Genomic DNA, 144,179 nt, shown 5'->3' with positions numbered 1-144,179 from the left:
GACCAACTCATGGGATTGAGTTCCCATGGTTTTTCAGAATAAGACGAACAGCAAAGAGGCAAACTAAGAAGTACTTTAATTTGACCACAAAGACCAGAAATGAGCAGCTATGAAACTAGAAAGTCTAGACTTTGGATTTATTCTCGTTCTTACAGCTCATGTCCTGTTGTCTAGCAACTGTGACAATACAAAACCAGGTAAAATGGATCTCAAAATCTTGCTGAGTTTCTGTTAATTATTTGATCCTTTGTAATATATTCATTCCCTGTTATGGGTGTCCTATATCGTCTCACTTATGATAAGACTGGATAATGTAGTTCATGTAACACCAAATTTGTGGTCAGGTGGATTTTTTTGACACTAGTGAAAAAAATTATATTGTGAGATCAAATTAATTATTGGATTTTTTTCAAAATTGACAGGTTTCTATTAAGCAAATTTATGGTTAATAGAAACACAGTTACAGACACTGGAGAAAAATCAGCCAAGTTGAAATCCAGCTTTGAATTTATCCTGGACCAGTTTAATATGTCCTGCAGTGCATTTGCAGACTTGTAATGTTTGACCGTTGCTCTGACCACACGGGATTTCCCAACAGCTGCATTCAGGTACATCTGGTACACTGGAATTTCTAAATGTCAACAAACTCCAAAATGATTTAAAGCATTGGTGTTTTGTAAAATAGACTTTTTTGAGCTTCATGTCATTATGACAACATTATGACATAATGACATAATGTACAAGGCATCTAGGTCTACGTGTGGACCTACATGCCCTGATGTCCTGTCACTTTGCTGCTGTTAAACCTGAATTTCCCCACTGTGGGACCTCAAAGGCTATATATATATATATATATATATATATATATATATATATATATATATATATATATATATATATATATATATATATATATATATATATAAATTCCCTTCTCACCCTCCGCGGGTGGTCTCTTTCATCCTCTGAGCTCGGGTCCTCTACCAGAGGCCTGGGAGCTTGAGGGTTCCTCCAGTATCTTGGCTGTGCCTAGAACTGCACATTTCTGGACTGAGATGTCTGATGTTGTTCCTGGGATCTGTTTGAGCCACTGCTCCAGTTTGGGGGTGACTGCCCCGAGGGCCCCGATGATCACAGGCACCACTGTGGTCTTCACCTTCCAGGCCTTCTCCAGTTCCTCTCTGAGGCCCTGGTATTTCTCCAGTTTCTCGTGCTCCTTTTTCCTGATGTTGTGGTCACTTGGTATTGCTACATCCACCACAACGGCTTTCCTCTGTTCTTTATCCACCACCACAATATCCGGTTGGTTCCCCATTACCATCTTGTCTGTCTGGATCTGGAAGTCCCACAGGATCTTAGCTCGGTCATTCTCCTCCACCTTTGGGGGTGTTCCCCACTTCAATCTCGGGGCTTCCAGTCCATATTCTGCACAGATGTTTCTGTACACTATGCCCACCACTTGGTTATGTCGTTCCATGTACGCTTTCCCTGCCAGCATCTTGCACCCTGCTGTTATGTGCTGGACTGTCTCAGAGGCCTCTTTGCACAACCTACACCTTGGCTCTTGTCTGGTGTGGTAGATCTGAGCCTCTATTGCTCTGGTGTTTAGGGCCTGTTCCTGGGCGGCCAGGATGAGGGCCTCTGTGCTGTCCTTGAGTCCAGCTTTCTCCAGCCATTGGTAGGATTTCCTGATATCAGCCACTTCAGTTATTTGTCGGTGGTACATCCCATGTAGGGGCTTGTCTTCCCATGATGGTTCCTCCAGCACCTCGTCCTCTGTTCCCCATTGTCTGAGACATTCGCTGAGCACATCGTCTGTTGAGGCTTTGTCCTTGATGCATTTATGGATCTTGGATGTTTCATCCTGGACAGTGGCTCTCACGCTCACTAGTCCTCTGCCTCCTTCCTTACGGCTTGTGGACAGTCTCAGGGTGCTGGATTTGGGGTGGAACCCTCCATGCATGGTTAGTAGCTTCCGAGTCTTAACGTCCGTGGCCTTTATCTCTTCCATTGGACAGCTAATTATTCCGGCAGGGTATCTGATTACTGGTAAGGCATAGCTGTTTATTGCACGGATCTTGTTCTTGCCATTGAGCTGGCTTCTCAGGACTTGCCTTATTCGTTGGAGGTATTTGGCTGTGGCTCCTTTCCTTATGACCTCATCGAGGTTGCCATTTGCTTGTGGTATTCCCAGGTACTTGTAGCTGTGCTCTATGTCTGCTATTGTTCCTTCTGGGAGTGAGACCCCTTCTGTGCGGATGACCTTCCCTCTCTTTGTAACCATCCGACCATCCGATATATATAATTTTTTTTTATTGTATTCCTGTTTGTTCTAAAGTAATCATTGACTAATATCTAACTTGTTTTCAAATTTCAGACTCAAAGTCATACAACTTTGCACTGCAAAATCCAAACATACTGAGACCCATGGTTCCTTTACCATGCAGAGAAGAGCAAACATTCCCGTCCTAATTAACAGACTGATTGGCACTGCAATGACATTCTTTGCTCTATATGAACAAAGAAGGCCGAGGCTGAATGCTATACTGCAGGAGCTGGAGACAATAGCTGATGAACTCAAAAAGCTGCATAATGACACTGATATTAAAAGCCTGATTGGAGGAGCAGGTGGAGTGCTTGGTGTAGGACTGGGAGTGGCTGCAGTTGGAGGATTATTGTTTGGAGAAGGTGAAAAAATTGAAAAACTAGTTTTAGGAATTGCAGCTACAATTGCATCAAATGTCCTAACTGTAGCTGGATTGAAAACTGCTTATGATGCAGATTCAGAGATGTTGGTTAAAGAGAGAGAAATGATGGAACCTGTAAACAAACTATGTGAAGAATTCAAGAATCTCCTTGAACAACAAAAAAATGCCCTGATGGAGATAAAGAATGTGCTGGATGAGATAGATACACATCAGCTGTACTGAGGACAACAGCTGGACCTCAGGCAGATAAAACTCTCTCAGAAATAGACAGGTTTGTCGAGCTTCTGCAGCAAATGGATGAACTGACTGAACATGACCGAGCTAAACTCCTCTATACACAGCTAGTCAGACAAACTGAGAAAACTTGTGAGGAGTTCAGCAACATGAGGAATGATCTCAGAGACTTTGAACAATGACTGGACATTCACATCAACACTGGACCAAGAAACACCTGAAGACAGGTGATCCTATGGATTCATTGAAGCAAAATGAAAGGGAGGATGAAATGATCCATGTCAGTCTCCTCCGCACAGGGTGGAGCAACAGGTTGCTATGGGAAGTTACAATTAAGGATAATCTGGTTCAAACTATTCTCTTTGACCTGCGAAGAAACTTTCTGGAATGTTTTCATGGGGACAAATAAGTTGACAGCAAAGAAAGGTCCTTCATCCTTCACTGGCCATAATGAAACATCACACTTAATGTTTAAGAATAATTCTAAAACATTTTGTTTTTAGTAAATAAACTCTTTTTCTGAAACATCCAGGAGATGATAATGAATCAAAGCTGCTTTTCAGGCTGAATATTTTCTTGGAATGTGTGTAAAATTAACGGGGGAAAAAAAAAAAACAACATAGTTTGGTTCAGTCTAATTTCATAATCTGATTAAGCCACATTGGACTGCTCATGTGATTAATGGATTCTGTTTTCATGCTGCTTACTTTTATTGTTCTAGTCCAGCCTGTCATAATTCATTCTTACTTTCACTTTTAACAGTGAAAATGGGTTTTTGCTTTGGATTATGTTTCAATGTTGAATAAAATAATAATAAAAAAGGAACACTTTTTAAAGAATGTTTTTAGTGAAATGGAGCAGTTTGGTGCTTCTAGTTATGATGATTAAACATTGCTGCAATAATACTCATTCTGAGCGTCTCAGTCTGGATCAGTTTTGTCAACGTGCGCATACAGCGTATGTATACATCTTTACTTTGAAATTCATAACCTGACAATTGTAGCAAAGCACAAAGGAGTACAATCGCTCCAGGCTCACCTTGTACTGCCTGCAGTAGGAGGTCAGAGGTCAGGCCATGGCAATATAAATTGGTGTCAATCTGCTTATTATAGTGTAAATAGGAGTACGTTTACCCTGTTGAGGAAAGAAATAACTACATAGGACTCAGTATAGTTGGAAACATGGTTAGAACATTAAGAGCGTATATTTATTAAATTAGTTCCATTATAATCAGATCAATGGAAGATGGAAACTACAAGCTAAATAGAACATTTTAGACACAATGACCATCAGATCACCCCTGTAGCTTGTGGTTAGAGGCAGTAGGTAATCTCGCTGTATTGTGACGGACAGAGTCATGTGTTTCCACTTTGGACATGCCTGTAAACCTCTTCATTATTCACCGGGGCAGAGTTGCAGGAGCTTCCAGCGTTTGCAGCGAATGCCTTCCATGTGTGTCTAATTACATGTGGGGAGGTGTTTAACACGAGGTGAAGTCATTAACACACGGGCACCGCGTCAGATGTGGAGCCAGGCGGCCATGGGTGAAAATGGAGAGAAGAGCACAGACGGTAACGTGAACTACTCCTACGTCTGACTTGTACTTATCAGCACATTTCTTTCATTACAAGATTTAGTTCACACGTTTATATTCTTCAGCGTGAAGAGAAACTTTCTCTAACGCATTCAGGGGCTCAGAATCCAATTTGAAAAGCTTTGCAAATATTTATCTTGTACTCCGATATAATCCATATTAATGACGTAATATAGCATGGTATAACAAGCTGCTAACTGAATAAATTATTTTTTTTTTAAAAGTTTTGGTTTGTGTTAATACCTAAGTTAATGGCTCCACCTGGTGGCACAGAGGTAGAACTGTAGTCATCTAGTGATGGCAAAAGAAAAATATCTATAAATAAGGCAAATAAGGCAATTATAAAACATTAATGTTATATAATAGTAACTGAAATTTTATGTCTAAAGAAGTGGAAAGAGGTACTCAACAAAAATATTTTTCAGGTTATGTAGAGAATATAATACATGTGAGGATGAATTTTATTAGGATTTATCCAGCTTCAAGGTGATTTTCCTTCATATGTTGAACACATGAGGAGAAAAGTTTCTGCAGCTCCACCATCTGATTCATAACTCAGCTGAACATTTGGAAATAGATTTCTCTCTGAAATTGGATTGATGTCATATCTACACTGTTTGTTCATGTTTATATGAAATATAACTCAGAGTTACTTTCGAGAAACCTAATCATGAGACACTAATCAATAATCTGATGTGCAAAATGTAATGTTGACTGTGTGTTCTATGACTTTGTATTTTTGTGTCTTTATGATATAAAGTACTGTGAAATGCCTTGTTGCTGAAAGGTGCTGTATAAATAAAGATTTAATTGCTCTTACCTGAGTTAGCTTTGAGCTAGCTTTTATCTCCCATATTTTTGCTCTTCATTTTCTTTTAAGTTGGAGAAAATTCTAAAGAAGACATCATTTTAAATTCTAAAGTTACTGAAAAGTGTTTATGTTGATCAATCAAGCAGTCACAATGTTTTTTCACTGCAGACATTATATTTAAAGATCATGCTGTGCCCAGAGAACTGTTTACAGAAATGTACTCTGGTTTTTGTATAAAACAGGAAAAGATTCTCCTGTATCTGTAGAAACTCTGGCATATCTCACATTAAAACACTGTTTAACAAACCAAAACCTACCATTTTCAGCTCCATTCAGACTTTAAATATTTTTTGTACTGCCACTGGCTGTCTCATATTTATGCGCCATACCATCCAAATATGTAAACTCTTTGATTCAAGTCCAGGTTCAAGCCCTCACAAAATCCTTAAAGTTTTGAATATTTCCTCTACATTTAATGGGAGCTATCCATTTAGCTCACACACCAAAAAAAAAAAAAAAAAAAAAACAGAAAGAAAGAAACTGGGTGATCCAACTTAAAAAAAAAGAAGTTAATTTGTTATAAGTAATCAAATTAAGTTTATTAAGTGGTCATGTTAGGTTTAGTTTGACAAACTTAATTTTATTACATGTAACAAATAAACTTGATTTGTTTAAGTTGGAGCTCCATTCTCTTTTTTACAGTGTAAAAAGGTGAAATCCCTTCTACTACTCCTTCCTTTTTTACAGTGGGGAAAATAAGTATCAGATACACCACAATTATTTCAAGTTTTCCCTCTTAGAAAAACAGAGGTGTGTAATTTTTATCAGAGGTACTCTTTAACCCTTGACAAATCAACTATTTATCTCCATATAACAATACCCATATGTGTGTTATGTGTGTGTGATAATATCACAGCACCAGGCGCTCAGCAGACAGGATCTTTGTCCTAAATACAGCAGCTGTTCAATATCAAAAAGAACTGAGGCTGCGTTCAAGTTCCTCAGTTTAAACAGAAAATCTTCTCAAATACAAAATTTAGAGCAATTATTAAAATGACTTATAAATCTCTTCATTTGATTGCACATGTTCACAGCACTTCTATGTATACCAGAATGACATTAAATGTGAGTTAATCCTTATTGCTGTTATGAGTCGTTTCATATTCTTCATAAAAAGTATTAATCAACTTATTCCCGTTTTGTCATCTTACAAACACAAAGTTCTACAAACTTTGGAAGGAAAGTAAAGCAGCCCCGGCTCACTCAGCGTGCACAGCATCCATAAATGTCACTCTTTACGTCTTTACAGACTTTGACTAGGCCATTTTTTCATAACAATATGAGCAGAACCGTACATTGTAAGGTGGTTGTGTGGGGGCGCGGGGGAGCTCAACACCCCTATAACATGATACTGCCAACACCATGTCTCGTCTCACGGTGCGTTCAGGGTGATCACAGTTCCTCCAAACATGCAGCTTCGCATGCAATCTTAAAACCATCCTGTCCATAAACTCTTAATAAGATGCATTAACATTTGTTGTTTTAACTCACAGAAATCCTACAAACGTTCTGTCATTTGGCTCTTTGTTTGCAGTTACAACCTCTAATTATGCTGCATAAAAACGGTTTTTGTTCCAGACAAATCCAATCATCACCTGGCCTCCTGTGGTCCGCCGCCTTGTTTGCAGAGTTTATGACCATAATCTATCCTGCAGCTCAGCTATCTGACATGCACTTGTCTCTGAGGCGATAAAGCAAAGGGACCTCAAACATGAGTAATGGCCCCTAATTGAGGGGATCATGGTGGATTTAATGAACCGAGCTACTGATCAGCCTGATGATCTTGGGAATTTGATCCCTGTTTTGTGCCGATTGATCAGAGATAATCTGGGAATCAACTTAACAGGGAGAGGGAATAAACACGTCATTCTGATAAGTCCCTGTTCAAATAGTAACGGGGGGATGTGGGAGAAGGGGCGACCATGTTGACCAGGGCTTGGGTTTTGTGGAAAAGTGAGCATTAACAGGTGGCTTTTGAAAACGCGCCTCATGTGCGTCACTGCTCCGCCGTTCGTTTGCTCTCTTGCGACTGGCCTGATGCTGATAACAGGAAACTGGCCGGAGAAACACATGAAGAGGAGGAACGGCAACAAAACATCACAACGCGACAAGTTTATGCATCACGTTAAAGTAGTAACACCTACTATATGCTGATGTTGCAAATATTTCTAATAATTTGTTCTAACGTGGACTGAAAGTCTGCAGAACATGGACAGTCTTTAAATCTGATAAGAGTTCCACACCGTTTGTAAAACCAGGTATAAACTGATTAATTACTGAATAAGACAGATATTAGCATTTTTGAAGTGTAGGTTCTCAACAAAATGTGCTGATTCCTAAGTATTTTATGGAGGACAACATTGTAAAAATGGGTCATTTTGACTCGAGGACAACAGGAGGGTTAATTGATAAAACATGTCATATCAATAGTCCTTTAGCAACATGAAATGAAATTTTTTGTGAAATTTTCTGATTCATACTCAATTCAATAAAGAGAAACAAAAATAGAAACTGATTGGTAATTAAATCATAAAATGTTACTAAAACAGTAATAAACTTATGAAGTCTATTCTAACAGAGAAACATAATAAATGTTTCCCTGACATCAGCAGCTATGATGTGACATTCATTAGCAAAAAAAAGCTTCAGTGTTATGAAGCTCAGCTTGCTAGCTAATTTTGCCCTTAGCATTAGCTCTGTTGCTAGCTAGCTGAAGCTAGACACAGGCTTTCATTCTTCTTCACAGAATCTTCCTCAGCCACATGTTGACGTATTCATTCATAAAAACATTCATAATATATACAAACATCTAACAGTTAACTGAACAGCTTTAATTAAATCCTAATGTTTACATAGGATTTGCTAGCTAACGTTGCTAGAAATCAAACTTTCTTAAACATTGCATTTCAAAACCAAATTCTTTGAGTTTAATATTCACAATCCTCCAAAATCATTTTGACAGAGTACAAAGTCAATTAACCCTCTATGGCATGGCGTTGCCCTCAGGCAACAAACCACATTTCTGTACCTCACGTTGTTCCTTTATTTTACTTTTTGGGGGGAATGATTTAAAATACCTCCAGACATATTTTTGTCCAAATAAAAGAGGTATTGAGGTTCATGTGACCTTTTATTTAGAAGAGGAACAGTCCTTTTTATGAAGCGGAGGTGCATGCTACACCTTGCCTCCTACTTGTAAGTTATACATCACTTTTCTTCATGTTTAAATTTGGGTCACTCCAACTAAAAATATTTTAATATCTGTAAGTATGTAAAGAAGCATTATAGATCATTTCAAGACAATTTTTTTTATAATTTATATGCTAAAACTGTGTTTTTTTGTTTGTTGCCTCAGGGCAACATTGCGCATTTATGGCCCTTTTGCTCAGACCATTTTATTCTAATGTGATGATATTCAATTGATTACAAAATAATTATCAGAGCCAATTTTTTTACTTTATTATTGACTAACAGCAACAGGAGATAGATGCAAGATCATTTCATGGACAAAATGTGCATGGTTCATAAGCTGGGGTCATTCCCAATGAAAACATGAGGATCCACTGTACAACCATTATTTCATTGTTTGTTTATCCTCAAAACTGACTTCAGTCCCAAAGAGTGATAAGCTGGTCATCAATGAACTAATGTACTTATTCCAAGGCAGGCAAAGACTGAAGCAATACCTGCCAAACCCAAATATACGGGTCTTGAGGGTACTTGATATGACTGGAGTAGATGGTGTTCCTTACAACCTACACAGGGCGAGCCGTACCACCACCAAATCTACCAGATATGGCAGCTGATGGAAATGTTGTCCTTTGCTTGGCTCAAATTCTAACAAAAAATCAGATCTACAAACTCTTATAAAAAGAACCTGCAGCCCTAAGTCCTGTCACTGATGTGAATCTGGTCACTACAACTCATAGATAATCAGATAACCAGATGGTGATTCCCAGGTACGCCAATAATCAAGTGCCAAAAATGTGATGCACAGTTTTTTTCACATCAGCAAGCAATTCCTTCCTGATGTTTAACATATAATGGAGAAAAAGACTGATTTCAACATCCTTAGTGATTCTAACTCTGCCAAACATACACATGTACAAACACACAAATGCTCGTTTTAGTAATTTGTGCAAATGTACAATTTATTAATGAAAGTTAGTTGTTTATTTTATATTTGGTGAGTTGGAACCATGTCTGATTTATTTTTGTCAAAAAAAAGTTTTTTATGAATATAGTTTTTGTTTGATTTGTATTTCATTTCTCATAATCACTGTAGAAAACCTGCCGTTTCAGACCCCTTGTAGCACAATGTTGCCCTGAGGCAACAAACCCAAATCCGGTTCCGGGAGATGTCAGGGTCCGATTTTATGATTGATATGTAATTAGGGACCAACAAGCTCCCAAAGAATGCAGGAAAATATTTTTTCCCCAAAAAAACAAAAAGTCATGCCATAGAGGGTTAAAAAGACTCCAAACTACATAAAAACAAAGGAAATTAGTTATTGAACAATACGTTTAAAGCTAATGCACCCGATTTAAACAATTTTGATTATCTGAAATTATATTGACCAAACCCAGCCCACAAACTGCATACATGCTAAGGAAATATATTTATGACTGAATATTATTGTACAAACTAATAGGCTTGATTATAGTTCTTTATTATTATCATTATTGCATATTTAATGTGTTTTTGCAGAGTGAAAACCAACAATTACGGAAAATAATTCAGATTTATGTTGAATTGCTTCCAGAATTAATTCTTATAGTGTACAAACTGCACATGGCAGACAAATTAGGAACATTTTGTCTTTAGTTGCAATTACTCAAACAAATAAGCATGGAATAAGCTTAAATAATTCTAATGACTTATATTTAATTATCTCCAAAATTAAGTTTCATAGTTTAGGAACTGATTGAAAAAGTCAAACTAGAGATTAACGGGAAATGAGTCATCGGTTTATTAATTTTTTTATCTTAGTCGACTCTCGGCTCGTTTTCACCTTCTCTTTGTCTTTCCTCTTCCGTCATCAATCAGGACCCAATCCCCCCCTCGCTGTTAGCTGAATACAGGGCCAGTCTGTGCCCCCATCCCCTCCCCTCTCCCCCTCACCTCATCACCCGTCCTCCCCGCAGCGCAGGTGCCGGGGCTCAGTCCAATCTGCGCGACAATGCCAGCAGGAGCTCTGCGCCTCTCCCTCTGCCTCCTCCTCGCCGCCCTCCACCTGAGCTGCGTCCCCGGCGGGGCTCTGGATGAGGAGCCCTTCGAGCTGAAGGATTTCCCCCGAGCTCCTGCGTTTTCTCCGCACAAGAAGGCGCCGCAGTTCATGCTGGATCTGTTCAACGCCGTGTCCGTGGCTGACGGGGCGCACAGAAGCCAGAAGGAGATTCTGGAGGGGAACACGGTGCGCAGTTTTCAGGACAAAGGTGAGCGGAAACACATTTATTGCAACTTTATTGTTTTTTTATACAATAAAGTTGCAATAAAGGGGAAAAAAAGATTATCATTTGTTTATTAATAAGGAATATTTTTGCGCTGAAAGGCACAGATGTCAGTGCGTAAATCTTCGGGGAAAGGAACAATTACGCACGGACATACGTCTGTACTTGGTTTTCTTGAGCAAATGTAGCCAATCATGTTCCTTCCGTTTTCTGTGGTTCTGCAGGACACAGCGGGCAGAGGATCCACTTTTTCAACTTGTCCTCTCTGGGCAGAGAGGAGAAAATGATCAAAGCTGAATTCCGCTGGTTCCGAAAGAAACACAAGTTCTACCTCGGGAACTCCTACAGGCCTCATTTCTATAAGGTGACTCTTAAAAGTCACCTTTATTCTTTGACATGGTTAAATTTGCAGAATATACTTCAAACTTTTATTTAATATGCAACACATGTAATTTAAAAAGTCAACTTTTGATACTTCGTAGTGCAGTAAAATGGTAAATATTTCTGGTGATCATGATTTACAGCCACTCAGCAAATATTTGTTTTACCTTACAGGTAATGAAAACATGACATTAGAATATTACATCAAGGCAATTAAAAAAAACTTTAAAAAGTCATGTGGGCTTAAAGAAAATTGTGTTTAATACTTGCTTAAAGTTTACTTTCAAAACAAATTTTTGATCTGACAAAACTCATTGGGACTAATAGTTTATTGAATATAGCTCTATATGGAAAGTTAAGTGAAAGGAAAAAGTGAGACAAGAAAAAGAATAATCAGCAAACACATTTGAATTTATTCAGAATTCCTAATTGCAGTTATCAATCGAATTGATTTTTTTTTACCACACCTCTACTGTCATAGCAACCAGAGGTTCCTCAACACCTGAGCAAATACAGTAATTTATGCCAAAGTAGCCCTGAAAAACGCGTTGATATGAACGTTTCTTCAGCCAACGTTGCTGCATTTTCTCGTTCAGGTGGACGTATACGAGGTTCCAGACAGCAAACTGAAAGCCCAGAGAGGAAACCTCATCACATCCAGGCTGGTGCCTCTCTACACACAGGGATGGGAGGTTTTCAATGTCACTCAGATGGTAAGAGAAAATGTTTACAGTAGAGATTCACCATTCAGATATCAATATCGATGACAAAAATTCTAGATCAGGCATCAGGGACGTTGTGTCCGATCCAACAGACCTGGACCAATCTTGTTTTGGTGAATCTCAGGTGTCTAAATGGATCCAGAAGAGTCAGGAGAACAACGGCATCCTGGTGGTGACGACGTTCCCCTCCGGTGACTTGATGAACTCTGAATCCAAGCAGCTTCAGTTGACAGACACAAGTGCCTACCTGGTCATTTTCTCAGACGACGGGAGGACGGAAGCGAACCGGTCATACCTGGGTAAGTCGATATGGGGCGACAGCCTGAGACCTTTCACCTCTGTTGCCATGTTAACGGTCTCCATCCTCCTACAACGGCAGCCTCCGAGTCTCTGGACCACCTCAGCAGGAGGAGACGCGCGTCCTCAGACTTCCCTCCCCGTGGTCGCCCCCAGTCCTGCCAGCGCGTCCCCCTCTTTGTGGACTTCGACGAGATCGGCTGGTCGGGTTGGATCATCTCTCCGCGCGGCTACAACGCCTACCACTGCAAGGGCTCCTGCCCGTTCCCACTGGGCGTGGGCCTGAGGGCCACCAACCACGCCACAGTGCGCTCCATCATGCACGCGCTCAAGCTGCCCGGAGAGGACTTGGGCGCCCCCTGCTGCGTGCCCGACAGACTGCAGTCCATCAGCTTGCTGTACTTTGACGATGAGGAGAATGTGGTTCTGAAGCAGTACGACGACATGGTGGCGCTGAGCTGTGGCTGCCACTGACCCGGTTTGACTCAGGCATGATTAGAACTGATGATTAGAGCTGGTTAGAACATGTTTCCTTGTATATGTTTAAATATTGATTTATTTTAAGAAATAAAAGATTTCTTAACTATTAACCCAAACTTTCTCTGGTGTTGTGGAAAACGGTTAGTGGACAAACCCCTTTAGGGTCCATGACACTATTGTACTCAGAATGGTTTGATATACCAGTGTTTTTCAAAGTTGGAGTCGCCAGGGGCCCCCAGAGGGGCCTCAGAAAGCTACAGGGACGATGAAGAAAAAAAAAAAGAAATAAAAACAAATCCAGTACATTTGTGTATATTCCGCAAGCTAACTTAGCAAGCGCAAAATGGAAAAGTAAAGAAAAAGAGCAAAGGAAGCGTCCACCAGCTTTGCTGCTGCAATAAAACACTAAGAACTCAGACGCTCCAGGTAAGAAGCAGCACAAACAGCATGATGCTGAATTCACTAATCAATAACCATTATTGAAGTGAGAAAAAAAAAACTTTTAAAAGTTGATGTTTGGTATATTATCTTAGCATTGTCGGTTCATTTGCAAAGAGAATGGGGGATTAAATAATAATATAAATTATTTAATGTACATAAAATAATAGTTCTGTTATCTTAAATTGGAATTACAGTTTGACAGTTTGGGAAGCATTTAATTGTTACATCTGTAGGAGTATGAAGAACATTTCAGCAACAGCTTCACGTTTATCATGTTATGCATTTAAACATTGTTTATAGATCTAATTCCCTGTCAGCATAACTTTAAAGAAGTGGCTGTTTTCTTTTTGTATTGTTTTAGAACTAAAAATGAATAATCATCAATCAAAGCTGACTTATGGTGCACCGTTTTAGTCGTTACAGATCGCATTTGATGTTGCATGGAAAGACATTGATTACTATGTAGTTTTAATTCCCAACGTGTCTGGTTTTGTATTTAGGAGAGTTGCAGTCTTTGCACATTGTGGACAGTAGATGGCATTGTAGAGTCGTACCTTGAACACCTGTACATTACAACACACAAAGCAGAAGCCTGAAGGACAAGCCCATATTTGTCCCCATGTCAAAAATATGGCACTTGTTCAGTGAAAAATTTCTAAATTTCTAAAATTTAACTGATGCTATTGCAAAAAAAGTAATAAAAACGTAAGAAGAAGAAGCAAAATTGTGGATTTTCTCAGAATTGAAACTTGAAAACCAAAAACATTTGCCATTACTTTCAGTTAATTTCTTATGATAAAAAAAAGATAAAGAATAGTATTTGTAGTGAAATAAAGAGTCCAGCTGAACTCTGTTGAAAACAGTTGTTTATTTCATTGGAATGGATCACAGACACAAGACAGCTCTGCTCGACTAGCTGAGAAAAATGCAAATGCAAAAAAAACTTGCACCAATTCTTCTGCACATCTGAAAAACAATCCGTGAATGCAAAGTTCAAACTTTTCCAATAACAACTGGAATTTGTGGCGTTCGAAACACATTCAGCAGATGGCTAATTAAACACACGCAAAATGTCTTACAAAGTGTTATTGTGTGGATGTTAACAGTCAAAATCAGCAGCATGAACATTTTGTATTGTTATTTTAAGTGTTAAATGGATTCAAGTAAGTTTAATGGTAAAGGGTTTTAACTTATCAGGCGAAAATAGAAAGGCAACAGAATTACCACGTAAGAAAACAAAACCCACTACACCTGAAAATAAGTGACGATTTATTACTACTTCTGTAGTGTAGTACAAACTTTCAGCATTTACAAAATATAAACATCTCGCCTTAAAGCATGTCTTCTCTGTTTAAACGGCAATATATTTACATCAATGTGTCGGTTTTTCCTTATCAGATGCTGCTCATTTCAACATGAATTTATATTTTTACATTCGCAAACAGAAACGAGCGATCCAAAAATTGTTATTTCTTCTAAATATGTACTTGACTCAGACTCACTCCTCTATACAAGTGCTGCAGAGGCTGAGGTGCAGTCAGAAAGCCAGGACACATTCTGTCCTGCATTAGCAAAAATTCAGGTCAACCAAAGTCAAAGTACAAAGACACGAGCATAAAAAGTTCATACCATTAGCATTTATTCCTCCATGAATGCTCCAAGAACATTCATGGGTGAATAACTGGCATTGTAACACTGCATTGGTGGTGTGCTTTGCATTTGAAGGCTCATTTTTGTGGTGTTTTTAGGCAAATTACAACTGAAATATTTTTTAAAAATTGGGGAGAAAACATCTGGAAACTGTAGGAAACCTAAAGTAAAAGAAGTTAAGATCAGTTGAAAAAGGTTAAACCATGACAGAACATCACAAGAATAACTCCTAGAATGCAACAAACACCACAATGAAGTGAAACAATGGGCACATCAGCAGGGACAGTCCAGCTCTTCTGTCCCCAAGAACTCCCCTAACATCAGTTCCTGTTGACCATAGGCTGACTCTAGGTATGGATGTCCCTCTTTAATATGCATTTTCCTTCCCCTTTCCTGGTGCCTCTGCTCTAACCCATTTGGTTCCACAAGAGTTGCTTGGACATTGGCTTTCGGAGCCATGGGGGACAGAGGAACTGGCACGAAGCTGTGGTAAACGACCAGTGGTGAAGTCAGGACCTCTACATGGGGCGCTTGAGGAACACCACCATCTGGCGGCTGGACTGGCAGCTGTACATAGCTTCCTGTACCAGGATCAAAGAAGGTTTTCGTCTTGACTTGTACTGGCAGGTCAACAAAGAAGTACTGCCCTGAGTTTGGATCCTGAAGGAGCTTTCGTTGGGTCATAGGGATGGACTGTGTGAGAATGGCGTGTTCCATGCTAGACTGACGAGAAAACTGGCTGGTTTGGCTTGACTGGCGGGACAGAGGCGGAATCTCAGTGCTGTATGCATCAATACTTTGACTTCTCCTCAGGGGGACACCTCTGCTCTGCTTGTCGGCAGCTCTGCCTCTCTGTTGAAGCTCATGCATGATGGATTTCTCAATGCGCTGAGTCCTGGGTTCAAGCTTTTCGCTGGCTGGGATATCAGCACTAAGCCTACGCTCTACTTTACCTCCCAGGTACCTATCAATGCTCTGTGATCGATTGAAAGGCCTGTCTGACACGGGCCTGTCACCGATGTGAGCTTTGTACACCGGCACATTACTGATGACGCTGTCACTGCTGTAATCTCTGTGTTCTGGCTTCTCTCGAGGATGTCTGATGGTGCTCCGACCTTGTCTTTCCGATGCTAGATTGGGTCGTTCATCAGTTCTTTGGCTGTTGCCTTCCACTGAATCCCGACTCTGCCTCCGAGTCCTGTTGTTTGTTTCTACTTTGTTTTGATTGTGGTTCTCATTGTGGGATTCACGCTGGGGATTGCTGTCATTTCTGTGGTTATTTGAATTATGATGACTGCCATCTTTGTGCTTTTTCTCACTACTCCTGCCAGTTTTAGCATTGCCACTGCTTTTGTGCTCCGATTTATCACTCCTCACCTTTTCAGCTTTGTGTTTGCCGCTGCTTTGAGATGACTTTTGTGATGATTTCTGGGACTCTTCCTTCTTCATCCTTCTGTTTGTTAGTTTAATAGCTTTTTGAACCGCTTTTTCAGATTTTGGCAAGACTGCTGGAGGTTTGGGCAGCCCAGTCTGACTGTCATTACCACTGGAAATAAATCCTGATTGCTCACTGATATTCTTTGTCATTTCACTCTCTTCAAGAACTTTAGCATTTGTCACTGCATCATCAGTTGGGTCAGCAGTACTAGTTGGTAAACTCTCAATATCTTCAGATGATGGGGTCACCCTGGAAAACCTTTCTTCTTCCTGTGGGACAAGTAGAGAATTCCCAACTTGGGATGTCCTGGGGCTTTCGTTTCGGATATCTGAGGACACTGTCAAGAACTGTGGTGATTTGCTTGCTGAAATCTCTATAGGTTTAAAGTCTTCAGGTGGAGTTATGATGATATTGTTGGTAGAAATGTCATTTACCAGTGAGAGCTCAGGGTTTTCCCTTGACTGGTTTAACTCTTTGTCTATTTTGTCTGATACACTGTTAATACCTCTTGGAGACCAGGGTAGTACAGGTTTCTTTGTCTTGCTATTAAAACTGTTGTCTTTGACTTTGAACAAGGCCGGGATTCCCAAAGTTGGAGAAAAAGTACTGGAAGATGATGTAGTTGAATTGCTTTCTTCATTGCCAAGTCTTTCATCTGTGATAATGTTTGTATCCATGCTATCCATATGCTGTAGCTCTGGTTGGTTTTGTGTGGACTTTAACCGTTTATTCATGCCTTCCAGCTCACTTTCGTGATCGCTTAAGCAACAGTAACCCACCCCACCTCCATTTGAATTGCTTCGTTGTCCCAGTTCAATCACCTCCTCCACCTCAGCTGGTGAGTTCTCCAAAGAGTGGAAGACATTTGACTCAGTCTCTGTGGTTCTGTGCAGAGTACTTTCCACAGAGAAGTAGGAGGATTTGGAGGACAAGCTCGCTTGATCAGGTGGGCTCTGTGCAACAATGACACCTTTTATCAGCAGCAACGGCGATACAATGTTTCTGGGGATTTCACCAAGTTCTTCTGCATCTATTGTTACATCCTCACTAATTATTTTGAAATGTTCATCTGGCTTGAAGTTCTTGATCAGATCGTCATCTTGTTTTATTAAATGGTCTGGTTTCAAGGGGGCTTTTCGTTTCACCTTGCAGGATTCCTGAGCGTTAGCATGACTTCCAGCTGTGACTTCTCTTTTTGGACTAGTGTTAATCACTGAATTGTTAACTAACCCATATGTAAATGCCACTGCTGCAGTGTTTTTTACCTCATCCTCCATCTCTTTTAAAGAGGTTTCTCTCTGATTAGGTAGAGCTTCCTCAGTATCTGCACTTACATATATTTTAGGGCCTGTCTTGATGTCACATGATTGCTCTTCACTCCTTTCAAAATTTTCATTTTTATCATAGCCACCCAGCAGATCTTTGTCACTAGTTGTCCTCCCATCTCCTCTACTTACTCCTTTTTTGCTCCTTGGTGGAACAGGAGGAACATTTAAATCTTTGTCTTTCCTTTCATTTATCAAGTATTCCTTGCCGTCTTTACACACCTGCGCTGCTGTTTCTGGTAAACTGACATTGCAATTATGAGCATGATTATCAACTAACCTTTCCCCAACATCTTTATCTTTAACTTTTAGGCGTAAATGTTGCTCATTTCCTGCTTTGTTCACATCCGGTAGAGCTTCCCTACTTCCCAATCCGAGGGTCTCAGCAGGTCTAGGATGGCTTGTTACTCTTAAGTCCCCTAATCTCTGTTTTCTGTTTTTCTCCTGAAGTGGAGAAGTGCTGTTATTCTTTTCTTCTCTTGGTCTAGTCATATAGTCTTTACAAGCTTTACCATCCTGTAACCATGTTTCACAACCTTCATCTAGAATGTTGTTTTCAGATGCTACAACTGCCTCCTCCTCTGTAAATTTATTCCTTCTCTCCCGCTCTGAGATAATCTCCTCAAGTGCCATTTTAGCTTTGTCATAATTATTATTTAGAAGTGCTTTGTTCACAACAACGTTACTGTCTACCTTTGTGAAGACCTCCTGCTTGCTCTGCTCCTTCTCTGCAAATATTTTTCTCTTAGCCGACGTGTTTCCTCTCATCGATAGCATACCTCTCTTAATGTTACGAAGCTCCCTGGAGATCAAGTTGTTTTTAACCTTTGCCTCCTCCTCAATGTTACAAACCTCCTGTTTGTTCTTCACATTCTCAAGCATGCGATCACCAAGTCGTGCTCTTTCCAGCTCCTTCAAAGCCTGTAAATCGTTAAAAATATGCTCGCTATCTCTTATGTCTCCTACTGACTTTACTTCGACATCCGCCTCCATTTTCGCATTCACGTTCAAGTTGCTCTCCTTTGCTTGCTCATCATCTGTCAATGTGCATCTCTGATGTTTGATAAAATTGTTCTGTCTGGATGAGAAGACATGCTTAGGTTTGCCTTGTTTATGGACATGTTCATGTTCTTTATTTGGTAAATCTGGTTTTGAATCTACCAAATCACTATTAGAGGCTTTGTCAGCATAACGTCTTCGCTGCTTGTCAGGAGACAAGCAGAGCTGCAGATCTGATTTAGTAAAAGTTCTTTTTGGTACTGGTGGAGGCTCTTTGCTTATATTGCTACTTTTGCTAACCAGTGTTGTATCAGATGGTTCATTTAGCAATAACCCATAGTTGTTTTCTGTTACCAAACTATCCCTCCTGCTTTCAAAGGGCTCTTTAGAAACTCTCTGATCCCTTTCCTTCTGCCTCATTACATCTGCGTCTGGTATCTGCTTGCTGTTGCTGTCTGAATGACTTGCTGATCGAGCTTTATTTTTGGCTGCATTAATTGCTTCCTTTGCGGCTCTGATTACATTTGTTGTACTAATGGTTTGGCCACCTGTGTCGTCTTCCTGTGAAGCCAGCTGAACTGCAAAGTCCTTTGTATCTTTCACTGGCCATTCAGTTTTCTCTGGGACATTTGGCTGTGTTTTCTCCCCTGATGATAGCCCCCCTCTCTCCAGTATGTGGGGTGAAATTGTGGGTGAATAATCTTTGATGACATTTAAAGTACTTGGTGAAAGCCCTGTGTTTGTTGGCAGTGCATTTGGAGAAAGCTCTCTGTTTTTTGCATTAATCATTAAATCAGCGTTAATCGAAGCGTTGTTGCTTGGGGGTACTTGCAGATATTTCAGATCACTGTCAACAGGATTGGCTTTCTTGTACAAATTCAGGGATGGATAGTTTTGCTTTTTTGCCATTGGACTCTTGTTCTTCTTTGAGGACAGAAATGATGAAATGGAGTTCTCCTCTCCAAGATTGCTATTGTCAGCATCACATTTAGTCTGCAGTAAATTTGCCAACAAATAGTCATCTGATAAAGGCTTGTCATTGCAATGCCCTGTAAATTCAACATTTGATGGGGATACAATATGTTCCAAAACAGGGCCGCTAACTGTCTGCCCATCTTTGGCCGGTGTACTTAAGCCAGAGCCACTGCCCTCAGAAGGAGGATGATTCGCATTATCTGAGGGAGGAGATTGGACGCCACCTTCAGAAAGCTCCAGAGTTTTGAATTTATGTGGGCTGTATCGACTCTTCACCCTCTTCCTGTTGTCCTTCAAGTTGAAGAGGATGCTCGATGCGAGCGATTTGTAGGTTTCTCGCTTGACCGGAGGTTCAGGAGTCACTTTGGCCTCGGAGTGAGGCCTGCTCAGAAGGTCGAGGACAGAGGGTGAGAGAACTGCCTGGAGGATTTCTGAAGTTTCTGTTGGCTGTCTGGAGGGAATGACGGGAGTCATCAGCTGACAGATGCTAAATGGTGTAGAGGCTGAAGAGCTTGCTTCCTGAATTGCCTTCACTTCCACAGATTCAATGTCCTTTTTGACCACCAAAATGTTTTCATCCATCGGTTTTGAATTACTTTCTTGAGGTGGTTTTCGAAGTTGATTTGCTGGGATCACACTTTTTGCCCTGGGGCCATTGCGTCTCCATGGGGCAGCAGTCTTATCCCCTCCATCTGAGGAGCACCTCTTCTCAGCCAGAGGGGCCGCAGGCTTTGGCATGACTTTTGGTGGAGGAGGGGCTGGGCTGGGTTCAGGAACTTTGGTGGTGGATAGCTCAACTCTTACTTTCTGGCATGACTGTACCTCCTCCGTGTGCAACATCTCTGATGTATGTGCCTCAGTCAGCTCCTTATAAAAGGGCAAGTCGTACCACTTAGGAACATTGTCAGCACAGAGAATATCGGTGACTGTGCCGTCTTGGCCAAAGGGGTACCGGTTCAAATCTGTCCATGTTTGGAAAGGACTAAACTCGCTGTGGAGGAAAAAGTTTTTTATGTTCAGTTTTCTAAGCTTTGCTGTGGATTTAGCATTTTTAATCTTTGTCAGATTCCCAGATGGAAGATTGACATCCTTGCATTTTTTATTAGAAGAGCCACAACCAGACTTATTGTTCTCATAATGTCTATTGGTGATACTAGTGTGATAGTCAGAGGAGAATTCTGAAAGCTCTCTTTCTATGCTGCGAAGTGCCGATTTATCCCACGATTCACCATTAGAGTCCGTCATTCCTCCATTCCTTTCCTCTGTGATGCTTAGCACCTTGAGGAAGGATGACATGTGGGATATGTCATCCTGCTGTTGCTGTTTGCAGGGCTGAGCATCGTCTTTATCCTGTTTGTGTTGTCCTGCTTTTTTAGATTCCTTATGTGGGTTCTTTTTAAAGGGCTCCCCTGCTAAAGGCTTGAGGCAGCTGTACGGCGAGTATCCATACAAAAATTCATCGTTGTACACTGCATCGTCCCCGACGCAGAGACTACGGAAGGCCCTGTCAGTCAGGGTGCTGACCTCTCGATCCGTCTCGTCCATAAACAAGTCCGTGAAGCCGTTGGGGAAGCGATGGTGTAGCATGCTTCCCATCCGGTGGTTTATGTGTCGCTTTTCCACGCAACTCATGGTGTCAGCAAGTTTCTTGCTATTTTTTCATCACCAGTCTTGTGTCCTGTGTTGCTGCTGCAGCTCAGTGGGTCTTTCCCCTCAACTCACACCAACATCAGTGAACTCTTGGGATCTGTCCTTCACCTACAAAGATGTCACAATAAGCAATGTCAGTAAGGCAATGCATATTGCAGTGTAAGCAGTTAGAACCTCGAAAAACTCATGTAATGAACCAATCGAGCATTACATTATGACTAGTATTGACTAATCTCTGGCTATGCTCCATCAAACTGCAATGCATTGTGCACCAAAACTTTTTTTTTACAAATATATCCACATTAATGCACCATTGTTTGCTTCCCACATGCATCCATGAGCCTGTAGTCGAACACTGGTCATAAAGCTATGCCTGATCTCAATATTTTGAATGAATCTAAAGGGATTTAAGCTGCCGTTGCACTAATAACCTTTATGTACACAGCATGTGGTGGCCTGGACCAAGCTGGAGCTATGCAGGCAGCAGACAAACACTTCAGAGCATGCACTTGACTATTTTAAGCAATGTGTGCTTCAAGCTGTTAGCACCAACTGCGCTGCTGTTTCACTCAAAGAAATATAGTTTTGCTCCATTTACAGGTAAAATGTAAAAAATAAATAAATGAACTTGGTCCATATCATTTTTAAAAAATACAACTGCTTCCCATTTGTACGATTCTTTTTTATCAGGAAGGTTTAAGTCTGAGAAGCTAACATCTGGATTATTGCAAACAAATGCAAAACTATTAAAATGTCCAGCAGTTAAGCTGTAGCATGTGGCACAGGAAATGAGACACAATCAATTACAAATCTCAGTCTACCTCAGCAACAGCTGCTCTACTGTATCTCGCTCTAGCTACCCTGAGTTCTCAGAATAGTTCAGTAACCCATTTATACCTCCTGACCTGAGAGTCTGCCACTCACATAAAACCTGAGGCTTCAACCACTCATGCAAACATCTCTTTAAAAAAATGACTTTGACCAAATGAATAGTGAATCTTGCTGTTTGAAATATAATGAAACAGAAGAAAACAAAAGCATTATGTCTAGAAATGTTCACATTCACTTTGATGGATGGCCTGATGAAAGGTGGGTGATGAAGACAAATTACTGTTGAATATATACTTTCCTTTGTAAATAACTAAGGACATGCTCAGATTTTTTCAAAGTGAATTTCTGTCGAGTTGTTCCCTAACCTAAAGTATGAAGACGTGTTTTTAGGGGGCAGTGAGTTTGTAGAAAAGTAGATAAATCATTGAGTCATCGGGAAACTAACTTTTTTTTTTTTTTTTTCATAAATGTAGCCTTCGGAAAATCTTAACCGAAAATTCCTATAGCTCTGCCATTCAACTCTTATTTGTCGTACTTTTTGCAGCTGAACAAATGATGGAAGGCTGCTAATAAAGACAGACTAGTTGATTTTATCAACTGAAATGGAAAAACTTTAGAGGTTTATACCCTTAATGGACATTGCTATATTAACAATATTGCACCAATATTGTTTGGAAGCTATCAACACTAAATCACAGTTGGATACATCCAGCAATCCAAACTAACAGAACTGTAGTTGCATGGAACCTATTCGGTTGAAAAAAAAAACACCAAAAAAAAAAAAAAAAAAAACCTGGAATAACCTTAACAGTCTCCTGTGAAGGTTTACATTTCATACCCATTATAACTGTCCTGCAAGCGATGGATTTAAACATTTTCAGTTAAGTCGTTTGAAATAACTAAAGTTAGCTTATCCGGGGAATGACTTTGACTAGTGTTTAGCCTTCAAACACTCTGCAGTTGTTTAGCTGAGAAAAAAAGCAGCAAACTTAGCAAAAGTCTTTTGTTAATTTGTAGTTACAGTAGACCCCTGCCTATTTGCATATTAGTATTCATGGATTCACCTATTTGCTGATTTTTCAGCAAATAGGTGAAAAAATCACCTATAATAAATAGGTGTAATAGTAATTTACTAATTTATTCATGAGAAATGCACCTAATATTTTGTCTAAGAACATATCTAAAAGTTTTGAGAGGAAATGCAGCTTGGGAAGCTAAAATACCGTGGCGTAATGCTATTTGACATACCATTGGCTGGCGTTTTGGGAGTTATTTATTTTCCTTAGTACTACTACTCTGGAGTGAAAATAAAGAAGACTGTAAATGTTAGCTTCTGCAATACTGCTAAGACAGATTCTATGTGTAGCATTGCATTGTATTCAATAATATAGCATTGGGCCCAATAGAGAAACATTTTCAATTTGAGCTGCATCAATTGCTAAAATTAGCTTCCATAACTACCAGTAAACTTTCCATTGCTCTGAAGTTGTTTACCTGAGAAAACTGACACAGACTTAATGGTTTCTTTTTAAATATTAGTGATTTATTGTTTGATAATATACAGTGTACCCCATGGAGATAAACGTATAATGTTAGTTTTTATTGCTGAAATGAGATCAAACAGTGTCAATTAAGCTAGCAGTTAGCTCGTCATGGCTCTGAAGTGTTTTGCCCTGAATAGCAAACAATTTAACAGTCTCTTGTTAGATTGTAGTAACTTAATTTAAATAAAATGGAATTGCATCCCATAAACATTTTTAACTTAGTTTTAATCACTAAAATTTGTTTTAATCGCTCAAACATATTGTCCATTTAGCCAGCAGTTAGCTTTCCACCACTCTGGGGATTTCTACACATTTCTACAAACTCGGTTAAGAGAACTATTACAGTACTAATGTCTTTTTTCATAATATCCAGACAGTTCAATTTGCCAGGTAAAAGTCTCAAGACCTTATTGACTTTACTGTATCTAGGGCCAGACTTTCTGAATACTTTGGCTTTCTAGGACCTCTTGGTTGCCAGCAATCTTCCACCTCTCATAACTAGATATCAGTTAGCAGCCACGGTACTTTCCCAGCATCTGCTTGTGTATTTATACTCACAAATTGAGATAGCCAAACTAACTGTACTGTACAAAGACTCAAACTATAAAAGTAGATATTGTTTTTCATTGTAGATATTACATTATGGGTGAAATGAATAAGACAACATGTCCGTTTAGTGGTTTAAAAGTAAGAAAACACATGAGTGATTAGCCAAAACACTATGAAACGTTCAGTGTCGGCCATTTATCACATTTTAAATCATTTAATTTTAGTCCTTCCTTACCTTGGTGATGGGTGTGTCATGCTCGCAGCAAGAGGTCTACCCACACTAATGTACGGTTAAGAACAAATCCCCAGAGTTAAGTCCAGCAATCCAGAGCAGCACCTGTAGCCAATTTTCCAGTTAGTAATTCCTCATCACTAACTTTATTTTTTTTTCTAAAGTTACGTGTTTAAAGATCTAGGACAAAGAAAACTCACCTCAGTGAGTCAAGCCCCTGGATCCATGTTCAAATGCGCTGGTGTGGCCGGCCTGCTCAGCGCGAGCTCACAAGGTACCAAAATAGACGCACAAGTCAGCGTGGCCAAACTGAGCAGCAACACAGGACCCAGCTTGATGCCTCTCATTGGAATAACCAGTAGGTGTCGAGTGGCAGGGTAAGACGGGCCAGCCGCCATGAAATGGACACTGTCATTGGTTATTTTTGTAACCGAGCATTCAGATCTGATTGGTTCTTGTATTGATCTTCTCGTTACTGTCTGGTACCTTTGAAAACAAGACTTGTCATAGAAGAAGAGGGAATGACTAGTTTGGACAATATATAGTGGCTGGTGGGTGAACTTAGCTGGTTACACTGGCTTATATTTAGCTGCCAACTTCTATTGCCTGAGTCACTCAAAGAAACAAGTGTTTGATATTGCATATTGCCTCACAAAAGTCCAGATTAGGCTTGTTGAGTGCAAATGTCTGCTGACTGGCATGACCAAGGCAGGGCTGGACTCATTCTTGTTGCTCAAGCTCTGTTTACAAGGCCGTGATGTGGAAATGTGTGACCGGATAGTCTAGTTTTAGGACTGATGCAGCTGTTGTTGCTGTGTGATTATGCTGAAACTTAGGAGGGGTGTTGTGTTGACTTATTGTGCCTCGTGGAAGGATAATATATGTGATTTATGTAACGGATCATCTCTGCGCATTCCGAAAGCAGAGATGTTTTTATTTCTCCAAGCTCTACTGTGTGGCTCCATGCAAATGTTGAAGCTATTAGCAGCTATCTGTTTATTAAAGCCAATTAAGTTATTTTTCCCACTTTTCCCACATTATTAATGTGCAAACACTACGAATGTTGCTTCAACCTCAGTAAAATGATACGCAAAATGGTCTTCAGGTTTTTCCCATAAGCCATTAAATAAACTAACATTTCTATGCATCTGTCCTTGTAATGACGACTGCACATTTTCTTATCACATGTACAGCAGTTTCACAAACTTATGCTTCCTGTAAAAACTTCCATGAAAAACCACTGTGTAGCCATAAAAACTATCAAAACATCGAATAGTAAATAATGCAGTTTTACGGTAAGTGGTGGAGGAGGTTTGGACTGAAGCACAATCATGTATTAGAGTGACCCAGTCAAAGTCCAGACTGAAATCCAACTGATAGTCTGACACTTCATCCAAGCTTGGGCAAAAAAAAATTCCATCTCCAGATGTAAACTGGAGACGGCTGATAGATATAAAAAAAAAAAAAGGTGAATACAAATCCATGAGATGGTCATTTGCACAAAATCTAGAAAACCAGGCTAGATTCTTTTCTCTTCACAATTATATGCTAATGTTTATTGCTATGTCAGATAAAATCCCAATAAAACACATCGAAGGTTGCGGTTCCAACAAGACAAAGTGTGAAAAGAATTAAAAGGTGTAAATACTTTTGCAGGGCGCTGTGTGTGTTTTTGATGTGCCATCAACTGGACAGCGGACTTCCCCTTTTTGTCATGGACTAAATAGACAATGATGTTCTGTGAAGTCAAAGTGTGAAGAAGTAGGTCAGTGTAGAAGTGAAACCGTGTGAACCTTGTGAATGAGGACCTTAGAGATGTAGCACAGATGCTATCTTCTTTGTTGAAGACTCGCGTTGCTGGTGTTCAGCATTTGTAAAGGAAGTTAGTTTGTACTGCTGTGTCTGGAGTTTGCAATAATTGAAACTAACCAAAGCTGATGAGGCAGCTAGCAAAGATCAAGGTTCGTTTATCAGATTAAAATACGCTTTCGAAAATGAGATTTAAAGCTGCAGAATGCAACTTTTATAGATGTGTAAAAAAACATTAATAGAATTCTTTTTTACATCTCTATTAAAACTGTCTCCATATTGTCACAGTTTGCTATGAGGCAGATAATCTGTGAAAAAGTTGTTCTCTAACCTTGGGCTGCATCTGGAAAAATGCACCGCTCCAGAGCAAAACCTGCCAATCAGAGCCATGAGGAGGGTTTTAGCGCTGCCAATCCACCACATGTATGCACTGCTAAATGCTCTGATAGTGGAGAAACAACTTGCTGTTGCAGGAAGTTGTGGGGGAGGGAGGATGAGCAGCGCCACATGAGATTGTGACTGACAGCTCTAAGACCCGCCTCCAGGCTCTGATTGGTTGTTTCTCATTACCAAAAGGAGCACTGGCTGAAGGTAAAGTAGCTGAAATTTGTTCACATATCTATCTTATAACATTCTGTTAAACAGTTTCAACAAATATGTAAAAAAAAAAAAAAGAAAAAAAAAAGGCTATTTTTCACAAGTTACCTACTGCAGTTTTTCTTATTGGTATGATGTAATGTAATCTTAATTTTCAGCAGCTCAGAAAAACTTGAAAGATGAAAGGGTATTCTTTCCACTGATCTTATGGTTGAATAACCTAAATAACAGATTAAAAACAATAAATATATTTGTTGAGTTCATATGTTGATTTATTAAATAATTTAGCAGCAAAGGGGGTTTGTTGATTTTTTTTTATCATGGTTTTCTATTAAAATGCATGTAATTGTGATTAATTAATTATAAACCCTGCATCTTAATTTATTAAAATTCTGAAATTGAGCCCTAGTTTTGTAACCCAATTTTGATATCAGACAAAGATAAAGAGTAAATACAATTCGCAGTTTACAAATGATGATTTAATTTATTAACAGAAAAAAATCCCAAATGAAACTAAACTGGCTCTACATGGGAAAAAGTAAACACTAAATAATGATTTAGCTGATTAAGATTATTTGGAAAGTTGTGTTTGATTTCCATACCAATAGTTTACTGCAGTACCTGTGCAGTCATGACATTGTTTTTGTAGTGGTTGTTTTTTTGTTTTTTTTTTGACGATCTGAAACATTTGAGTGAAAAAAGGTCAAAAACAGAAGACGCTTGAAATGAGTAAATACTTTTTCGAAGTACTGTGGTTAAAACCCACATCTGTCCACATGCTGCATAAGTGAAGATATAGAGAAAATATTGTACGCTGAGCGCAGAGTTTAGGACATAATCATTTAATCAGCAAAGCTTTGAAACCACAAAACACAGGAAGCTGCAAGTCTTTTGTAAGAAAGTGTCAGAGCTGTTTGAGAAGTCACTAAGCGCAGCAGAAACACCCGGAGATGAGGACAGATCAGTTCCCTGGGTGCATGCCAGCCGTAATCAAAGCTTTCCTGATTACTGGTGAGTATAACGGACGCTTCGTTTTCCTCTGGTGAAAAAGCTGCAACACTTTTAGAACACAAAACAAAACAAAACTACAAATTGGCGAGTCACCCTGACAAGTCAAGAGTCTTGTCAAGAGTCTAGAAGTAACTTGGAGACGCGGCTAAATTAGAACGTTGAATTGCAAATGATGTCTTTTTGCAACAGATTGGATTTAAATTATTTTAGAAACTTGTAACGACCAGCTAAGATACACACTAAAAACCCTCCAACTGAAAAGGAGGAACTCTTCTTTGACACTGACGTAAACTCTATTAAGGTCTGTACTCCGAGATAGAAAGGCTAGCAGAAAGAAAATATCACCAAAATAAAATGTGTTAGGTGGTCTCTGGTTAGCATTAGCATATTGTTGGTTGCCAGAAGGACTGAGCACTTTAATAATGATTTTATTTGATATATTCCACACAATACTAGGATAAACGTGGTAATATTCATAAGGTAAAATGTAGGTTGGTGTGTCAGTCACACACTAAGGTTCATTGTATTTTTGTGGTAAATCATCAATACCAGAAGTCTTTTTACTTCCATGTTACAATTCTAGAATTTTTTATTCATAGGTATTTTTTACAAAGTGCCTCAAGTGTTTCTGTGTGTTTAAAAACAGACATGTCAAAAAGCATTTATACCCTCCTCAGTAGTTACTGACCTTCAACAGGTTTTTAACAGATTGGTGATAAACTCGAAGGCTTTGCTGTTGGAAGGCCTCTTTGTCAACACACTAGTACTTAACTCCCATCAGGTTTTCAAACAGACTCAAGTCATGGCTCCGCCTGGGCCGCTGCAAAAGTGGCCTAGCCAAGAAGAAAAATATTGGTTAGATTTAAAGATTATTGTAAACTATTACTATGATGGCTAAGCAGTGATAAGTCGCTTTTCATCTTTATCACACTTAAAAATAATTTAACTTGCTTCGTCACGAGTTAGCAACTGGTGCTATGGAGGGTAAAGTTCCTGACATGGTTCTAAAAGAACAGCTAAGCTGATGTATGTTTGTTAGCTATGAATATTAGGAAAACAGCAGCCATCTTAGCTCACATTATTTAAATGTATTAAGCAAAAACTATTTAGTTTTGATGGACAAAAATAATTTTGTAGTTTGGTTAACGTGTTGTAATGAATTACAACTTAGACGAGGTTTAGATCTGTTTTTAACCAAAGTCAGTTAGCGGCTTCAGCTTCAAACATGTGATGCAGCCAGATCAAAAGATTATCTTAACCAAGTGTGAAAAACAACACTTAAGATAACGAGAGATTTTGATGGATAAATTATCTGTAAAATACAGAACAATGTGGGTTGTTTGAGTATTTTGGTTTGTTTGCAGGTGTCCATTTTTGGTTATTTCCTGGTTTTTGCCTTACTTCCTGCATATTTAGTTATTCCTTCTCTTCTTTTATTGTATTTTTTCTTGGTTACTGTTCATTTCCTGCCCAGCTGATTTAAAGTTTTACATTCCCCTCAGCCTGCCTGCCTGGTCTCACCTCACAGCTGCACCCTGTTTCTAATTTGCCACCAGTTGTTTGTCAAGTGATCAAGCTCCTCACTTTCGGTCACACTGTGCTAGACTCCTCTGTTCATTTCCACTGTTCTCTCTTCATTTCCTGGTTTATCTTGTCCTGCCTGATCTTTTGCCTGATCCCAGTGAGCTTAGTTACAAGTTCATAATTATTACTAAAAGACCTCTACTTCACCAATAGATGCCTGTTCCGCCTTCATTTGTGTCCGACAACAAAATGACGACAGTTTTGAATGTTGGGTAATGAACACCACATTATGTTAACTGTGCTTGCCACCACTATTTTGTGTTCAGCTTTTCTTTCATTTTGTACATCATACTTTCCATCTCAGTGAAAAATATTTACCCCATTAAAGATTTCCTGTTTTTTGGGGGAGGGATTTGACACTTAAATGTTTCAGATCATCACACTAATTGTAAAATAAGACAGAAATAACTTGAGTAAATCCTAAAAGCAGTTCTCAATTGATTACATTTATTAAGAAAACTATCTAAACCAATATTTTAGCAAATGCAATAAAAGATGAGTGAAAACTAGGACAGGGATTTTAACGCTTTAATTTTGATTAATTTATTTAATACATTTTAACATGTCAAAAAAAAAAAATCACATAGGAAATAGTTTTTACTTTTAATTTTTACATAAGGGTTCCAGTCGGAACCTTTGTATTAACCCGTTTCTGGAACACACATAAATCCAATGCACAAACGCACCCTGCACACAGCTTGATTAACTTTTTTTATCGAATCCCATGGCTCGTGAAAATAAGTAACATATTTAGAAAGTAAACTGTGAACAATAGTTCACAGCATGTATTAGAACAGCCCAAAGCGATAGAGTACCAGTTATATGCTGTTTACTTGACATCTGAAAGACACAACTAGCTCAGCAGACACTGTAACTAGTATTAAATAGTTTTTCTATTCTATTGATGATAAATCAGATCTTGGTGCGTCTTGTAACACAGTGAATTAGCGATGTAGTGCAAGGGGTCAGTACAAAAGCATTGGGAGTAAATGTGTTTGACTGCTTGGCGTCCCTGTTCGACACGACCCATTATGTAAGAGGTCACACCCTGGCCACTGGAAACTTTATCTGACACTCTGAAGGCACTCAGCATGTCGAGCTGATGTGACTGAACTGATTTTTATTTTTTTTATAAATAGGAACAAGTTGCTTCCGCTCACTTTCATGTGGTTTAGATTTGATGCGTCTTCCATACGGTAACGACTCATACAGCAAAAATTAAGAGTAAGAAGCATGGCGAGGTTCGGGCTGTGACAGATCTCCTTACTGAGCATTTCTGCACTGTTTTAGCAGCACAGTTCCCACAGCACCACTCCACCTAATTTGGCTCCAGAGCCAACAGCTGGGGGACCGAGTGCTTGGCTGATGGGTGCCATAAATTTTAGTTTTCCTCCTCTGCCCTCGGTGTCCTCAGCTAGATTAACTAGCAATGACAGCTGACCAGAACTCACTCAAGATTTATAAAATAAAAACACATACAAAAAACAATTCAAGCAGAATTTTATTCAGCAAAGTCAGCAATTTTTGGTTGTTTGGGGCGTCATGCAAAGTTTGTGTTGTAGTTCTTCTTTTTGTTACTCGATTATAATTTGACATTCAGTAAGACTGAAGCAGCAAAGTTGTAGAAGTGAGTAATACTGCCAAATATTGGGAGGTAGCAGTCACTTAAGCCCAATGTTTTTGACAAATTTTTAAGGAAAATTTGCAATAAGCTTACAATTATGCATTAGCAGAAAAAATGTGGGAATCTGTTGATTTTGCATAAATTCCAATGACCATGAAATCATAAAAAACTGAAAAGACTGACTATTAAATCTAGAAACATTTCAGGCAGTAGGCTCTTTGTGTTACCAGTGGTGCCCCGAATAGGGGTACATGGGGAGCCATGGCCCCACTTAAGAAATATTGGTCACCCCATTGAATTTCAAAAATAATGAAATATCATTTCAAATGTGTTTAAACAGATCCATAATAAGCATATCTATGTCTTTCTTAGTTATGTGGAAGTTGTTGATTAAGGTCTGAATTTCGTTCTTAGGTGTAGTCTACACATGTGTCTGTAGGTACTGTATTTGAGGTAGAAGCCAGAAGTCAGAGGTTTACCTCTCTAACCACAGACTACATGGCAGCATGGAAGCAGCGCCCCGGTTCTGTCTCAGCAGAACAAAGAGACAGTAGATGTTGTGATTGTTAAAAAAAACAGGAAATAGTGATGCTCTAAAGGAAAGACAGGCTGATCAGTGTTCAGAATACGCCTGACTAAAATAATAATAAAAAAAAATCTACGGCTGCAAATCTTTGACCCAGAAATGTTATTTTCAAAGTGCTGCTTGTGCATCAGTGCACCTCCCAATCATCACCCAGTGCTGGCAGGTGTGCAAAACAAGTGTTGCGGTAGAGGTTGGCATTATCTGAAAGCAGCAACAGAAACAGCTGTGGGTTTACAGTCTTCCTGTTTATGCAGAACACCATCTGTGTGCTGAAAATAATGAAGTAAAATATCTGTTTTTCAGATTGTCTGCTGGTGAACGTAAAGGGAGATGGAGGAGATTCGGAAGAGAAGCTAGGTGGGTCAACAAAGAATGAGCTAACTCCTAGGCTAGCGCTGAACAACATGTAGTATTAAAATATGCTTTTATTTTAAAACAATTTTTAGTAGGAAAAATTGTTTCATACGAGGGAAAAAAACTGATGGTAATGTAGATATTTAGTGTGGAAATTAGCAAAGTCACTTTACAATCTGTCCCAGAAGCACAGGTCTGAGACATTAGCGCATATGCAAATAAGCTAACGGTACGATCTATACTGTTAGCTTATTGGTGCATGCACTAAAATAAATACTTCCCGTGAGGATTCTTTTATTTCTTTTTTCTTTTCTATTGCATTGTAATAGTGTAAATAGTATATGGTGTAAAGTTAATACAAATAAAAAGCAGTTCAATCACATTTCACCCGACTGCTATTTCCTAAAAAAAGTTACACAAGTACGATAAAATGTGAGGAAAGATGGAGAAATAAATGTGTTTCCCATAAACATATTGGATATAGTCTTTAACATATTTAGTTGATCTGCTATAATAAAAATAAAGGTCTTCTCTTGTCCATGATTGGTCCACCAGAGGGCGCATTGACAGTGTAAAAACATTGCAGTCCAGTGAGTCCAGTACACATTTTCTTTTATACAAACTAAATTGTGACAGTCATTATTCATTGAGGGAATTATAATATTGTCTAGGTAAAAAATGTCTTAATAGTGAGTAATATTTTTTATTAATATATCCGCTAACTCCATGGATTGTGCTTCTGGGACAGATTGTAGAGTGACGAACGAATTTATGCAGAATTTGGAAAAAACACCAACCACTAGGTGGTGATAAAGTGCTTCCAATATGATTATTAGCATGTATGGAATATCCATTAATAGTGAATTGGAGCAACAGTTATCATCAGCAAGCTAACTGCTGATCAGAATAAGGCATATTTCAGAGTAAGATCTAACAATTCAAATAAAGGTTTGAGCAAAGTTCATATTATGTATAGAGTTCAAAAGTGTTGCCGGGGTGAACAGTTCACCTTGTAAATTGTTTTCTCAACTAAATCCGTGTGTTGCTGTGGTAACAGTGTGCCGTTGCTGCTAAAAATACCCCACCATCGACCAGATAACTTCTGTCTCTAACCAACAGTTCCTCCTGTGTATGTTCTGGTTCACAGAGATATCTTCTTATCTCCACAGAAAATGACACGTTGCCTTTGTTTTTATAATTTCTCACTTTTACTTTCTATAGAGGTTGTTTTTGAATTAGAAAGTGGAGCTGAGAGCATAGACTTGAACATTAACGCATATGTCCAGCTACTCAAATAAAACCTTAACTACAACCCCAAAATGTGTAGTGACAGCATAAACAAAGTTGATGTGCATAGAGTGGCTTGCAAAGACAATCACACCCCTTTTTCAGGTTTGGCTTGTTACAAACACAGTTTCTATTCTACCACCATGAACTATGTAGTCAAATTCTACTGCTGATGTAACTGGAGCTTTGTGTGTTGGTCAAAACAAATAGTCAAAATGTAAAAAAGCACCCACTCTTAAGCACGGTGAAGGATTTGTGATGAAGAGGGCCTGTAGGATATTGAACCTTGTAAAACTAAGTGACATCATGAACTCCTTGAAAATACAACCAGAGTTTTATGAAACAGACTAGTGATCATCTGTAGCAAAACAACATAAAAATAGTTCAGCAGACAGAAAACCAACCATCTCCAGATTCTCAGACCTAAACCTTACAAAGAAACCTGTTGGCTGAGCTGAAGAGAACAGAGAATGGGAGAGGCAGCATGACTATGGAAGATCCAGAGAGATACTGTGTGATCCAATCACAAAGTATTGTCTTTACAACTGGGAGCAGCTGGTTATCATCCCAAAAGCTCACATAATACCTGAACTACAACCCCAAATGCCAGAGGAGTAGAAAGGGAGGCTTCATGGAACAACATCTTCTGTCGACCACAATGGGGAAAAGAATTATATCCCCTACTCCAACTTTTCTCTGAACAGGTTTCTGACCAAACAGCGACAAAGCAGCAACATGCCCTGGATAGAACCATCCAGGAGTATCATCTCTGCTGCCTGAAAATTTAGCTGTTAGCATCTCATGACAGTCATTAGACTGCTATACTTCACTCTATAGCACAGGTGTCAAACTCCAGTCCTGGAGGGCCACTGCCCAGCACCTTTTAGATGCGTCTCTGCTGCACCACACCTGAATAGAATAATTAGGTCATTAGCAAGGCTCTGGAGAACTGATCTACACAAGAAGGAGGTAATTAAGCCATTTCATTCCAGTGTTTTGTACCTGTGGCACATCTAAAAACTACAGGACAGCGGCCCTTGAGGTCTGGAGTTTGACACCCCTGCTCTACAGTCAGAGGCTTCCTCAGATGCATCACTATAACTGAAGAAACTTAGGTGTTATAGGTTACTGCAACATCTACTTCCCCTCTGGGGGAAATAAAGCATTTCTGAACTGAATTGAAAACTGCTACCTAAGATATTTCCCCCACTGAAATGGATGGACTCAAACTAAAAGTATCATTTTTCCAAGTTCTTGAAAAAGAGATTCTACTTCTTTTTCAGCTTCTTCATCAGAGCAGTCAAAATGTCAACAAACGTTTTGTTCAGTCAAAACATTTGTTCACCATCCTTAGAGGGGTTGGAGCAAGAACACTGCAAAAACAACATTTTACCAAGTACTGTATATTTGGTTAAGTTTCTGGTATAAATATGTTAGTACACCTGAAATGAGAAAAAAAATCACTTACAAGTAACTTTTCAGCAAGATATGAGTTTGTTTTAAGCCAATAATTCCTTAATATTGATGGAAAAAGTAGTTATTGGCAGATAATTTCACTTAATATGGAAAAAAATGTCTTATTAGTTAAATAATCTATTGATTTAAAACTATTTCTTGGTAAGGTTTTGTGTTTTTGCAGTGAAACATCCAAACCATGCAGGATAGATCGACTAATCTTGACATGACCATCATCTTCATCACTCCACCCGTCCCAGTTTTAATGCTTCCACTTGGTTATCCAGCTTTGGCTCTGACCTGCTGTGACCTCCTGGCCCTGAAAGATTCCCAGATATACAGGATTCAGATTGCAAACACTTGTGACGCAACTTGCATTGCAGACGGGGAGCGTGACACCGTGAATCAGACCGATGAGTAAACATGTTGCGAAATCAAACGCGTCTCCTTCATTCACGCTTCAACGAGCGCTTGCTTGGCGTTCAACAAGCTGGCTTTCTGCTTGGTCATGGCGGAGAGGCGCCTTGTGGTCACTGACACTTGTTTTGTTTCCAGACTTGAAGTATGTTTTGATCGGAGGTGGGATCGGCCTCTTCCTGTCCGCCCTGTTTATTCTGTCCAAGATCTGCATGATCAGGAAACAAGCGGAGATAAACTTCCCAGGTCAACAGATAAACCTGCCAGGTGAACACATTCATCCTCCCAAGTATTAGATGCATTGTAAACTTTGTTTCTTTGTTTTTTTTTCATGATGTAAAACCGTTTTCCTCTTTAGAATCGAGCGTGAGGAGACCTTCAGAGGTAAGTTGTTATGTCACAAACTTCAATGTATTTTATTGCAATTTTATGTGACAGACCAACACGAAACAGGACAAAGTGTGACCATTTACTCTGATGCCACTAAATAAAACCTAATGCAGAATGAGAATTCCTTTAGTAACAAAAAGCAACATGAAGACCAAGGAACCCAGCAAGCGGGTCAGGGAGGAAGTTAGAAGCAGGGTCTTTAATAAAAATGGAAAGTACAGGCGTGCAATCTTTTCATATTTTTATATCAATCCGATACCAATGTGATATGGGCCAAATCGCAGATATAGATACTGATACTGATACCAATACTTTTTATTAAAGTTTTAGATATATCATCAAGCTTCTGACCTTCAGATCTTTTTTAAATTCTCTTTATTTTATTAAAACCTAAGACAGGATTTAGATAAAGCTCTTAAGTGTTTGCTAAATATTTTAACGCCACATTAACTGGGCCTGTTGCAATAAATCAATTAATTGCATGATAAATAAAAACAAGTTAAATAATTTCCAGTTGCATGATTTGCCATTTTTCTCTTTTCTGTCTTTCTACCAAAACCTGGATGACAAAAGTTCTCAGTCTGGTGTTTTGGTCTCAACTAGCCTCTTTTTATTTGAAGGACAATTTTGCACATCATAATTCATTTTATTTGTCGTCTCTATTGTTTTATTAATTTATTTTGGAAATGTAAAATGTCTTCCAGTTCCAGTGTAAATATTCATTAGAATTTAAAGTTTACTGATCTTTGAGAATATGTTCATGGATTACTATACCATTACCATTATATTACCTGGAAATGGTCTCAAAACAACAATATTATCATTTATCACAATAATGCCTTGGATAATTTATCGTCCAGCAAAGTTTGTTATTGTGACCAGCCTACTATTAATATGATTTGTGTGTGTTTTTCCTAAATAAGTGTGAAAAATTAGCATTTGAGAGCAAATTTAAATAAAATCTTTTACAAGATAGAGCTGAGAAACTACAAAACAAAATTTTAAGATGGAATCTGAAACTAAACATTGATTTTACCAAGTTGGTATCGATCCAATACAGAATTGGCTTTGATGTTATTGATATTTTAAATCTATCCGCCCACTTCTAATGTAAAGAGCAATAACAACAGAACCAGCCAAGATATTTTATGGCAGATCTGGAGGAGCTGCAGAAAACTGTAGCTTGTAAAGAAAGAATGTCTAACATGGTGGTGGGGGCATCATGATGTGGGGTAAGCTTTTCTGTAGGTACAGGAAACCTGTTGGGAGGTCAGATGAAGCTAAATGTTTAGAGGATGCAAAAAAATCCAAGACTAGTTTGGAGGAACAGCCAGCCAACACACAGCCAGAGCTACAAAATGTGCTAAATTGGTCCAGTTAAAGTCCAGACCTAAATCTAGCAGAGACTGTGGGATAGTCTCTGCTATGTTCAAACTCGACTGAGTTTGAACATATTTGCAGATAGGCATCAGCCATGGTTAGAGTCTAGATGTGCAAAGCTGGTAGAAACAGACCACAATGAACTTGCAGCTACAAACGCAGGGAAATGTGGTTCTGCAAAGTGTGGAGGGCTGGAAGCAAATGCTCAGCATGCTTTTCAGGTTTTTATCCAGAAAATAATCTAGACATTTCTGAATCCTTTCCCTTCCACATCCTAATTATTCACCGCTTTGTGTCACTCTGTCAAATAAAATCCCAACAAAACACACCGAAATTTGGAGTTGTAGCTTGACAAAATGTGACAAAGTTTACCAGGTGTGAATATTTTTGTGACACTGTCAATTAGCATATTCTGAAGCAATAGGCAACCTCCAATCATCGTTTTCTGTTTTCTTATTACCCTTCTCCACAGCCACATTCTATCATTTTGAATCAGCCCAGCCATTCAGCTTGCAGCGGTATCCAGTGACAAGCGGTGCTAAAGGTCAGGCAGAGTGCAGAGCGGCGTCTGGGTGAGGAGTCACACACGTGGCTCCATGTTGCTTCTTGTATTGCAGCGCTGAACGTTTCCACCTTTTCTCCTGAAAGGCATCACTGTGGAGCTGCTGATGCATGTCTTATTGGTTATTTCTTGTCTCACAAACTTTGTAAATAAAATATTTTTTGACATGTATCATGTGTGTTTTGAAGTATTTTACTAAGAAAAAGCACTCTGCTCAGGCGGTATTTTTAAACATGTCCACCAGATGGCAGCACCCACCTTCAAAATGCTCTCGCATTTGGCTCACCAGAGAACTCTCAAAATCAAAACGCTGAAATATAAAGCGTTTGTCACTCATTTTCCACTATATGTGTTAACTTACTGCATATACAGTTTCATAAATTAACTCATTCTGACTCCCGGAAAGGTAAGTGGGAGTAGAAAGTGGATGAACAGACTCATTTATGCATTTTGCATCCTTAAAGAATGTGTTCAGTCAAGCCTGCGTGTCATTCTGCTCAGATTGGGCCTGCTGTGTTTTGGTGCCATTTTACCTCCACTGCATATGGTGGATATTAACATTATGAGACCTTTACCCGCTTTCTGACAGCATCTCTTCCACAATGGAAACACATGCAGGAGAACCAGAGAAAATCTTCTCTAATAACCCAAACGGCGTATATGCAAACAGGGAGTAATAACTAGCAGATGGAGACGGGTTTAAAAGGATGACTTCAGCCGTTTTCTACATGCTGACTGAAGTTCAGCTTTTTCCTCCTCATGAAAACTGAAGAAAACTTCACCCTCTTTAGCAACATGTACTATTAAGTGAAGTCAGAGTTAGAAAGGAGCTATATTTTCAACAAACTCCAAGCCTCTTATTCTGTTTGCTGAAGCCATCTGGGGAACTGTTATCAACACCTGCTTTAGGTCGGGTAAGAGTCTACAGCACCTCCAAATTAGCGCCAAAGTTTGTGGAATTGGACCCAAACGGAGATGGGGAATAAGGATTCTCCTTGAACAGAGACACAGACACAAGAGGAGCTGGAAAACATTCGACAGGAAACAGCAAAGCAATGGGAACGACAATCAGCAGGGAATACAACAGAAGGATCTGATCAAGAGGTAACTGGTACCTGGGTGAAGAAGCAGGACACAAACAAACTAAATCAAAATACTTTCACGAATATAAGAATCTAAGACTATAAGAAAGAACCTCAACACTAAAGCATGAGTATGGTACACTGGGCATGACAACAACCCAAAGTGTCATGACAATTACCCTTTCTACCTTCTAAGCCAGCTCTTGCTCTGATGCAAGACTGCTGATTTGATTGACATCCCCCAATGAATCTTATCTACACATGATAGATAATCCAACTAGCTATCTAGCTATCTACCAAAATAGCTAGCTAGTTAGATACCTAGCTGGTTAGCTATCTAAATAGCTAGTCAGATAACAAGCCATTTAGCCATCTATTACTATCTATTTCAGTGGTGCCCAAAGTCGGTACTCAAGGGCCTGCATGTTTTATTTCTCTTCCTGGTGGTAGTAATAACCTTTTCAGCATGTCAATGTTCTTCTTAGGCCTCTAATGAGTCATCATTTGATCCAGGTGAGTTAAACCAGGGAGAGAACTAAAAGATGCAGGATGCCGGCCCTCCAGGACCAACTTTGGGGACCATTGATCTATTCCGATGGTTATCTAGCTAGCTAAAGAGCTAGCACTATCTATCTCGCTAGTAGGATGGATGGACACTTTGAACCACTTGACAGGCCACCATCTCTAAAGCACCATTTATTTTTTACATAGAACCAATTAGAGATTTTGTCTACAAAAAGAAAAAAAATGACTGACGGTAAGTCACTAAGCCTTAGTGTTTTACTCAGTTACCCTTGACAACAGATAAAGAGGCAACTTCTCTCCGTTCTAGCCATCGGCCTAAGAGAGTAGGAGAATGCATCAGAAACCATCTTGGCGTTGTGGTTCAAGCCCTAAAGTAGGCAAATCATTTCCAACATTTTGCACTAACGCTCAAAACGATGGCGTCTTTGGAAAAGTGGTTTGTCAGGGAAACATTTCTGTTTGTTCAACTGTTGCCAGACTAGGAACAATTTAGAGGCGTCTACAGACTGTCTCCTTTATCTTTATGTCCAAAGCCACCCTGATCTCCACCGTTCTGCTTTCTGATGGTCGATAAAAGCCCACAAAGAGTCCCAAAAACTGACAGGGCTGTAAACAATGATTCACTGTGGGATCTTGTAACTGGAGACTTGATGGGAGAAAGATGGAGACACATAAAGGCCATTCAGAGATCTGGCATAGAGAGTGAAAAAGTAGATGAAGAGAAAAAAAGGGGAAAAAAGTAATCTTTTCACAATGTTTCAAACTAAATATTTAGTTACCAAGTTAAATGTTTATCTTTGAAATATTTAGTACTGAGCTAAATATTCAGTTTACAGACTAAACATCTAGCTTCAAAATAAATATTTAGATAGCAAGCTAAGTATTTAGTTAATATGCTAATTTTCATGATGCTAACTGGACGTGTACTCCCAAAATAAAAGCTAGGTCTTACGAATGTTCATATTAACGCCAACTGACATTACTGATGTACTTCGGTTGTTGCTCATGTCGCCTCTCAATCGTTTCTTTTTGTTCTTGACATGTAAAGCATTTCAGCGTTAAAGGATCAGTCATCGGAAACACAGATGTTTATCAGTGGATCTATAGCAAAAGGTGACTACCACCAACAGGACTTTAGCTTATATGTAAGCTTTTATTTTGATTGTTCACTTTCAGTTAAATATTTAGCTTTAGGTGAAATGTTTCCTTTGAAGCCAAATATTTAAGTCATCAAATAATATTTAGCTAAGAGCTTGCTAACTAAATATTTAGCTCAGATCCAAGTATTTAGCTAGCTAACATTCAGTTTGAAATGACTAACATGGTAATAATATGACTATGGAAAATTAACTCCCTTTTTTATGACAGGGTAAATAACCCCAATTATTGGTGCTAATTTTTGGCTAAATTCACAAACGAAAGTTACAACCCTAACCCTAATGACTTAGCTATTCGAGCAAATGCATCTATGAGCATCGGTGTTGCCACATATTCGTAGTTGGATGTGGATCTGGACTTCGACTGGGCAACTAACATAAATTTGGTTTGATTCAAATTATTCTTTTTTTTAGGGTTGTTCTGACATTGGGTTTGAGTTTAATAAAACTAATTGGGTCAAATCTGAGATATTTTTGCACATAAAACCAGCCCTCCTTCTCCTGCCTGTGTGTTCCAAAATAACAGTTCTGACTGAGGTCTGTGCCCGCTGTCCTGCACAGCTGGAAGTGTAATATGCTCACAGACGATCTCAAAAACACACGCACACACTCACACACACACCCACACACCACCTCCCTGCTCTCCTTTCCTGCTCAGGAAGCTACATTTCCCACTTCTCTGAGTAGAACTAGAGCTTGCGCGCATGTGTGTGTGTATGTGTGTAGGTGTGTATGTGTGTGTGTCCTCACACACGGCAGCACGTCTGTTTTTGTCTGCTCTGCGTGCGCGATGCAGCCGAATGTGCTTTTACTGTCTGGGAGGAGAGTGGGAGGGAAGGAAGGAGGTTCAGAGTGGAAACAGAGCGTCCAGTGTTTCATATTTCACCTCCCAGTTGAAGGGAGAAAAAAAAAAGAGAAAAAGAAAAAGAAGAGAAGGAGGAGGAAACCTGGGGACAATTTTCTTGAGGCGCATTTAACTTGGAGTTTATGGAGGCTGCAGTTGTGGAAAATGAAGATCTCCTCTCTGGTCTTTGCTCTGCTAACCCGAGCATTGTTTGGAGGTAGGAATATGTTGGTCTTTTTCCCCTCAACTTCTGCTGGAGTTAACATGGTGAAAGTTTATAGACTAACTTTGAAGAAAACAGAGAATCAGAGATGATGTAGAGTTGGATTTTGGCCATTAATTAGGGGATGACTACTGGACCCGTATTCAGAAAATGAGAAGGGATTCTAGAGTAAAGATTCATCTTGTGGGATTGTTCAAAAAGGTTTCCCTTTCTCATTAATTTAAAATAGCTTCAGGCTTCCATTGCAACAGCAAAGACAGTTCTCTGTGATTGCATCTCGTTATTCTGATGGGCACCGATTGTTTCCTGACTTGTTTTTAAAGCATTAGGTTTAAGATTAAGGTTAAGATTACTCCTAACCCTAATGAGACTAGGATTAACCCTACTCCCTTTGTTGTTAGGGTGCTTTTGTGGCACTAATGGCCTTTATTTGCAGTATTTAGACAGGAAAAAGGCCGAAACAGAAGAAGGAAGACATGCAGCAAAGGTTCCCAAGTTGGGATTTGAACCCCAAACAGCTCTGTTGAGGGCCGAGAATCTGTGTGTATGGGGCACCTGCTCTACCCCTGCACTACGTGGTTTGTGGAACTGCTTACATCAGCACAAGTATGCATGTCATAAATATTCCCATTCAACACGCAATAGCAAGGGTTGTTCCTCATTTTCTGAACCCGTGTTTGTTGTCATGAGTAACAAAAATAACCCCATCGTCAGAGGGAAAAGGGAAGGTGACGTTCCATCTGGTCCTGGAACAAGATCTGCGGATGTGTGCATTTTGGGGTTTTATTTAATCTGATAAACCAAGACAAAACAGCGCAAAACTGGGAAGTGGACAGTAAATCACTGATGGTACCTGAAAATATTTGGAAATTATGAAACTGCAAATCTTTCCGTTTACGTCTCTACCAACTAGATACATCTAGAGAGTTAAATTCCTGCCTGTTTTCCTTTGGAAAATAGCTCAACCCTCAGTTGGATTGGATGGAGATGTTCCGTGAGCGTTCACTTTCATGCTTGGCCACAGTCTGCACAAATCTGTGGCCAAACTGAGGATACGTTCACACAGAAAATCTTGATTCTCATTTCCAATTTTTTTTGGGCTGAAATTGTATCATTTTGCGTAGTTGTTCATGCTGCTAATTGAAAACGACTGCAATCAGACATCTGTGTGAACAATTTACAGCCCCAAATTGGCCTGCAATCAGAAGAAAAACATAGACGTCATAGCAGTGCACTGTTTATGGAAGTAATAATGGATGCAGCCATTTATAGGTTGATTTAAAGTTTATTCAGAAATGGGAGCCAACAGGATTGTCACACAATAATAAGATTAAGGAAGCTAATAAAAAGAAAGCACAACTAATAGCAACATCGTTTCATGGAGCACTGACTGCAACTTCTGTAACAAAGTCTGATTGGATGTGTAGTCAGAGTAAAGAGTGGTGAGATTGTGATGTGATTCACTTCGATCACAGACTTCTTTTATATGATCATATTATATGATTTGTATGATTATTACCTTCATTCATTGTTTATGTCTGGATTTGGCTCAGAATTATAATGTCATGTCATGCCAAGGATGTAGAAGTTGGATAAAATGCGACATGACCGTTCAGACTGCAGATGCTTTGAAAACAATCACATACGTATCCAATTTAGCAACATATATTGAAGAGGCGTATATCGGCATTTGTTATAGGAGGAAAGATCGGAATTGGACCGTTCAGACTTCAGTTTATGATTATAACTTTGGACATGGACAAAAAATGGGCAAAAACGTTTGACCTAAATCAAAAAAATTTTGATTTGGGTCATATTTGCTTTCCGCGTGAACGCAGCTTAAAACTGCATTTCACCCAGGACACCATCCCTATGGACAAACATAGTGATGGAAGAATGATGCGAGAATTTTTTTTTGTTTCAGCAGGGCCAAAGAAACTGGACAGAGATCACAGAGCTAAATGCAAGAAATAAGACCAGTTAAAGGCTTGAAAAGTCTTGAGATTAGAGCAGAAGTTGACACTAAATGTACTCAGATGTAACTCAAATGCAACTATGCAACTTCGTCCTCAGATTTCTGCTTGGCCATCAACGCCACAATCACTCCGTCGCCCTTCACGGTTGCCCAGGAGGGTCAGAACATCACACTCACCTGCGTCGTCTCCCAGAGACGGCGAAACACAGCCCTACCAGTCGTCAAATGGACCTTCTTGCCGGCAGGCGCGGATCGACCTGAGGACGAACTCCTGATCGCCCGGGTCAACATGAGGAAAGCTCGCTTCTATGGGAACTACACCAAGAGTTTCCCCTGGCCAAAGTTCAAGCTGACAGTGGTGAAGCAGGGGAAGATCTTCGAGCTGCTCGTCCAGAAGGTGTCCGAGGAAGACAGAGGACTCTACATGTGCCGGGTGCAGGAGTTCAAGAAGCATCAGGACCGCTGGAAGGCCTCGACCAACTACACCGCCGCCACTGAGCTCAGAGGTAAGGGGCCTTGACTTTTCTTTTCCTCATTTTGGGAATTAATTGGAATCATATGGTTTTGTATTAAATGTCTCACAGCCCTGAAGAGTGGCAGAAAGAACTCACAAATTTAATAGCCATTTGTTTCACAAACCAACTTTTGCGTCTTCAGAAGCTGCAGTTTCTGACCACAAGTAGGTGATGTAATTTGTGTGGCAGTGATTCCAGGGAGCAAAAAGCACGATTCTGCTTTTCATTTGAGAGGGGGAAATGTCATCAGTTAGGAGCAGGCCCGGAGATAAAAGGAATCCTGCATGTCACCAAGCTGCAGCTCAGGCTGAGTAACTGATCCTGGAAAATGAGCAGTGTCTGAGGTTTTTCAATGCCAAGAACTGGCAGGAGAGACTTTAACACGGTGGCATGAAGACTTTAACACGCTGCATCATCTTCTGGCTCAAAGATGATCCAGAAAAATTAAAAAGTTCTTCTTCTGCACTTTTAACAATGCTTTTGAGTCAGTCTTTACCCCCGGTGGAATGTTCACATGACAACTCCACTGAGTTTCAAAAGCAAGAAATTGGTTCACTTGTTTGAAGTTGTCCTGGGTTTTTAGATCCATTGGTCCAAATGTTAGAGAAAGTTGACAACTTTCTCTAACATTTGGACCAATGTCCCTTTGCAAGTTACACCTCAACCTTGTGCTTTGTGTTTCCATCGAATGCTATTCGTTCACTCTGAAGTTTTATCATGTGTCACTTGTGATGTAGAGCCTCCTATTGAGGCCGTTTACTTTGACCTTTTCCAATCCTTTTCCTGAAAACTCCAAATGAGGTAATTAACAAATTGAGGCATTTTCCGTATTATCAACATTTGCCTTATAAGGGTTTTAAAATATGCTTTAGCTCTGTCAGTTTGCACAGGTCCAGCTGTAATTAATTCTTCATTCTGTTCCTATAAAACTCTGCTTACAGCTGTTTTTGAAAGAAACGTCTCTGGACCCTTGGATAGCTATAGACCTATGTACAAGTTTTCATTCCTTTCTATGTCTTTAAAAATGATTGACCTCATTTTAAGATTCCAGTTCGGTTTTAGAGCAAACCACAGCACAGTTATAGCATTACCGAGAGTAATAAATCATTTGCTCTGATTCTGGTAAATCCTCAGGTTTAGGGTTGGGTTGGCCTTTCTGGTATGATCTTAAGGTTTTACTTCCAGTTGTACAACAGATCTTACAGTGTGGTTGTTAGCAATCTCTTGTCCTAAACCAAGACGGACCTTGGAGTACCTCAGTGGTTCGATCTTGGACCTTTTCTTTAGGCATATTTATCCTTGGAAGGCATCATCCGGCTACATATCGTCTATTTTCATTCTTGATGATACACAGCTGTACATCTCTTTTCATTCCAGGACACTTTTAAAAGATTTCATGTGCTGTATTCTTGCTGCTAAATGACTGTTAATGGTGTGACTGGATCAGCAATTTTTCTTTATTTTTAAGTGCAGGAACAAACATGTAGGTTTGCTTAACTTCCTTAAAACAAAAAACTCAAAGCCAACCAAATATTTATGCCATTAAATTCCAGTAGTCTTTATAATTCAGATATTTTTACTGAACTTTTAATTCTGACAAAAACAAGTAATTTAAAAATATCTCCCCATGTACTGTTGCTCTTGTCCCACCACTCCCTTTTGGTTGGTTGGATCCAACTAATCTATAGCTGCTTTGGAAATTATAATATTGTGGCTTGATTCTCATTACTTTATTTTTCTTAGTATGGCCCCAGTACTCTAAATAGGCCTAATAACAAAGACAAAAATTTTTTACCAGTTATAAGAAAACCTATATCAATATTTTTAGTCAGCTCAGTTGCTGACTAAAATAGTTAATTTGGTACCATCTTAACTAATAAAATGCTGGTGAAGACAAAAAGCAGGCTTTTATGACAGACGCAGCTCTATCTGAGGATAGGTGAAACAAAACAGAACAACGCTCCAAAGGTGTATAATACTAGTAATTTGGTCTTCTGCATTCTGTTCCAATGTGTAATGTTTGGCCTGAAGCAATAAAATGTGCTATAACTTATTTTCTTTTTGTCCCGCCTCTGCATTAACTAGATTGTTCTCATGGCACACCTCAAACATGTGACTAATGGTCCTCAGATTATCCTCTATCCCTCTTTTTACTCTAATTGTATAGTTGTGTTTTATTTTCTAAAGCCACATTCCAAGCTACTGACATGTACCTATGATTTTAGGTTGTTTAAACAAAATCTTTGGTGGTTTCAGAAAAGCTGAAAACTCCAGCTGCTGTTTAACAGAAGAAAACTCTACTCATTTTTAAAATGTAGTTCTTCAACAGTCTGGTATTTATATTTGAGGGCCACTGAGTATTTTATGCTTTGAACACCACTACTTGACTCTAAATGTACACTTTTCCTATGGAGTTTCTCTGATGTTGGAACCATAGTCCTTGATGATAAAACAAATGTAACACATAAAACAAACCGCGAGGATTAGTCTCCCTATAACCAAGTGAAGTTATTGGATATACTTTTACTTGAGTATATGTGCACTTCCATTAACCATACAATTGCGCGATTTGAATCTACCAAAATAAAATAGTTTAATGGAAACACGGAAATTCAGAAAAATCTCAAATTTTTTGATAAAATGTTTTTGCACTAGGATGATGTAGTTTTGCAGCTGTATGAAAATATGTGTTTCGCAAAACTACGACATACAAACGTTTATTGCTGAGCTGGACTTTTTCAAAGCAAACCTCTATTTCAATAAGCTTTCTACTGAGGTTAAGGGATTGAGTCACTATGATGGGTTATGCCTCACAACCTAAAAATGTAAACATCCCAAATCTTTACGTCTAACCAGTGTTTTACCCTCACCCGCTGCTAGATCCTCCACATGTTTTATGGATGCAGACAGAACTTCTTAGCTGTTATATTCAGCTGAGGCGGCTGTGGATCACAGCAGATGCACATAAGAGCTGTTGCCATTGGCCTTAATAAAATGGAGTTTCTCTCTCAAAGTTGAGCAGAAAAAGAAAACTCAAAATGCAGAAACAGAACAGAGATGGTTGTAAGGAGAAAGGTAAAGCTTGAACAGCCCACAGGCGAGCCGCCTTACGTGTGGGTCCTGACACACTGTGGTTAAGGAAGTGGGAAGTTATTTCAGTCCAAGGAAGCACTGCTCTATTATGGTTGGAGTAATAATAAAAATGCTTACGCCACTATATTTCCATGACCCTAACAATTTAGACACCAGAGCCATTAGCACAATGTGTGTCAATAGGAAGCAAACCGAAGAGGCTGTGTTCTCTGTAGGCCAGTCCAAGCCGAGTACCATACGTAGATTTCATGTGAAAACACAACCACAGCCTTTAGAAAGCTGCTGAGAGCTGCACATTCTTTGGGAGTCTTACAGATAAAACGGGAAGAAGAGTTGGTGGGCTTCATTTCCACTCTCCACTTTCCGAGCCCCTTTTTGTTCAAGTTGAGAGATTTTTCAGCAAGGCTAGTAGAAACAGTGTGAGATCTCTTTGGTTGAGTTTACAGTTTTAGCAAATTGTATTCTTTCCAGAGGTTTGTCCAATCTAACAGGGTATTTTCACACCTGATAGTTTGGTCGACTCGGTTTGATTGGGGACCAAAATTGTAACAATTGCAATTTTGAAGTGCAAAGTCATCTGCATATTATCTAATATTTAAAAGCTCTTCTTCATCGTAAAACAATGACTTACAGTGACTTTGGCAAACCAACGTTTGAAAAATCTGTTTTTCCTCTGTGGTACAACAGGGGTGAAAATTTCATCCCATTATTTATGCAAAGCACTGAACTCAGCTAGACATTCAGCAGTTTAACAGCTCCCCTGGGGCTTTTAACCCCCAGCAACATAGCTCATGTTTTAGATGACTCTCGCAAGAATACTGGAGATTAGATGTGCATACATGTGTGTGACATCAAACTAATTGGATTCTTATGGTGTGAGAACATTAGGTGACCAGGTGTTTTTACAATCAGGCACATTCACTGAACCCCCAGCGACATAGCTCACTACGATAATAAACAGCTCATCAAGAGGTCAGGAGGTTTGCTGGAAAGTTCAAGCCTTCGATAATAGCCTCCACCTGGGATAAGTAACAGATATTAGAGATTCCTTTACACGTTTCTCTGCTCTTTTGAACAGTTACGGTTTTAGGTTTAGATAAAGTATCAGAATCATGAATGTCTTATTAATTTTGAACTTTTAAAAATGTATTTTAGTGTTTGAGAGTGGAACAACCAGATAGCACAGCACATAACTTTTAATGCACTGTGGATTTTGTCTTAGCCACACAGGAATAAATCTATAAACTTATAATTATAGTCATACGCTCCAACTAATGTTTTGGTGAGTGTTGACAGCACTCCTGTTAATCATCTACAAGTTTCTGCCACAATTTCAACTGGTCTGCTTAGTACATTTAATAAAAGTCATATAAATGGTTGGTTTTGGTCCCACTTTTAAGTATAGTCCACATTTTCAAGCCTTCCAGGTAGCTTAAGGTAACCCCTACAAAATCAGTTTTTATATGTTTGTTATAGTTCAATCAACATTTTTTTAATTTTGAAGTATCCCATTAGAAAAGGTTGATGGAAATGGCAAAATTCTAAATAATAAATTAAAGTGTTTACACTTCCCTGACATGGTTTTTGTCTTTTGTGGGAAGAGTCAATGTGTAAAAGGGAGATGGAAATGCATTTGCCAAATAAGTTCGAATGCTGTGAACTGTCCCATCCTCTGGTGGGTCTGTGCCTTACCAGAAGCACAAAACTAGAAACAGGCCAGACCTCTACTTTCTGTTTTCTCATTTTCTGGCAACATTTTAGAAATTTGCTCAAAATTTGCATGAAAAGTGGATGGGAACAAAGTTACTGTCCAGTTTGTGGGATTGTTTTGCTGCCAATGGTAGTGGTGTGATGCACAGAGAGTGGAATAGTGAAAATGGAGGACTATCTCCAAACTCTTTCAGTTGGACAATGAGCCCCAAAACATGAGCCCCCAAAACACAGAGTAATAAATCAAACAGGCTAACACTAGGCTTCAAGAAAGACCTCAGCCTCAGTGGAAAACTGTTATGAAATACAAATGTTATTTATGTCAAGTTGTATATGCTCTAAAATCCTAATATAGCAGTAAAAATTTCAAAACTCTGAGAAAAACACCACAAGTGAAACTACCTTAAGTACTCATCAGGCCTCTAAAATAAGTTTCAGGGGTCCAAATTTACCTTGCATCTTAAAAAGCAAATTAGAAGGGAAAGCAATAAATATGTTAGATATGCATCAAAACTGACAACAGGAAGTAAGTGGGTGGAGTAGTAAAGGCTTTGTCTTCTCATTCATTTACAGTCATCAATAGTACAGCAGATTGGAGCAGTGATGATTCCATCACAGAGGTTCATTATGCAGTCCTGTTCATGTCTGGGTGCCGATGTTTACTGGCTTTGTTGGCGCACAGAAAGGAGCCACAAGTCTAAAACACAGAGTGCAGCTGAACACAACTCTGGCTTTTGTATTCAAACAGAACGTGAAAGAATCCCTCCACTGTGGCCTTTTGGCTTTGTCAGCCATTTGTTGAAAATGAGATATTTTTCAAGATGAGAGGAAAACAGTTTCATGGCACACAAGCACTGCAGATTTAGGAGATCGGCCATTACTCTGACACGCACTGCAGCTGCGCTGACTGAGTCACGGAGAACCACTGGCAAAAATGTAACCCTGATTTAGTTTGTAGATAACTTACTATGAAGGAATTATGGATATTTCTACCAGCTTAGCTGCTATTTAGGAGAAAATAATCAGTGAGAGAAACATAATGGCGTGCTAACTACTAAAGGTGTAATAGTATGAATATGTATGAGAAATTTTCAGAATAGCCCATTTGGTTTTACAGGCATGTGTACCGAACAGTGACGTTATCTTCATGTTTGTGTAGAACTAAGAGCTATTAAACACCAAAACAAACTGAGTTTACTCCCAACTATCACTAAACTCAGCTACTTAAAGTTATGTTTTTCTTTTCAGCTACTGTGACAATGGAGAAAGAAAGAACCTTCTCTGTCACCATTTTTTAACACTTAACTGAATTACTCACCTGAAACAGCTTGAAACTGAATGTAAACGCCAGTGGTGTTAGAGGAAGGTTAGCTGAGGTCCAAATCCTGCTACAGCATTTAGCTAGCTTAAAATGCTACACAGCTGGGGACATGTGGGCAGGATTCCCTCTCAAGAGGGAAGTCCCCAACAGCTGGACTTTCACAGTGAGTCCAGGGAACACTCAAACATTGGGTGTACTAAAATGACTTCAAAGCGATAACATTTCATATTGTCAAATATTCTATATCACAAAAGGGTGACGGAGGTTCGGGAGGTAGGAGCTCCTCCTGTTCGTCCTCAAATCCCCGCTCCATCCATCTCAGTCATTGTGTTGTTGGGTAACCCGCCTTGCCTGCAGCTGGTGGTCAGAGCGTCAGTCAGTCTGGCCCAGGACAGCTGTGGCTACAACGTACCTCACCCCCATCGGCATGTGAATGACTGTATTACGACACGCTTTAGAGTCTTTGTTTTCAATTCTTTAAGGATAATCACTGATGGGCACTTTGTATTTATAGCATTTTATCCAGTCCACACTAAATCTCTATTCAGTCCTTTACAAGACACTCTTTGACGCTCTAAAACTTAGCATCTTCAAACTATTTCTAGAAATTTGAAAAATACTTTGCTTACCATTGAAAATGGTAAAGAATCAAAACATGTTGTAAACATACCGACCCATTACAACGTTAAAACCGTGGTGCGTACCAAACTGGGATATTTAGTTCGGTAAATTTTCCAGTTTCCCAGTTTACCGAAATAAATTCTATTGAATTTATTCTATTATTCTATTGAATTTATAGAATAAATTCAATAAATTTATTGAATTTATTCTAATAAATTAGAATATACGTCCCAATGAGTTTCATGTCAGATGAGAAGTACTTTAAGTCGCAGATAGTACCTTAAGCAGGTATTAACATTTCATTAAGCCCACATTTCTGTTTGTAGAAACAGATTTTCTATGGGTATAAAATTTAAACATGTTTTTATTAACTAATGAGAAACTCATCATATTTAAAGGTTTTCAAATATCCATCTGTGTTTAACTAGTCTACATAATGTGTTTCAATTACTGATAAAATTCATAAAATGGACTTCAGATATTCTCAAAAAAGAGGGTCTATGAAGTAGGAAGTGGTTTTCCTTAATACAATGAAATAAATACATTTTTAATGAAGTTATCTTTAAAATTATTTTTTTATCCGAAACATGTAAATGTACCAAAAAAAAAAAAAAGAAATCCGTAGATGTTGGGAGGATAGTGTGAGCCGTCATTAATGTCACTTGTGAAAACGACATTAATATTTCTCCAGACGGACTTTTCCTGCTCATGTCCACCTCATGATGTCGTACCGTCTTGGTAACATGTCGGCCACGAGGTTTGGTTTGTCAGTCTGCCAGCTGGCCTGTGAGAAAGTCTCCAGTAGGCGAGATGGCGAGCCAGCCCGTCGTCAGCTGCTGGTGGTTGTGGGTATTTTGAGATGTGCTAGTGGGTGTCACTTCACAAGCTTCCTGCCACTAGCTCGACAACAGTACCGCCATGTTAAGACTCCTGTGGTTGGATGGGGTGGAGGAATGAGCGAGTGTGTGTGTGCGTGTGTTTGCAGGGGCAGCGAGGGGGGGAGGGAGGGAACTTCACTTCGAGCATGGGAAACATATTAGGAAGAAGAGGATCACCAGTGGCTTTTTATTTGAAATGTTCGGGGTGTAAATAAGACCTGGAGTGACTGGAAGTTAGCAGATTCAACAATAATAGCCAGCCAATCAGATAGAGAAAGACGTTCTTGTGGAACAAACATTCAACCATCAGATTGTATGTTGTTGATACCTTTTGGAGTTTTATTACTTATGAGTTGAATTTGAAGATGAGATATTCAAAGTCTGAATTTACCATAAGGATAATGTTGTAATTGAGTTTCAAATTTTGATTTGTTTCTTGTGAGGTCTCATGGCTGTAGTAATTTAATGTCACTTGTGAAAACGACATTAATATTTCTCCAGACGGACTTTTCCTGCTCATGTCCACCTCATGAACTGACACCAGTCCAAAACTGGTGTCAGTTTTGGACACCAAATGTGTCCAAAACTGAACATACTCAGAGTCCACTGATTTCAACATTTTTCTCAAAAATCCTGAAGTAAATTTATATTGAATTTGTTTTACCTAAAATCAATAAAATAAAATATTTTAATGAAATGAATATACCTACTGTTGAAGAATTGGGATCTCTCATTATACAGTACCCCTGAATATACCGTTCTAGTATATTCACATCGGTATCTGAATATATCGATCTGAAAATATACCAATTCACACAAATGTGTTATTAAAAGTTTTCTAATTTTTCTGGATGGATTGTTTACTACTTTTGTCTGGGGCTTAGCAACAACAACTGGATATGGGTCACTCTTTCTGAAAAAATGCTTCCTGTATTTAGCAAAGTTGAACGAATGGGTGTGTCCAGGACTGTGAGTAAAAATAGCTGAAAATGAGTGGTTAATGATAGAAACATGTGTGTCGACCTTAAAATGTTTCTTTAAGATTTTCATTGGTCGGCAGGCTGGAAAAATTTGCATGGTTCTTGGACTTGGTCAGGGGCCAAACAAAACATTTCTAACGGCTATAGAAAATATGTGACATAAAGATCACCCAGTTCTTTAAAGGGGTAACATTTTACTCAAATAAATGATTTCAAAAGTTCATAAATGGCAGCTAGCTTGAAAAATGGCATCCTAAAATTCAAGCGGCCAAAGGGAAATATGAAAAACATGCAACATCAGGTATAAGCATTCAGTTTTTTATGCTCATATCCAGACATGATGGGGGGAGATCTGAAAAGTGAAATAAAACATGAATGTGAAACATTTAGATGCTTTTACACAAGGGAGGAGGTCAGCTTTGGCTCCATGTCTTCCTACAGTTAGCTCTATTTAAAGCACAAGCCTATGTGTAATCAAGGTCAAAAAAAAAAAAGAAAGAAAAAAGCCACAGGGATGACTACAGACCTCACGTGTTTCTATTCTCTCCCTCTTTCTGTGCAGTGCATGTTCTACCGACCACCGAGACCAAAGAAAGTCTGTGGAGTTTGTTTGAAGGTGAGTTGTAGTATTTTTAGCAGATGTGTCCACGTCTGTGGAGAACGTGAGCAGGCAAAAATATCCCAGTCTGAAGGAGCAGCTCAGAATAACTCTGCATCATTTTGTTTTTTACTTTGTTTTGCCTGTAGTTAACGAACATGATGTTTTTTGAACCAATGTGTGTGTGTGTACGCGTGTGTGTGCGTGTGTGTTTCAGATGTGTACCTGTGTGCAGTGCTGATCTGCTCTGTGGGTCTGCTGTGCATGTGCATGTTCACTGTGACCATAATCTGCCAATTCATACAGAGGAAGCAGAGACTAAAAGGTCAGCAACACTTCTTTTTGTTACATATTTTGTGGGTTATTTAATGTGATACCAACATAAGATATTGTGAAATCGAAGGAAAAGGATAAATGGTTTTCAAATGTTTTCAGCCCCTTTTACTTCAGTACTCTAAGATAAAATGCAGTGCAAAAAATTACCTTCAGAATTCACCTAATTAGTAAAGTTCCACCAGCCTGCTTCATAATCTCTAAAGTGAATATTTGCAGATGTTCTCCGTCCCATGTAACCGAGCTTGAAGCATTCCTCAAAAGAGAAATTTCTACCTCGAAACATATCTTTACACATTTCTTTGTTAAAAAGCTAAATAAATAAATAAAAAACATGTATGCTTTTCCTTCCACATCTTAATTTATGCAGTCAATAAGATAAATTCTTAATGTAATACATTGTTGGTTGTACTTTTAAGAAGGAAATAACATTTATTCAGTTCTCTTCCCGTTCTCCCACTAATGTTAAAACTAAAATCTGTTGTATTTTTGCAGATCAGTACCACTTGGTTAAAAGCCCTCAGAACAGGTAGGATTCCTCGTTTTTTTTGTTTTTTGTTTTATTTTTACACTTCACTTTCTTTCAGAACTCCTCTGTTGTTAAAAATGAAAACCAACTGAAAAAAACACAAACTAAACTACGCTATTTACTTGGTTTCACTCCAGCTCAGGAGAGACGGTCACCAGCGTAGTCAGTGTTTCCCCTGCTCTTCCTAAGAAGGAGAGAAGATACAGAAAGAAAAGGAGCAGGGACTACCAGGAGGAGAAACCACCAGAGATACCAGCGAAAGGTAAACACAAACATGTGCTGCTTTAACAAGAACAGAAACAAGTCTGGAAGAATATATCGCCCTCAACACGGAAGTACATCAGAATTTAGCTCGGAAAAATTTAGGGGAAGCTAAGTGCGTTGAATGATTTTAAAGTTAGCAAAAATGCTAAGCGCTAAATGAAAAATTAGCTAGATGTCGAACTTCATCGAACAGAGAGTTTACAAAAACAGTCAAGGGTAGCAAAATTTAACCCTGAAAAAAATTTGAGGAAGCCAAGTGCGTAAAACAAAACATTAGCTTTGCTGTTAGCACAACAGTGAATTGCTGTGTCCACCATTGATCAACAGCAGAACATTCAGCTTTCCACAGAACTCATCTGTATTTTGTCCTTGCAGCCCCCATCGAAGACAAAACTCGCAAACCCAAACTATTAAAACCTCAACCAAGGAAAGTAGTTCTGGTGAGTTTGTGCTTTCAGTTCCTAATCTTGTTTTCAAGTATTTTTTTTAATCCACCGTGTTTGGAGGAGAGCTTTATATGGTCAATCTAGGTGTAAAACATTCAGTCACACACAGTCCACATGCTATGAAAAGAGACCAACATGGAGTTTAAGGTGTGGAAGATGAATGTGAGAATTTCCCATAAAATGTGTGATGATGTGGTTTTTTGATTATATACGTTTTAAAGTGCTTTTAAACCCAGAACTCCTGGTTGGTGGCAGCTGCAGAGAGCATGTTCACATTTACCCAACCTAAAAAAGTTATGCACTTAGTAAATCTACACCATCTTTAGCCCTTTAATTAGCCTAATTAAGTTTTTTATAATGGATTTTTTCTTCTTCTCATGCTTCCTCGTCCCACCACTGACTCCCCTCTCCTCCGTCATTATGTTTTCCTCCACCCTTGCCTCACCGCCATCTCGTCCCCAGCCCAGGATAGTGGAGGAGAATCTGACATATGCGGAGCTGGATCTGGTGAAGCCGATCCCAGAGGCGAAAGCATCTCGGAGCGGGACTGTGTACGCTCAGATACTGTTTGAGGAGCAGCAGCTTTGAGACGGAACACAAACCACTAAAAAAAACTGTGCCCTGTATAAAAACTGTTGACTATTTATGCTCTGTTTTTGTGCTGTTTTGTAAAGAATGGTTTGCGGTGGAGATAAATGGGTATTGTTTTTTTTTTGATACGACAAACTTCTACATGTGGTTTTGTAGATATTTTGTATATCTTCTTCATATGATAGCAACATACAATGTGACATTTTTTTGCCTTCTTTCGTTTGTTTTATATTGGAGTATTTGTATTTAATGTGGTGAAGTCCTGTGTACCCCAAACTAACATGGTAGACGACTTAAGCTTAAGGAACTTTAAATTTACTGGAATCTACGAAAGGAAACACTTTGGAGATACTTCTGAAAAGCTACAATAAAATTAACTGGCAATCTGAAATCCCCAAAATCCAGATTATACAGCCTAGAATCAACAGGCCCAGGCCGTCTTCCCTCGCATCAACCACCTTGTCTCCACTGCCTGGACTAAGATGAACCAGTCTCCTTAACCTATGGGAGCCTCACCTATGGATGTGGTCTGAGATTCATCAAAACCAATGAACTGAAATTACTCTGACCCATTCCATGAGAAGACAAGGCATTTGATAAGAATGCTCATTGGATTATCAAAACCCCTCCACTGTGTCAAGCTGATGATTATTTGGATGTTTCAGATGAGAGTCATTTCCTCTGAGTTTTAGACCATTGGAAAGGGATTGTTCCGTCCACTCTTCAAGTAGAGGAGTTCCTAGTATTTTGCCGTCTTGTTCTGAAGGATTGAGCAAGCTATGGAGTCTTGTACGTGGTTACGTTAATTTCTTGTGCTGAAGAAAAAAATAAGTTCACGATTTAGTGGCCCATCAATGTTCCGACTCTTACCAACAGTCATGAGACACGGAGCAAAGAAATGATCGACTGGGTCAGGTTTTATCACACAATAATCACATGATCAACAACTGGATGTTGCCACTGGCACAAACCAAGAAGAAGATGGCAGGAAGTAGTGGGAGGATGATGACGCAGCATGTTTTTTGATGACCCATCACGTGAACAACTTGAACATGTTGTTCATGTGACTTTTAATTGCATAACAGAAACAACACAATTGCAGAATTTTTTTTTTATTTCATTACCGGAATATTGACGTTTTGCGCATGTTTGTAATGGAAATGCATCTAGTGAATGATGTAAACATTTATGAATGAGTGACAAAATTACTGACATATGTCATCATGATTGTGAACTAATCCATTCTCAAACATCATTTCCTTCTAATGTGTCCACAGCAATATTCCCCTTCGAAGCATCTGGGTTCAGTCTGTTTCTGTTTGTCCCCCAGCAATTTATTATGACCACAGAGTTGATACAAACCAGTAATTAGCCCCCCGTTTTCCCTCATGGGCAAGTATGCAAGACCATGCAGGCACTTTCATCTGGCGCCAATGTCAACTCAACAGGCTGTTCACGGCACACACACATTTATACACTCATGAGAGACAGGACTGGGGTTACGCTAAAATGGATACAAGAAAAAGCACACCTGATTGTTGAGGTAATGCACATGAATTTTGAATTCTCTGTTTGGCATAAATTTCTGCTTAATTTGAATCTCAGTGAGGGGGTTTTGCTGATCAAGAGCAAGAAGCCACAACATGTCCTACAAATCTGTGCAACTCTTGTTTTTCCACTTTCCATCGCTGTGTGTGTGTGAAAACAATTGGATCCTCTCTATTTTCCACTCAGTGATCTTTTGGACTCAAGAATGAGAAAAACAAAAGGGGAAGCATTTTTAAATGGTGAACTTGAAACCCAGACGCAGAGGCACCCGATCCTTCCCTCCCCTCAAGACTTTCACTATCTTCCCTGGGCTTATCCATACAGCTGGAGCTCTGCTGCCTGCATACTGAGGCTCTTAAAAGAGTTTATCTCAAAAGGGAAGTTTCGGCTCATTTCCTGTCATCAAATGTGAACTGAACCAGCATCTGACTGTTTACCAGTTTAACTTCATCTAAAGCCACTGAATAGACGGTACTGGCTAACTAAAGACTGATGTCAAAAACATCAGTTAATAAAATTAAGAAAGAGTTGGATGACCGTGCATAACAAATGGGACACTCTGTTCTCTGGGTGTTTGTAGGAAAAAGCTTGTTGTCGAGTGTTTTTCCCAATGTTTGTATTCTCTCTGTATAAAATAAGTGACATTTTGGTGGATAGTAGAAGTGTCTTAAAAATGCCTTTAGACTGTGAAAAGTAAAGTTCCTTCCAAACCACATTGTCCATAATGGGCGTCTGCTAACCAGAACCATGTGTGTGAACTGTGCCTCTGTGCCACCTCTCGCTTTTCGCTCTCTCTGCCCTCTGCTGACCTTGGCACTGGTCCACATTCCTGCATTTAGGCTTGTGCCTTTTTGTTTGTTTTTTTTTTTTCTTGGACCAACGTGTAAAAAGAAGTGAAATAAATTGACTATAAAGGTGAATTCAAGTAAAACTTTGTAGAAGTGTTTTGGGTAATTTTTTCATAGTTTCATGTATGTTGATGTTGGTTGGTGAAGGTAAAATGTCTCCCAACTTTGGAGAGAAACATCCTATTTCCAGAAAAAAAGTAGTCAGTATCACTTAATACAAAATTAAATAGATCATCTTCAAATATTGCTGAAACATAAAAGTGATACAATTCTTAATAAGTAATTATAATAAATTATATAAAGCAACTACACGTGATCAAAAGTAAGCACACCGTTTTATTTTGTTTGATTAGTGACGCCACCGAATCTTCAGTCTGTTCACTTCAAAGAGTCGTTTAAATTACTTTTTTTTAAATGTACATTTTAAGAAGTCATTTTATTCCTGATAGTTTTATGTTTTTTGTGGATGAAGTTCACCCACAAAAAAGAATAATTCATATTTAAAAAATAATAAAATCCTACAGTATTCTTGCAGAAAAAGAATAAGAATTTTGATAAAATAGAAAACTTAGCAATAAAAATGTAAAATACTCATGTAGCTATTTGAGTATTTTAGTACTAGTTGTAATACAGACAAAGAAATAATAGGAAAGTGTAAACAAACCACCATTAAAGGGAAAAAGTGGATTTGAGTTGCTTTACCAGAAACAAAATTCTACTTCTGCAACATTCAATATAACAATTAAGGCAACACACCAGTGGAAAACACTCTAAAGGGCAACAAGAAACCTAGAACGGAGCGCACCGTGACCGTCCTCATCCTCTCTCCCGCCACATGAAGTCTTCGTCAATGCAGCACCAAGGTCACGCACAGTGCTGCCATGACACATGACCAAAACAAACACTGGAAGGCAGTACCACCGCTTCTCCATGTCACCTTTTTTCGGTGTTCTGACATTAGCTACGTCAGAACACCGTCAATATGCTCCCCGTAAATAAAGCTTGGTTGTTTTTGATTTTTTCTGACGGCAATAGTAGCTCGTACAATGAGGTGAAGAAGCTCAGTGTTTTCACAGATTATCTGTCTCGTATTATACTGTCAGTTTTCGTATGTAAAAAGTATTTAAAACTGTTAAAGAACAGCTACATTCTTCAGCTTTAAATAAAAATAGTAGATCATGAGAGAAAAATTAAGAAAATAAATATTCAGGAAGGGAAACGATAATAAACTAAAAAAATAGATCTTAAGGAAATAAATATGGCAAAAACTAGAGTGAGATTAAGCAAGAAAAGCACTACTTTAAGATATTTTTACCCGAGTAAAAGTAACAAATATCCATTCAAGAAATTACTCAGTAAAATAGAACTTGGTAAAATTGCTACTCAATTACTGACTGACCAGAGCAATATCTAACCATATTAATCTGACAGATGATTAACATGTCAGAACCTGGAGGTGGAGGTCAATCTTGTCTGAGGATAAAAACATGCAGCCCCTGACACATGATGTCAGAGGAAAGACAACCTATTGTTAAATCCAAAGAGGTTTTGTGTGTGTGTGTGTGTGTGTGTGTGTGTGTGTGTGTGCGTGTGCGTGTGTGTGTGTAGGTGTGTGTGTGTGCGTGCGCGTGTCTCGTGTACGTCTTCCTTCCGGTCCATAAAAACTCAGCATGTAGTAAACACTTCGTCTATGTCCAACAGTTCCTGTGTGGTCACGATAATCCATAGCTACACTGGCTTCGGAGCTAAAACAATAATCAAATGAAAGGCCTTGGGAGGGGAAGATCACAGGACAGAGGAGTAAAATCACCGACTCACCGTCCAGCAGTCGGCCGGTCTTGGCTGAGTCTCTTCCTCCTGATTCCTGTCTGAGTACGAGGGCCCACCAATCCCCCCAAACCCAATCTGCTTCCAACTACAAGACAAAGCAGCCAGCTGACCGTGCCGGCTTAACGAGTTCACAAACATTTTTCATTGTCCTCCAAGTCCGGCCAGTTTAAAAATACACACCAAGTCAGTTGGCCTGTAAATTTGCAGAGCTGTGCTTGTTTTGCCAAGAGCCCAGTTAAAAAGAAGGAAAAAAGGAGAAATACTGTAAATATTTTCATCTCTGTGACAGCAAAGAACATACAGTCCTGTGAAAACGCACTCCTTTTTACTCTATAAGAGTAAAAACATTCTTGTGAATTTCTTTTATTACCACTACTTAAATGTGTCAGATCATCAAAAAAATCTAATCATCAGACAAAGTTGAGCTGTATTTCCATCAACCATAAAATTGCACAAACTGGAGTTATGAAAATAAATCTGCTTTATTGAAACACGGCAAAAAAAAAAAAAAAAGTTTTTCCATCAGAAGTTTTTGATGAGGTGGTTTTCTGGCTGTATCAGAACTAGTGTATTTCACAAAACAGCAAATGAAACACTTTCTGCATCACAGGAGTCATGTGATCAACAACCAGATATTACTACAGGCGGAGAAGACGAAGAAGACGACAGGAAGTGGTAGGAGGATGATGGCCAGGCATGATTTTTAATGACATATTGCAAAAACGGGCTTATTCATGTGTGATTTTTATTACATTTCTTATTCAACGGAAATAAGAAATGCAATTTCACAATTGTGAAATTGTGTTTCTTCAAAATTAATGGAATATTGACCAAGTTTAACCACATTTATAATGGAAATGCAGCTACTGAGGAGTTTTGTTCTTGTTTTTGTTGTCGTTTATGGATGACAAAGCAAAGAAGCTCAAGAACTGAACTCTTCTCCCTGACCATCCTGCATGTAAGGAACTGAAATTTAAATTACAGATTTTTTGTCCCATTAAGCAAATAGAAATAATAAATGGTTTTCCTTAACTCCATTTATAATTCTGACTCTTTGATTTTCGCATTGCGTCAACCTGTCGGCACTTAAAACTCCAACCCAACAATTTGAGTTGTAGAGTCATTTAGAAAAGCTTTCTCAGAGCCCCGGCAAACATTACGTCCAGTCTACGGTAGGCTTGCCTGAGTGAAACGTGAAGAAAAAATATACAAAACCAAAAGGAGCTCTTTGATTTTGTCGCGCTAAAACAAAGGCAACACAGCAGCCACACAGTTTAGAGAAAAGGAAATCCCTTAAATAAACACAGGACTGGCTCTGCCCCCGCGGTGCCAGCTTTCCCAAACATGTCCTACAGTCTGTCACTTATCTCTGCTTCTCTAGTTTTCAATTAGAAGGTTTGAAGAATAATAACGAAGGAAAAGTACAGTGTCTGTCCAAAGTGTACACACCGCTGTTAAAATGGTGGCTTTTTGTGGTGTAAGAAAGGGCTACAATAAATAATTCCTTGCCTTTAATGAGACATTTATTCTGCATAATTAAACAGAAAAGGAAACGTTTGGGGTTATAAAACTTAAAAAGCTACAATCTGAAGTGTCCACACCTTTGAACGAAATCAGTTGAAGTACTTTCTGGTTCAGTTTCAGCATTTCCTCAGCAGAGGTCTGTCTGCATCACACATATCGACTCCATAACTGCTTGAAAAGGACCAGTCCAACATCATCATCAGCCAATAATCTTATTTTGAATGTGAGCAAAGCAAAGGAGATGACTGTAAATTTAAAAAAAAAAAAAAAAAAAGGAGAGTCAAACCCTACTTTCATCACAGGAGAAGAAGCGGAGGTAGGGGTGCACCGACTGCAGTTTTCCAGTTGATCACCGATTATCAATCTTTAAAAAGCCTGACCTGCCAATCCCATTTTGTCTGATACCAATTTTTTTTGCCTGAAATGTTGCTAAATATAGCAAGAAAGTCACTGAGTTGGCAACATTGGGGTGACTATTGTTAATTCTATAACATGACCTGGTGGGCCGGTATTTCAGTCAAACCTCTCACAGGAGAGCAGAAGAGGACAGCGGCAGATTTTTAGACCGTTGCCGAGGTAAAGGTCGTACTTTACCTCGGCTTACTTCACATACAACTACTGGCCGATTGGTGCATCCCTAGTTGGAGATGTATAAATACCTTGTGGTTCAACTGGGCAACAGACTGGACTGGAGACTCTGAGAAGCCGTCGACAAGAAAAGAAAGAGCAGCATGTACTTCTTGAGGAAGCCAAGATATTTTAGTGTTTCCAGCAAGATGCTGCATACATTTGAGAATTCTTGGTTCACACTGCAAAATTTTAAAATTGACTGATTTTCCAAACCAAAGACACCACACATTTTTAGGAGTTTTGTTCATAACATAAGAATAAAATGTTACCCCCTTATGGTTGTACAACAAATCCTAAGGGATGGGGAATTAAAATTTATCAAAATCTTGAGTTTTTGAGCATGTTTAGGGGGCGTGGCAAAGCCCTGTGAACTGCATGCAACTTTCACATACAGCAGCCGAGTTGCACAAACTTGGCATGAGTCATCCAGGTTGGATGAGCGACGATCCCATGTGGTTGTATTCTGAAGTCATCTACAGAGCCAAAGTAAACAGAAGTTAGTATTCTGTTTATCCTCACTAATAATATGGCTTTTTATAGTTTATTTTTTTTCCACTGTGCAACTGCCAGCTGTGCTTTTTCTATTAGAAACACTATCACAGTTCCAATTTATGGCTTGGACGGCCATCTTTTTTCATTTTACTATTTTGTTTGACTTTGTGCAACATAATCAACTTTTATTCCAGGACTGTTTTAACCATTTCTCCTTTTTTGTAACATTTTAAATGATAATGCTGTTTAAGTTGCCTGTTTATCCACTTTATGTTTTCCTCATAAAAAATAAATAAGATAAACGTTTTACATGTATTGCTATTATAACAACTATGTATGTTTTTCTGCAGCTTCTTTGATGGAGTTTATTGTCAAGCTGACACCGCCCCCTGCTGGCACAAAGGTGCTACTTTTTAAAGCAACAGAAATCATCTCACACCTCAGTGTCCTATGCTTTTTAGAGGCGTGGTCTCTGCTGCACTTCAAAAGCTTTTAAGAAATTTTCCATCTTGCTCATCATTTGTGTTCACTAGATAAATATGGTGTACATCTGTGTTATGTCATATTACCCAAAGCCGTTTTTTCATTTTTCCAAAATGAAATATTCCATCACAAAATTCATTACAATTCTAAACATTTTGATCAAAAATTATTTTTGTTTTGATTGAAGTTAGCTTTTGTTTGAATAATATTGAACATTTTTTGTGAAAAGTCACTGGAATGTGAAATTCAGTTTTTATACAATATTTTTAAGTGGAATCATCAATAAAACTTGTTAATCCTTTCTGCTGTCTTCAGGTTGTAGATAGTGCGAAAGTTTGTTTTTAAAATAGAGTTATTCTGTTGTCATGGAAACAGATTCTGTAATTTAATTAAAAATATAAAAATTTTAGTTCCCCAAAGGAACAACCAGTTCTACTGCACAAGTTGGACAGTCAGGGCTCTAAAGTCCGCCACATCAAACAAAAGTTGCTAGGGAACGGATAAAAACAAACGGTCTGTGTGGCCAAGTGAGAAATGCGTTGACACTCCAGCAGCTTGGATTCAGACTCTTTCTTGTGGCTGTTTTTAACAAGAACAATTCTTTCATGGTCTGTGATGCCGTCAGTCCAAAGATCCAGCCTCATTAATCCTGGTAAGTGACCAGATTTGTTGTTTTATACTGAAGCTTCTTGCTGGGTGTTTTTTTTAACTGCGTTGTCATGGAACTAAACTAAATTAATCTGAGGACCAAGATGAAGCCTAAAGATCATATTTAACCGTCTGTTGTTTCTGACTGCTAACCGTGTTCTGCAGCAGTATGGCCAAGAAGAAAGGCGGTAAAAAGCCCAAGCCGCTTACTCTGAAAGCGGTTCAGAAATGCGTGGACTTGACCCTGGACGGCAGACGGAGGCTGGACCTCAGCTACAAAGGCCTCACCACGGTGCCTGCTTGTGCCCAAAGGGTGATGGACATTGGTGAACTGAATCTGAGCAGGAACCTGCTGAAGAAGCTCCCACCTTTCATAGAACACTTCGACAACGCCACGGTGTTGGATCTGCACAGCAACTATGTGAGTATGACTGGAAGAGAGAGGGGGATTGGGCAGGCGATGAATCCTTCTCACTAGTTGGGAGTCTTTTCAAGATGATTAGAACATTTACATAAATGTGATGGAGATGAGACATTAGGGCACAAAGTTTTTGCTAAAATCCTGCAGAACAGAATGAGCCTTGCACCCTCCCCCCCAATTTTTCAAAGTTTGCATTTGTGTAAAATCGCTGTTGGTCTCCCAGAGGTTTCTAAAAGGCCTTTCAAGTCCATGCATGTGATTTCTGTGGTTTTCTGGATTTAAACTTAAACTGTTAGTGTTGAATTACAACATATGTATTTAAAGTAGACTTCACTTTAAGAAAAAAATGTTTTCTGAAATATTTAACCATATTATTCAAGATAGAAAATAAAATATTGTGTTACAAGTGTTCGTACCAATTACCATTCTGCAGTTAGTACTAGGATCAGAGGCAGAGGAGCTCTTTTATTTTTATGCCAGATTATCTGGCATATTAATTCTGTCACAATAACATTTTAAAATGTTAAAAGCTTAATAAAAGTTGCATATTGAGAAATTTCTTCTTTTATTCTAGAAAATTTATGAGCTTAATCTCAAAATTTCTGGAGTTTTTTGGCAGAAATGTACTCCTTCCACGCCGTCGTAGTTACTCAATTTCCAGATTATGACTCATCTGGTTAGGAAGCGGCAGCTCCACTGTGTGACCATGACTGTGTTGCTTCTCTGATTGCAGCTAGATGAAATCCCTCAAACCATCAAAAGCCTTACGGGTCTGACGGTCTTGAACCTGTGCAACAACCGTCTGACGAGCCTCCCCATTGAGATCGGCAAGCTGAGCAATCTCCACATCCTGAATCTGGGACTCAATCTGCTGAAAGCCCTGCCCAACTCCATCGGCCACCTGAAGGAGCTGCGCTACCTTGGCCTGTCCTACAACCACTTCGTCGTTGTGCCCACCTGCATCGGCAAGCTGAAGAAGCTGGAGAAGGTCAACCTGGAAGGGAACCCCATCAAGTACCCGGAGGTGCCTGGAGTCAAGAAGTGGTCGAAATCGGACCGTTTCCACGTGGTCAAGGAGAGCCTTCTGTGTCGGAATTGCCTGGAGACTTTTCAAATCGAAAGGGAGAAGTTGAACTGCACGGACGGCTACGACATCTAGCCGCCCGACGGGGTGGGGGAAAGGAGTTGGTTGACTTTTAAAATGCAATCACGCAACTCACAATGAAGTGAGTGAGAGCATTATTTATCCTCGATCCATTTTTACAGTGGATGCATGTAATGCTGGTTGGGTGAGAGTTGCTTTGGGTTTTTTGTTAAAGCACATCTAATATGAATTAATATACACCAATTTAATAAACTATTTGGTTTTTATGCCAACACGAATAAAAATGATTTTCAGAAATAATCAAATATTGGAAGAATATTTAATTGAAAATTTAAGGATTTAAAAAAAATAGTAATATTATACACTAACATTTAAGCTGGTATAAAATGTAAGGATGAACCGACGTGAAACTTTGGGCCAATATCTGAAATTAGATATTTACTGACATATATATTTTAATACCTTTTCGAGACCTTGGGGGGGTGGGGGAACGACCAGCATTTTTTCTCTGCTTCAAGTAAACTTCCCACAATACCTTGCTGCATCAGCAAAGGAAGACCAATCTGTTCTTACATTTCTTTAGATTTTTTTGAAATCTTTTTAGCCAACTTTAGGATGCATTTTCTGCATTCTACATCTGTGGTAGTAATCTGCAGAGAAAATTACATATCTACTTAGGGCCACATTACTTTGGACAGATCTTTTTGTTCTGTAAGACTTTCCAAACACCAGTGGATCACCGTGTTCATGGAGGCTCAACTGTGTATGTCATAACGCTCAAAGCCTCACATCTGAGATTAAAGAACATTTTCTAAGGCTCAAAAGACTTAAAGAAATAAGCGCTTTAAATGTTACGCTGCATGTTTAATGAAGCTAGATATATAAGCTTAACTTTTTTAAATAAAAGTATTTATTTTTTTTTAAATAGGTTTTCTGTAATATTTTAAATCAAATATTTGATATTTAAAACGCAGCACAGCATGTTTCGATAGTTGTAATCCGCTAGAGGGCAGCAAAGGCGGACTGCAGAGACTTTTGGTTACTACCACCTTATTAGATTATTTGCAATAAAAACCCAATAACAGTGAAGGCGTCTATTTTTCTGCTTTGTTTTGGGTTCTTAGAACAACTGATGTAGGAATGTTGTTTTGACTCTACAATTTGAAAGGAAACGTAAGTTTTATTTTTTCTCTTTTTGTTCATTTCTCACTTTGGATCGATGTGAACAGTATGATGGCCTTTTTATGCCATTAGAGATACGGGGGGAAGAAAAGGGGTAGTAAATTTCTGCCAAAAGAACTCCAAAATTTTTAGATTAATCTCAGAAATTTTCAAGGAAAAAGGAAATGTTCTGCGCTCAAAAAGTCAATTTCCTTGTTTGTTTTTTTTCTTAAATTTGAAACCATTTGTAGCCAACTTCATCATGTCAGATGGGTTCTGTTAATGTATTTTCTTTATTCTACGCAGCAAAATCTGTTAAATTAAACCATAAAAAATGTAATTTTCAATATGATTTGACATCATAGGGCTAGAAAAAAAATATCAGATTTTTTCATTAATAAATGAATTTGTCACTTGAAAACAACATTTGTAATTTACTCAGGTTATCTTTGTATGATATTATTTTCTGAAATATTTATGAGTAACAAAAAATGAAAAACCGCCTGTTGGTAGAAAATACATTTTCACAAAACTGAAGGTAAAGAAAGTAAATCTGGAAATCTGAAATATTTGAAGAGGGTCATTTTTATAAAAGATGTGAAAGTACATTTCAAGGTTTCATATATTTTTCACAATAAAAAACAAACAAAAAAACAGATGTCATGTAAAATGAGACAGTTGCAAAGACTCAACATTCATTTGAAATGACAGAGAGGAGTAACCTCAGACGGACGGCTGCAATCCTGTCTGCTCCTCTGAGTCATTAGTGGATGAAGCCATGGCCCTTTTGCTAATTGTCAGTGACAGAAAACAGGGGGAAGGTAATGGAGGGCAGAACCAGGGTCAGAGAACCAGACAGGCAGCACACAAGGGAGCCGACCACTGGGGAAATACCTGAAAGTCTTCAAACAATCCTACTTCTCTCCTTTCTGCACTTAATTTCTTCTATTTAAGGGCGAGATGAAATCAAGCTGATCAGCATTAAAACCTTATTAAGCTATATCCTAACTGAAGTTATTCAGTGGTAAAATTCTCAGCTACCAGTGATGCACACTGTTAGCTAAAAAGTTAGCTGTACTGTCCCTAAAGGACAAATCATAAACATACTAAAGCTAAAAACTTAGCATTACGCACACGCAGAAGCTAATGCGCTAAATTCAAACATCTTAATACCCACCAGAAGATAAAATGAGGGGCAACAATGTATATCTGAGGAGAGGAAAGGAACTGCTGCGTAAACAGTCTTCACCCACTTCAAAATAAGAGCATGAATGTAAACATCCAACTACTTCAAAAAATTCTTAAGGGGTGATAACCAAAACTTCAACATACATGTTGAAATTCATTCATGTTAAAGTTTACAAAACCACCATGTAATTGATCACCTTTGAATTTATTTGGAAAAATCAACTTAGGTGAAGCTAAGTGCGCTAAATATTTTCAAAGTCAGCAAAATGCTAACCAAAATATTAACCATTAAATGATTGGTAAGAGTGTGCTCACCACTAGCTGTTATTTCATTACATGTGCGCAAAACTGTCAATATTCAGCTAATATTTAAAAAAAAAAATAAAAAAATAAAATAAAAAAATTTGCAATTGCGGCGTTTCCTTAAAAATATATTATGACGCAAAAAGTCTTTCCACCACAGTTTTGCGAAATAAAAGCCATAACATTTTAATAAAAACATTTTCCTTTTAATTGGCAGGTTGTCATTAAAGAAATTTATTTTCAAAATGTCAAATTGCAAATTTATATGATCAGCGCAGCCTAATTAATCCAAATACTTTGAGACTTTGTGACATCTATAAACTGGCTCTTGGTAATATTTGATTTTCTAATTGACAACAGAATGAAGTAAAAATGTGTTTTGGATTAAAGAATGCCTCACTTTGAATTGCCTTGTTGCTGAAAATGTGCTATATAAATAAAATGACCTTACCTCAAATCAACATGCTGTAAAGATATTTACATCCAAACCATTGAAAAATGTGCTTCTAGATAAAACAAGTTTATTTAAGATCCCAGCAGCCTGTCTGAAATCACTGGTGGCTTAGTTTTAATGCATTTGGTCAGAAATGATCAATAAGTAATGCTAAGTCAACAGTCACACCTTCAGCAGCCACCCAGCAGTGTGTGTTTTGGAACAGCCCTCCAGCACCACTATGAAATATTAATCATGGTCAGTATCAATATTTTAAAAGGTTTTCCAAACATTGTGGATTCCAAGGCTCTTATTAGCATTCTGAGCGACATCCGTCTTGCCATTATGTGACCTCAGATGTCAGGTGACAGAGGAACACAATTACAGACATACGAGACGGGCAGAGTTACGCTAGCTAGCCTCATTCCACAAGTACACATCTTGGGTACTCTTTAAGACAAGAATGTTGCAAACTATTGAGCCAAAAACAAGCAATTGTTGACTTGAGGACCAGCAGTTTGATCTCCTGGTCACTACTGAAGATGTTATGACTGCCTTATCTAACCCATTTATACTGTACTCATTAGCTGCGTCTCCAACGACCATGTAATTGCGCAATTTTAAAATTGACATTTTGAAAATACATTTACTCAATGGAAACATGACAATTTCACAAAAAAATAGTTTTTTGATAAAATGTTTTGGCACGAGGATGAGGTGGTTTTGCAGCCGTACTGAAATTGGTTTATTTTGCAAAACTGCAATGGAAACACTCTTTTCGCATCACACTAGTCACATGATCAACAACCGGATGTGACCACTGGCACAAGCCACAAAGATGATGATAACAGGAAGTAGTTGGAGGATCATGGCGTGTCAAGTTATTTAATGAGTTATAGTGTTGCATGCATCAAAATTAGTTGCATGTGATCTGAATTGTGTGCCTTATACAACAGAAACACTGTAATTGTGAAATTGTGTTTTTTTCAACATTAGCGGAATACTGAAGTATATAAAAGGATCCAAACTCCAAAAAGGAAAGGCCTGGAACTAATGAGAATACACTAAAATGCAAAGGTAAACATAAAGGAATGAAAACATCCGTGTAACAATAAAAGGTACAAAGAAATTAACTGAATATGGTAAGATCTAAAGTAATCAAAATGGAAACAAATGAAAAAAAAATGGAAAGTGAGTGAATCTCAGTTTCTGTAATCATAAAGATGATGTTCTGTACAATTGCAAATGCAATGTTATTTGTGAAGTAGAGAAAGTACAAGTTTAAGTTCAGAAACTACTGAACTTAAAGACTTAAAGATGGCCGCCAGTCTCCTGGATGAAAGTAGTTGAGGCCTGAAATTTACTTTGGTGAAATGTGTGATTATTGGAACCAAGTAACAGATAAGAAGATTTAATGAAGCCAAACAGTAGCTCACAGAAGAAGCCTATTTGTCTATTTGGCGTATGTAAACATCTGGTTTCAATGCACTCAAATTTTCTTTACCTTTGTTGATCATATACAGCAACTCTCAATGGCACAACAGTTCATCAACTAGAACAAAACTCGATGTACACAAGACGGATGGAAGAAACCCAACAGTAAAACAGAAAACCTCCACCCTGCGTCCAACCCTTCCCATCACTCCAAGCTGCAGAGAAAAGACCCGACTTTGAGACAAGCTCGTCTATAAAAAGCCATGTGGTTATGGCTAAAGAAAAACAGAATTTCTGGTTGTGGGCTGGCTTTTGCTATTTGGGTTTTACAATGTTCTCTTCCCTCTGCTTGCTTTCATTGTCCACCGTTCCAGGGTCTGATAACACCTGATCAATCTGGAGAGAGACAGACCCTGAACCACACCCAGCCTGTAACCCAGTCTCGGTTTTAAACCAAACGCCACCTTTAATGGCTTTTTAACTAAAATTGTTCGTTTGGAGTCGTTTCGTTGTAGCTTCTAGTTTCTATTGTTGCAGTTTGTGAGATCCCGTCTGTTAGTTTGACTCCATTTAGCTTTGGACCGTGTCTGCTTCATTTTACCAGCTTGTTATCTTTGCTGTGTGTGTAGATGGTTGGATGTAATGTGTGGGCACACGCTCCCCCTCTGGGTCTTTCTCCCTCTTTACTCTGTAATAAGAGCAGCTGTGGCTTACGCGAGGCCAGCTCTGATTCGATTGCAGTGAAACTAAGGCCATTATCCTTTGTACGCCGGAGGAGGGCCAAGCAGCTGCGACAGGAGCAGTGCCAAACGGCATGTTTCAGGGTTTCCTTCAAGAAGATGGCAGAGAGTGGAAAAATTTCACAGATTACCCTCCAAACAAGCAAAGAAAGGAACATTTTACATGATACCATGGGCAAATCCTCCAAATCAAATTGCCCTGAGAGCAAACAGAAATAAGCTTCAATGGTGATTCTTGAGCAAATATAAATTAACTCTTTGTGGCTGATGTCAAATACTAAACATGTGTTTGACATATATATATATTTTTTTATTTTTATTTTTTATTTTTTTGCTTATCCGTAAGAAATTTTTTTTTTAATTGAAGGAACCCCATTACAGATGCACATTTTGCTCAATTTTATGTTCAAATAAAGCAAAACTGACTTTAGATAAATTTTTCAGATTATACACTGATCATAATCTGAATTACATTCATTAGAAGCCATCTCTGTAGATAACTGGTCTATGATAATGGCTGCTATTCAGACAGCAATCTGTAAACCATGGAGTGCCGCAAGGCAATTGTCTTGGTCCAATTATATATGTAATATTAACACTCCTGTACTTCTCTCTGATGGTAGGTCATTTGTGAGTTTATTTCATGATAAAAATGGTCATAGGGTGATGACTGGTCAGCTGCACAATCAGACAAAGATGCAAACCAAACTTTTTATTGCAAATCTTTTAATGAAGATGGAAGACAGCGATGGGAAGCAGCTGTCAATCATGACGACTGGCATCTATTGATGTATTTGCAGATTTGCAGCGGCCGCATTTTTATAAAGGTAAGAGAAATGTTCATATACTTCATACGCAAACAAGTTTAGTACCTTCCATTATGGAGAAGGTCATTGTAACAATTCTGTATTAAAGAGCTTTTTGTTGGTTAGCATTGAGAAAAGGCCCTGCCATCATCTAGCCTACTATCTACGGAAAAACTTGTAAGCATCTAGACTTTTTTACGCTTTTAAGTCTGCTCTGGTCTAAGGGGAAACACCATTTATGATTTAGTGGTGTAAATGTATTGTGAATTCAGGCAGATTTGATCAAATCAACAAACTTCAGGGGTAGAAGTTATGGGTGAGTTTCTAAGCTAGCTAGTTCCAACATTTGTAAATACTGCAGTCTATGAGCCCAACCTCCATATGCTACTTCCAAAGACAAATTAGCTAGACTTGGGCAAGTAGAAGACGTGGCGATACTGGCAAAGACAACATGGATAATCAATCACAGTCACACCATTCAATTCTCCTGTTCCTCATTTCCGATGTCTGTCATAGTGCCTCGACAACAGCTTTTGTATTTGTCTGCTTTTTGAAACTGCTTCACTTTTCTACCATTCCATATAAATATGCTTTCCATGTTCCATTTTCAGTAGGCCTCTTATTCCAGCTTAGCACCAAGAATGTGACAGTCGTACTCCATGTCATGATTACCACTCTATTGGCGGCTCTTGAAACTCTTGACTCCTGCTGCAGCTCTCGCCTCATAAATCTTCCCCAAACTCATAAATATGCTTTGGCTCACAGACCTCTCAAGGCTGTGATTATCAAGTTACTTGGAAAAAACTTACTGCATTTTCCCCTTCCACTCAACTTTCCAACTGTAAGACTGAATGCAGCATTCAGCGAACAACCAACTTCTTTAACCATAACATGTCCAAATGTTTGACTGATGCAACAATCAACTCATGAGGAGTCTTCCTCATGACTGTCAGACATATTATACCAATTCTGTATTAAAGATCTTTTTGTATTGTTGTGTGTAAATATTAAAACATATAGTCTCCAGAACACGCAATTTGTGTTTATTTGCTCTACATGGTATGCATTTAACCGAAAAACTACTTTTCAACTAAAAGTTAGCGCATTAAAGTTGGTGAAATTATTGATTTCTCTACGCTCCTCTTATTTCTAAGCTCAGCCCTTCCTCTCAGTTTCTTCAGTTAATTACCGGCTGCTGCAGCTCAAGGTGACAGGAAGCTGCTGGAGGGGACCATTTTTTTCCCTCTGCCCTCCCGGTTGTTCAGAGACGTCCCACAGGAACGCCGGGAGGCTCTAATTACGACATATTGTCTAAGCCGGCGTTTGCTCTTGTCCTGAAGTGAAGGTTCTCCGGCTAAAACAAAACCGAGGTACGGTTAAAGATGAGGATGGATTTGGGTTCAGAGGTAGATGGAGAGGAAGGGAGGAGACACCTGGCAAATGAATAGAAAATAAATCTAGACCTTTGCATGTGTGCACATTTTGTCGGTGGTGGACCCTTCCCCACTTCCCACAGGCAGGGATGTAAAGCTATGAATAATGTAACAGGGAGGGGCGGAGGACCACTGGGTGTGGGCAGAAAAAAAAAAAGCTGTAGTTCCTCCTCCTTCCTTCCCTCACCGCCCCCGTTTTCTTTCCATTCTCCTCCCCTCGCCATGGTTCACCCAACCCCCTAGCAGCCGGCCGCACTGCAGAAGGTCAGAAGAGGAGAAGAAGAAGAGGAGAGAGGCAAAGCAGGGGTGGGGTGTGTGTGTGTGTGTGTGTGTGTGTGGATGTACGAGAATATGCCGAGGGGAGAGCGATGACAACCATGCTGAGCCCAAAGATCAGACAGACCAGGAGAGGTAGGTCGCTTTTCCCTTCCCTTCCCTGACAGCTGCAGCATCACCGTCTGCTCTGCGCTCAGTTGGTTCAAACGAGTCAGACGCACAGATTTTCATGCAACTTTTACGTGTTTTGTGAAAACAGTTTAAATTAAGATGAAACTGCAGCTGCAGAAACACTTTCAGTTGTCACATTTTCTCCTGCCCATGCAAATGCAAATCAGGAAACCTCCTGATTTGCATTTGCGTTTTACTCCAGCTGGATGCTGCTGCTAGTATGTGTACGCGTGTGCGTGTGTGTGTTTTACAGGGAGAGAGCAGCATCTCTGGCTCCATCAGCACCACGAGTTTGCTGTCACACACCAAAACACGCGTGTGTGTGTGTCCCTGGCGATGGATTTATTAATAAAGCGTGTGGATGCAAGTCTTCCTTCCTCTCTTGGCACTAATCTCCATGACAACAATTATACAGCTGGATCAGATTAAGTTGAAATGAATAGGTCCTCATCACGAATGGGAGCGTGATGATCAAACCGTCCGCTGTAGTGTGTAAAATTGGTGACAAAGTGGATTAAATCATATTTGCATAAATGCGCAAAGTGATTTTAGACATCATGGCTCAATTACATAAAACTAAAATAAGTTGCTTAACAATCATGTCGGTTTACCATGTGTTTAAATAACAATCGGCAAGTATTCACTCTTTTTATTTGAAGTTCAGTAACTTAATTATCTCCTTGCTTTATTTCTAACGTAGCGAAAGCAAACGGATTAAAACGTTGGTGCAATTCTGCCAGAGAAGCATCTACCGCGTCGCTCCGGTAAACTGCAGTCCGTGCGCTGACAGTGCCACATTTGCTGAGGCGGATGAAAAAGCGAGTGTGTGACAGACGTAGCAGGGAGTAACGCCTGCTAAGGCAGGGGTCAGAGCAGTTCAGAGCGCTAACCACAGAGCACGTGCTGGTAAGTAATTGAATCGCTTACGATGTCACGTCAAAAACGTCAAGGAAAAGATGTAAGAGTAACCGTGTAATTATCTGATATCGACGTTAAAGGGAAGATGGTGGAATATTTATTACCTAGGAGGTGGAATGGGCTCTTTTCACCTCTTTAAACTCTAAATATTGGTTTTAAAACATTTTTATTTTGATTGTGGAGCTGCGTATTAAAGACACAACAACATATCCAGCTAATGACACGATACACAATACTGGACTCCCAAGAGTACCAGAGATTTTAGGTATAAAATCAGTATCAGTATCACAAATCATAACCGGAGCTTCAAAGAGTCTGTAGTACTTGGAGCAGAATATTTTAGTCTAGGTTTGACTGGCATTATTTTTGGTTGTCTAAATGTAAAGTGGTTCTAATGATGGAAGAAAATATCAAAATTGCATCTTTTCCCCCCACAAATAAATCTGGAATTTTGCAAACAGTGTAGAGATTTTGTAGAAAGTCATTAAAAACATTAATCTGCTTCTGCCAGCCAGTGGAGGCTGATCAATAGTGGAGTAGCGTTTCCTCTCTGGTTGATCAAACACAAGCAACATTATTTTTTTTAAATAACGTGCAAATATATTCACAATCCATACTCCTTTTACAATGTTATCTTTTTAAGATACCCATCAAGAGAAAAAAACTGCTCAGTTGGGTGAAAATATATTTAAAGCTAAAGTTTTAAATAAGTGAAAACAAATTTTAGCTTAAAAAAAAACTACCAACGTTAATTTTTAGGTTAGCAGTACAAAATCTAGAAATATGGCTCAACATGTCTTGCGCAGACAGTGCTGGCTTGTTTTATGTTTACTATGTTAAAGAACGATGGTACTACCATTAAAAATAACTTCTATTCTATTTGTGGTAGATTAGACTACAATAATTTAACCATATTATGTTTTATTATGGACTATTGGGTCAAACATCGATATAATTAGCCATCTAGCTTCCCAGACAGCTTTCTGGTTTGCTAACTAGCTAATTAACTTTTAGCTGGCTTGGTAGATACTGTTTGTATAAATTGGTGCAATCATCTTATTCTGTCTTTAGTGTTTATTTATAGCTAAAAAAAAAAAAAAAGGTTTAAATGAAAAAAACATTTTCGTGTAACAGAAAATAACTAGTTACGGCTTGTGTCAAAATCACTTTTGAATCACTTCAGAATCACTTTTTTTAGAAACATTGTTAAGATCTCAGAATAGTTTGAGACAAATGGTCCATAGAGGTTTATTTTAATCAACAACAGCCCTATCCTACATTGGAGAGAAAAAACATCCCACTGCTGTGGCTTCAGTAATCTCTTCAAATGTCAACATTTTGAAGCTGTAATGGGCTTCGTGGTGCAGTGGCTGGCACCAGGAATGAAGCAGCAGCTGTAATTGCCCACATATCAGCTGCTTCTCCCTCACGCTGCGTGTTTGATCTACGTTTCCATGGTTTTATGATCAAAGTGTTACAGTGCAGCACCACGCTGACTTTGTTTTTTCCGAGGCATGTGACTGAAAACTGACTGATCTGGGTACTGTAAGCAAGAGTGGGGATTTAAAAATAAGTAAATAAATAAATATCACTCAGATAATATGGATGTGGGGGATGATTTAATGCACACACTCACTGCTGCAGATCTGTTCCACTTCATTGCAGGTTTCAAATAACAGGCATGTATGTCAACTGCCACACCTCCAGAAAGTCAAGGGTTGATGCCACACGCAAACAGAAACACACACACACGCACACGCACACGGGCAACACATGCATTAATCAGTATGAGATAGCTGGATGTTCCAGTCTGATGCACCTGTAACTCTCTCCGCCGGTTTCCCCAAGCCATAAATCACCGAACAACAACTAGATTAGCCAAATTAAATTCCTCCACCATGCCAATGTGAACAGCTGTGTGTATGTGCATCCATATATGCAATGCAGCTTTCTGTGTCATGTTCTGTAGCCTTTGTAGAGAACCCACTTTAAGTTACTAATGGAGATTCAGCTCTCTGGTGTGCATAGAAGCCATTTACTGCTGGTGATAAATATACAACTCCATGATGTATGAGGTGGGACTGTAGAGACCTAAAGCATGCAGGAATGTTGCATCAGATATCATAACATTTGGGTTTTGCTGTAAGCATGTGGACGACCATTTGTGCACATGGCAACAGATTCTCATGTGCCACAAATGAGTCCAGTTGCTCTGTGGCTGCCAGTTCAGAAACTGATCGAATAATTGAGAATTAAAAGAATTATTGTAGAACAGAACCAATATAGAATCTCAAACTAGCCATAATAAATTTAACATGGAGAAATGCTCTAATCACCCATGTCTTAGTGAATCTGGTAGTGCATTAAAGAGGTTTGAAAATGATTGCTAGGTGATGCATCTTGCAGTCTGTTTAATAGTGGTATATTTTTTACATGCATCAAACACAGCCAATGGTTTTTGGCTTTATGATTAGTCAACCACTGAAGACCATTTGTACCCATCTATAGTCAGTTTTAAGATTGAGAAGATTGGCAAAAGTCACAACTTCAGGGCAAAAGTACAAAAGAAATCCTTGTTTGGATACTCTATATAAATGCACTGATGTTAAAACCTTGTGAGGTCACTTCCATCGGCAAAAGGTCCATTGACTCTCTACCCACACCAAATTACCTAACAGTTTTGTCGGTGACCATCTTCAGCGACCATTGGCAAGAAGTCAGCAGCCCATCACAAGTCAACAAAGAGACACGACAACTATAGAAAAATAGACTCTCTCCGAAGAGAAATTTAGAGAAACCAATCAACCCAACAGTCGTGTTTTTGGATTGTGGGAGGAAGACAATATTAAAACATGTTGGTAGAATTAAATTGTCAGATGTGTTTTCACAAACACTGAGCAAATTTTGAAGGCTGGATGACTGGGTCAAAGTATCTGCGAAACTGCAACTAATCTGCAGTGGTCAGAATCTTTTAAAAGTTGTCCATGAACCAACGACTGGGTCACGGGTGGCCAGGATTGTTGTGTGTGTCATGATGTGTTGTAGAGAGAAACCTCAAGCAAAAGGAATAAATGATAGGTGGCAGGCAGGTAAGTACAGATGAACTGCAAAGATGCATTGAGAGGTGAAGAGGAACAAGAGAGAAAACACAAGGAGAGGCTGGAATGAAGTTAGGAGCATGAAGAACTAGAAACTCAATGAACTGAGGGCAATAAAATCCATATTCCAACTAATCATGGAAGCATGAGGGTTGTGAAAGCTGGCTTTTGTAGTCCAATCCAACAGACTATCTACTGTAGTTCAAACTTCGGAAAAAGTCTTTGCTGGTTCTGATGAATAGATGACAGAACACAATATCAGTTTGTTCTATACGGAGCTGCATAGCAGGATGCCAGTTAGGGTACAAGTGACCTTCCCTGATGGCTATGGTCTCCTGATTAGAAAAGGATTTTACCACACAGTCAATGAATCAGAAATGGTTTGAACTGTACAACAATGAAGTGTTGATCAAAATCAAACATTTGTGGGAGGTACTGGACAAGCAGGTCCAGGCCATTGATGCCCATGTCACAACTTAAACTGACCCAAAATCAGCTTAAGATTTGAGAAATGCATTTGTGGGAAAACAAACTATTAAAAATTCCATGTCGGGATGCTGTGGTAGTGCAGAGGTCAAGCATAACCCAGGTAAGGATGGGCTGGATAAATGATAATGCCATTTTGAAACCATGTTTCAAGTTATATGATGTAATGGCATAATAATGCAAGAACACATTCTCAAAGATCAATAATCTTTCAATTGTAATGAACACTTAACACTGGAACTGGAAGACATTTTAAATATCAAAAAATGTATAAAATATAAACAATATAACGAATAATGAAGTCTCTAAACAAAAACTGTCCAAAAAAAAAAAAAAGTGAGTGATGTGTGTGTGGGGGGGAGTTAATCGAGACCAAAGCACCTGACTGGAGACTTAAGTTTCTGGTAGAAAGAGAGAAAAAAGAAAAATAAATAGTGCAACTGAAAATTATTACACTCGTTTTAACCGTTTTAATTTATCAAGCAATTAATTATTTTATTGCTCATTGTGACAGGCCTAGGCCTTTGTCATTCAGTTAGCTAGTTAGCTTTAGTCTATTTGACCAATAATGCAGTCTGCCAGTGTAGTTATGAAACAGTCAGCCAACTGTTGAGTACCGACTGCCTAAATTTCTTCTGACAAATTCCTTCATTTTACATAATCAGAATATTACTAGTAAGTTTCTTCTTCACCAGGACATCCACCGCCTTAGTGCAGCAGGCTCGTTGCAGTCCTTGTGACTGTGCCTATTCGCAACCTTATCAGCTCAGTGTGGCATACAAAACAGTTTGATGTGAATATACTGTTGGCCTCTGAGCAGATTACTGTGCAGAGCAAAACTGGGGACATTAATCTGGCTCTTTCATTGGACTTAAAGGATCTGCTGCTGCAACATCTTGATGCTAAACATCAGATCACACCCTCAGGGTTTTAGTGGAGGTTTTGCCTCTGTTGGTTTTGACACACTATTTTGGAAGAGTTCATTTGTTATTCCTGGATGTTGCACTCCCTACCTACAATTACAAACCCTGAAAAATCATTGCACATATGCATAAATCATTCCTGGGAGGGCAAATCTAGGCCTAGAGTAAGTACATCTGCAAACAGTCCAGGATGACTGGACTGTTTGCAGTCCAGGATGAAGCAGAGCCTTTGACTCGACCCATCCTTAATTTGCTGTTGAGGACATGTTTCACAGAATTGCTGTGATTGTGCCCAAAAGCTGTTCCTACAATAAAAGTGCCTCCCTTTCAGAGTTTTAGTTCATTGTTGCAGAAGTAACCACAGAACAGTTCCACCCAAAACCCAAGGAAGGTCTGAATCACTCTGAATAGAAGGTCCAAATTTGTGGAGTGGGCAGTCAGGCTTGGCACACACAAACATGCAGAATTAAAAATCAGTTGTGACTCAGGGGTGAATCATCCAGTATGTTCCACTCGGGCTATGATCCGCGCGGCTCACGTGTTGAACAAAGGAGGTATTTTGTGTGGATCCTGAGGAGAGATGAAACAATGAAGGGGGTGTGATGAAGGGGAGATAAATGGATGGGCCGACTGGGGTGGGGAAGGTAACAATCATAGTAAGGGAACATGGCTGAAAGTTTAGTAGTGCTTGTTTTACTATGTTTCAGCATGTGTGGACCATGTGTACAAACATGGTAATGAAATGGTCTTGATAAGAAAACTGCCCTAAAAATCCATTTGCTAATTTTAAGGTTCTGGCAGTAGGACAGCAATGTAAGCCAAGAACTATAGATATTTGTTTGGGCATTAAAAAAAGCCTTTGAGCAACAGATATATCTAGATAGCAAAAAAGTGTATGAAAAAAGCTTTTGCAGCAAAGGGGCATCAGAAAACAGAGATGGTGTCAGACTTTAGGTCTGTAAAGTTCAGCATGTGTACAAACATGGTACAAACATGGTAATGAAATGGTCTTGATAAGACCATTTCTTATCAAGACCAAGCACTTTACAGACTTTAGGTCTGTAAAGTGCTCTATAAATAAAGGTTAACTGATTGACAAACTTTATCAAATGTAATCAAGAGTCAATGCAAACCAGTATGTACAGTGCAGACATTTAGATTGCTGCATAGTTTCCTATTGAAGGATGCACTTAATTTATTGAACAGAGTTGTTTTGTGGATCATCTGCTATTATTGGTTCATTGCATGTCTCACCTGTCCAAGTTAGCTGTAGCTTCCTAATATTTGACCATACTTAAGACTTCCCACTGTTTTTAGAGACTTGAGCCCTAGTTCCGCTTATCCTCTCAAAAATTTGAGACATGACTTGAACTTGGTAAAAGTCACTTGTAGACTCTGGAAAAACAAAAATTAGCAGTGCATTGATAGTTTCCTGACCGATTGCGATCACAACCTTTGAAAAGTCTGACTTGCTGATTCTGATAGAATTTTTTGTCTGAAATGTTGCTAAAAATAGTAAGAAAAATTGCCAAGTTGGTAACAGTAGGGTGACTGTAAATGTGCAGACATGACTTGGTGGGTCGGTCTATCAGTCAACCCTCTCTTAAAGCAGAGCAGAAGATGACAGTGGTTGATTTTAGACCTTTGCAGAGGCAGATAAGATTTGTGGGTAAGATCAGCTTCACACGCAAGTATCTGCCAATCACAGAGTTCCTAAAACTAAGGAAATCAATGCTGACTATGTGTTCACCCCTATTGGAAATCAGTTTCCACATTCATCCCTATATATATATATATATATATATATATATATATATATATATATATATATATATATATATATATATATATATATATATATATATTTTTTTTTTTTTTTTTTTTTTTAAACTCTAAGTCGTGGTAAAGTTAACATACTCTGTGCTGTGCTGTAGAATATTGAATTGCACAACCTTTATCCCAATACACATGCTCTATTCAGAGTGTAGTGATTCAAAAGCATCACACATACTTCCAAGATGCAAAGACTATATTCCCCCAAATTCTCACCATTCAGGCCCATGTAACAGATGCAAACCAAAACAGGAAACAGTATGACATCATCATAAGCTCAGGCTTTCCAGCAACAAACAGTTCAAGCTCAATAGACACTAAAATGCAGCTTTTCTGTTAGATACACTCCCAGTATGTTTGGTGTCAATCAAAAGACGAGTGTCTAGAAAAGGACCTGGTAAGCACAGTTAGGTAAGGTGGAGAATCTGATACTCTGGGCCTGTTTGTCTTGCCAGAAAAGTTAAAAACCATCAACACTGAGTATTTCAGCAAGAAAATGGTCCAAAACACAGGAATAGTTCACCAGAAGAAAAACAAAATGTGCCTTCTCACTCCTCTGATCTAAACCCTACAGAAGACTTTTGGAGTATACTAATTAGCAGCATGCTTTAGAGAGGACCTAGAACTCTGGACGATTAGCAAATGAGACATTTTGGAAACAATAGCAACAGGGTGCCTAAAAGTTTTTTGAAGTGAAATTCTACTCATCTGATAAAAGATTCATTTAATTTAAAGTTTTCTTTTAACTTCATCAGAGCTGCCAATAGGTATGGACACCACATAATGTTCATTCAGTTCAGCTCCAGTGTCTTGATAACAATCAAGTTGCTCAGGTATGCTTTGGTGTATTTTTTTATGTCTTTGCTGATTATTTGTTTTATTGGTTTTTATTGGAGGGAAATAATCCTCCATCTAACTTGGAATGCAATTATCAAGAGCCAAGGCAACGGGGAATCATTTCATAAATGATAAAAGTCCCTATTACACAGGGACTTGTGTTGTCTACTGTACTATGAGCCACCATGGAAAGACAAAACTAATTTAAATGTAAATTAGCAACAGCAAAGAATGAAACCTGCTTTATTATGCTTATACGTGACACCGCTCTCATAAAAATGCAACATTTATTTATTTACACATTTAAAACAGTTGGCCAATGAGAGTTTGCCCATAATACAAGAACTAATATGTTTCCTTAAGAACGGTGCTGCTAGAGAAGTTGATGGGCTCTTAAGGGGGCTTTGAATAGACCCGAGTGGCTGAGCATAAGAAGGGAAAGTAATTAAATTTCAAGTAGGAGAAACGGAGCGTGACAATGCAGAGAGGGAAGATTAAAGATGTCGGTAAGGCTGAAATTATAGGAGAAACACCTCAGTAAAGGGACAGCGTTCATTATAACTTTTCACACCACAAGCTTACACAATTTTAAGGAGACTGTGAAGTTTTATTTGTTTGTTTAAGCAAAGAGGATGCAAGACTTGTGTTTCTCTTTGTTCCCCAATTTTAAGCGTTAAACAAAATTCTTATTGGCTTATTAAATGACATGATATATTCCTGACTCAATTATTCAGGCATCCTATGAACCAAGATTGTTCATTTACTGAGTGTTGTACTCACACCCAGTGAAGGTGTCCAGATACATTTCAAGCATGACAAAAAATGTTTTTACCTCCACAGGACTTTGTGATAGATCAACACAAATGACTGTGTAATGAATAATTGTAAAATGGTAGCAAATTCCACTTTCTTCAAATAATCTGAAACATGTGACTTGCATTTGGTGTGTGTGTGTGTGTGTGTGTGTGTGTGTGTGTGCGTGTGCGTGCGTAATTAATCTATGTCACACTTATTGACTTAAGTTACTGAAAATCAAATATTTTTAAAATATCCTAATTAAGGGTGGGACTCTTGAATTAGTCTTTATGAATTACATTGCGTTTAATGAGTTAAAAATTGTAAGGCAATTAATCACTTTTTTCTTTAAACATACAAATGTTCTGGGTGGAACCCTTCCATTTGCATGTTTCTGGCACATCCACAAATATTACACACAAGCAACATCAAACAACAGTCCCACCGCTAATTCTAATTCATTGAGACGACTTTCTAACCCACTCAAAGTTGTGTTGCTAAGAGCTGCATCCCTGACCTGTGTTCCTTTGTTTTACCTTTACTTTTGTGCCAATCCTTTTAATAGAAAAAATATATAAAAAATTACATTAATGTTGGAACAACATGTGAAGAAAAGAATACTTCTGTAAGGCTCTGAAAACATATTTAGGTCATCTCGGTTCCTAAGAAATAGCACAATGCTATGCCATTGGGCAAAGCTAGCTATAATAATGCCTTACAGTTAGCATATCAGATGTAAAATGAAAGACTATACATTACAGAGATTACACGCCCATTATAAAGAGAAGGTATCCAGTAGCTTCCTCCAGCACATTAATCATCACTACCTCACTAGAGGTTGCCATAGTAACAATTGATTAACAGTGGGCAAAGATTACTACTAGACTGCATTTAGCTTAATTTAAATAGAAAATTGACACTACTTTCACCAGTGCTAAGACCGTTCTATTATTTTGTCTATTGTATTTCTGAGTCCAGCTTAACCTGTTTAATTATTTTGTATATAATTCAAGTGTTGCAAATACGCCAGAGTATCACACCAACAAGTCCTTTGAGTCAGCACTCTGATTAGCTCTAAACAGACAAGTCACGCCTGTTAAGGTTTAAACATATGTTGGACGTAGGAAGGAGAGTCATTAAAAAAGATAAATATTGATTTTTCTTCTTCCTATTCTTCCATCCGTTGCTTTAGCGACATCTGAAAATTGATCATGTCTAAGAGTGTGTGTGTGTGTGTGTGTGTGTGTGTGCGCGTGCGTGTGTGTGTGTGGTATTAGAGTGGACCACCAGGGAGGCTTTCTGCACAATTGAGCTGTAGAAGTTCTAATAAATCATTCAATAACTTTGATCCGTTACTAATGCTAAAAACAATAATTTGATGCAAAATTTTGAGTTACTGAAGATATTTTCCTAATCCAAACACTTCTATAGGAATCAACAAGGTTGTGGGTATAACTAACGCCCAACAGGACAATACAACAATTCAAATTGTCACTCTGGTTGGAAAACAGCATGACGCTTCCACCAACATGTTTGACAGGTGGATTTTCCAGAAGGCATTTAGATGGTCTACAGGTTTTATTTATGATCAAAAAAGGTGTTTTGGAGCCGGAGCTACTTTTTTCCCCAGTATCCTTTATGTCCGTGTTGACGTTCACCGTCACTGGCAATGCTAGGATTTTGTTTTTAAGCTTCAGATTGCATCCTTTTCTACAAATGATAAAGTGTTCATTATTGCATTTTAAGCAATACAATGTTTATCTGCTTACTTATTAATGAATTTAACTGTTTATTTGCATATTTCAATTCCATTCCAATATTACATACAAAAGACTTGACTAAATGAAAAATCTGAAGAATGTGCTAATTTTTTTTTATCCGATTACTCGATTATTTTTGTAATCAATTATTCTGATGATTAATCTATAGCTTCATGCCTAATCCATAGTTTAATCAGGTAAAAACTGACATTTTTAAAGCATATTCATCTACAATTTAACAGATCAATCTGAGCAGCGTCACAGCTCAATAGCTGCTCTGCCTTTTAAACTCGTCCTTGCCTGAGCTCAGGTTTCACACATTTGCTCAAAATCAGTCAGCCAGTCCCATGTGGTCCTATTATCTGCTGCTCTGCCGGGGTGTAGAGCAAAACAATCTCTTCCAAGGACCTCTGAAATTGAAGTGGGGCATTCCCGTCACCTGAGGCTGTGTGGAACGGCTGTGTGTACATTTCTTCTCTTCTCTGTTGTGTCTGCTCTGTTGTTACAGTATTTATGTCTGCAGTCCCAATCCTCGTTCAGACAAGAGAACTAGCACCCTGAGGCAGATGGTTGTAAGTGGCCATGTCTGAGAAACTGCAGAGCAAGTGTGTGTATAAAGTTTACAGAACAGAGAGAGAAAATCTAATTTGCCATGTTTGGAAGCAGAAAATATGCGAGGCAACAAACTGAAGGAATAACAAATCTGCCCTATGTCTTTATATAAAAATATCTTGTATGTGTTGCTTTTACTTTTTTGCAGCCAGGTCGAAGAGCATGGTGATGGGAGAGGTGTCGCGAGGCTCGTGCAGGCCAGGCTCCCCCAGCCTCCAGGAGGGGGCGCTGAAGGCCGGATGGCTGAAGAAGCAACGCAGCATCATGAAGAACTGGCAGCTACGCTGGTTTGTGCTGCGCTCAGATCAGCTCTACTTCTACAAAGATGAAGAAGAAACCAAACCACAGGTAATGTTTCAGACATGTCAGGGGCTTAGGACAATAAACTCACAACCAGTATACACTTAGTATATTACACAAACATGCTCATGGATTAACTTGGAAAAACAAAAGGTCATTTGAAAGTATCCAAATGCTGGTTAAAGATGAAGTACTTTGTTTCACAAAAGCATTCCACGTTACACTTTTGGAGGGTTCTCTGTATACATGACGATTACCAAACATTTCAAAGGTTACAGTTTCAAGAACAGTCAAAATTCTGTCATACCGTTCCAACACTTCAAAGTATTTTGAATGAGATGCCAGAGAAAGTACCAAAGTAACAGGAGTAAAAATTACCACCACCACTAATATCCAAGTCAGCTAACTGAAACGAGGTTAGTATCAATTGCTGAGATTTTTGTATTACTCCAGCGGTTTTTATTCATCAGTAGCTGGACAGTAGGAAGGGCAGAGAGAGAAGGGAAGACATACAGCAAATGGTCCGGGTCCACCCATCATTCTGAATTCTGTCAGTGTAACACACACACACCTCAACAGATGTGTGCTGAGGTGTGTGTACATCCCAATCACCTTCGGGAAGTAGTGAAACGTTAGATTTGTATCATGGGTGTGTAGACAGCAAAACTGCAGCAGTTTCAAGTTGCCATCAGGTCACCACAGACAAGAATCTCCAAGGAATTTATCCCAAACATTGAAATAAGGACATTCTGTGAGCAAAAGGCTTTACTACTACAGTGAAAATCCTTCCAGGGGAAATTTCTTTACTATTGAGCCCAGATCCTGACTCATATTTTCCCAATGAGAGAGTGAGAGAATGGAACATACGTGATGTGACGATCATGTAACCCAGAAGAACGCACGCATTCCTTTAAATGTTTGTTATAATCACCTAAAATGATCTTGCCAAACTCTGAACATGTATCGATCCTCATCTTCACTCCGCATGACTACTGTTCATTTAAAGCAGTCCTACCCTTTAGTACCCATTATCATCCTCCTACCCACACAGTAACTGAAGGCTTTGACAGTCCGTTCTTCAATCAGACCTTGCCAATACTCATTCACCCTGAATTGATTTGAAACTCCCAATGGATTTAGCTGCACCCTTACACACACACAATCACCTCCCCCTAAAAACCTGAATATGTGACTGTCAGTCTACCCTTTTTACACCCCCCTCCTCTTCTAATCGATTGGGAATCCAAAGGCCTAGGGTGGAGTTGGTTGTGTCTTTGTGGGGGTGAGAAGACTAATCTTGGAAACCGAACAAGACTACCCCCCCAAAGAGATAAAAGGATGTGATAATTGGCAGCAGGAAAGCCAATACTGAGGGGGGGATCTAGACAGGTTTTCTCCTCCCTTTCATCATGTAGAGATAAATCCACTACAGGGCAAATGGACTCTGGTTATCAGACAATGGATGATGGGAACTGCCATTAGTGAACACAAAACACAGCCCACCCTCAGATACAAGATTACTTTAAAGTGATGAGGCCAGAGAAGCTTTTATGGTCTCTCTTTATTGCTAAATGTTTTTAACAATATGTTCAGATGTCAAGATCATCATGATCGTCTTGTAGTTGTCTTATCTTATTTAGCACTGTCGCATTGCAGCAAGAAGGTCCTGGGCTTGAATCCCAGCCAGGGGTCTTTCTGCATGGAGTTTTCATGTTCTCCATGTTCATGAGTGGGTTCTATCTGGGTACTCTGGCTTTCTCCCATAGTCCAAAAACATGACTTTCAGGTTGACTGATCTCTCCAATTTCTCCTTAGGTGTGACTGTGTGCATTATTGTCTCTGTGTTGCCCTGTGACGGACTGGCAACCTGTCCAGGGTGACCTCACCTCTCACCCGTTGACTACTGGGGATAGGCACCAGCACTCCTCACAACCCCTCTAGGGATAACATGTTGGATAATGGATGGATGGATGGATACTTGCACAGAAATGACTGTTGAGAGGCTAAAACATGTGTCAATGCATAGCTGAACTGTTTGAGGAAGTATTTCTTCCCCCCGTACTGGTATGCTTCTAGGATAAACAGATTTATGAACTCACCGTGCTTAACTGGGCTGCAGCTTCTCATGAGCTTGCACACTTGCACACAATTTCAAAAGCATTGGCTAAAATGAGACTCCCATCAGTCAGCACAATCAACTGTCTGATTTGTGTTCTCAAGTTACGAGTTGCCTTTATTCCTCTACCCATTCATCTTCAGCCAGCTACTACCCGTGTTATTCTGAGCACACAGCTCCCCTGGGATATTCATCCTGCCATGCCCCTGAGCCCCATCAATCCAGAGCCCCTCTTCCGCCCCTTCCATTTGTTTCCATAGCAACTAATGCTGGCGACAGCCCGGCCCTTCTGGCTGAAGCGGTTTTGGCAGACTCTGCACACCGTTTGATGGAGGGTGCCAGTGAAGAGATTAACGGGGGGTGACCTGCAGAGGCTGGCATCTTTTTGCAGCTTTCTTGGCCCCTGCCTCTTGGAGGCTAAATGGATATTGATCTGGATAATGTATTCTGATAATCTGTGTTGGTTCTGGTTCAATCACAGAAGTGGCTAAGCTTAAGAGGTGTAACATAAGAAGAGGAGAAGAAAGAGCAGAGGAGGAAACATTTTTTTAAAGAACGTAGATGTACACGTGTTGGAGAAATCCAAAATGAACGTAGGTTAAAACACAAGGAATAGAAATAAAAGAGTTGCATAAAGTAAAGATGTACTTCACTTTGGCACAGTTATTTAACTGAATTTCCCTGTGTGTTTCAGGGCTTTATACCCCTACAGGGATGTCAGGTCAATGAGCTCACTGCCAACCCAGACGAACCAGGCAGGCACCTCTTTGAGATCGTACCAGGTGAGAACCGATACCTTCCTTTTTACTCATCTTTGTCTTCTTTGATTTAATGCACCAGTCTCACAAAACACCATTTGACTCCACTTTTTCCATGCTCACTTCTAATATCCAAATATTCATCCAGCAGAGGGTGCCGTTTCTCTAGCCACTTTTCTCTCTTCTCACACTCTTGTATCATTTACCGTAGGGACTGACACAATGACAGTCAATTTCAAGGTGCCAGAAGATTGTCTAGCACGAAAAAAAGCACCTCACCCTCCACCTCTTTTAGCTGCATTGAGACTTTAGATTTCAGAGGCGTAGGAGAGCGGTCATGCTTCACACACCAACTGACAGAGAACCCTTGACCATTGCTTGTACGCGTCTTCAGACCAGCAAAAAGCTTTACTATCCAGGATTATTGTGGTTTCTAGTATAAATTGGGCAGGAGTTTTGACCACTCTTCAGAAATTAGAGACCTTTGGATTTTTCTCTGGACTCCAAAATCAGTTTTGACGTGAATCCGAGATCATTATTCTGTTGGAACACCCAACTGTGTCCAAAGTTAAAGAATTTGGGGGAAGTCATTTCTCACAGTTTGACTTTTAATAGTACATCAGCCTCACTGGCAATGAAAGACTCGCAGCATAATCCCAATGACCGAAAGATAGATGTCACTGTTTGTGGACATTGCTTGTACATCATTACTGTTTAAACTTTACCTTTAATAACATAAAGTTACCTAATTTTTAAAATGCAATCAGTAATTCTTTTATAACAAATTTATAACAGTAATGATTTCTTGGTTAATGTCAAGTTGTCATAACAAAGACATTTTGAATAATGTCAACTTTGTATTAAAAGTGTCATAATTTACCGAATGACGCTTTATGACAACAGTCATAAATATGACATGTATGTTATGTTCATGTTACCGAGTTTGTTTTGGCTCTAGTGGCCTTTATTTTGATAGGGAATTGACAGGAACGAGGGTAATGAGAGAAAGGGGAAGACATGCAGCAAACGTCTACAGGCCGGGACTCAAATCTGTAGCAGCCGTGAGGACTCCATATTCCTCACGGCTGCATAAGTGAAAGATAAAGCTCATCGCAGGCAATAACTATATATTCCTCATGCTTTCCTTCAGCATTTGTTTGTTGGTCTCTTCTTGTGTTTGGAATAGTTGACAGGTTTGCGAGCGTCTGTGTGTTTTCTTCCTAACCAGTCAATATTGCAGGGGGGTGTGATTCCCCCCACGAGCTTCAAACTGACGGGTCTGCACAGCTGGACCCGGAGAAGAGAAGGGAGTTTGAGCAAAAATTCAGACAGCTGAGGAGAGAAGTGGTCGAGTGGAAAGAGAAAGGGGGAGGAAGCATGACATGATGGAAAAAAAACATATTTTATTTTTTAAAGATATGTGGACTATCACTGATGGAAGTTATTGCAAGTGTTTAAGATTTTTATCGATCCACAGGGAAGAAACTTAGGTTACCGTACTTCCTCTTTATCCAATCTAACCCACTGAGAATGATAGACAGTGAGGCTTTACTCACTTACTGATGTGTGAAAGAAAGAGGCTTGAAGCTTTAGATTTCACATGGTGTTCAGCAGTTATGGTGAAATAAAGGAAATTTGCATGTTTTCTTTAAAAATCTGGTAAAAAGTGATGATTAGGGTGATTGACACCAACAGTTGCATATCATAAGTTTAACTGCAGTTGTGCATCATCCACAGATCCACAGTTGGCTTCAGCCGAGTTGTAAAATGTAAATACTGAGAAATGGCAAAAACATTTAATACTGATTCTGAGATTTACATTTAACCTTGGAAGCTACCAAATTAGGTTAATATGGTTTAACTTATTGCCTGAAAAGAATCTGGCAATCTAGTGTTTGTCATCAACACTCTCTTATGATTTTAAACTGTGTATTTTAATGTATTCAATGATCAATAAAACTATTCAAAACAATAAAAGCCACATTTTAAAAATCCAGCATGTGCGATAAACACATTGATGGCACAAACGGATATAACAAAGCATATGGGCTGTACTTCATTTTGTTATCTTGTTTTCCACTGAGGCTTTGCTCTCACTTGCAACCTGATTGAACTGTAGACATGTTGTTACAAGACAAAACAGTTGCCTTTTAAATCAACCCTCCCATGCCTGTCTTACTCTGACATTTTAAAATTCCTCTCTGATTCTGGAATTGGTGAGCCTTGAATCAGTAACTGTATCACCAGTTACTGAAAATGTGCTATATAAATAAAATTACCTTACCAAGGAGTGTTTTTGTTACTGTCAAATGGTAATGCTTAGTGCAGCACATTCTGATTGGAAAAAGTATTGATTTGGGGGTAAACTGGTAAAGCCTGATCAACATTCAAATTGGAATCAAACAGTTTCTTGAAGCCTCCCTAATAAAAAAAATCCAGCAACTTGCACCTTTTATCACTTGCAGTTTATCCAATTGGCATCTTAAATTTAGTCTTATGGCTATTTCACTAGCCATAAGACTTGGAATAGACATAAGAAGCAATAGCTTTTTTCCATCATTTTTGTGTAAAAGAAATCAGCAAGAATTGGAAAATGGGTCCATTTAAAGTAGTGCTAGAATTAGCACAATTAGCTACTGCAATAGTGCTAATGCAATAATGCAATTTACTATTAGATATTTATTGGTATACTGCACCAGTAATGCCATCCATTCTGGTGGTATACAGTGTTTGTTTTATTTGCCGAGTAGAAAAGGTTTTCCACAAAGTTCTTCAATTGACATGTTGTATGATTAACCTGGTAAAAAGCAGCTCCATGTTCTATGCTTACTGTGACATTTTAAAATTCCTCTCTGATTCTGGCAATAAAACGTGCTACAGTTCAGAGGGTTTGGACTCTTGGTTTTGGAGAACCGATTGCTTGCTGTAGGTGTGGACTGTGCTGAAGTTTTAAATTTTACCCAATCACTAATGCTTGGCTCAAAACCAGAAAAGTAATGCAGGCAATGCTCCAATTTGATGCTTTGAAGCTTACTGGAAATTTCCTGCACTGTAAACAACCATCCTCCACTGTGAAGAGAGAAGTGCCAAGTCGAACGAGATGGATGTTAATTCAATATTTGGAGGCGTGGCCAACCGGATGGCTTCTTTAACCTCCTCCACCAACATTGCCAAACTACAGGCAGACTATATTTCTAAAACAGCGCAGAAAATCTACGTCTTCATTGACAACGTTGCTGATTGGCCCGGTTGAAATTCTACTGGAGAAATCCAGGTCAATGGAAGAAAGCCCAGAAGGAGCACCAAAGGGAGATGAGAATAAAATGGAACTGAATAGGAAAGCAATGACCAAGCTAAGGTATGATAAATGCTTTCATTGTGTCCAAGGATTAGATCTAGTTGGACTTGAGAAACACTTTCAGAGTTGCCTGTGTTCATGGAGCTTGACTGGCTTTATAGGTTTTCCCTGTGTGTGTGTGTTGGTATGAGTTTGTCTGACAAAGCTTAGAGGACAGCCCATCTCCCAGTTACTCCTCACAGACACTCTAAAGAGACAGAGAGAGAAACTTGTTCCACCCCTCCTCGGGGATTTGCCTCTCCCCAGGGGGGCTGAGAGTACAGACCTGTTGCCAGCACTGCTGAGTGAGAGAGCAACGGAAGAAAAGAGAGTGTGAAAAGACTGAGGTGTAGGAAGCAGGGCTCGTCTGACGGTTTCAGTTTCTACCAGAGTTGAGTATGCCTCAGCGGGAGGTTCTGGCCACCGGCACACCTATCTGCGTGCCGATCGGCTTCCAGAAGGAGCCCGTGTTGTTGGAGGAGCTGCCTCTTCATGCCGGAGCCCTAGGCCCAAGCCTCTCCCCGCTGCAGCCTCAGACATGGGGCTGGTCTGCTGCAAGCCGGACAGACTGAAGAAACAACATCTCCAAGGTAACAGGAAACAGATGCTGGAGAGTTTTTACAAGTGTGGCAGACAGTGGAGTGGAGACCCGAGTGCCTTTGAGACTGCTAGAGGCTAAGATTTACAGCAAAATCGGAACAAACTTTTTTTGTGTTTTGAGTTAGGCAGTCATTTGGGGCTCATTTTACTTCTGGGATTTAGACATTGGAGGAAGACTTAAGCATAATGAACATAAGTGAAATGTGCCGCTTACCATGGCAAATAGCCTCGTCTCAAACACCTTTTATCACGTTTGTGGGAAGAAAAAATTTGTGGGAGATAAAAGTTTGAGCTTTTTTCTTTAAAAAAAAAACAAAATTAAATGTACTTTAGCATACATAGCTTACATATTTCACTCAGGTCCCTCAGGACCTAGTCCAAGTCAGTCAGTTCCTCCAAAAGACAGAACCCCCAACCATAGCTTGTTTTGGTGACTTAACTCATAAATGTTTCTTCTTAAAGGCAAGGAATGGTCCAACAAATATACCACAGAAAGGAGGTATATGTATATCCTCTTATGCAAGAAGATGTTATGACATTAAGGGTGCATTCACATCAGCTTAATCTGCTTTAATTGAACTCTAGTTTGTTTGCTTAGAATGTCCGGTTCACTTCGGGAGGTGTGAAAGCACAAACTCTGAAGAGAACCAAAAGGAGTGAACTCTGTTCCGCCTACAAACCTACATCTTGATTCGGTTGACGTAAACTTTGGTGCAACCTGAATGCATGTGGATGCCAAGCAGAGCGAATACCGCTTTAAAAGTAAGAAGCAGAATAAGAAAGCAGAAAGCAGGCTGTCGTGTAGGACAGTGATTCTCAACCTTTTTTGGGCCAGCGCCCCCTATCCATTACCCAGGTCCCTTACCCCCCATATCAAAGAAGATGTAAGCTACTTGCACCAAATATTATTTCATGATTAATATTACCGTCATTATTGTTGCCATCTTGATTTATTGTTTCTGCATTTATCATCAAAAATGTATCATCATTTTCAAAGGTGTTTACATGGGTGCTCTAAATAGTCATGCCAAAAAATGACTATTTTATCATAATAATGACTTGCATTCATGGAAGGATTTATTTATTTATTTACTTTTTTTTTAAATTGGTTCATTTTTGTGATCGTGATTTTAGTCATTACATGTTTATCAGAGCGATATTCCATTGTCCTTCCATGGAAGCGGGCATCACCCAGATGATCATTAAAACACTTTTCAATACAAGTTGCTGCTTTGACACGACTACAACACTGCCAAAACACATGTATATAAAACCCCCAATAGGACGTCAAATATTTGAAAACCAGACATCAGACAAGTGAATGACAGGAAGGCCGTTAGCCAGTGTAACACTGAACTGATGCGGTGAAGCTACCAGTAGCAGGAACACGGAACTGTAATAAGAAGCTAACAGGAACACTGAAGAGAAGAGCTACCATAGTTGCAGCCGAGCATGATTTAATGTCTCCGTTTTTAGCAAGTAGCTCATAGTCTAAACACGTATTGTTGTGCTATAAGGGGTAAAAGTTTACCTTTGAGCAAACGCCCCCAAAGAAATCGCAGCGCCCCCTACCATCCACTGAACGCCCCTGGGGGGCAGAACCGCCGGTAAATACAACCAAGACAAATACATGAGAGGAAAGACGTGCGGTCTTTTGCCAAAGACAAAAGAGAAAGCCTACAACCTCTAAAATCCGACACTACTCCATTTTTGTTCATATTTTTGAAGGAGGAAGTTGCGCTCAGTGTCTTCTTCAGAGGTTTTTGTCTCCTTTCCATCAACAGTTGTTGGTGCAGCGCCACAAGTGAAAGTACCACCAGCTGCTCTGCCCAGGTCTGGTGGACCAAACTATGGATAGAGCTACGTCTACAGCTGTGTTTCACTATTCACCAAAACACACATACACCCTCCTGCTGCTCAAATGTTCAAATTCACTGAGCAGGTTAAAAGTTCTGGTGGGCATCTCTGACTCTTATCTTCCTGATAAGATTTTCCATCACAACAAGAAGTCATTCTCTCTAATCTGTGGCATTCCACAAGGTACAGTTCTGGGTCTTTTCATCCTTCCATTTGCAGACATAATTTAATCTTTTCTGATATTTCCAACTACATCTACAATTCAGTGTGAAATCCACAGTCAACACAACCATCCACCAGGACATGTTAGAAATCTTCATGCTCTCCTCTCCCAACATGCTGTTACAGCTATGCAGTGCCACAGGCTGATCTCCAGGCCATGTCGCATCGACGCAGTAATTGCAGCAAAAGTACCCTCAGCCAAGTACAGAGTGCATGAATACTCGTACACATCCATTTTATTTGTTTTTCTAAGGCACTGAATTTGGGGTCTCCTTAATCTGTAAGCCATAATCATGAAAATTACAAAACTAAATGCTTTAAATATTTCACTTTGTGGAATGAATGTTTACAAAATATAAGCTAAACTTTCTGAAATGAGTGACAAATACACAAGAGACGTTTTTGGGGAAGTACTTGTATTCCTTGACTTGATTTCTTATTCATTGTTAGAAGAAATTACTACATTCCCAATTCACTGTTTAGTCCCATGGCACTTTAGGCACTGTTCATACTGGACATCTTTACTTTCGTTTTGTTGTTCACTACTCTGCTGTTGCTGACCAATACAAGCACAAAGCCCATCTCACGTTTGGCAAAACTAAAACACATCTCGATGGTCTCCAAAGCTTTGGGGAAAATATGTGAAATGCCATGGATGACGTTTGATAACTGAGTTTGCTCAGGCAGACTGAATCCCTCATTTAATTTCTGTGTTGATAATTTGTAAACCCCGTGTTCCTGAATGAAGCTAGATTATATTCCTGTTCTACTGGCCGGTACGGTCATACGGTGCAGCCCTGCTCATCATGAGAGTGTGACTTTAAAAAGCTGGGTGACAATGGCCCTCAGCTTCCATTGAGCTGCTGTTTAAATTTGGTTAAATGACTGAGACAACAATGGCTGTGGCTGTGGCAACACCAGCGCCCGACACTAATGGCTCCAACAAGAAAACAGAGACATTCTCTGAATTACTCAAGTGTTTGCTAAAGAGATAAAAAAAAGTGATTTTTTTAATTTCTTGCTTCATTTTGGGTATTTTTTCCTTTTCATAGAATTTCTTATTTAGCAGTATTACCTTATAGCACTCTTAATTGTTTCTTTTTTTCCTTCAAATTTAGTGTCTTTATATGTCGAGTATCATTGTGTTTATGTGCTGACGTTTCAGCTAAAACAAGCTGCTCAGGATTTGATCAAGCGCTTTGAGCAGAACTGATGGAGCCATCTAGTGGCGAGACAAATGTAATGCATCTTTCTTCACCTTTAGAAAACAGATGGTTTGGGAGTATTTTGCATAAACCCAAAAGTAATAAAAATAGTGTAAAAATTGTTTTATTGCATAACAGTATTATAGTGAACAATAACATAACCAGAGGTGGATAGACTGTGGCTGAATTAGAACAATTCCTCAAAGATTAGTGGTTTAGAGGGCAATTACTTTTTCCACACAGAACCATGTAATTTTTTATTTTTCTGCCTTAATAATCATCTTCATTAAAATACTGCATTTTGTTTACTTGTAACATCTGACTAAAATTGGTTTGACGATTTGAAACACTGCAGTGTGACAAACATACAAAATGAAAAAAGGTCATCAGGAAAGAGGGTAAACACTTTCACACCACGGTACTGTGCGTTCAGGCAGTAAGGAGTTCAACTTGGCTATACTCTGATGCTGGCAGCTAGCCCACATCTTTACATTTCTCATGTGAACTCACTACCAATAAACCAAAGACATTGTCTATAACAATAAGGCCTTTGTCTCCATGTCTTATTCTGCATATCATAGCTTGTTTGATGTATTAACTTCCCTTCAAATTAATTCAAGACGCTTTAGTTTAAACTTCCCACGCGGTTTCATTCCATTAACTATGTCATAAGTGTGTCACATGTTCAGTCACCTGTACTCCTCTCTCAACTCCTCATCTTTGTCCCTCGCCAGGTGGAACGGGAGAGAAGGACCGTGCTCCGATTAGCCATGAATCCTTCCTGCTCATGGCAAGCTCGCAGACCGACATGGATGACTGGGTCAAGGCCATACGGCGGGTCATCTGGGCACCATTTGGTGGAGGTAAACTCAAACCTCAACCTAAAACACATGGAAAAGACATGGTTTATGTAGGGAAGATGAAGACTAACATTCTTCAGTCTTCAGAATCACAGCAATGTTAATAAAAACAATGCTTATAAAGTCTGAAGACAGACCTCCAAAAGCGGGGAAAATGTTCATTTCCTGTCGGCCACACAGGCTCCAGAAATCTACAAAATGCATTTGAAATGAGATTTTAACGTTTAAAATGGAAATGCCAACATCATACCTCACCTTTAGCTTATCTGTGTCAAGTTAGATGATATAGCTGCTAAGTATCCTAGCTGTTCCTAGCCAGCAACGTCTTCACAAACATGATCAGGTCCATCTATTCCAGGATCTTTCCAATATAGACTAAATTAGATCACAGGGAGCTTCTATTTTGTTTCCGCCATCAGTTGAGGGGAACTTGTTGGTGTGTATGGCTGGTTTTGGTTTGAATGATGGTTGGTTTGATGCAGGAACCAACTAGTCTGATGTTAATCATTAGCTTCACATCCCAGATTAGTTAACTTGACAGGATAGAAACAGATATGTCTGACTGTATAGAGGACCAAGACGCAGCTTAACACCAGTATCTTACGTTACCACAGGAAGGAACTCTATTAATAGGAGCATGAATTTGGAGTAAGTTACCAATAATATCATGGATGACATCACTGGCAGACTTGTTATATTTGTCATTCTGTCTCAAGCAGATGCTTCTTTAACTTGTACATTATTAAACTTAAATTTTTTATTTATTTATTTTTGTACGTCAACTACATTGCTTAGAGTATAAAACTGAAAAGAAATATTATAACAATGTGTAAAACTACGGTAGAAATGTACCCAAAAAAGTAACCATATTCGCTAGCTTTGTAACATTAGCTTAGCGACGTCTTACTTGAGCCAGTTAGCTCAAATCTTACAAGAAAAAGAAACATAACCCTAAACTATGAGGGGCCGTTTAGGACAAAATTTACGTTTTGTCTCTCACACACTACCAAAAAGTCTCGCATACTCCAAAAAAGTTGCCTCGCATACTCAAAAAAATTACGTTTTGTCTCTCACACACTACCAAAAAGTCTCGGATACTCCAAAAAAGTAGCCTCGCATACTCAAAAAAATTACGTTTCGTCTCTCACACACTACCAGAAACTCTCGCATACTCCAAAAAAGTTGCCTTGCATACTCAAAAAAATTACGTTTTGTCTCTCACACACTACCAAAAAGTCTCGGATACTCCAAAAAAGTTGCCTCGCATACTCAAAAAAATTACGTTTTGTCTCTCACACACTACCAGAAACTCTCGCACACTCCAAAAAGTAGCCTCGCATACTCCAAAAAATTACGTTTCGTCTCTCACACACTACCAGAAACTCTCGCACACTCCAAAAAATTACGTTTCGTCTCTCACACACTACCAGAAACTCTCGCACACTCCAAAAAAATAGCCACGCACACTAAAAAAAATACTAAAATGTCACACACACACAAACGTTAACTTTCTCGCACACATACACTGCTACCAGCTCGCACATTCACAAACGTTAACTTTCTCGCACACATACACTGCTACCAGCTCGCACATTCACAAACGTTAACTGTCTCGCACACATACACTAACAGCTCGCACATTCACAAACGTTAACTGTCTCGCACACATACACTAACAGCTCGCACATTCACAAACGTTAACTTTCTCGCACACATACACTGCTACCAGCTCGCACATTCACAAACGTTAACTGTCTCGCACACATACACTAACAGCTCGCACATTCACAAACGTTAACTGTCTCGCACACATACACTAACAGCTCGCACATTCACAAACGTTAACTGTCTCGCACACATACACTAACAGCTCGCACATTCACAAACGTTAACTTTCTCGCACACATACACTAACAGCTCGCACATTCACAAACGTTAACTGTCTCGCACACATACACTAACAGCTCGCACATTCACAAACGTTAACTGTCTCGCACACATACACTAACAGCTCGCACATTCACAAACGTTAACTTTCTCGCACACATACACTAACAGCTCGCACATTCACAAACGTTAACTTTCTCGCACACATACACTGCTACCAGCTCGCACATTCACAAACGTTAACTGTCTCGCACACATACACTAACAGCTCGCACATTCACAAACGTTAACTGTCTCGCTCACATACACTGCTACCAGCTCGCACACACACACACACAGACGTTTATCTCTCACATACACAAGACTAAAGTTGAACACACAGTACTAAGACTCGTTTTTTGAATGTGTGAGAGCGAGACTTTTTTTGAATGTGTGAGAGCGAAACTCTTTTTGAATGTGTGAGAGCGAGACTTTTTTTGAATGTGTGAGAGTTGTCACGGAAGAGGCGGGGCATAATTTTTGGATCAAACTGCGCATGCGTAGATCCTAAACCTTAAGTTTCGATTGTTGACTCACTGTATGTTCTATTACTTAGTATATTTGTGCTATATATATTTTAAATATATATAGAACGTTTAACTTTCTTGTAGATTAAATGTGCTATAGAAATAAATGAATTTGATTGATTGATTAAAAATAGCAAAATTGCTGTAGTACAATCTGTCCACTGGGTGCCAGCATTACAGGAATTATTAAGAGGTCTTGTGAGAAAATCTGTTCCCCCTGTGACGGGAGCGCGCATTGCAGCCAGAGACGTGGATCCGGTGAATCTGACCATTTTCACGGCGCTTCTGATCGATTTCTCGGTAAAAACTACTCATATGATCATGTCAATGTGTAACTTTCAGTTTAATCGGCAGCTATCAAAATAAAAATACATACATAAATAAACGAGGTCCGGTGTGGAGGTCTTTTTTCGCTGTTTTGTGTTATTTTGAAAGCGAAGAAAATCGATCTTTTTTCAGCTTTTGTCTCGTAAGCCTGACAAATAAAAGTCAGTCAACAAACACAGGTTCCCAACACATAGTGTGCATTTATAATTTTTCATTTCTGATGAAGGAGGAAGGAGATTAATATACCTGCAAGATCTTTTACTTTGTTTTCAAAATATTTGCACTATGTTTGACATTTGTCCTTAACATAGTTTAATATAAGGTAGCTATTGAAAGATAGTTTCAATATATTTATATATATTTAAAAACACAAATATACTAAGTAATACAACATACAGTGAGTCAAAAATGGAAAATTATAGTTTAGGATCTACGCATGCGCAGTTTGATCCAAAAATTATGCCCCGCCTCTTCCGTGACAACTCTCACACATTCAAAAAAAGTCTCGCTCTCACACATTCAAAAAAAGTCTCGCTCTCACACATTCAAAAAGAGTTTCGCTCTCACACATTCAAAAAACGAGTCTTAGTACTGTGTGTTCAACTTTAGTCTTGTGTATGTGAGAGATAAACGTCTGTGTGTGTGTGTGTGTGCGAGCTGGTAGCAGTGTATGTGTGCGAGACAGTTAACGTTTGTGAATGTGCGAGCTGTTAGTGTATGTGTGCGAGACAGTTAACGTTTGTGAATGTGCGAGCTTGGTAGCAGTGTATGTGTGCGAGAAAGTTAACGTTTGTGTGTGTGTGACATTTTAGTATTTTTTTTAGTGTGCGTGGCTATTTTTTTGGAGTGTGCGAGAGTTTCTGGTAGTGTGTGAGAGACGAAACGTAATTTTTTGGAGTGTGCGAGAGTTTCTGGTAGTGTGTGAGAGACGAAACGTAATTTTTTGGAGTATGCGAGGCTACTTTTTTGGAGTGTGCGAGAGTTTCTGGTAGTGTGTGAGAGACAAAACGTAATTTTTTTGAGTATGCGAGGCTACTTTTTTTGAGTGTGCGAGAGTTTCTGGTAGTGTGTGAGAGACAAAACGTAATTTTTTGGAGTATGCGAGGCTACTTTTTTTGAGTGTGCGAGAGTTTCTGGTAGTGTGTGAGAGACAAAACGTAATTTTTTGGAGTATGCGAGGCTACTTTTTTGGAGTGTGCGAGAGTTTCTGGTAGTGTGTGAGAGACAAAACGTAATTTTTTTGAGTATGCGAGGCTACTTTTTTTGAGTGTGCGAGAGTTTCTGGTAGTGTGTGAGAGACAAAACGTAATTTTTGGAGTGTGCGAGAGTTTCTGGTAGTGTGTGAGAGACGAAACGTAATTTTTTTGAGTATGCGAGGCTACTTTTTTGGAGTATGCGAGACTTTTTGGTAGTGTGTGAGAGACAAAACGTAATTTTTTTGAGTATGCGAGGCAACTTTTTTGGAGTATGCGAGACTTTTTGGTAGTGTGTGAGAGACAAAACGTAAATTTTGTCCTAAACGGCCCCTCATACTAAACTGTGACAGTGTGAAGTAATTAGCAACAATTACATCAATGGAGCTAATAAACTTGGTTCTGTGTGTGGCTCGGTCATGATTCCAGCCTCCCTCTCAGTTTCACAGGTCCCGGAGAGGCAGGCGTGCAGGCGTGTGTGTGTGTGTGTGTGTGTGTCGTCTCGGTTCACAGTCCAGAATAGACCCGTCGCCAGCTCTAGGGGCTGAGGTTAACAGCGCACTGACCTCATCATGTTCTTCTGCTGTGCTGCAGTCGTCTAGTTTGCCTCAGCTTACTTGATTCGGTTGTGGAGTTTGGAAATGAAGGATTAATGCCCTGGTTCCCAGAGTGAAATGCCAGACACGGGATGGATTAACGTAGTGAAATGCAGCTTTGGGATGTATGAAAGACGCTCTCTGCTGCCGTGCAGCTCCTGCATGGTGAAGTACCACGATTACTGCGAGCTGTCAGCCAGCTGTGACTGCTGCAGCCTATCAAACAGTAATTAGCTGCTAATTCAATACACCTAGGCTGTCAGAATAGCTGATTTAAGCTAAGTATATTTATGTTTTTATTAAGTATTACGTCAACTAAATTATAAAGTTAGTAACGACTAAAGTTGGGGATAAATTGTATTGCTCTAACAACATTTATTCTAATAACATTTTGTCTTAGTGTATCTTTTTAAAATCATTTCATATTGTTATGGCATTATGGTCATGCATTTTAAGTTTGTGCAGCTTAATTTTTTAAAAATGCAATACATAAATAATTTCACCATTATATCTAGAAATAAGTAACATAAATAGGATAGATAGATAGATAGATAGATAGATAGATAGATAGATAGATAGATAGATAGATAGATAGATAGATAGATAGATAGATAGATAGGATGCATTACACTCACAAATATCATATGCATTTAGACTTTCAAATATGTTTGAGATAAATTGACAATGTTACCACTATTTATTGTTTAAATAAAGTGGCAACATTTTTTTACAAATCAGATATAGCAAAAAATAAATAAATAAAAAAAAAAAATATATATATATATATATATATATATATATATATATATATATATATGAAAATAATGGCACAAAAACATCCATTGAGGATGGGAAGGTGAAATAGCTAGACAGAATTCTGTCTGGACATGCTATTGGTGCATGTGGTGTATGTGTTACTGACTGGCTGTACTCCAAAGAGCAGAAATAAGGGAATACATGGATAAGACGGTTTCAAAGGCTTATAATCAGATATAAGCATTTGGTGGGGTATCAAGAGTTCACAGATTTCAGCTATTTGCAGGTTAGGGTTGTGGCCAGAGTGAATCCCCTTGTTCCATATTCAAGAAAAGACCTTTTGAATCGCTGTCTACTGTAATCAGTCCTACCAGTTTTTCTTCATTCTCCAATAAGGGGAAATTCACGCAGATTCCCACATTTTTAAGTTTACTGAAAATTTTCTGCAAAAATTGTCAAACATTGGGTTTAAGTCGCTGCTCACTCCAATCTGCAGGTGGTAGTATGTCTTACTTATACCTCACTAATGCCTCATCCGTACTTGATGTCAAATTATTGTCCAGAATCTCAAATATTTCTAAAGAACCACCACAAAATCAGTCACTTTGACTGCTAAAAAAATCACCAAAACAATAGCAAAATACTTGAGGACTGTGTACTGATCACTGTACATGCCTTATGACTACAGTTCCAGTTACCTAATGACACAGTAATCCTAGTGATCCTGTTCCAAACCACATCAACTAATGTTTGAAAGGTTGTTAGGTTTACAAAACCTCCCTCTACACAGCAAAGCCTCAAACAATTTCTTGCAATCAGACTTTCTGTTTCAAATGTTTATCTTCAGGAATTTTTGGCCAACGTCTGGAGGACACAGTGCAGTTTGAGAGGAAGTTTGGCCCCCGGCTGGCACCGCTGTTGGTGGAGCAGTGTGTGGACTTCATCAGAGAGAGGGGCCTGGATGAAGAGGGTCTCTTTCGGATGCCCGGACAGGCCAATCTGGTCAAAGATCTTCAAGAGGCCTTTGACTGCGGAGACAAGCCTTTGTTTGACAGGTAAGGGGTAGATGTTGAGAGGTTGACGAAATGCAACATCTAGTGTCCGTGACTTTTATAGTTCTGTTACTTCTTTCTTTTTACATGTACTGACTCACAGTAACACAGACGTCCACACGGTGGCATCCTTGCTGAAGTTGTACCTGAGAGAACTGCCTGAACCAGTCATTCCTTTCTCCAAATATGAGGACTTTCTAACCTGTGCACAGCTTTTGGCCAAAGACGAGGAGGAGGTTTGCACTGTTTAGTTGTAAGTAGTTTTGGTACCATCACTTTCACAATAACTAATATATTTTGTTTTAAATCAGGGGATCCAGGAGCTTGGGAAACAAGTTAACACTCTACCTCTGCCTAATTATAATCTCCTCAAGTACATATGCAAGTCAGTCCTCTTCCTTTCAACACAACCTCAGTAAACAATTTGCGTTTCTTTTAGTCTAACTTTGGGAATCTTTTGTTTTTCAGGTTTCTTGATGAGGTTCAGTCCCACTGCAACGAGAACAAGATGAGTGTTCAGAACCTGGCCACAGTATTTGGACCAAATATCCTTCGAACCAAGATGGAGGACCCAGTTACTCTCATGGAGGGTATGAATACCAAATACACGACAGCTCACAAGTGTTTTCATACCCCTTAAGCCTCTTTACATTCTGTGATGCTTGAATACCAACACAATATAGTGCATACTTGTAAAGTGAACGGTTTCACTGCTGGTATTCTTTGGTCTTTATCAAGCTTTTATTTCATTAATGGTTTCTAGGTCTTCACAGATCAGCTAAATTTGCACTGAAATTCAATTACACTGAAGGCGACTCAGCTGGAAACCTTCTGAATGCAATTCAACTGAGTTCTATTTAAGGCTTTTAGAGTTAAGGGGGTTGAACAGAAATGTGTGCCATGCTTTTCAGATTTTTAATTGTGAAAAACATGAAAACTCCATGCTACTTTGTGTTAGTCTTTCGCATAATCACAATAACATTTAGCATTCACATTGTCTAGGAACTTCTCTGGTCCAGCACCTAATGACAGTCCTCATTAGGGAACACCAGCGATTATACTCAGGGAGGGACCACGAAGGACCTGCTTTGCCCCTAATGGAGTTACCTGCCCAGGGGCATCAGCTCCAACACCGCAGCCTGGGAGCGTGGATCTCTGAGGAGGACCTGCAGGGTGGTCCGGCTTCCAACACTGAACAAGAACTCCACAGCAGTGCCTCATCTCTGGACGCCAAACTGTCTGCGGCCATCGCCCCTAATCCAAACCCTGGACCAAAAATGGCGCCTTCAATGGGGAAAGGAGAGCCCGTAGTCAGTCCAAGTAAACAAGCCAAGACCATGCCTTCCTGGAAATACTCTTTCAAAAGTTCTTCAACTCCCCGTTCACAGCCACAGGCTAAGCAAGCTGCCACAGGTGCCACAGTGGCAGATACAAGTGCTCCTTCTGGTGGCGGAGGTAACTGGCTCATGAATGGTCTGTCCTCCTTGAGGGGACACCGCCGCACTTCTTCAGGAGAGCGATCCGCCAGAGATCGAGACTCCACTGGGTCGTCCCAGAGACTGTCCACTTATGACAACGTCACGTCTTCCTCCAGTACAGGGAGCGTTCCCAGTGTCTCCAGCACACCGTGGTCGAGCTCCTCTTGCGATATCTCTGTTCCAGACTCCGGCGGAGAACCTCTGACACATCAGAACTTTGGAGGTAGAGCGGACAGCGAAGAGATTACAGAGTGGACAGAGAGCCAGAGGGAGACTGAGAGAGAAAAGGAAGCGGGGAGGGCGACGGAGCCGGGCGTGGACCTGGATGGATGTGAGGCCATGGATCTTGGCAGCAGCAGTGTGGCATTCGGCGAAAGTGAAAACATGCCCGCGGTAGCAGGGGTACCATCCATTATTATGACAGAAGATGGAGATGGGACTACCCTGACCCTCAACGCTCTGGTGGAGGAACTGAAGGAGGAGTTGAGGAAACAGAGGACAACATATGAGACCAGGATTCAGAAGTAAGTAGAGACAGCAGAATCTCTTAAACAATGGAAGGCAAAAATACAATTTTCTTACTGGTTTTATCAGCATGTATAACTGTGATGACAGACATGCGGCCATATGCAGCTGGATATTATTTATGAATCCAGCTGTTCTGTTTCTAGCTTCAGAGGTTTATTAGAGAACATTAGAAAACAACCAGCATTATGAAAATTAAGGAACACAGCACACAGGTGAGGGGCAATGCTGTGGAGAGGTTTAAAACAAGGTTAGGTTGACCACTGTTCAAGCCATAATTTGTAAATGGAAAGAGTTTGGCATAACTGCAAACCGTCCACCTAAGCACCTAGGTAACAGGAACAGGAATCACGCAAGCAGCCATTTTAACCGGTGTAGGTAGAAAACTCTTTGTAAAATTAAACAGTCAAAAATCAACTGTAATAACTCAGTCTGTCATAAGGAAAATAAATGTTAGTCATTCAGTCAGATATGTCAGTCTCAAATGAGATATTTCATTAGCAAGCTATAGAGTCAGCTTACAAATACAGATCCAGAATACAGATACATCATCTCGTATAATCACCTCTGACCTTTGTCTGTCCTGTGCTGCACCCCTTCAGATTGGAAGAGTCCAGCACAGCGCTGTGTGCCCAGGTGGAGCGTTTAGAACAAGAGATGGAGCAAGAGAAGAAGAAGCAGCGCATGCTGGAGATCAAGCTGCGGAACTCTGAGCGGGCGCGGGAAGACGCCGAGAACCGTAACCGTCTCCTGGAGAAGGAGATGGAGGATTTCTTCTCCACACTGGGCAATCTGGCCCTGGGCTCAAGGACAAGCGACATTTGACTCAACATGGATTTCCTGTTTTAGCATTAGCAGAAACAACGCCGTAACTGTCAACTGACGTCTGTGAACTCGAAGCAGCAGGACGCTTCTTTAAGGAAATAACTTATAGTAGAAGAATGAAAGGAAGCATACTGTTGCACATTTCCAACAAGCTTGAAATTGTTGAAAAGAAATGCTGAAGGAAGTAAATGTCATTGTTCTTTGAGAAGGTCCTTAGGAGGGTTGACTCTTTGGCATGCTTGAAACTGAACATGAAGATGGAGCTCCTGCAGTTAGCATTCCCTGTTCACTGAGGTTTCATGTTTCTAATGAAGGGAGTGTCATAAACATCTCAGGTGCCTGTTTCATGACTGAAAAATGGTAACATAACTTCCCCAAAGCTTTGTACTGGAGAGCGCTTCTTCAACCACTACTTTCTATCGGTCTTGTACTAACACTGTAGAATTGTAGGAACCATTTATTATTTATTTATATTTACAGAAGCAATAGTTTGAGATTCAATCAAATCTGCTTTTTACCTTTTGCTTAATTCTGTGATTCTCAAACTTTTTATAACTGTTACCATCTCAGTAAATACCACATTTTGGGGAAAAACACCATCTTTCCCAGATATATATTATTTATTTTATCATTTTTTGGCAGTTATTTTAAAACTGTCACAACAAAATATGGAGTTTTTCAGTTTCTCAAAAGGTCTCTTAAGTCAGAATTCCCAGTGAGAAAAATATTTTTTCTCACCAGCCCCAATTTAGAAATCCAACATGGCTGCCTTCCATGTGAAATTGTTAGATCAAAGAAAAAAGAGTGTTATTGGGAATGTATGATAATTTGTGCCATTAAATCTGTCACACAATAATGTACAACATTTTTTAAGGGAACCGGATGATACAGCATTTGAATGCACAAAACAGATAAATATACATCGTTATTGGCTGGTAAAGCTAAAAGATGTTAGCCTCGAATACAGAATTTACCAAATATTGCTGGTTTTTAATTTGGAACTGGTTTGGCTGAGTTTTATCTAAATCCCAGATTCCAGTTCCAACTACAGGGGCAAAAAATGCATCAAATGTCAGCAGAACTCATTATTGCTTCTGACAGGAATTACTACAAATGTTCTCCACTGTACTTCTATTTCTATAAAAAAGGATCTGAATCACAGACTATATATCCCTATCTACCTTGCAAATATTTATTGCTAAATCTTGATCAAATTCTTGTGAAGGGAGTTCTAAGGGATTGTACCTTAGTACCTTAGTTTGAGAACCATGGCCTTAGGTTAAGTAATACTTTGACCAATATTTGTACCCATATGTACATAAAGTGCTGCTAGCTTGCTACTTGTTATCATAACACCAGACCAAGAAGGAGATGCCCACCCATGCTCACTAAAAAAGATGAACATAGGTGACTCAACATCTTTTTCAATGAGCTTTATGCAAACTAGCATATAGTGCTGCTAGCTTGCCACCAGATTAAGATAGAGCTAGTCACATATGGTCATTGAAAAAGCCCTCAAATACTCAGTAATATATGGTGAAATCTGTACTTCTGTTCAGACTATTTATTTGATTAGAAATAAGAGTTTGGGCTACGCCTGGATTACCCAAACTAACTGGGTTTGGCTATTGGCCACAATGAAAGGTCAGTTGATCATTGCTTTGTTGTTTGTTTTGGAAAAATGAGCGAATCAGTGGTTAGTGTATCTTCATACTTGGTCGAAAAAAATTATCTGAATACAAGATAACCAATTTACCTTTAAATAAACTTGGCTAACTGGACTATGTACAATAACAACTTTAGCAGAGGTCTTTCCATTTTCCATATTTGTACTACAAACATTGTGGAGGAGGTTGAAGATTAAGTTTGTATATCATATTAACAAAAGCAGGTATCAATAAACCTGACTTTCAATTTCCTAAGTAACGCATTTCCTAAGCGCATCTGGAACAGACTTCTGCCACAGCTGCCTCAGTCCCGTAGTTGTCCTCAGGCCCTTCCAGTGACACAGGCAAACCCTGGTTCTTCTGTTGGACCCTCACATTATTAATGTCTGTCATGTATCAAGGATTATGTTTACAATTCCTCAAGAATATTATTTAATCTATCATACAGAGCCGCAACTAATCACTTAGCTCCCTTAAAGATTTGTTCTGTTTTTACTTTTCTGTTCCACTTAAATGTTTCTAATTATATTTCACATCTGACAAAGAAAAATTGATTCCATGTATTAAGGGAAAAATAATGTCCAAAACAACTTTCAGTGAATTATAAGCCTGGTGGACCAACAGGCTTTACTTGCATCCAAACCAGCCTAATATTGTTTGTTTATTTTAAGTAGGGATTTTTATACACCATTAACAGTGACAGTAAAGACGGATAAAGCAAGGTTTATAGTAGATGCGTTGAATCGGGTGCAAGGGGGTTGTGCATCAATTGCACCATCACCACTCCTGCTCGTTGGCAGGTGCCTGGTCATGCACCTCCAAATTCTTGTAACTTTTAAAACATTTTAACACAAAAACAGGGTGGGCTGCTGGTAGATATCCCTAGCTCCACTACCAACGGGCTGAGATCTACTAGCCTATTTCGTGTTGGTCGACAGATTGTGTAAGATTCTTGATTTGACAGGACAGGCAACTGAAACTGAATTTAACCTTCCAAATAATGTAGTTTATTATAATTCATAACTTAATGGGAAGACATTTTTTCTCTTAAAGCTTGTTTGGGTTGGATAACTTCTCCCCCTTAATACAAGAGATCATCAGTGGAAAACCTGCATCCATAACTAAGGTTCTCTTTGATTTTACACATTTAGGTGTGAAAAATCAAAACAGAAGACGAAATCTGTAAGGGGAGGAGGGAATACTTTTCTATTTCCCTGTTGGACACAGTAAATACCAAAGCTGGACTGCCTCATCAGCAATTCACTCACATGAGATCAGAATGGACTGACTGGAAGCCATGTTGATTTTGGCACATGAAGCTGAACACTGCCCTCAGAGAAACAATGGAGTTTCCTGGCTGTGCCTTCAGGGAAGTGTTTTTGAACATGGAAAAAAAAACAAAAAAAAAACAAAAAAGAAAAAAGAAATGTTGCTTGCTTGTCCTAAGATGTGGTGCTAATATTCACCTATATATCCCAGCCAGCATGCCTAGGTGGGCCCCATGTGGGGGGAAAGGAGGGCTGATATATGGGTCCCATATGGGTTTGTCCGCCCATGTGGGCCGATGTAGGGCCCACATGGGCCCTACATGGGCCCTATATGTCCATTTAGGGCCCATGTAGGGCCCATGGGCTGTGGCCCTACATGGACAAACCCATGTGGGGCCATCGTGGAACCGCGGACAAACCCATATGGGACCCATATATCAGCCCTCCTTTCCCCCCACATGGGGCCCACCTAGGTATGCGGCTGCTCTTTTTCTTTTCCTCTGTTTTGCTTTGTTGCAGTATGGAACCAATGCCTGAGGCTACTGAATCATTTAATGGTGCCAATTGATGTTTGTAAATTATCAAGTGATTTGGAAGTTTTGCATCAAGAATGTATCAATATAGTGAATGAGTTATGGATCAAAAATTAATGGTAATAATTTGGGTTATTTAGTCTGTCATAAAAAAATGAGACTCATTTTTTAGTCACATTTGTATGAAGTTATTCACTCAGTCATAAGTGTCACAATTTCAAACTAAATATTTAATTAGCTAAATATGTGGTTTACAAACCTAATATTTGGTTAGCATTAGCAAACAAAATATTTAGCCCAAAATTAAATACTTAGTTGGTATTAGCAAACAAAATATCTAGATTTAAACTAAATACTTAATTTGCTAATGCTAATTAAATATTTAGCTCCAAACTAAATAGTTTTAAGCTAACTAGTTAGTTTGTAGACTAAATATTTAGCTTGCTATTTAAATTGAGGCTAAATATTTAGATTGCTAACTGATGTTTTTATCTAAAAATTTACTTTGGAGTTAAATAACTAAATATTTAGTTTGCGAGTGCTAAAAATGTAGTTTGCTAATGATAACTAAATATTGTGTTATATATATTCAGCTTGAAGCTACATATTTAGTTTGCAAACTAAAAAATGGAGCTTGCAAATTAAATATTTATTCCTTGAAACTGACTGATAATTGTAAAGTGATTGGAAGTTTTGAATCAAGAATGTGTCAAAATAGTGAATGAGTTATGGATCGAAACCAGCCCTGTGACAGAAATCTAAGACTGTCTTGTAGTCAACCAATGCATCTGGCTGCAGCCACACCTTTACAAAGTGGGACTAACACAGATGGTATGGATGATCATAAGAGCTTTTTGCAGTTTTATTTGACCCTTTATAAACTGACTGTTACAGTTCACTGAAAAATTGGATTTCGATTGGACACTGTGACTTTTGTGACACAAGGATCAAAAAAGCATCGTTATTTTCCAAGATTGTACAGTTTTTGAGCTCCTCACTTCCTTCACAAAGTTTAGACTGTGATGGGAAAAACGCAATGGCAGGTACTTGTATGTAAGTAAGATTCTTCTCAACATCGATGGTGCTTATTTATTATAGATTCACATTGTTGTAATGAATGGCCATATCTGAGAAATAAAGACAACTGTCATACAAGACAAAAGGTGAACCTGAACATGTGAGATGGAAAACAAGTTAATCTGCTCATAGTCAAGGTGATTGGAATAATAGTTTCATAATTGGAAACAATAGTTTCCAATTGTTTTTTCCAAAACAATTGGAAAGTGCTTGTTTTATGCATAGTGTTTACAATGTCAAGCTGCTATCATAGTTTTCTATCTTCCCATCTATGCTGGCCAAAACAATCTGAATAGTGGTGTACTGAGATCAAAGGTGTGGAGTTCAAAGTGCGTTGCTGTATCTGGATAGGCTACATTACATTTTTGATTTATTTTCTCATATTTCAAAATACATTACATTATTGATTTATTTTCAAAAAATCAGAGGGACCTGACTGAGAATCAGATCCATTCTCAATTTTAAGTATCCAACATGACAGGTGGTAGACCTCAAAACTTGTGGTAGCCTTGTTCATCTGATGATCAAATCTGTGTACACAACCATGTCAAATACTAACATGGTGATGCTGGAAAGAACGGCCATATAGACATTAGAGAGTTGGTGGCATCACTTGTATAACCAAAACAGTTTAAGTGTCCGTAACCACAGGAAGAGAGAAAGAATTATTTTTTTAGCAGCTAGAATTTACTAGAGTTATGAGGACTTGACGTTTCCCTTACCTTGTTATGGAGGTAAACATGGGTTTTAGTCAGTCTTGGTAGTCGTTGTTCCACTCAACCCTCACCGAGTCGTAGCGCGGCAGATGGCGTGGTCGGTCGGACTACAGGGAAGCGACGGGGGTCGCTCCAATCAGCCCGTCATTTTCCGAAAGCGCACGCGACGTTAGTGCGAGCCCGCGCGTAGAGTAAAAAGCTCACGCGGGGTCCACTGGACTGCGCGAGGTTTGAAAGTGGTTTGGTTGACTGCAACATGGTTAAGTTTAAGCAAGTTGCTATTTTGTTCCTAATGAAGATCCACACTCCTCTGGATTAAATGAATGCCATTTTCTCTTGACTTTAATTTCAACGGTAAGCGAGAAAAATATATGTAATATTTACCCTTTCGGGACACAGGAAGTTAGTGATGATTAACTCAAGATTTGTAGATTTAAATAAAGTAAAGAGTAAACGAATCAAAAGCATTTACATACATTTTATGGAAGTTGTTAGAGATGCTAATGGCACCGCCAATTGTGAAAATATCATTGAAAAGGACCAAAAATGCTAACTAAAAAAGAAAAAATCTTAAACTTTTGTTTTTACAGTAAAAAGACATGCAGTCACAAATCAAAGTGTATTTCTTTATTTGCAGTAGATGTTCTTTCCATTTATAAGAGGTGGCATCACGAGATCCCAGTGCATGTTTTCTTTTAGTGCACTTTTTTCCATTGGTTGCGGTTGGGACGCACAGATCCAGGAATTCTTAAAACTAGTAGCATGGCTGGATTCACTGGCAAACATTACAAACCAGCACCATAGTATAACATAACGATTTCTTGTAGGTATTTACTCACTTTTTTGTGCATCTTATACTAATACAGCCCACATCAAAAAGATCTATCAACCAGGGTTATTCGATGAAACATCAGTCTCTCCATCAAACCCTGACAGAGTTTTTGGGTGGGTGTGACAGATTACGTAACATTATAACTATAAAACAAGTCACAAATAAAAATCAATCTTATTTGTTAAAAAAAAAACAGAAAGAAAGAAAATATGAATCGACAGTACCAAACATTTTCTTTACCTTCAGGAGAATGCTAACAAATGCTAAACCTATACATACAACTAGCACAGTTTGCTGAAGGTATTGCACATTTAGTAAAAAAAAAAAAAAAAAAAAAAAAAAAAAGAAAGAAAAAATAAAGAAAACAATACAATAATTCTTTTACTTCTGGGTGAAGTATACATAATGTACAAAACTAGAAGTCTGCTTGAAACCGACAAATAGTACACTTTCAAATAAATAAATAATGGAATCTGTTATTCACACACCTTTGAAAGCTCATTCTGCAGGTGACAAAATATTACCAAGAACTGACAGAAATTCAGCGTGAGGTAGTTCATCAAAGTCGACTTAAATCAGAGTAGATTTGCATAGAGAGATGAAGTAATACTACTAGAAAAACAACAATGTAAAAAAAAAGATACCATGGATATGTATATGACTCAAATTGATGCCCCTCAATGTTGGGCAAAAAAATATTAAGAGCACTTCTGACAATAAATCTTTTCCTGATCTGCTTTTTTTCCCTCTTTGCCAATATCAGTACTGGATAAATGCCACTGTTTGCCTCCCTATTAAAATGACTATTTTTTCTTTTACTGGAAACTTATACTTTGTCACTGTAAAATACAGCAACTGTTGCACTGAGTTTTATATTTGATGGATTTGGCTGCAAGGGCATCAAAGTTACTTCATAATCATTCTGATATTCTTTTAAAACGGGTTGCACCAAATAAACTCGCTACAAAAAGCAATCACTTGTTAATACTTTAACTGTTCCTTCGTACACTAGCGCTTGCTTGCTAATAAGTCACGTTCAAATATGAGTGACAATGCTAAAACCTTATTTTTCAACACCTGTGCTACTCAGAATATGCTTTTTTGGTTTTTCTATTATGTTTCAGGAAAACAAAAATACAATTAAATTTGCAACTAAAGCTCTCCGAACCTTACAGCTTCTTGTTACTTTAACAGCTGCGCAACCTTTCGCAATAGCCAGTGTTTGACTTTTAGCTTCATTTTGTTAAAACGTAGAACAGAACTTGTTATATTCATGCATATGTAGCAGTATAATCAACTGTTAAATGTATTACATTCAAATAAATTAAAAACAATGTCTAACTGCTAATGTACTGTTTGTGTAACTAATATGGCTAACTCATAAAGCTAATATTTGTCATATTAAGTATTAATATACTTAATACAATTAAGTATATTTGTCAAAAATACTTAATTATTTCCAAAAATTAAATGTTTCAAAGCTAGCTGACAGACTAATTCATTTTTGCTAAAATGCACAGTGGTACAGTAAGCACTATTTTTACGGACATTAGCATAAACAAATGGTAATTGCTAATGCTTTGTTTTTGTCACAAAAAATTCAATTCAACCTAATATCATGCATCTAAATAATAAAGAAAATAAGTCATCTGTCAGTGTAGAAACTAGTACAGAATTATACCTCGCTTTGTTCCTAACCTCCCAGGAGTTTTGGAACTAGCGGAGAAGCTAACTTAGTACTTAAGGACATAATAAAAGATTAGATGGGATTAATTGTTGGCATTAGCATCAATATATTTAATTAGTAACTGCTAATCCCATTTGTTTTAATGTTTGTCACCAAAAAATAGAATCATTGCTTATGATTAGTTATCCAAATAATGATGATAAGTAATTTGTCAATATAACTAAATATGAAGAAAATAAATAAATTTGTGGCTAGTTGATGAGGTAACTTTGTTAAGGTATTTGTTGCTTTCCTATTACCTAATTACGTAATGAAGCTAGAGAGAAAAAATGCTATTACTTAAACTAATTATCATTAGTGTGTTTTTTTTTCCAAACGGATAATGACTTCATAGATTATCAAACATAATAAGGATCTCAATTATCTGGTGTTTTTCGATAGAGTGCGTGTCAAGTTTTAATGATGCAACCCGATTTAGTAAGTTCAGCTGTAAGTCTGCCAGCCGTTCTGACACAGATATGGTCACCGGTCAGGACTAAGTCAGAACAGAAACTGGAGCAGACGGTTCCATCCGTGTTTACCCTGACGTTTCCCAGATGACGAGACGCCAAAACTGATCGCAGCAGCGAGCTACAGCTTACACCATTACAGTGTGAAAATAATAATATCACTGGCGGCTCGTCAACAAGCTAATCTGTTGCTTTCCTTATTCAAATAGCCAATTTCACTGCAGGAACTCGACCAGACTGTTATAGTCGGGTTACGGAACTTAAAATGCTTAATCCAGTAATATACATCAACTTAGATCGTTAAGGAAATCTCTCTTTCAATTCAAACATCTGACAATAACAACCAAAAAGGAAATCCTAGAAGATGTGTTTTTAACATATGTTCTGGTCGCTGTGAAACAGAGACTTCTTCTCACTTTGATGAAAGACCTCTGAAATGACTTAAACACTTGCTAAAACTCCTCAGTCTCTTCAACGTTACGTTTTTCTTCTTTTAGACCTGCGAGACGACGCTCTCCCGTTTCCAGGGCCCAAACTCAAAACAAGTAAAAAAATAGACATTTTGTGAGAACCACAACCCCACCACACAGTACTGTTTTGACACAGACACTACCGTTATCGAGACACCAGAAAAGCTTACGCATAACGAACACACACCCTTCCAGCAAAACGCAGGAATGAAGGACGAACGACAGGCACTTTACCTTTCCAGAATCAAAACACACTCAAAAGAGGGTGACGTTTATTGCATTCGTTAAGAATAGGTTGAGTCTGTTTGTTTGGCCGACACAAACGCACAAAAAAAAAAAAAAAAAGAAAAAAGCTCCCTTTCTCATTTTCATTGGAGCTGCATTTCCCCACCGCTCCACACAACAGAATCACTTTCCTCTCCATGACACCAATCAGATGCACGTCAACAAATCAGAACATCACTGAAAAGTTCATTTTCTTTGACAAGCCAATTCAAAAAGTTGAACTTTAGTATTATCGAGATTCGTGACAGAAATTTACCTTCTGCATTTATGGCTATTAAATTTGATGATTATGACTTATAGCTACTAAAAACCCAAGATTACATAGAAAAAAGATGTTAAATACAGAAATGTTTTGGTTGAGCCTAAATTATGGCCTAAACAACCAGGAAAGTCAGTCAGTAGATGCTTTTCCATTACAGATGTACACAAAACTTTGTCAATATTCTGCTGATGTCAAAAGACATAATTTTGCAATTGCGACGTTTTCATTACATAAGAAATTCAGTATTACAAAATAAACTAATTTCAATACACACATAATTTCATGCTCGTGCTAAAACTTTTTATGAGAAAATAATTTTTTTTCAAATTTGGCGTGTTTTCATGTTGCGAATTTGTCTTCGATATGTCAAACTGCGTGATTATATGGTCAATGGAAACACCGCGAATGTGAGATTCCATTAAAAATGTGTGGTGGTGCAGGGGCAAACCGATCAATTGAAAAAATGTTTTATCTTGTGCGCGGTCAGGGCCTGTGCTTTTACAAGGATTTTTTTGTGTGGTTTCACTTCCCCGAAACTAACAGATGTTACGTGTGTCGCACTTCTGAGCGCCGCTCTCCTTTCCTGGGTGCGGGACGGTAACGTCTTCAGCTCCATTTGTTAAAACCAAAGGGTGAGTTAAGTTTAATTCTTCGCAGTGGCGGCTGTGCAGCGCACTGCGCATGTTACGGTCTAATTAACTTGTGCACCGTCATTTATTTCCTCAAGATAAACTGCCGGCTCCTCTGTTTAGACTATAAATGGATTCAACATTGTATTCTCTTTAGTTTTCTCAGTTTCTATATAATGGAGACTGAAATTAAACACGCCATTTCTACCAAAGGTCTTGAATGCGCTTCCTAACCAGACGCTCCAAAGCGTCTGGTCCATAACTCTTCAACATGCTGCCAGCTCCCGGTCAGAAAGACGCATTTAGTTCAGTGTCCATGAGATGATATTCAGAAAGGATTCTTTTATTGATTGATTTTAGCTGCCTCTGTGGTGAAATCTTTGCGTAAAGTCTGTCATGTCTCCATGTGCACCAGTCAAGGGTGTGAATTAGAACCTGTCAAATGACCGACGGGCTTCAAATTTTCCTGTTGGTCAAATATGGAAAATATTCCGTTAACACAACCTCTGGTGTGGATATACTTTTCAGAATGTCAACATTTCTGTTAAGTTTTTATTAGTTCCATGTCATATTTAAATGGTCTGTGAAGTGGGTTCTCACTAGCTTTTCACCATAATCATCAACACAAACAGAATTACATGTTGTGTATAGTTGATCTATGCAGTAATTTTTTTATTTGGGGTGAGTTAATAAAATAACATTTTTGATGACATTCAAATTCATTGAGGTGCATCTTCACCTGCTTTCCCTACTTTACTGAAGCACATGCTAGTTTCGCCACCGACGTCACAAACCTCACAGCACTTTACGTTTTTAAAGAAACTCTCAAATCACAACGACGAATCCTTCCACAGAACTTTTCCACCCAACCGGGTCCACGCCGCTCACTCAAATCAGGAACTTCAAAGCACTTCAAAATAAACCGAACCCACGTCTTCCCTCTACTAGGCTAAATATGACAAAAGGAGACTCAACCAAATCTCAGCATTTAGTTGTGTTTTTTTTCCAGATGGGAAGTGAAAAATATGAAAATTATAAAGCATTCATAAAAAGTGAAACTTTACAATGTAGGAAGTAGTAGTGACTCATCGTGAGCAACCTTTTTTTTCTTTTCTTTTTTACAAAGAAATCAAAATTAGTTTCAAATAAATGGATATGTCATATGCAGTCAAAAAACAAACAAAAAAATAAAATCAAGATTCATAATGTTTTAGACTAAGTCAAATAAGGGAAGATCAAAGAAGAATCTGGAAATTAAATAAGGTTTCAAAGGCTCACCGAAAGTTTGTATTGAAGACGAAACTGACAGCTACCGTCGAATCTGTACAAATGTGATCTACAATTATATGGCGAGTTGTAAAAAGCAGTAAGAAAAAAATATATCAACTGTCGAAAGATCTTTCAAAAAAGAAAAATAGATCATTTTAGAGATCTTACTGTCGAATAACCATTTTCTAAAAAAAAAAAACCCCAATAAATTATAGACAAAAAAAATTTATATTTTAGAACAGAAACAAAAGTCTACGAATGATTATTTGAAAAAGGAAAACAGGATGAAGATCTGTTGTTTCAGACATTTTTCTTAAACAGCTATCTGACTAATACACTAAACTACTGGAGACGAGCACAGAGGGGAGGAGGGTGCTGTGGGGTGAGGGGAGGTGTGATAGTCATCTGCAGCAGCCCACGGGGCCTGTGGGGCCCGCGGGGCCAGCGGGGCCAGGGGCCGTCTCCAGGCTGCTGTCCGTGTCGGTCAGGGTGGGGTCGGAGGACAAGGACGTGGAGGGATGGTGCTGGTGCTGCTGCTGAGGGCTGCTGCTCACTGCTGCACCTGTACTATGAGGAACAGGAAAAGGTCAGAGGTCAGTCGGTTACTGTTAAAAGGGGTCGAGGGGGTCATGGGCAAACCTGAGACTGCAGATGGGAATTACTGCAGGTATGAGGTTTCTGTGAAAAAGAATAAATCTATGCAGGTGACATTTTATAGCTAAAGCTAAACAGCTAAATTAGCTAAATAAAAAGATTCAACTAATTCTAATTATGGCTTCACAGATTGAAGTTTTCTGGCCGATCAATGATCTTTAAACTGCCCAATGAGCTGCTGATTTTTTAGATTGAAAAGTTGCTAAATATTATAATAGTCAGCTGGCTGATTTATTGGTACACCCCTAATTCTAAAAATCATTAATTAAGATAGAGTCCCAATTATGTTTCATCCGATTTCTAATGGTCAGCTTTTAAAGATTTGTCAAATAAAAGGCTAATTAATGGTTAAATGAACTATTTGTCCCCATTATCTGACATTAGATGCCAAAAACAGTTACAGTCAATACAAAACACAACTAATAATAAAATGCTGGTTGTTTTGTGGTAAATATCTTAGGTGACAGTTTTTCTGTAGTTCTCTTACAGGCATTTATTACAGGTCATAAATGCAGAATCTACGGTGGCCCAGAGTGGTCAACAGAATGTAAAAGCAACAAGTTATGCTAGAAAGTTTAGCATAACTTGCATTTTAACTTTTGAATTTTATTGACCCTTCTAGGCCATATTAACAATCAGGGACTTTTGGTTGTGGACTGTTACTACATATTTAGTATTTAATAACATGCCTGCTCCTATAAATGAAAGATTATAGGCATAAAAGTTTGAATAAAAAAGAAACACAATAAAACTCCACCAACCTATAGACGCAGGCTGTCCCCTGATGACGCCATTCTTCGTCCTTTCCTCCCAGTCCAGCACTTCTTTATATATCAACTCTGCACAAATAGAACAATACATGCTTCTGCATTCAGCTGCTCTTTGGTTCATTCAGTTCAAAATGTAACAGGAGGAGAAAGGAAACAATCACATTTTGGTGATCTAAATGTAGTCTCTTGTTATGTAAAGACTTTGGTTACTTTGAAAATAAACTTTTAAGGATTTACTGTAGAAAAAAAGTGGATTACCTGTTTGTAAAACGACAGATGTGACATTTTTATGGAACATTTTGTGTTTTACACAATCCTGAGAAAAACAAGACAAAACTAGTGCAGAAGTAGATAAAAAAATCATGTTGGATGTGATAAATCTACAAGACCTTTTTTTCCACAGAATTTTCCACATGATAAAAAATGAAATATAAAAAGTGGAAAAACTTGTAGAGTCAGGCAGGCAAGGAGCATCCATCAATCCATCTGTTGTCTAAGCAGAAAAACTCCAGTCCCGGATTCAAACTCCTGACCTTCTTGCTGCTAGGCAACAGAAACTATCCATCATGCAGCCACAAGGGGCATCCATTAACTAAATGACAGTCATATTGGTGCAGAGTATTGAGAGTACAAACTGATATTTATTAAATGTGCTGCAACATTCTCCAGGTTGGATTCATCTAAAATTATTCAGAAAATGAATGTTTGCCTCTCAAATTACTGTGAAATGATCCCAAAATAAAAGACCATAAATGTTTCTGTCACTGATGTTTCAGGCTCATTTTAAACTTGCATGCGTCACTCTGATGTTTCCACATCACTGAATTCCACCACAACATCAGGAAATGTCTGATTTCTGGGTTAGACGACGTGACGTGTCGGCTGTTCACGGCGTGTGAAAAAAAGACGAGAGCTTCTCCTTTACCTTTCCACTCCTCCACTGTGTGCTCCCGCTCATCCAGCTGCTTGTCTGTGATGGCGGGCGGCGGCTTTAAAACAAAGCAGAGACACAGACACACAGTCGGATGCTTTAGTCTGCCTGTTGAATGTTTCTCCTCAACAACAAGCAACGGGAAGCAGAAACATTCATTGTGTATTTCAGAGTGAATGAACAATATCAAGGCAGATAGTCTGGATGTCTGCAGTGTGCGCTTCATGTGGTTACGTCTAATCCTAATGCACACCTTGAATTTTCATGGTTTGTGGATGTTTCTATTTTATAATATTGGATTGGGTGGATGAAATGTCCAAAACTTTGGATATTGTGTTATGACCCTAACTTTGCCTTAAAGTGCTCAACATCTTCATCACCGATTGTTTTCTTAGGGTGTTTTCACACCGGACAGTAGACTCTGTTCGACTGGAGACCAAAGTTGCAACATTTGTGACATTTTTGATTCAAACCCTTTACCTCCTTACCTGTGGTGGCGCTACAACAAAAAACACTGAGTAGAAACGACATGAAACTCTGAAGAAGACACTGAGCGCAACATCCTTCTTCACAAAATGGAAACAAAAATGGAGAGCCGTCAGGATTTTTCTTTCGTCTTTGGTAAAAAACAGTGATTTCTCTTGTTAGCGCTACACTTGTGCATTTGTTTAGTTGTATTTACCCATAATGCCCTGCACAATACTCAGCTTCCTGCTTTTGGAGCGGTCTCTGGTCTACATGGTGTTCACATATGAATTCAAACCGTACCAGAGTTCACTTCAACTGAGCCCAGTTAAAGGTTTTTAGGCAAAACAGAGAACGCTTCAAAAGCAAGAAGCTGACTACAGCACAGGGCATTCTGGGTAAATATAACCAAAACAAACAAGTGTCTAGAGCTAGCAAGAGAAATAGATTGTGGTCTTTTATCAAAGACAAAAGAGAAATCCTGCAACCTCTGAAATCTGACAGCACTCTTTGTTTCCATTTCGTGAAGAAAGTAGTTGTGTTTTGTGTCTTCTTCAGAGGTTTTTATGTTGTTTACTTAAGTAGTTCTTGGTTCAGCGCCCCCACAGGTGAGGAGGTGAACACATTTTTCCAACATGTTTGGTTCAAAAATGTGGTGGTAGAGAAATCCTACAACTGCTAAAATCTGACACTCCATTTTTGATTACATTTCGTGACGGAGGAGATTGCATTGAAATGAGCTGCACAGAGTGAAAACGCAATAAATGTTGCAATTTTGGTTCTCACAATCAACTTTATGCTTCTAAAAAATAGAAAAGGTCAAGGGGGTGTGAATAGATTTCCAGAGAACTGTAAATATTTAGGGTAAAACAAAAAACCTACAATATTGTGTATTCAAAACAAGTAGGTCTCAGTTTTCATTTTATGCTTTGTACACATTGTTGATCTTTTTTTGCCTTAATGGATTCACACGTTCATCCAACCCAGTTGCCTCTCATCCACAAGTTAAAGTTTGTTTGCACAGACCAGAAACGACCCGTCTTCTCCATCCAGAGACGGCCTGAGAGCTGATGTGATAATGAGGCGCCACATCGCAGTGTGTGTAGAAATGCACTTGTCAAATCTAAATGTTCAGTGTTCGTGACACAGGAGACGAATGAAAGCAGCCATTTGCTCCATATGCCAATCTGCCTGATTACAGTCATAAATCATGATGTGTCGGATGAGTCATTGTGTTTCTAAAGAAACTTCTTGTGTTCGTCACTGAATTCAAAGGCTGAACTTTGCAGCACAAACGTCTATTTCTAGTCAAGACTGTAGAACTTGAGTCTACAGGGTTTCTGCAGGCTTCACCAGCTCAAATTCAAGACCATTATGAATTCAATTTAAGTGCATCAAGACTTGTAACATAGTGGTTATGTTACAGGGTGGAATGCACTGTTCCTTTAAATATCTTTCTTTACTTGTCATCATAGCTGCATGTGTGGCTTTCTATTCTGCATTAGCCACCAAGGGAGCAAAACTGACATTTCTGGGGTTTGTTTGTGGCTCTTGGCAGTAGTTTTATGCTCATCACACTGCATATGGCTCTCTATAGTCTTAATAAATGTAGCATCATATGGGTTGGCAACAACAGTGATACAATGGTGAAGAAAACGAACACCGTCCAGCTAAATGCAGATAAATTTGCAGTTGCTTGCTAATTACCGTTAGCCTCAATTGCCTCAAGTAACAGGAATGCAATAAAGTTGTCTGCGTTCAACTCAATAATAAAAACTGCATAGATTTACATAGATATTAACAGTGCTGCCATCACAAAGTTTAAGATTTGTGATTAACAAATTTAAGGCCAACTTACCTTTTTATTAATCAATTTCAGACATTTTAAGACTTTTTAAGTGTGATTGGACACTCTTGATGTAGGAAACTATAAAAAGAGCTTCTCCAACAATACTTTCATAGTACGTATCGAGAGTTATATCTAATTATCCCAAAGATTTAAATATGATGACTGCTATGACTTGCTATTGATGTATTTTCTAAATAAGCACAAATAAGGTAGGTTCTGTGGCTTTGAGCGATAAGTCCATCGTGACTCGTTGTTTCTAACGCATCTTTGGTTTGACCTGAAGTACTTACTGCCTCCACTTCAGTCGGATCGTACCACACGTTAATGTAAGGGTGCTGGAGAGCCTCGTCCACAGAGATCCGCTTGGAAGCATCTATTACCAGCATTTTGGATAGAAGGTCCCTGGCTTGGCTCGCTGAGAGGAACGAGAAAAAGAAAAAAAAAGAAAAAATCAGGTTAGATATGTAATCTGTTCCAGCTGAGTGGGTTTGTCGTTTGTAAGTGTGATTCATTTCCAGCTGGAACCGGATGTCGGAGGTGGTGGGAGACGAAGCAGGGAGTGACAGCTGAGAAATAAAAAACAGCTACATAAAAATGAGCAAAAAAGGGAAAAGGCTTATTTCAGAAAAAGATGAAGGAGTACAAGAGTTTTTAAGTAGCTGGAATTAAAAAGTTGCAGTGTAGTTAAAGTTCCTCCAGGTTAGATTCCAATGTCTTCTTGATCAAGTAGCTTACAGATGAAGCAGCCATTTTTAACCTAGTTACCCTTACCTGACAGGTTAGAAATGTCTTACAAAAAGAAAAACACCCGAAAATATTTTTGTAAGTTCATGTAAACCTTCAAACCAGCTTTTTAACAGACTGGGAACCAAAGGAAGACCAGTTGGCGCTCACCTTTCAGCTTGTTGTGTTCAGAGTCAGCAGGGAACAGGACATCAGGGAAGAGCTTCTCAAAGCTGTAGCCGGCGTAACGCGGCCGGTTCTCCACGTAGGTCCTCACCGACTGGTTGAGCTTCATGAGGAACTCCTGAGACGGCGTCCCCAGCTGCTCGATCACCTTGTTCCACTGGTCAATATCTTGCGTGAACGATATTAAGAAAACTACAGGGAAGGATCTGCGATCATGGTCGTAGATGAAGAGGAAAACACATTTTTCTGAAGATGGATGTTTTCCAGTCAGCCTCATTGAGAGGATCTACTTACCAAATGAATTCTAATGACCGCTACTGATTGTTTTACATGTCAGCTGAAGTTTCAGTTGCTCACCTTTAACTAACCCAGAGGCTGAAATATAAGAATTAGGTTTTTGTTTGTAAGGAGAAGAAAAAAAAACACCACATAAATACAGATGTAACACACAACACAACTAAATGCTTGTTGACATCTTTGTTCCACCTTCACAATAAACACAAAGGACAGGATTATATGCATAAAGGTGACTAAAGATAAGACAATGAGGAACATGTCTGTGGCTTAATATTCCATTACAACAGTTGACTTTTCTGTGGTCAAAAAATAATACATTAAAGCTCTGATAATGATTATTTTTCCGAATTAAATAATTTTTTCTATACTTAGTTTGTTTTATGAAATGCATATGAACATAACTTGAAGAATTATAAGTGTATAAAAAATGAAACAACTGGTAAATATCACTTCTGAACTTTTTCAACCTACAAAGTAAAAGACCTAAATTAATGTGATTGCACAAATGTGTGCATCCTTAAAGCTGCAGTATGCAACTCTAATTAAAAAAAATTGTTTTACATATTTGTTGAAACTGTCATTATGTCGTGACAGTATAATTGGATAATAATCTCATTATTATTATTATATCATAGTAGTTAGCGCAGGATTGGTTGTTTCCAATGCTAACAAGAAACAGCCAATCAGAGCCAGGAGGCGGGTCTTAGTGCTGTGAATCATCCTCCATGTGGCGCTGCTCGTCTCACCCTCCCCCCTGGTTAATTCCAGTTAAAGTCACTGTTATAGGAGGGTGTCCATACTTACGCAGTCATTTATTTATTCTCTTTTTTTGCAGAACATTTTGGTTTGTTTTCCACTGAATTTTACAGGTTTTACATCACAATAAAGGTTGAAAAAGTTCTGAAATCATTAATTGTGGCCTAAATTTCTTTTTTCAACATGACAAAAATCTGGTATGAGGGGTGGGTAAACTTTTAAAATCGACTGAGACTTTGAGCTAGATAACACTTTTAAGATAGGTTACATCCTTTTATAAAAGTTGTGTAACTCGAAGAATAATAAGAGGAACATGCAAGTAATTTTTATGGCAAGAATGTCATAGCAGAAAATCAGCCGATGCTGAAAAGTTTCTTTAGACCTGGACATCTTTCTTTGAGATCATAAAATTAGTTTACTGAAAAAAATAAAATTGACTATTTTTGAATTTTCACGCTGGAAAACTATGCTGAAACACCTGGAAATGTTGGCATTCTGAACAGGAGGAAACGTCTCTCCAACCTCAACACAGCATTGGAAGTTGCTGAACTTTATCGGCCATTTAATGTGGAGAAAACCTGAAGGTCTCGTTTTGTGTGCAAAGATGTCAGACAAACACAGAAACTGAGTATTCAGATTACAGTGAGGTGGGGGTGGGGGGAAGGGGAGCAGTTGGATGGAGGTTTAACTTAAGGATACGATCAGTGCCTGGAAACAACACACTACCTCGGACCATTTCAGCCATGATGCATCCAACAGACCAGACATCAACTGAAAAATGAAATGACAACCACCAAATTAGCATGCAAACCAAAAAAGAAAGCAAACAGGACAACAATAAAAACAAAATGGGGGGAAAAATCAGAAGTAAAACTCATGATGGACATGAGGTGGCGTGACAACGGAATGATTTCATGCGGTTCAGTGCATTCTGGTCGAGGTCAGGGTCCCACAAAGCTTCATCTACTGAAACAGATTAATAGTGCGTTTTAAAGGGGTTTTGTTAGAGGGTCACCAATTGTAGTTCTCTGACCGATCACCGGTTTAAAAAAAAAAAAAAGAAAAAGATTTGCCAAAGCCAAAGATTTTTCTTGTCTGAAAAGTTGCTAAATATATCAACAGAGTTGGCAACAGTGTGGGTTACTATAGCGACGCTCGCACAGCAAATCTTGATGCTCAATTAGAATTTATTTTTAAAAGCTGAAATCTGCTTCTTTGGTTGTTCAGACTACTAATTAAATGCGACAGCAGTCACATTTTTGTGAATGGTTTAGAAACCTAAAGAGATTCCAAATAGATGTCATACAGCAGCGCACTGATTCTGGAAATAATAACGGACACATCCGACTATGGGTCAGTTTCAAAGTTTATTCAGCAAAATTAGTCAACAGCATCATCACAAGCTCAAAAGCATAAAGGAAGATATTAAAATTAAGGATAACTAATAGCAATGACCATTTGTGGAGCGTCAACTACAACTTCTTCTCTAGATGCGTAGTCGGGACTAACAGCGGTGGGACTTCTGCAAACGTATTTTATAGTTTATAACTTTCATTTTCAGCCACTGTTTACGTCTTCTGGTGCAGAATTATGACTCACGTTGTTTCACGTCAATAATGTAAAAGTCGGATAAAATGCAGCGTGATTGTTCAGACTGCAGACGCTTTGAAAACAATCAGATGCGTCACTGAATTAATACCACATATGGAAGTGGCTCAAATCTGACTTTTTGGGGGGGGTAAAAAGACTGCTGTGAAAAAGTCGGGTATGTGTGTATGTGGGCAAAAAATACAGATTTGGGCCAAGTTTGCCAGCTGTGTGAACCTAGCTTATTGCTAACCGTGTACATGTAGAAGTGAATGATAGTCAGTCTTCTCTCACAGCAGAGTGAAAGGGGACCGATTATCCGATGGTCCGATTTTCAGACATTGTGATGCTGGATAAGATCGGCTTCTCATGCTAGCATCGGCTGATCTTAATCTACGTTAAAAATCGGAATTGCGCATCAAAACCTGCTGTGTGAACGTAGCCGTAGTCACAGCTAACTTAGCAAATGTGTCCTTATATTTAGCACAAGAAAATCTCACATTAAAGAGAAAAAAAAAAGTCTGTCAGTAAACTGCAATCAGTGCATCCCTAGCCAAAGCCCTTTATTATCATTGCTGATTTATCAATGCACCCAAATTTGTGTTACTGAATTTGACTCCTTTTTAATAAGTCGAATTTAAGAGATTGTTTTGATGTTGAACAATCCCTTAAATGTGAGACTCTGACTCTCGTTTCTGTGCATCAATACAGCTTCTATATCCTCACTGCACCCCACTGCAGATACTTACAATTTAATTTCATGCAAACATAACCAAATAAAGAGACATTTCTTTACTGAGGGAGCTATAAAAAACAGCAGCAGCAGGAGGATAAATAAGGCTAATTTATGGTATTTTGACTTCTCCTCTGTTGAAAAGCAAACTATTAAAATTCCGTTGGGGTCTTTCATGTGACAGTCACAGCGCCGCTAGCGACAATGTTGCTGCTCGAGCGGATAGAGTCGTCTGTGTATCTGCAGAGACAGCAGGTGGGTGGTAGCAAGTCACACTGCCACAGGGACGGGGTAAAAATATATATATATTTTTTTTTTAATTCAAAGAAATTGAATTTTAATAGTTGCATTTGACAGGAGAAAAAGTTAACATGAAAGACTTTGTGCAAACGTTCTGTCAAGCAGCTCAAGGATACAATCCCTTCCAGGAAAAAGGATTTTGTGGCGAACCATTTCTGCCATAATGCAGCCCACAGCCCAAATATCCACTACATGAGCGCAGCGTTGAAGGAGGGAGAAGAGAAGGGGAGCCACAGATGCAACAGGTCAGCAGGAAGAATTAGGGCCAGCGATTTACTGTTCAACACCTCAAAAATACTGCAGGATTATCAAGCCTTAATCACCAAAAACTCACCTAGTGGTTATTATTACGCTCTGCTCACTGGCTACCATATCTGTGGACTATCAACACCAGACCTTGCTTTCAGGAAGACGCCATTTTGATTAGGAGGAAAAAATGGAAACCTGTCATTCCTGCCAGGCTGTTACACTTGCCTCACAGATAAACACTGTAAACTAATTCTGGCCCTGATTTTAGTGGAGTAGATTCTGGCAAAAAAGAAAAAAAAAAAAGTGTTCACGTCAATTCATCGTTTTGTATTTTGCCACAAAGGAGAAGAAAAATGAAACGTGGTTTTCAACACTTTTTAGAAGTAAAATTTGGACTTTTCCCAAACAGTAATGAGTAAATAGTTTGTAGAAGTGGCTCGGATGAAGTGGCTGTTTTACATGTTTCTGATGTTTATGACCACACCGCTGTGCAAGAAAAGCTCCAGCTCAATCAGTGTGGACAGAGTATCAGTGTGTGTGCTAAAGTGTGGACTTTGACTGGGCCATTTCAGAATAAGAAATACCAAAACCATCAGTCTCAAAACAACCTAAAAAATAGCTGGATTTCATTTTAAGACATCAGAGTGAAGAGAACCGACTACAGACGCAGGTCACACTTTTTCCGATTTCTATTAAAAGATTTTGAAAACCACAAATCCTTTTCTTTCACTTTGTGTTGGACTAAAACAAACAAACTAGAAGGTTGTGTTTGTGATCTTTATCCAGGTCTGAAGGAGAAACTGCTGAGTCATGCACAGGAGCCTGTTTTTCATAATGGCAGCTTTTAGCCAGGCCTTATTAAGCTCAAAACCAGAAACTTTTGAATAAAACATCAAACACATGCTGAAGCACTGCTGCCACCACCAGAGTCTTCACACAGGAAGTTCACCCCACAAAGCAAGGATGCCCCACATGCCAACTTCCCCTCCGAGTGTAACCTTTACCAAAACAGTGTGTGTGTGTGTGTTTGGGAAGTGCCGCTGAAACACCTCAGCAGGAGGGAGGGGGGGATTAGGGACATGCAGCGGCCCAGTCCCTGACCAGCTGTTCCCCGCCTTCTCCATCACTCACCGTTGGCCTGGTAACCCATGCCCAGGATGACCTCGGGGGCGCGGTAGTAGCGGGTCACTACGTAGGGCGTCATAAGGAGGCCGGTGGCAGCGGTCCTGGCCAGGCCAAAGTCCAGGATCTTCAGTGTGCAGTCAGACTTTACTACAATGTTGCTGGGCTTCAGGTCCTGCACCGAAAACACAAAAACATAACAGATCATTAAAACCTGATCGAGCTGATGGATTTTGATTCATTACAGGAAGTCAAATATTCTGTATCGGTTTGAGTCACTTGAGAGTTCCTACATATTTATTACAGAAATGAGGACATTTTCAGGCTGAAAATGACAGAAAATTAACAATTTTAAATCATTAATCAAAAAGGGGGTAGGGATAGATGGATAACAAATGGATAGCGACGCATATCGGAAAAATAGCACACAATAGCAACGCATGGTAACAGAGACAGATAGCAATGGATAGTGAAGAATAGCAACAGGTAACGATGAATACAGATGCATAGTAATGGATCGTGATAAATAATGATGGATAGTGACGTATAGTATCGGCTCCTGACAGACAGTGACAGCTGCCCAACACATGATGTGTCAGCAGGACCCACCCTGTGTATGATGCCTGCAGCATGGAGGTGTTTAATCCCACACAGCATCTGGTAGAGCAGGTAGGACAGCCTCTCGTGGTCCAGCTCCATCTGAATCACTTGACACAGGTTGGCGTCCATCAGCTCCATCACTAGATACCTGCAGAGAAACAACTCCTGTTACCATGGATCCTCACAAAGGAGGCACTGCAGCATAACCTTCACATGTTGGCCTAAACCAGGCTGCACTACATGAACTAGTCCTGCTTTGATGCCACTCTGCAGCCCATGTGGTTATTAGGCAGAAGCTGGAAATATGATCGTCTAAAAATGGAGAACAAATGCCAGTCCCACACACGTCTTCACAAATTTCAACAACATCCAGTCACGGCTCCTGTGATGCACGTGTGTGTTCATGTAAACAAACAAACCAAATGGAGTCTCCTCTCCTCTCATCCTCTATTGCTGACTGAGTCTGGAAGCCCTCCGGCCGTGATTTGTCCACTTTCCTTTTTAGCTCCAATCAGGCAGACGGAGCCGCATAGAAACACACAGCCGAACCCTCTATTACACACACGCACGCACACACACACACACACACACACTCTTTGTGTTCCATTAATCATGGGAGTGCTCATCATACTTCATAAAACAATAATCATTTGTTATTTATGTAATCTAATGTGACCTACTGAAATGTAGTACTGAGATATACTCCAGTTTTTGGAAATTTAAAAACTTACTACAGGCATATTTTGTTGAGGCGAACCCAGTTTAAACACTTTAAACTTCAAAGCAGGAACATTTTATAACTTTTTTTTTTTTTTTTTTTTTACAACCATTCTAATCCCAATTCCCTCAATTACTATGATGATTACATTCTAATATATATTAGATAAAAACTCGAGACTGAAAGGAAAAATGACAACAAGCAGTTTCCATAAAACAAGGACTTCCACTTTGAGCTAAAGAGAAGAACTGCTGTCCTGAAATCCATTTCATCCGAGTTTTGTCAGCGTATCCACAACTCCCAGAGAATCAGTAAAAATTGACATCATTTTCAGGTTTGCCTGAGCTCTAAACTGGGCTCTGGTTCAGTCGGTTATCTTTATCAGAACTTTGTTAATGCTACGTGTTGCCTTGGAGACTGGAGGGAGATTATTAGCATCATACAATGTAGGGCTGAAACGATTAATTGTGTTATTTATATTCATTGTGATTAACGGGTTATTGAAATAGCCATCCAGTTAATAATAGTAATCGATTAATGATATACAAACTAGAAAATAAGGACATTTGTTCAATAAACTGACTCAGAGTTGTAATTTAGCCAAAACTGTACAAAAATACATAAACATTTTGCATTTAAGATGGAAAAAAAAACCCACCTTTGTTTATATTGTTTTATCCGATTAATTGATTAATCTTCTGAACAACTGAGCAAATAATTGATAGCTAAAATAATGGTTAGTTGCAGCCCTGAGTCCAACCAATAACTCAAACTTCACAACCAGAGGGACATCAACACTCACACATCTTGGAACTCCTCCAGTGTCTTCTGAGGCGTGAAGACGTTTAACAGGCCGATGATCTGAGGAAATAAAACAGAAAAAAAAATTTCAAAATGCAGGACTTGTAATGATCTCTGCAGACCCCACACATTCTGGACACAAGCCGTTTAGATTTTAATCTTCAGAGTGCTATTTGTTAAAAGCAGCCGTCACAAAGACGGCAGTGAACACTGTGAGACCAAACAGGCTTAAATGCATTACCAACATTTATATCAGACACATGGCTCTTCATAAACATACATGTTCTGTTCCTTTTATTTCATGTAAAGCTGGAAACCAAAGTCAGAGTCCTTTTTTTGAACATTCTTCTGTCGACAGCAGAAGGGGAAACCAGTGGATTGATGTATGATGGTTAGAGGTGTGCCGATCGATCGGTCACCGATCATAATCGGGCCGATTTTCGTGAAAAAGTGCATGATCGGTGATCGGCGATCATTGGCTCTTGTTGCCGATACCGATCATCTCATTTCGCAGCCTGCCTGTGCAGCTGGTCTCCTTTTTCCTTCACTCTGCGCAAACGCACAGCAACAAATCCTAAGCGATGTGGAACTATAACGCACTGAGTGAATGGGGAAGTTTGCGTGTTGCGGCGGAAAATTGAAGCACGTGGGGTGAAGCAGGTCAAAATGCATCAACACAACCAATCTAATATGGCATAAAAACAATGCCATACTTGACGGAGTTTGGCTACATCGAGGCTCACTGCAGTAAAAAAGACATACGGAGGATCAGATGGCAGGTAAAGCAGCGCACAGCTACAAACACTCACCCAGATTAGCATGACGGTCAGAAGGCTAAACAAATAACCTGGAAAATTATTTAAATCTTCGAGCTGCGATGTAAGACGCTGGTTTTGCTCTCGCTGTTGAACCGCTGCTACGCTACAGGTAGTAATATTTCACAGACGGAGCGCCGCTTCTACTCCACTTGGTAGTGACTCTCACACCGAATCTGTTTAAAGCTGCAGCATCTAACCTAAAAAAATAAATTTAACATACGTTTTAAAACTTTCACTGTCCTAACATGAGACAGATAATCTCTAAAAAAAATAATCGATCTCCTCCCTGTTCTGCATAATTATTCCGCTCAGTCAGAAACAGCCAATCAGAGCTAGCAGTAATCAGCTAGCCGCCATGCTATCAGGAAGTTTTCATTCAGTAACTCTGGATTGTTTATTGTAATGGAACCTGTTTTTGCCTTTCAATGTTAAGTTTTATACTTGAATTTTTTTGGCAATGTTGAGAGGTTTTATTTTGGCTCTTTGTGTTATTTAGCCTGTTTTGTTTAGTTTTCTTCTTGAAAAAAGTTATTAAAAACAAGTTTTTGTCTAAATTAAGGTGAATTCATGGTTCCTTTTTCCACATAATGTAACCGGTAGTGTTTATGATAAAAATAAATAAATAAATAAATAATTATGTGATCGGTATCGGTGATCGGTATCGGTGTATCGGCCCTCATGGGTGATCGGTATCGGTATCGGCAGGAAAAAACCTGATCGGCACATCCCTAATGATGGTAATACTGATGAGCCGGCAGCTTCCTCGTTTACTCTCTGTCTCTGAATATGGCTGCATATCAGTAGATGATGTTTTTGTAATGAAGACAGATACTGCCCAATTAGAGGGATGCACAGTGACGGCTAACATTTTCCAGAGATTCCCTCCGGGTCAGCTTCACTCTGTCTGAACATCTCGGCCTCTCTACTGAATCTTACTCGTTTGTCACTCTGGACGCTGTGCTGCCTCAAATATACGTTTGTTTGTTTAAAGTCAGCTTTAATTGTGTGATCGCTAAAACCAGGAAGATTAGAACGGTAGAAGCGGAGCTCTTACGTTCTTGTGGTTGACACATTTCATGAGCACCAGCTCCCTGTAGGCCCGCTTGGCGTGGGTTTGGTTCTGGAAGGGCCGGCTCAGCTTCTTGATGGCAACGTTCCTCTCCAAGTTGTGGTCATACGCTGAACTGATGAGACAGAAATAAAAGAGAAAAAAATGCAGTTAGCAATGATGCATCTGGGAAAAATAAAATTTACCGTTTGTCACAGTTATTTCTTATATATGTTTTGATTTATTTTGCAAAAGAATAAAGAAAACCCCAGGAACAAAGGGACATTTTCCCCTTTGTTAAGATATTTAATCTGTTTAGCTTTAATTTGAAAAGTGACTGAATATGATCTCCCAAAATGAAGGAACTCAGCTGGCCTATTTTTTGGTGCACTTATCAAAAACATGTCTTCCCTCACATCTTTAGCTGGATGCTGAGAACGCCTCTCCTATGTATATAGAAAATTGCATCACAATAGGAAAAAAACTGCTAGTTATGATTTTTTTTTTCCCCATTACCATCTGCAAAACTTCACCAAAATGTTCAGCTGAAAGTTTTGTGTAAAAAGTAGAGCATAGCATAAATAGAAATGAACTGACCCACATCTATAATGTCTAATAGTTCTTTCATTTCTTCTCAGAACGAACATTAAGTAAGAAGGAACGAGGTGAAGCCGGCATGGAGTCACATTAGCTCTTCTTTGTAGCTTGTGTGCTGCTAATGTATCAATAACAAAGAACAGTAAATATTCAATTCACTGGAGCAAGAGGTAGAACTTAAGAGCTAATATTTGTTAGGAACACTGAAATATCGTCAAACATCAGTTTTTTGTCCCTGTCAGAAACCCAGACTCACCAGACAATTCCCTGTGCTCCGGATCCAATAGGTCTGAGGTTCTGGTAGCGCTTCAGGACCGTAAAAGTTGAATCGCCCACATCTATGCTGTAATACTCCTTTTCACGCTTGTTCCGGTTCATGATGAAACCTTGGTAGAACTCTGAGGCTGGGCATCCAAGAAGGGCAGGCCTCTCAAGATCTGCAGTGGAGACGGAGCATACGCTTAGGTTCATTAAAAAAATAAAAAAATAAAAAAATAGAGATAAAACAAGTGATTTTGTTAGAGGTGAAAAAAAAATTCTGCTCTTAAATATATATATTTTTAAAAACAAATATTTTACTTATAATAATTTTCTTTATGTTAAAAGGTTAAAATTATATTTTAAAAAAATGTGTCAGTTTATTTTGTTGTAAAATCCGTCGCACCTTAAACTCCAGTCCGTGAAAATATTATTCATTCATATTTTATTTGACCGTGAAACTAAAGAATTGCGCTGAACATAGATGATTCTCTATTATGACAGAAGATATTAATAAAAAGAGAAACTTAATTTGCATCCATTTACTGACTGGCTTTAGTGGATGCAGAGTTTGCTTCCCATCTTTTGCAAAGTCAGCATCGTGTGGCAGTGAACGCACCATGAAACGTAGAAACACATCACAGAGATCGTACAGATCCATTTGTTGGGGATTTCTTGGTTGATAATTGAGCTTTTTTTGTTGTTATTGTTGTTAACGTTGCCTGTGAAATTCCACTCAGTGTTTTCTAGAGTATTCAGGCTTTGTTGGCTGTGAACAGAAGGAAAACTGGAAAACCACAAACTGTACACAGAACCAGTTCAACCGCCCGGGTCCCGGCACCGGTTCAGCAGTATGACAGGTATGTCAGTCTGTCAGTACCTCACAAAGCAAAAGCATCTTTAACACGGGGTTTCTGTAAGTTGGACTTAACTCAATTCAAGATTCTTAAAGATCCTTTGGATTTAAACAAAATCAAGTTTTCACATAACTTGTATCAAAGTTACATAGAAACGCAACATAAAACCAAAGTTACGTTTTTACATGGAAAAAATGTAAGTAGCCCATTTCATGCATCAGCAGCATGTTTGGCCCGTATATAATAATAAGCTACATCAGGATTATTGATCACAGTGGATGCGACGAGGATGGACAAACATTTTGATCAATTTTTTTTTTTTTTTTTACTGATTTAAAACTTATAAAAACTCAAGGTATCAATAATTGTCTCTCACACCTTCCTCCAGATTTTTTATTCCACCTGTTATTTTTAATGACTCCCTTCGCAATTATTTTATTGATCAAGTATTAATTGCTAATAACTCTCCACATATACACAACTAAAGTCAGGTCTTGCTCCTGCTACAGTAGCTGCATTTCCATTGACCATATAATTTCGCAAATGTGAAGTTCTACAATAAATTTGTTTAAAGAAAGTGCCCCAATTTTGGAAAAAAACAACAAAAAATAATTTTTCAGAAAAATGCGTGTTATCAGCTTCAGCTTTTAGAGAGAAATCAATAGATGCTGATAGTTTAACATGTCGGTATCGGTCCGATAAGTAAAACTGGACATTAACAACTGACGCTTATTTACATCTTGTTCCCTTTTAGTCATTTTTTATGGTGTCTAAAGGCTCGGGGAATAGTGGTTACTGGGTGTAACAGCACTATCAATATCAGACTTCGGTACTGGCCCAAATTTCAACCCTTACAGGTCAAATTGGACCAAATCAGCAGGACAGAACATCACATCAGAACTCGGACACAACGGAAAACAATCGGTGCAGCTGCAATTATATTGAAATGGATTTCTTATGCTGTAGATGAAACCAACTCCTTAAAGAGAATTGTTGTCATAAATGATCAACCTTAAATGTGCAAATGCAGGCCTCATTCTACAAGGCTCAATTAAAGTCTACAATCACCAGCAAAAGCTCTGATTCAGATGGCAGAAAATCAACCTGGTCATGCACACAATCCAAAACGGCATCAATTCCAGAGATTACTGCGCCTCTGAAATGCATCAGATGAACTGTACATGTAGTCTGCATGAAATCTAAACGCTGGGGTTATGGAGCAGTGACCCAGGCAGAGGGAGACAGGAAGCAGGAAGCAGGGTTTCATGCTGGGTATGAGGATGACAAACCATTAGTGGGATTTGGAGCACTGAACTGAGAAGATATAGGCTTTGCAGAGACTTGTCTGAATACTGCCATCTTACCCCACCCATTCCCTTTTCCCATCAGTAAACCTACAAGTCTTTTCCTCTTCTCCCACCCCTCTATTCATAGGTAACCCCAGTTCTTTAGTTGGTCCAGTTTATCTGAGCCAGTCCCGGGAGCAGTTAAGACAGGAGCAAGCAACACAAAAGCAGCAGCCTGATTAAAAGTCAGTCAATTGACAAGATGGTCAAAGATTGATTGCAGTGCAACATTTGCTCTGAAAACTACAGGTACAGAAAATAACCGATTCTATAGAGAATCACAATTCCTAATCCTGGGGATTCAGAGTCAGAGTTTGCTCCAGTCTACTATAAGCCTGGTGGGACACCAGGCTTCACTTGCTCCCCACCAGGCTAAGCGTTGTTTGTTTTAAATGGGTTTTTTTATAGATCAGTAGCAGTGACAGTAAAGATGGATTAAGCCATGTTTATAGTTGATGCACTGAACGTTCCTGCACCAGCCCATTAGTCACATTCTATTATTTCCAAATTATGATGCCTGCTGTGTACCTCCAGATTTTTGTAACATTTAACATTTTTGAAAAAAAAAAACAAAACAAAAAAAACATGGTGGACCACTGGTGGATCACCCTAGTGCTTCTACCAGCAGGCTGAAAATGCTGAAAAATTAAATGTCTAAATTGTCTTTGCCGCTCCTAATTGCTAGTATAACACATATCACATTACTCGCCCACTCATCCGCCCTAGAAGTCTGTCCACCATATGTATTTTGATGAATTCTTTGATATTTTTTTTTTATTTAAGAAAAACCCATGCAGCTAAACTAACATAATACTGATAATTTAAATTACAGAATTTTATTCACAAACCTATTTTTTGTTAATTGTAGGCTGATGAAATTTGATACCTTATTGAATTGTTTTAAATAAATCTTTTTTCTTCTCAGTCACCTAATTTAGACAGAATCTGTACAACGTTCGAATAGAAAACCGTTTCTCAATCAAATCATGACTCTAAAAATCGGAATGGATCGCTAGACACTGAAAGGTCCATCCAGGTGTCTTGGACCGCTGAATGGTTGCCATGGGAGATTAAAGGATTTCTCAAGCATGCATGAAAGAATCTAGGCAACACTCTAGGTATTTGATGAAGGAATAGCATTATAACATGATGTACAGCTCAAAAAGTCAATTTAACATAACACTGTCCCTTTAAAATTCGCATGACAATCCCCACCTTCAAACATGGCAGCTATAGTGATGCTTTTCTTAAGTAGGAACATAAAGGATTGGCAGATTTGACTGAAAGAAGGATTACTACAGGGCTATCCTTAAATAAAACCAGTCACCCTCAGCAAAAGACTTAAGGCTGGCGTGTTAATTCAACTGAGAATTGATGCTTAAAAATTCTGTACACAGACATTTTGTACATAATCTCACAGACCTGAAATAATTTTGCAAAGACAAATGGACAAACATGTCAGTCTCCAGCTGTTTAACCCTCAACTGACTAGCAAATGTCTGTTGAGGATCACTGAGTGATCAGTCTTCGACAAAACTCTTAATGCAACAAAAACTCTTTGCATCTTTTTTTCCTAAAACAATTTGAAATATCAGTCCTCCAATTAGCAACTATCCCATGCTGTGTGTTGATCACTGGTGGAAAATCCCAGTGAAACCCAGTGAATTTGCGTGGTGTGACACATGAAGAGCAAGAGTTCTGAACAGCTTCTGCCTGCTCCTTTCCTCCGAGAGATGCGTGATGCTTTCTGCTTGGCTTCATCTGCGTCGTATTCCCCCTTCCCTCCTGCCATATTCACCTCATCTCAGATCAGAAGTGCATCTAAGCAAAACCGTCCTGGGGCACAGAGAGACGGAGAATGTGTTCACATCACTAAAGAGCTGAAACACAGTCATCTTCCCCTACAGAATGAGGCTAACAGGGGGCTGTTTAGTTTAAAACAGAAAAAGAAAAGACATACACAAGAGTAAACACAGATAAGAAAGCAACAGCTGTAAAAACAGTCCTTGTCCATTCTTATCAGGGACACTTTCCACACATTTTCTCGGTATCAGAGCTACAGCAGGCCTGATATCCTGTTGCTTTTGCTCTGTTAAGGGAAAAAAATACAACTAATTTATTTCTAAGTGCCGAGTTTAGAGTGAGGACACTTCACAGGGGATTTTTTTGGATCTGGTATGTTTTAGCAGTGTGTGTAGAGCATATGTACTGGGATCAGGAGTGTGGAAATCACAGTGTTTCAATGTGTCAGGATGGGGTCCTGACACAGATGTAATTGGAAATAAAGTTAGCTCTTTAGCATCAGCTTCTGTAAAATACCATTAATGTGGCGCTTTAGGTTTAGTGCAACCAACTTTTAGCTACTACTGAAATTAGAAAAAGACATTCTGACTCCATACAACTTGACCTTGGTGAAAAAATAACTTGTCCTTTTCCCAAATAACTGCCGGATACCACCCTGCCTTATGAGATCGACAGATACATCGGCCGGCCGATATTCGTGGACTTATTGATTATATATTGTGACATGTGGTAATATTTCTCTATTATTTCTAACAGTACTAATGTAACATCAGTATTCTATTTTCATTGCTTCCCCAATCATATACTTTTGATCAGTTTTCAATAGTTTTTCTCTTTTTCATATTCAGTATTCATTTGATGCAATATTGTTATTTACTGCAACATTTCATTTAATTATTTTCTCTATATTTATGTTTTTATTTACTGCTACTCTTAAATCATGCATTGACTTATTTTCAATATTTCCTTTTTACATTTTGTCCATTCTTGTTTTAAATTGGCATTTGATATAATCGTGTCATTTTTATTGTGTAAATCAAACATGGGGTGAACAGAAGGAAAAAAGGCAGCAAACATCGGTGATCAGTTAGACTGATGTCAAAATAATTGACATCTTCCTTAAAAAATCAGTATCAGTGTAGCTCTAGTTTGCTAGCATTGCTCTAGCAATGTCATGTACCACCAAATATGGCAGCCAGCAAACTTTAGCGATTGATTACATATGCTGAAAATGCAAAGTCGACTGTGACTTGGTGCAATGTACAGACATGCTACAAAAATCATTTTTCATCTTGTCGGCTGCAGAAATAATAATCAGAAGTCAATTCTAATCAGTGTATCTCTTCCCCATCTGAGAAAATCAATTAAAACACATTCTCATAGCTAATCTCAACGTTTAGCCATGGCTACTATGTGTGGCCATTTAAGGGACTGCTAATTATTCTGGTACGTTCGCCATTTTTAACCTTTGAGATGTTTCTGCCACAGCATGTTAGTTTCCTTACATAATATAACTCAACACCCCTTCATGTCACATTTAGCCTTTTTTTTTCTTTTTTTTTAACAAGCAGCAAAAACTGTCAGCTTAATTTGTCGCAGAAACTGAATCACTTCTGACATGAAAATGCCAAAGCAAATATAGCCGACATTAAGAGTGTATATATTTACTCCCCGCAGAAAGTATGTTTATGTGAATAGATTGTTTCAGCCATCATCAAGTTCTCCCTGAACATCCAGATCCAGTTTGTGTTGACTACAACTCTGGCTAGTCATCAGGTGTGCTCTTCCTGACAATATATGTACCTGAGAGGTTTGATATATCCAAACACAACCCAGCGTGAGGGGTCAGAGGTCTACACCAAAAACATACATATGGCGTCTGAATATTGCTGCCCAGTCACAGAAATACCTTGAGATAACCCGTTACCGTGGGGATATGAAGCCTCAGAGCTAAACTGAACAGCTAACAGAGACAGCTACAGCTACTGCTGTCCATCGCTCCGTAGCTGGGAGACACTTGCATGGACTGCCGGTGAGCTGGCTGAAACAAGGTTACGCTAATGACTTGTTGACAAATGTGTCTGTTTGGAGACTTTTTGAATGGGCAAACCCACTGAATGTGATTGAGTGAGGACTGAAAGCAGCACCACATATTATGCTTATTAAATTAGTGCAGTTTTTAAACTAGGAATTTATTTGTCCAAACAACTGTTAAATATAGTGACCAAAGAGCCAAGTCAACAACAGTGAAGTTAGGCCTGTCATGATAAATTTTGCTGGACAATAAATTTTCCCAGCAGGTATTGCGGTGATGTTTAGAGACCATCTTCAAGTAATATAATAAAGGCATGATAATGCAAGAACATATTCTCAAAGATCAATACATTTAAATTCTAATGAGCATTTAACACTGGAACTAGAAGACATTTTAAATATCCAAAACGAATAAATAAAACAAAAAAACAAGTCAAATGAAATATGAAGTCTCTGTAAACTTCATGAAAAAGAGCCAGAGTTTATTTAGCTTTAAATAGGGATCCTTAACTGTGGGAGACACTTTCATGGAAGACCAATGTTATCCACTGATTTTATTTACCCCCAAAAAAGTGTGAAAATCAGTCCACTGTTGCAAACTTAGATACTTTGTCGCAATATTTGGCGATTTTTCAAACATAAAAAGCAAATCAGCATCGACTAAAATTGGAATCAGGAGGTCAGGTTTTTTAAAGATCAGTGATCGGCCAAAAACCTGCAATCAGTGCACAGCTAATCTAGATCCATTCAGGTTTGGTGCAGCAGCATGCAGATGAGATGACTGTTAAGAGCCGTGCTCAGAGATACTGTCAGTGTCAAAAGCAATAATTAACTCACACCTTGACCCAACTGCTGAAAGTAAAAGATCAATAAACCCCATGCACATTAAAGATGAAAAACCATGACAACATAAGTCTGGTCCAACACCACAGATGAGCTCCACTCATGAGAATCATTCCTCTACATGAGCCTCGGTCCTTTTGCTGATCACTTCTTAGGATCTAATCAGGGCTGAAACAATGAATCAGATTAATTGTGATGAATCAATTAAACTGTCAACTAATTCAGTAATCAAATAATCATTAACTGGAATACAGAGTCTAAAAAAAACATTTTGATGAAAGAACAACACACTCAGAGTGGTAATTAAGCCAAAACTGAACAAAAATGTATAGATATTGCATTTAAGAGAGAAAAAAATTCTAAATATGTGTTATCCAGAACCCCTCAGGTGCTATAGTTTTAGCTTCATTTGGTTCAAATTCTGTTAGCAAAATACAAATGAAACTCCTATTAAGAGCCTTTTGTTATTCAAATATTAATCTGTTAATCCAAAAATTAGTCACCAGATCAGTCATACACTTCATAAGGCCTGAGCTTTTCTAACATGTTAAGGTTAGGAGTATTTTTAGCTGCAGATACATTCTTTGATACAAATGAGCAAAATGTTCACTAGAGGAATTTCATGTTATTGTAATTTATGCAATAAATGCTTACTTTCTTATTTTTAAAAAAGAAAGACATTTAAATACTTGTTTATTTGCATCTTTTACATTTTTTTTTAATATTGTATAAAAAGGCAGAAGTGATTAAATGAAAAATCTGCAGACTTTTCAATTTTCTTTGTCAGAATAATAGATGGAATAAACGATTATTAAAATAACTGTCAGCTACATCCCTAGACTTAATGTTAATCAATTTTACATAGTGAAAAAAGAAATTAAAGTAAAAGTATTTGTTTGTAGTTAAGCCTTCTATTATCCCCAGCTGTTTGATTGAGGATGAACTTTGTTTTACCACCTTATGTCTTATTTGCACAGAAACACGAGACGTGAGCTTCGGACCTGTTTGCACAGCGATGGCCGAACAACAGGACAGAGAAACACCCGACCATGAATCTACGTGACTGTTGGCTGAACTGAGACATGCAATTTGTGTCTCAGTTCGTGTCTCTACGGTATTTGGATCTTTGCAACCAGATCAGACAAAGGACGAACGGCACATTCAACCACCAACTCAGTACACATCTTTACAGATGCTTGCATGCCGAGATTCTGGCCACCTTTCACTTTTTGGTGCAGGAGTCAGGTTTCTTGGTGCATTCCCCTGCAGCAGTGTGCAGTGCATGGAGCCAAAAACATCACTACACAAGCGTCTCAGATCAATAGTGGAACAAGATGCATTTACTGGAAACACAGACAACACGCAAGCTGAAACCTACCTCAGCTTGCTTCAGCTATGATCAAGCTTGATTAATAACGACACTGAAGATGGGTGTGTCCAACCGAATTCAGGTGCCGCGTCCTTTGAAGGATGTCGACGGAAAAGGCTAGAAGTGAGTGGTGGACGGTCAGGAACAAACTACTGAAAACAGTTCAATAGTTGATGTGTTGTGTCGCATTTTGAAGTAAGTTGAAGCGTGACGTCACACCCCTCAGCTCCTCACTGGATGGTAAAAGGTTGCTCGCTGATGATGACTAGCATTGGTGTTAGCTGTCGAGTTATCAACAGAACATGTTAAATCTTAAATGTATGCGTGATATATAAAAGAAGAAGGGACGCGGTGCTTTGCTACTAATTGTCAACTCTATGACGACTACAAAACGAAGTCAGGAAAAAGTTCTAATTTAACAAAATAGTGAGGGAGAGGAAAGAAGGTCAGTTTTGCTAGCTTGACTTTGACAACTTTAACTTGTAGATGTGCTGCAGAATTCTGTGCGTTTCAATTCAGTTAAAAAAAAAAAAAAGGCAACCTACACACCAACACTCTGGCAGATTATTAGTAGATTAGGAGTTTAAATTAAATAATCAAACACCACTGTGTTAGATGAGCTAACAGCAGCAGTAGCTAATCTACAGCAGCAATTACTTAATCACAAAATAAACATCAAACCTAAAAACATAATACTGCAACGGACTTAATGTTCTGTTCTTTGTGTGGGGAAATGATGGAGGGTTCTTTGGTGTTGAATCTTGAAACGTATAGTGGCGCTGTTGTCAGTTGCTATGGCAACAAGTGCGTGGAGAGCGAGAAAAAAGTGGTTTTGAGTTCTTCAATTACTTTTCTGTTTTCTCTTTGCTGTGGAGCGCAGCACTAAGTTAATACCTACATCTCTAGGTTTCTTTTAGTTAAAGGAGTTAAATATAGAGAATGGCACCAAATGGATCTCTTCTTTAAGCAAAGACCAACTCCTTCACCCTTAAAATCTCAATGCTATTGGTATAATAGCACGTTGCACTAATATGATATAGTTGAGAAACCTAAATAACAGATTAAAAACAATAAATATTTTTGTTGTGGAGCTCATATTTCAACTTATTCAATAATTTAGCAGCAAAAATGCTAAATTTTTTTATTAAAATGTGAGTAATTTTGATTGATTACAGACACTGTAGTTAACTCAATTGAAAATTTCTCACCAATAGCATATGGATAAAAGCAATTGACAGTATAACTGACAGTTTTACCTTGTAGTGAGTACCTTGTTTGCAAATGCCGCCCTGGGCAACTGCCCATATAAAAAACTGGGTATAATATTCAGCATAGCCAGCATTTTAAAACTACTAATGATTTTGGCAAATGTGCATACCCAAGCCTATTTATGAAATCAGTCATTCTGATAAATATGTTACTATATTTAAACGACAGTGGGTTATTTTTGCTTTACATTCATTCAGTTTCATACTAGCCCTCAACAGAAACATTATGCATGAGCCATTTATTCATGAAATAATCGAAACAGGAATTGGGTCGCCAAACCAAATTGTGTTTAGGGAAGCATAAACGTATGAACCGGTGTAGCATTGACCTTTTACAAAACAACATACAAAAACATAGCCTTGAGTCAGAAAAAGGCAAACACTTGACTATACGCTCCGTTTTACGCTAGCTTACACAAACATGCCCTTTACAGCATTACCTACTACAAAAGGTGTCGGCTTTTAAGGTAGCAACTGAGCTAAGTCACATTCAAAGTTGAGGCAGTCAACTTGATGCTAGTTGCTGGAAGCAGGGTGTATTCAAAGGCAACAACTGGTGCTCAGTGTTTACATGGAAGCTGGTATTCTAGCTTTATATGAGCACTGAGTGGAGGTCACCGTTATAGCTCAACATTATGATAGTTTTATGAGTAAAAACAGGAGCCGGGGTTTATTTACGGTGCGAGCTCGTGCTAAAGTGTGCGCAGCGCCGACATAAATATGTAACTGTAGAGTGCTTCTCAGCAGTCACTCAGTCTGGCTGCCTTCTCGCCTTTAGGCCAGACCTGTCCTGCCTGCTGTGCTGCTCTTCCTAAACGCTACACTAATTTAGAGCAACTCCATTCGGCCCATCCCTCTCCCCCACGGCTGACAATACCACGCAGAAAACGGGTAGAAAAAAAACCTAAACGCAGAGCTCACCCCTCTCCGGTTAATTCCAGCAGTGTCGACCTGCAGCAGCCGCCGCCTGCTGCCTCCCTCAGACGCGAGCTGGACGGGTTTTTATAGGCAGGAAATCCTGGTGGTCTTTAATCCACGTTTTCCCCCCCCAACAGACGCACTCCAGTTAGCTCTCAGTTCAGCAGGCCGGGGTCGCCACAGTAAACATGTGCAGCTCCTACGTAGCCTAATCTCGGTGCTTCCGCGACACAGGCACTTTCTGCCATTTCATACCGACGTCGTCGAAACCTTCCGATGTTTCCTCGGCTGCACAATGAGAGCCGGGGGACGTTCAAGAGCGGCCCGGAAGAAACTGTTTTGCAACGTTTCAAAATGACGTCGCTCGCGACGTGTTATTTACGCTTGCATATACAGTAAACACATTATTTAGCCAAGAGACATTATAGTATTCTAAACATATTAGCAAAAATACAATAAGTCATCATCAAGAAGTTGATTTTTACTAATGATTATGTTTAAAAACTCATCCACATGGGGTGATATTTCTGTTTTACTTTGATGATTAAGGTTTGCGGCTCATGAAAATTCAGAATTCCACTTCTTAGAAAATTATGAAGGACCAAAAATAAAACGGGTTTTTAATTCATTATTAATATTTATGGCTCTCAATCACAGTGGAAGACTGCTAACCTTACAATCCTCCAATTAGTGACATCTTCAAATAGAAGGGTAAGCTACAAAATGGGATTGCTAAAGACCTTTGCTGTTCACGAGGGCTGCTTCCAATCATAACAATTGAAAGTTGAGTGGAAGGGGAAAGTGTGGTTTTAAAAAAAAAGGCATATATATATATATATATATATATATATATATATATATAACTAGATAAAGTCGGCCTTGAGATAATTGTGAAACAAACCCCATTCCAAAATTACATGGAGACTTACAAAGTGTGCGCTGCAGGTGGCGTGCTACTGCCTGTAGGATCCGTGAAGAGTGTCTGCAAACTTCTGGTGGAGGTGGCATCATGCTGTGGAGCAATTTTGCCAACAGTGGCATTTAGGTTTAGGGTCAGTTGGTTGGTCTCTTTGCCAATAACTACAATAAGTGTTAGCATTATGGTGTTAGCTTCATGCCATTCCATTGTTCAGCTACAAGTACAGTTGGTGTAATATAGAAATTTTTATACGAGATAAAAGGTAAATCATTTTTAAATTTCACCAAAAATAACTAGTTCAAATCTGCATCACATGTCAAAATTGGCTTTGGACGAGATAAAGAGATACATTTCCAACAGATTAGCCAGCAGCAACTAGCAAACACCTGGTGGAACTGTGCATCTGCTGAGCTCATTATACGAGGTATTTCTTGGTGCAATGCTGGTAGAAATGTTGTTAAAGGGTCAATAGAAGAGCCATGTTGTGATGACATCCTAAAGATGGAGTTTCAGAAAGAGCAGGGGTTTTAAAGAGACAAAGGCCCAATTTCAAGGCAATCAATTACAAAGTAAAAATTCCTTTAAGTCATATTTGATTACAAAGCATTTTTTGACAGCTGAAGTTAACAGTTACTTGATTGTACTTAAAATGGCACTATGTGCCTGGAAAACACATAATACTTCTCCTTTAACACCTTTTTCAACACTGCCTCTGGTAGAAAACAATAAACCTTAGTGATTTATTTAGATGGGCAGAGATGGCAAAGAATCATGCCTGTGTTTATAGATTATGTCAGAAAGCGGGGCAATTAACTTATCAGTTGTAGTTAAAACACCAGATTAACACAGTCCTCCCTACAGTGGATTGGCCCTTTGCTGCCCCATCTGTCTTCAGCTTGCCCTGCAAATCCAATTAAGTTCTTACAGTAAGTTCCCCTTCGGCTAAAAATAGTCGAAAACTCCAGAAAAGGCAGAACATGGCGTCATTAGCCACTAGTCCAGAGGAAAAAGTTATGGGGCTGATTAGTTCTTCCCCCCAGGGGGACATGATTGTGGCCATCCCATACCAATGTGATAATAGAGGGACGAGCCGTCATGACAGACAGGAGCACTGGGACGACGGAGAGGTGGGCGAAATGGCAGCAGGGGGTGTATAAGAGGAGGAAGGATTAGAGTTCAGAGTGGCGGATGTTTGGAGGAACTTAGAGACAATCTTCTCAGGTACCTGATGAAATAAGGTAAGCTGCATAACTTGTAGAAAGTTTGTCAAATGGGTTTTAAGTGGGACATTTCTCAACACAGCACATGTGGGAAGAAAGATGTCTTAAAGCGAGTGATGACTGTGTAATGTGGCTACAGAGAGCAGTGAATATATTTATATTTATATTTATATATGTGCATAATCAAGCAGGTTCCTCTGCTTTTCCTTTATGGTAGATGGTGTAACAAGTCAGTTATACAAGAGTCACTTAGCTTGGCATCACATGGTTTTGCTCAAAATCTTTCATATGCTGAAACCAGTTGTTGCTCAGACAAAAGCAATGATTGTTTTTTGGGGGGTTTTTTTACTGGCTCGCCATAAAACCTTGATGTGAGATGTGTCATAGAACTTGAAACACACCTGAAAATGACAGTCATGCTACCACTTTAAACAGTGATGCAGAAAGTTCTTAGAGAGCGGTGTTTATCCTCTGGACATGGAAATAACTCAAAAGATTTTCAAGACACCTGGCATTTGTGTACTAATGCCAAGTTATTTAGTCATAAAAACACAACAAATCTATTTAATGTTAGGCATTTGATTTCGACCTTCTCTATTTGCCTACTCTTCCAACCAGATGTGTTAG

General features: G+C 39.0%; 7 protein-coding genes and 1 long non-coding RNA gene across 11 annotated transcripts; 5 read left to right on the top strand and 3 right to left on the bottom strand.

The window, feature by feature from the left end:
• The first annotated feature begins 10,542 nt into the window (after positions 1 to 10,542).
• LOC106906503 (bone morphogenetic protein 2) lies at positions 10,543 to 13,159 on the top strand. Its single transcript, XM_088000954.1, has 5 exons — positions 10,543 to 10,843; positions 11,083 to 11,222; positions 11,836 to 11,952; positions 12,086 to 12,265; positions 12,328 to 13,159. The coding sequence occupies exons 1-5, from the start codon at positions 10,588 to 10,590 to the stop codon at positions 12,730 to 12,732; spliced, it is 1,098 nt and encodes a 365-aa protein (XP_087857080.1). The 5' UTR covers positions 10,543 to 10,587; the 3' UTR covers positions 12,733 to 13,159.
• An 869-nt stretch (positions 13,160 to 14,028) lies between these two features.
• On the bottom strand, positions 14,029 to 21,318 carry LOC106906505 (uncharacterized). The gene has a single exon (XM_014971800.2). It carries the CDS (start codon positions 21,196 to 21,198, stop codon positions 15,103 to 15,105), a length of 6,096 nt encoding a protein of 2,031 aa, XP_014827286.2. The 5' UTR covers positions 21,199 to 21,318; the 3' UTR covers positions 14,029 to 15,102.
• A 6,121-nt stretch (positions 21,319 to 27,439) lies between these two features.
• LOC148153581 (uncharacterized) lies at positions 27,440 to 37,599 on the top strand. 2 transcript variants are annotated; one of them, XM_088016623.1, is made up of 5 exons: positions 27,440 to 27,789; positions 31,887 to 31,940; positions 35,235 to 35,342; positions 35,455 to 35,480; positions 37,339 to 37,599. In XM_088016623.1, exons 1-5 carry the CDS (start codon positions 27,729 to 27,731, stop codon positions 37,393 to 37,395), a joined length of 306 nt encoding a protein of 101 aa, XP_087872749.1. In that variant the 5' UTR covers positions 27,440 to 27,728; the 3' UTR covers positions 37,396 to 37,599. The 2 variants fall into 2 exon arrangements, with proteins under 2 accessions (XP_087872749.1, XP_087872748.1); XM_088016622.1 differs by having other exon boundaries at positions 27,633 to 27,789; positions 35,235 to 35,363.
• Positions 37,600 to 40,879: 3,280 nt separating this feature from the next.
• Positions 40,880 to 57,592, top strand: vstm4b (V-set and transmembrane domain containing 4b). Its single transcript, XM_014971799.2, has 8 exons — positions 40,880 to 41,253; positions 43,333 to 43,740; positions 52,915 to 52,968; positions 53,168 to 53,275; positions 53,779 to 53,812; positions 53,950 to 54,074; positions 54,452 to 54,516; positions 54,985 to 57,592. Exons 1-8 carry the CDS (start codon positions 40,983 to 40,985, stop codon positions 55,108 to 55,110), a joined length of 1,191 nt encoding a protein of 396 aa, XP_014827285.2. The 5' UTR covers positions 40,880 to 40,982; the 3' UTR covers positions 55,111 to 57,592.
• Positions 57,593 to 63,285: 5,693 nt separating this feature from the next.
• Positions 63,286 to 64,696, top strand: lrrc18b (leucine rich repeat containing 18b). Its single transcript, XM_014971797.2, has 2 exons — positions 63,286 to 63,537; positions 64,271 to 64,696. Exons 1-2 carry the CDS (start codon positions 63,286 to 63,288, stop codon positions 64,694 to 64,696), a joined length of 678 nt encoding a protein of 225 aa, XP_014827283.1.
• Positions 64,697 to 83,233: 18,537 nt separating this feature from the next.
• LOC148153580 (uncharacterized) lies at positions 83,234 to 99,923 on the bottom strand. The gene is made up of 3 exons (XR_015766382.1): positions 99,644 to 99,923; positions 94,938 to 95,125; positions 83,234 to 84,166 (listed from the first exon to the last, which is right to left on the bottom strand). It is a non-coding gene; the product is annotated as an uncharacterized LOC148153580 (long non-coding RNA).
• arhgap22b (Rho GTPase activating protein 22b) lies at positions 83,973 to 106,227 on the top strand. 2 transcript variants are annotated; one of them, XM_014997964.2, is made up of 9 exons: positions 83,973 to 84,197; positions 86,960 to 87,047; positions 94,979 to 95,107; positions 101,277 to 101,484; positions 101,585 to 101,717; positions 101,793 to 101,866; positions 101,950 to 102,071; positions 102,484 to 103,483; positions 104,087 to 106,227. In XM_014997964.2, exons 1-9 carry the CDS (start codon positions 83,973 to 83,975, stop codon positions 104,307 to 104,309), a joined length of 2,202 nt encoding a protein of 733 aa, XP_014853450.2. In that variant the 3' UTR covers positions 104,310 to 106,227. The 2 variants fall into 2 exon arrangements, with proteins under 2 accessions (XP_014853450.2, XP_014853451.2); XM_014997965.2 differs by lacking the exons at positions 83,973 to 84,197; positions 86,960 to 87,047 and adding an exon at positions 90,695 to 90,950.
• A 3,955-nt stretch (positions 106,228 to 110,182) lies between these two features.
• On the bottom strand, positions 110,183 to 141,703 carry mapk8b (mitogen-activated protein kinase 8b). 2 transcript variants are annotated; one of them, XM_014997973.2, is made up of 12 exons: positions 141,417 to 141,703; positions 130,974 to 131,154; positions 130,127 to 130,256; positions 128,256 to 128,314; positions 126,745 to 126,883; positions 126,145 to 126,310; positions 122,844 to 122,915; positions 121,077 to 121,259; positions 120,473 to 120,597; positions 117,863 to 117,926; positions 116,929 to 117,006; positions 110,183 to 116,075 (listed from the first exon to the last, which is right to left on the bottom strand). In XM_014997973.2, exons 2-12 carry the CDS (start codon positions 131,093 to 131,095, stop codon positions 115,915 to 115,917), a joined length of 1,299 nt encoding a protein of 432 aa, XP_014853459.2. In that variant the 5' UTR covers positions 131,096 to 131,154; positions 141,417 to 141,703; the 3' UTR covers positions 110,183 to 115,914. The 2 variants fall into 2 exon arrangements, with proteins under 2 accessions (XP_014853459.2, XP_014853461.1); XM_014997975.2 differs by having other exon boundaries at positions 115,936 to 116,080.
• Positions 141,704 to 144,179: the final 2,476 nt, after the last annotated feature.

Source organism: Poecilia mexicana, unplaced genomic scaffold, assembly GCF_051168715.1.
Source record: "Poecilia mexicana isolate PSO_F unplaced genomic scaffold, ASM5116871v1 scaffold_19, whole genome shotgun sequence".
Lineage (NCBI taxonomy): Eukaryota > Metazoa > Chordata > Actinopteri > Cyprinodontiformes > Poeciliidae > Poecilia > Poecilia mexicana.
This window is presented reverse-complemented; position numbering and strand designations above follow the sequence as displayed.

What these genes read in the sequence shown, in the direction of transcription:
- LOC106906505 (XM_014971800.2), bottom strand. Translation starts at nt 21,198, where the DNA reads ATGAGTTGCGTGGAAAAGCGACACATAAACCACCGGATGGGAAGCATG.
- arhgap22b (XM_014997964.2), top strand. Translation starts at nt 83,973, where the DNA reads ATGTGTTGCTTTTACTTTTTTGCAGCCAGGTCGAAGAGCATGGTGATG. An exon ending in GACAAGCCTTTGTTTGACAG is followed by an intron (nt 101,485 to 101,584) that starts GTAAGGGGTAGA and finishes ACTGACTCACAG; the next exon opens with TAACACAGACGTCCACACGG. An exon ending in CTCCTCAAGTACATATGCAA is followed by an intron (nt 101,867 to 101,949) that starts GTCAGTCCTCTT and finishes TTTGTTTTTCAG; the next exon opens with GTTTCTTGATGAGGTTCAGT.
- LOC148153581 (XM_088016622.1), top strand. Translation starts at nt 27,729, where the DNA reads ATGAGGACAGATCAGTTCCCTGGGTGCATGCCAGCCGTAATCAAAGCT. An exon ending in CAAAGCTTTCCTGATTACTG is followed by an intron (nt 27,790 to 31,886) that starts GTGAGTATAACG and finishes TCTGTTTTTCAG; the next exon opens with ATTGTCTGCTGGTGAACGTA. An exon ending in TCAACAGATAAACCTGCCAG is followed by an intron (nt 35,364 to 35,454) that starts GTGAACACATTC and finishes TTTCCTCTTTAG; the next exon opens with AATCGAGCGTGAGGAGACCT.
- LOC106906503 (XM_088000954.1), top strand. Translation starts at nt 10,588, where the DNA reads ATGCCAGCAGGAGCTCTGCGCCTCTCCCTCTGCCTCCTCCTCGCCGCC. An exon ending in TTTTCAATGTCACTCAGATG is followed by an intron (nt 11,953 to 12,085) that starts GTAAGAGAAAAT and finishes GGTGAATCTCAG; the next exon opens with GTGTCTAAATGGATCCAGAA. An exon ending in ACCGGTCATACCTGGGTAAG is followed by an intron (nt 12,266 to 12,327) that starts TCGATATGGGGC and finishes GGTCTCCATCCT; the next exon opens with CCTACAACGGCAGCCTCCGA.
- lrrc18b (XM_014971797.2), top strand. Translation starts at nt 63,286, where the DNA reads ATGGCCAAGAAGAAAGGCGGTAAAAAGCCCAAGCCGCTTACTCTGAAA. An exon ending in TGGATCTGCACAGCAACTAT is followed by an intron (nt 63,538 to 64,270) that starts GTGAGTATGACT and finishes CTCTGATTGCAG; the next exon opens with CTAGATGAAATCCCTCAAAC.
- vstm4b (XM_014971799.2), top strand. Translation starts at nt 40,983, where the DNA reads ATGCAGCCGAATGTGCTTTTACTGTCTGGGAGGAGAGTGGGAGGGAAG. An exon ending in AACCCGAGCATTGTTTGGAG is followed by an intron (nt 41,254 to 43,332) that starts GTAGGAATATGT and finishes CTTCGTCCTCAG; the next exon opens with ATTTCTGCTTGGCCATCAAC. An exon ending in AACCAAGGAAAGTAGTTCTG is followed by an intron (nt 54,517 to 54,984) that starts GTGAGTTTGTGC and finishes TCTCGTCCCCAG; the next exon opens with CCCAGGATAGTGGAGGAGAA.
- mapk8b (XM_014997973.2), bottom strand. Translation starts at nt 131,095, where the DNA reads ATGAACCGGAACAAGCGTGAAAAGGAGTATTACAGCATAGATGTGGGC. An exon ending in CATGGGTTACCAGGCCAACG is followed by an intron (nt 122,916 to 126,144) that starts GTGAGTGATGGA and finishes TTCATTTTTCAG; the next exon opens with TTGATGTCTGGTCTGTTGGA. An exon ending in GGGACAGCCTGCGTCTATAG is followed by an intron (nt 116,076 to 116,928) that starts GTTGGTGGAGTT and finishes CTCATAGTACAG; the next exon opens with GTGCAGCAGTGAGCAGCAGC.